Here is a 141,689-nt window from a genome sequence, read left to right as displayed (position 1 = left end):
GAGCACAATTCACCGTCACAAGAAGTGATGGCTGGTTGTTTTAGTCAAATTACAACTTGCAAATACTAAGTAAGTAATTGAGATCATCGGTATAGCAAAGGATTTTCTCCGCAAATTTTAAAACCAAGAGTTTTACAAAGTCAGTTGGCTTGCAATGATTGAAAATGAGAAGTATCTGGGTGAATTCAACCGGTTTAAAGAAAGCAAGCTGCAACTGACCGAGCCTGCTAGGACCATTTATCTGACCGTGTAGCACGCAATTCCGGGACCATGTTTTGTACTATTGATCCAGACAGGAGCATCTTCCGACTCGCTATCCGAGTCCCAACTCTGTACTAACTCCGTCCCAAAATAAGTACAGCCGTAAATATTCGTGTCTAATATTTGACCGTCCGTCTTATTTAAAAAATTTAAAAATATTTAGTCACACATAAAGTATTATTCATGTTTTATCATCTAATAGCAATAAAAATATTAATCTAAAAAAAATTCAAATAAGACGAACGGTCAAATGTTGAACGTGAATAGTGTAAAATTACACTTATTTTAGGACGGAAGGAGTGTATTTTTAGAAGATATAAATCGCACGGGAGAAGATGGGAAGAAAGAAATACCAAATACTGTTCGGCACATCACCCTACGCCTGATACTCCAACCAAAAAAAGAGTTTTTTTTTAAAAAAAAAAAGAGAAAAGAAAAGGCGCCGCGTTCATAGTCCATTTCATTGCTTAGTCAATGTCTAAAAGAATTCCAGCAAGTGGCAAACGTACTCCTACACTGCATTACTGTAAAGCTCTGCTACCTGCTGCAGCCCGAAATTCGCCTACGATGCTCGTTCGCGAGGAGAAACGGCAACGGTTGGTGAGTACGCTGGTCGATGTCATGTGCCTCTGGGTGCGATATGGCAGATGACAAATCTGCAAGCGCTTAATTAGGTGTGGTGGCGCTTTCGCCGCCGCTGATTCGCTTGCGCATGGGCTAATCCGATCGAATCGGTCATACTAGGATGCAAAGGGTAAGTACGGGCGCGCGTCTCCCACCCAGCAAATTCTTGTTACGAACGTCGTGGTGGTACCGTGCAACCGCATGACGCATCAGGACCATCCGCCAGGTCGACGGGTCCAGCCCCGATTTCCGTTTTAATTTGCGTGCCCCTGCCTCTGTAGACTGTAGGGCCATGGCCGCAAGCATGCAACCGAGGTTGACGACTCGCTCGCACGTCACTTCGGTACACAGTTGCGCACATGCTCTGCTGCGCATGTTCCAGTACACGGCACAAAGAGCCTCAAAATTGCCATGGTTAAGAGCAAACTCGGCTGTGAATTGTGAAATCAAGTTCAGCAGCTAGCTGAGACTAAGGTTTCCACAAGAACTTGTGTCAAATTTTGCAGAAAGCCCGTCGTCGTTTCAGCAACAAGTCTTGCTTGAAAGTTGATGCGTGCATGGATCCGAGGAAACTTTTCTTGTGACGAGCGCCGGGCGGCTGCCGGCTGGCTACAGAGCGGCGTGCGAGCGACGGTGGTGTGCCGCCGATGTACGATCGCCTGTTTTGGGGGGCACAACTGAAAACGACTTTTCGCCAAAGAGCAGCGGAATCTACAAAACGTCAGGCCTTATCCCCAGTTCTCCTACTCTTGTACACGCCGGCCCACCAAGCAATGCTCTGGGGGTAAATCTGGGTGCATTTCTCGTGGGCGCGACGCATTTACCCACTGATTTTGCTACAGAAGTTATCCGTGGGGGACCTCCCCCTATGTCACCGATGGGTGATAACACATGGCACGGCTTCGACCGTTACAGCAACAAGGAAATTTCTCCGGGGTAGCAACCGTGGGGCACCCAGCAATTTTTGTCTGTGCTTAATGAGGTAAAACCATACTCTTTGCTTACATATCTCACTATCAACACAGGTGTGGGGGCTCCAGCAACTGCCTTGTGTAGTCTTCAAACTTCCATTTGAGGTTCGTAATGTTGCAGTCTTACTTTCGTTTTCTGAAATGATGTATTTATGTACACAGAAAGATATGTGCACTCATCCAGCCAAAAGTAGGAGCATTTTATGACAACTTTGATCGCCGTTTTATATATATTATGGGACATCTGTAAAAGAAAAATATGGCACAATTAAAATGCGATGAAGTTATTTCGAAGAAATTGGCATATTATTATGTCATACGGGAAAGTGCAAATGTCTAACTAGAAAAAAAAATGATGGTAATGGGCCACAATTGACAAGGAAAGGTAAATTATTGTGTACTATGTATATACATATTTTTTCACAAAAGTTTTCGCCGGGCCGATATTTTTTCACAAATGTAGAGTGTGTGATTTCTTTTTTTAGTTAGTTGTTTGATAGAACTACGATCAAGTTGTTTGAGATGTCGATTATGTAGCATGAAAAGGACAACACATACAATTGAATTGATCAATCAGTTGCGTTTCCTATGGAAAGGTACATATTGTGTACAATTTAATCAGTGGACTGACAACTCCAAGCCAAAGTCTCATCACAAGAACAAAAATGTATAGTCCTAACAATCAGATATACTAGGTGTGTACTAATAACATCCTGTGACAAAAATATCTAAGCTTTATAAATAAATAATTTGAGGCTGAACACTTCTCCTTACACTTGTTAGCTATCCAAATATCCAGTTTATGATTCGCATGAGGCATATTCCAGCCCCATGGTGTAATTTCCTCATACAAGTATTTAGCACCATTTCTCCACAAATATTTTTTATGAGAATTACACAGTACAACGCAGACACTCACAACGCACGCGCACTCACCCCTATGGACGCACGCACGCAAACCCTACCCAAAAGTTTAAGGTATACTCCCTCCGTACTCGTAAAGGAAGTCGTTTTGGACAGCGACACGGTCTCCAAAACACAACTTTAACATCTTTTTCCTATAAAAATATTTATTTAAAAGTGATATATGTATTCTTTTTTGAAAGTATTTTTCAAGACAAATCTATTTATATAATTTTTACATTTTCAAACTCAACAATTTGAGAGTTATTCATGATTTATATTCCTAAGGTTTGACTTAAACATTGTACTAAACAACTTTCTTTACGAGTACGGAGGGAGTATTTCTTTTATAATCAAAATTAAGAAGAAATTAACTCATTCATCAATGTGACAAAACCAACGAACTATATACATACATGTAACCGATGAGTATTAAGCCAACTCATTAGATTTCGACTAACAATTTAATTCAGCACACAGAGTAAATATGTCCAATTTATTTAAAAACTAAAAAATGAAATATGTATTAAACTTTTAGATAGAGGCAGTACTAGTTTTTTTTTGTCTCAGACAATTACCTTCAGGCTACCGTATCGTTTGGTAGCTTGACTAACATATTCTGTTGGATTGCTACCGCGCCATGAATAAGCTCCATGGCACGTAAAAAAAAAAATAGCACTTCATTTGAAACACTCTAACGCTACCAAGAAATTACTGCTAGCGATTGAACATTTCACGTCAGACATGGACATAGGATCCTGTTTGTATGTAAAATTCGAGTGGTTTCACTACAAAATCTCAACAAAGTTCGTGCTTGAATGGCCTATTCCTGCCTCGCTCTCTCTCCGTCACGAAGTTTTCTGTAGTTTTGTACAGGATTCCAAACTCCGAGATCCCCCCCACGGACAAAATCAGAAAACAGGAATTGACAGAAGGCGGGGGGCAGCATCCCCACCCCACGGCGGTTCCTCGGGCCTCCCGCCCCGCCTCGCACCCGGAATCCTTCCTTCCCGAGGCCTACGTGTCCCCTCCCGCATCTCCACGTGTGCACCCCCCGCCAACGTCACTCGCCCTCAACCTCTTCCCCCTCCTCTCCCTCCTCCGACCGACTCCTACTCCCTCCTAGCTGACGCTCCGCTCTATACTCTTGTATCCACCGCTACAATTCCCCCCGCTGCACACGCACCGCTCGCCGAGTGCGAAGCGGTGAGACTAGACTACTCTTTGAGTTAGTATGGCCATGGATACCTTCCCGTTCCAGTGGCCCATGGATCCAGCCGCGTCATCCGGCCTCGACGCTGGGTTTCTGCCGCCTCCAGCGGCTGTGGCGCCCGACGACGGCGTGGGGTACTACGACCCGCCTGCGGGGGCGGATGTGGACGCCGCTGCTCTGCCGGAGTTCGCCGCGGCCTTCCCGCCGTGCGCGCCTGATGCTGCCGCTGCTGTGTTGGCCATGCGGCGGGAGGAGGAGGAGGTCGCGGGCATCCGCTTGGTTCATCTTCTGATGAGCTGCGCGGGCGCCATCGAGGCTGGTGACCACGCGCTCGCGTCCGCGCAGCTCGCCGACTCGCACGCCGCGCTTGCGGCCGTCTCGGCCGCCTCCGGCATCGGCCGCGTTGCCGTCCACTTCACCACCGCGCTCTCCCGGAGATTGTTCCCTTCGCCCGTCGCTCCGCCTACCACCGACGCCGAGCACGCCTTCCTCTACCATCACTTCTACGAGGCGTGTCCCTACCTCAAGTTCGCGCACTTCACGGCGAACCAGGCCATCCTCGAGGCCTTCCATGGGTGCGACCACGTCCATGTCATCGACTTCAGCCTCATGCAGGGCCTGCAGTGGCCGGCCTTGATCCAAGCCCTCGCCCTCCGACCAGGCGGCCCGCCGTTCCTCCGGATCACCGGCATTGGCCCGCCCTCACCTACCGGCCGCGACGAGCTGCGCGATGTCGGCCTCCGACTCGCCGACCTCGCGCGCTCCGTCCGCGTCCGCTTCTCCTTCCGCGGGGTCGCTGCGAACAGCCTCGACGAGGTCCGCCCGTGGATGCTCCAGATCGCGCCCGGGGAGGCCGTCGCGTTCAACTCCGTGCTGCAGCTCCACCGCCTCCTCGGCGACCCGGCCGATCAGGCGCCCATCGACGCCGTTCTCGACTGTGTCGCCTCCGTCCGGCCCAAGATCTTCACGGTCATCGAGCAAGAGGCCGACCACAACAAGACGGGCTTCCTCGACAGGTTCACGGAGGCGCTGTTCTACTACTCCGCGGTGTTCGACTCGCTGGACGCGGCGAGCGCCAGCGGCGGCGCGGGCAACGCGATGGCGGAGGCGTACCTCCAGAGGGAGATCTGCGACATCGTGTGCGGGGAGGGCGCCGCCCGGAGGGAACGGCACGAGCCGCTGTCTCGGTGGCGGGACAGGCTCACGCGCGCCGGCCTGAGCGCCGTGCCGCTCGGTTCGAACGCGCTGCGGCAGGCGAGGATGCTGGTCGGGCTGTTCTCCGGCGAGGGGCACAGCGTCGAGGAGGCCGACGGGTGCCTCACCCTCGGCTGGCACGGGCGGCCGCTGTTCTCGGCGTCCGCCTGGGAAGCCGCCGGGGACGGCGGCGGCGACAATAACAACAACAGTAACAGCAACGTTAGCGGTAGCAGCGGCAGTGACAGTAACAACAGCGGCAGCAGCAATGGTAAAAGCAGTGGGGCTCGGGATGGTAGCAGCGTGTGTTTGTAAATCGCGGGAGGGTTAGTTTGATTAAGGGGATCGATCGTAAATCGCAAATATGAAAATCTGAATGGCATGGAACTTTTGAACTTACCATCTGATGAAGAGTTTCCTGTCCATCTATCTCTCTCGCCGATATGGGAGTATACTTGGCATATATTTTTCAGATGCAATTTGGATATTCCAACTGATTAATTAATATACTTGGCATATCTTTGTTAATAGTAGGAGTACAATTATACAAAGAGACATAAGAGAAGGCGCCGTCAAAACCCTTGTTAATACTGCCACCATCCTCGATCTAATGACGCCCTTCCCAAGTTGCTAGTAGACCTGAGCAATTTCAGCGGGCGAAAAGACTGACTTGTTTTGGGCCTAAATTCACACATAAGTCTGGGCTGGCAAAGGTATCGGGCTTGCTATTCTGATGCTGGGCCAGGACTGGGCGTAGGCCTCGTTAGTAAGAGGAAAAAGTACACCGCAGGTCCCTCAACTTGTCATCGGGATAAAAAACATCCTCGAACCGCAAAACCAGATATGCGATGTCCCTTAACTATACAAAACCGGTCACCTGAGGTCCTTTGGTGGATTTGACCCCAGTTTTGGTCTACGTGGCGGTTGAGTTATCGTGCCCCCCCCACATGTCAGGTTTATCCACGTTAGCCTCCTCTCCCTCTTTCGCCTCTTCTCTCCCTTCCTCATCTCTCTCTCTCACACTTCTCTGCAAGCTGGCGGGGCCGAGGCGGGAGAGAAGAAGGGCGGCGCCACGAGGGCGGCCGACGGAGGCAGTGTGCGAGTGCAGGAGCCGACGAAGCGGAGTGGAGTGGAGGCGCGGAGTGGCGGTGGCGGCAGGCGGGCGAGCGCGCGGCGGGCGACGGATAGGGAGCGGCAGCCAGTAGGCGGCGATGGCGGAGGCGGAGGTTGTGGAGGTGGCAGCCCCCTAGCGACGGGCATGGTGGTCGTCGGCGTCGGTGTTCCCCGCTTCTCCCGGTGGTCGTCGGCGTGCCTCGCGCCCATTCCTCCCGACGAGATCCTCTCCTCCTCGTCCCCCTCATCCCCGCCGGATCCCGCCGCGTTGTGGTGGCTGGCGTCCTCCTCCTCCTCCACCGCCGCATCGACAGAATGCCCCCGCTTCTCCCTCTTGGCCACCTCCGCGGCGTTGTCCATGCGGGGTCCATGAGCAGCCGGACCCCACTAGCGAGCTCCTGCATCAGCCCCTCCCCCCAACCTATTCGCCATCACCGGCAGCTTGCCGCTCTCGGCGAGCTTGGTGTACGCGTCGACGCCGCCGAGGTAGCGGCCCATGACAAAGAGGTGTGGCGGCGCTAGGCGGGGAGGTCCACAGCGAGCACGGCGAGGAGATCCGCGGCGAGGACGTCGTCGTGCTGGACCATGAGCAGGTGGAGGCTGCTGCGGGATTGGTTCTCGATGCTCCCTCCCTGAGCTTGTGTGCCGCCAGGGGGAAGCTCGAGCCGCCCTAGGAGCCGCCGTCGCCGGCCGCACCATCCTCTGCCCGCGCGCGCCACTGTGGGCGCCCTAGCGTCGGCATCCCCATGCCCTGCGAGTGTGAGAGCAGAGAGCGAGAGGAAGGAAGGAGAGAAACAGAAAAAAAGAAAGAGAAAGGGGAAAGAGAGAGAGAGGGGGTGGTGTGGTCACCTGACATGTGGGGCCCACGTGGGTCCCACGCTGACTCAGCTGCCACGTAGATCAAAACCGGGGTCAAAACCACCGAAGGATCTCGGGTAACCGGTTTTATATAGTTAAGGGACCCTATATATCTGATTTTATGGTTTAAGGACGTTTTTTATCCCGATGATAAGTTGAGTATCTTCTGCGTACTTTTCCCTTAGTAAGAAGAACAATTGAATACAAGGTTTAATTGGAGCTGCTGCTGCAGTTCGGCAAAAGATACATTTTGCTAGCTTTCGCGGATACACAGTACGGGGGCTGTGGCGACGTGGCGTGGGGTTACGTGAAAAGGAATCGTATATTCCTCGGTGTATGGGTCTCCACTCCAAACTACTGTACCATTGGATGCACACTAGTCACAACCGTGTGGAGAGAGAGAGAGAGAGAGAGAGAGAGAGAGAGAGAGAGAGAGAGTCGTATAAAACCTGTCAGCTCAACTAGGCAAACCGACGTGCACGTCTGCATTACCACGACTCGACAACATCGCGACTTGCTCGTAGCAGCCTACCGACTACTATGCTGCAGTCCTGCAGCGAGGAGGCAAGCTAGTTGGCGTCGGCAGGAGTCAGCGGACGGACCACCAGTCCACCGCGGCGTACGAGTTCACGTGCCCGAGCGAGGGGGCGATCAGCGAGCTGCGCTCCCCGACCGGCAGGCGCATGGCGGACGGACGGGTGGCTTGGCTCGGCGCAGCGCGTGCGCATGTCAGCCGAGGCCGGTGTCCCTCCCCCGCGCGCGCTCTCACGTCACGTGCTCCGCCCGCGCGGAGTGCGGACCACCGGGCGGCACGTGCTGTGTCGCGCGGCCGGCCGCCCGTGTGATCGCGGGTACGTTGTTGAAGCGTGGGCGCGTGGCGCGCGTCCGCAGTCGCTGGTTCGCAGCGCGGATGGGATTGCTGCGGGAACCTTCGGGTAGGAAAAACGATTGCTTTTCGATAGTAGGTGTTGCGGTGAAATAGGAAACTCGCTCGACATGGTGAGAAGAGATCGGGAAAGTACGAAGTGGGTGATCCACCATTGTAAGTTTGTAGGTATCGAAACAAATCGGGGTGACCGCCGATCTCCTGCGTTCAGGCTAGTAATCCAGTATCACTAGTGGAATGAGCCCAGGCGGCAGGCGTGGCGGAGGAGAAATTTTAGGCAATCATGAGGCATGCTAGAAATTAATTACTCCTTCCGTTTTAAAATGCTCGACGCCGTTGACTTTTTAGCACATGTTTAACCGTTCATTTTATTTAAAAACTTTTGTGAAATATGTAAAATTATATGCCTACATAAAAATATATTTAACAATGAATCAAATGATAGAAAAAGAATTAATAATTACTTATTTTTTTAATAAGATGAACGCTAAAAAGTCAATAATGTCAACATTTCGAGGGAGTACATATTTATTTCTACTGTGTTAAAGACGTTTTGATCAGATGGCCTATTAGCTCAGCTGGTTAGAGCGTCGTGCTAATAACGCGAAGGTCGCAGGTTCGAGACCTGCATGGGCCATACTTTTTCCTTTTTCCGATAACCACATTTAAATTCCATCTATTTTCTTACTTTTTCCTTTTTCCGATAACCACATTTAAATTCCATCTATTTTCTTATTTTTCGTATGACTGCATTTAAAATCATACTTTTTCCTTTTTCCGATAACCACAAAATTCCATCTATTTTCTTATTTTTCGTATGACTGCATTTAAAATCATACCTTTTCCTTTTTCCGATAACCACATATAAATTCCATCTATTTTCTTATTTTTCGTATGACTGCATTTAAAATCCATCTGAATCGTATGTTTTTCCTTTTTCCGATAACCACATTTAAATTCCATCTATTTTCTTATTTTTCGTATGACTGCATTTAAAATCCATCTGAATCGTATGGCTGCATTCAAACTCCATTTTTTCCGATAACCACATTTAAATTCCATCCATTTTCTTATTTTTCGTATGACTGCATTTAAAATCCATCTGAATCGTATGGCTGCATTCAAACTCCATCTAAAAAGAATGTCAAAACTAGTTTGTGAGCTATTTCCCAGTACTATTGTCCAATGTTCTTAACATTGCTAAAATTCGCCTCATGCAGCGCTTTCCACTAAACAGATAAAAGTAGAATTATCACCATTCAAACTACATCAAAGAAATTAAGACATTTTGGTTTTGTCATATAAGTTCACCATTGAATATATTTTGATATTATATTTGTTTTATTATATGGAATAATGGAATGCTGCTATATTTTTCTATAGAATTGATCAAAAAGTTTAACTTAGGACAAACCTAAAATGTTTTATACTGGTACTGACGAGCTATTATCCAATATTATGAACATTTCCTGTAATTTTGCCTTCAGCAGCACTTCTCACTCTAACAGGTAAAAGTAGAATTATGGCCAGTGTGCAAGATTAGAGAAAATGGATGCAGAAGGTAAATCCTGACTTTGCTGTTGTTTCTCTACAGGTACAGTACACTTCAGTAAATACAGTTAATTAAATGGGCCATATTTTCTACTAAGTATATTATTTTGTTTCTTCGTATGACTCCATCTAGAAAATGCGAGTTCACATTAAACTGCTTCGTTCAGTCATTCTTCAAATATCTCCTTCATTTCAAAATGTATGATGCCATTGATATGTAAAAGTATAAGTTATAATTGAGTCACAATAAGACAAATGATATTTATACAATTTTTTTTAATAAGACGAATGGACAAACGTTATGCGAAAAGTCAACGGCATCACACATTTTGAAAAGGAGGTAGTAATTAATAAGTTCTCTATGTTTGAACTTCTTCGTTCAATCATTCTTCAAATACTGAAAAAGTTCTCTATGTAAAAACTGGGTTAGTGGCTAGTGCTGATTTACTATCGTCCAATATTCTGAACATTTGCTGAAATTTGCCTTCAACAGTTTTAAAAGCAGAACTATCACCAGTGTGCAAGAGTAGAGAAAATGTGATTATATGGATGCAGAAATTAAATACTGGCTTTGTTGTTGTTTCTCTCCCGATATACGTTAGTAACTACAGCTACTTAAATGCACATTTGTGCCTCTCTTTTTCACCTGTGGCTGGCTGGCCAAGGATTCAGCACGGAGATCAGCAGTCACGCAGGCACGCAGCATACCCACATGTAGGCATTATTGTCTTACCCGGCTACAGCCGTGGCCCTGCAAGTAATCTACCAGTTAGCCATTCAGTTAGAAATGGTAGCTAGGAAAAGACAATAGATGAGTTCGCAAACATATGAAGTATAAAGACTGATGAGTACCAGTTAGCACAATTTCATAAGCCTTCAGTGGGCAACTAAAATGTTGGTATGACCTTTGACGCCAGAACAGATAGTATCACACAGGGTTTGTAAAGCACAGTTCAGTAATGCAACCAAACATTCTGTAGGCCATGCTATAGACTATGCTCAACAGCAGAAGTTAACCTGAGAACTTTTAGATCCTGCTTTAGACATTTGATATTGAGACAGAAATCATGTCCTGTAGATAGTGAAGTTTGGTCATGCCATGCCTGACATCTTGTAAAACTGAAACTGAATAGTTTACTTCTTTATTTATTTTTTTTGAAGAAAACTGAAACTGAATAGTTACATACTTACATTTGCTCCTGCAAACTTTCTATATTTTACTCAATGGTAGATCATGTATTCAAGTGAAGTTTACATAGTCTGAACTCTGAAGGTTTATACCTGGACAGAACTGTGTCCAGGTGTCTTCTCTATACCTCTGCTTCCCATTAGTCCTCTAACATGTTCGACATCATCCCATTGACTTTCTTCAGCATGTAAGTTTGAAACGAGCACATGCACTCCCACATCATTAGGAGCTACGTTAACGATATGCTGTCCAATTACCTTTCCTAGATCCATTCTGTGATGAACTCTACAAGCAGCAAGAAGTGATCCCCAAATTACAGGATTGGGTTCTATTGGCATCTTCTTGATAAAGTGAAATGCCTCGTCTAACATACCAGCTCTCCCCAGGAGGTCTACTATGCAACCATAGTGCTCAGTATCAGGGACAACACCAAGGCTTGACATCAAATAGAAGTAACGGAGACCTTCATCAACCATTCCTACATGTGCACAGGCACCAAGAACTGCCTTAAGAGTAATGCCGTCCGGTTTTGGATCCTGTAACTCCAGCATTTGATCAAAGAGCTCCACTGCTTCTTTTCCATAACCATTGCTTGCAAGACCTCCAATCATGGCATTCCATGAGAGGGTCTGCTTATGCTGCATTTTTCTAAATATTTCAGAAGCAGTGTCAATGCAGCCACATTTTGCATACATATCCACCAGGGCACTTTCTAGGCACAAATCTTTGGCTACATTCATCTCTTCTATATAAGAGTGTATCTCTCTTCCTTTATCAAGTGCTCCCAGCTGTGAACAAGCAGAAAGTAGACTAACCAGTGCCATTTCATGTGCCACGACTTCTGCAATCTTCATTTCTTCAAATAGGTTGAAGGCCATTGTAAATTGATGTCCCTTCACATAACCACAAACCATAACTGTCCAGGAAACAACATCCTTTTTTGTCATAGTTTGAAAAACCCTTTCAGCTGCAGCCATATCACCACATTTGGCATACATGTTGATCAAAGAATTTGTAAGGATATTGTCACAACAGATCCCATTATCTTTGATATAACTGTGAACATGCATGCCTTTCCGCAACTCACCAAGTTGAGCACATGCTGATAAGACACTTACAAGCGTTATACCATCTGGAGTTACGCCATGCAACAGCATCTCTTCAAATATTCTTAGCGCTTCTTTGTGCTCATGATTTTGCACAAAGCCATCGATCAACGTATTCCATGATTTAGTATATCTTGCAGGCATGGCTTGAAATGCTTCTAAAGCATCAGACAAGCATCCACATTTCGTGTACATGCTTATGAGAGCATTCCTGATATCCACATCTGCCTCGATACCAAATTTACCAACCTGATTGTACACCCACCGGCCTTCATCAACAGCCTGTGTTTGGCCACAAGCAGAAAGCAGGCTTATAATCGTGACCTTGTTAGGAATAATTCCTTCTGCTTGCATCTCAGAAAGCATCTTTAGCACTTTGTCCCAGTGACCACACTGTGCACAAGCTGATATCATTGACGTCCAAGACACCACGTCCCTCTCATACATTTCCTCGAAAACCTTGCTTGCTTCCTCAACACTTCTAAAGGCACCATAATAATTAACAAGACCTGACATGACGAACACATCCGATGTAAACCCAATCCTCCGAACCAGCGCATGAATTGCGTCCCCATTTGACCGCCACTTCAAGCCAGCAAAGGCAGCACTCGCCGACACGACCGCTGCCATAGTGTAATTATCAGGAGAGACTCCCCTCCGACGCATTTCCCTGAACACCGCCAATGCATCCCGGGGGGCTTCGCAGCTGCTGTACCCTCTAATCATGCAGTTCCACACGAACGCGTTCGGTTGGGCCATTCCGTCGAACACCTTGCGCGCGTACCGCATGTCATGCCTCGCCGCGGGGGACGCGAGGAGGGCGATGAGCCGGCCGGCGACGAAGCTGTCGGAGGTGAGGTGGGCCCGGACGAGCCGGCCGTGGAGCTCCGCCAGGTGGGCCCGCGAGGCGCAGGCGTCGAGGTAGGCGAGGAGGTGGTGGCGGATAGGCCGAGCCTGGCTTGCGTTGCCGTGGAAGTAGAGGTAACGCATGGCATGAGGAGCAGACTAAACAGCGGTTGGTTGACGCTTGACGGAGCTAGCAGCCCGCGACTATTGGAAGCGATCAAGGGAACTACCAACGGCTTGTGAGTTAGGATAGTGGGAAGGCCCGAAAGAAGATAGCCTGAACGCTGCATTGCAGTTACAGCGCGGAAAGGAGAGCTCGGCTGATCGTTTTGGCCTTTTTAGGGGCTTTTTGCATCGATTCTGAAAAATCTTGTATTTCTTGTTCTACATATATGACCCCTTCTATTTCCATGTTATTAATTAAAGAAATATAATTTGCTAACCGAATTACTCCAGTTTCTGAACTATTGGAGTAGTCTGATTTACCCCGTTAGCTCCAATAACATCCAGTGACGGATCTTCTCGTGGCCATTGCCAAGGCACTGTCCATAGCTATGCCCCACAACCAAGGTGAGTTTGCGACCTGGCGTTGGACATTTGGGCGTTGATTTCAGATGCTAGTAATTTGATTAATAGGTTAGTTGGACACTAATTTAATGCCTTTATCGGCCTAATTTTCTAATGTTCTAAACCAAAGGCACAGCCGGACTAAAGAAAATAATAGAAATACGAGCAAACACACCTGTATAACACTCTCACGAAAATTACTTTATTGGTAAAAATATTACATGCAAAATTTTCCATTATAGTTGTTCATTGTAGTACAATTGTAGTATAGTTTGTGTATAAAAAAATATTTCACCAATGGAAAGCACGATTGTAGTATAGTTTGCGCATAAAAAAATATTTCACTAACTGAAAGTATAATACGCCTCATCCTAGTATATTAATCCGTCATAGCTAAAATTTAGTGTTGGGTTTGCCATTGATAACAGCCTTCCACATTTCCAGAATCCTCAAACCGGATAAACATATATTATTGAATGGACTATTGCTATAGATTACCTATTTCATTACAAGGAGAAAGAAACTCAACAGATTACTTACAACAAGTAGTGTTAACAATATAGCAAGTTTTTAGATGCCAAGTTATTCCGCAATAGATATATTTTCGTAACAAAATGGTACTTCCTCCGTTTCACAATATAAGTCATTCTACCATTTTCCACATTTATATTAATACTAATGAATCTAAATAGATATATATGTCTAGATTTATTAGCATCAATATGAATGTGGAAAATACTAGAATGACTTACATTGTGAAACGGAAGGGAGTACTGGATACCGCGGAATCGTTTGAGATAAGCAGGTTTGTGAAAGATATTTTCACCGTGTCTACATCATTTCTTTACAAAAGCATTTGTGATTTGTATGGTAGTACAAAAGGTTTCCAAGTGACCACGCAAACAATGTTGTCCGCTGAAGTGTCCACCTTTATCATGGGCCGAAGAGGGAAATATCCTCATACCCCGTCGTCACCCAGAAGGCCAGAATGTCACTTGACATCCTTGTCGCGGCCATTATTCTCGTTGGAAGCTATCCATCTTGCGAAGACGTACGTGCAGAATGCATCATCCATGATATTGTTTGTCCCGTCCCTACATCACGCCAAAAGTCACAACAAAAACACAGTAAAGATAGTTTGGAAAGAAAAAAGAAGTTATTCTCGATATAAAACTGGCAATATTTGGCTATAAGCGAGTGTAATTTCCGTCAACTAAAGCCCAATTGAATCAAGGTTCATAGTTTCAGAATATATTCTAAAATAATGGATAATATTTGACCATCATTATGTTTTTGGTCAAGTAAAAGCCAAAGCCATATGGTTCGCACTTCGCAGTTTCAAGAATATTTAAACACGGTAAATTACCCAATCTGAACTGAGATCTTTGGGTGGTATCTCGTGCAGTAGCTGGCCTCCATAATCTTTAAGCATATACCATCCCTGACAGTGACATCGACTATTTAAGGTTAGGTAGGAATTAACGCCCAATTACGGATAGTGTGGATCAAACTTGAGTTCACTGGACTCTGCCACTACGGAAATCTGGATCGCATCTTAATTAAGCCTCGAGAGAGACATTAGTATTTTTATTCGCTCATTCCACCGGTCAGAAACGTGTGCAAGCTAACAACATCGCTAGGCAAAAGGAAGTCGTTGCTTTCGAGTTTCCCACCCATGGCATCCTCCGCCGGCGACCCGCTCCTCTCCGGCGAGGCCGGCGACGGCCGCCGCAGGTTCGTCCCGTCCACCATACGGCTCAAGACGTCGGTGTGGTCGGAGCTGGGCGGCGCGGTGGGCGATCTGGGCACCTACATCCCCATCGTGCTGGCGCTGTCGCTCGCGTCCCACCTCGACCTCGGCACCACGCTCATCTTCACCGCGCTCTACAACTTCGCCACCGGGCTCCTCTTCGGCATCCCCATGCCCGTCCAGCCCATGAAGTCCATCGCCGCCGTCGCGCTCTCCTCCGCGCACCTCACCATCCCGCAGATCATGTCCGCTGGCCTCGCCGTCGCCGCCATCCTCCTCTTCCTCGGCGTCACCGGCCTCATGACCACCCTCTACCGCCTCCTCCCGCTCCCCGTCGTGCGCGGCGTCCAGCTCTCGCAGGGCCTCTCCTTCGCCTTCACCGCCGTCAAGTACATCCGCTACGTGCAGGACTTCTCCCGTTCCTCCTCTGCTTCCACCTCCGTGCCGCGCCCCCTCCTCGGCCTCGACGGCCTTGTCCTCGCGCTCGCCGCGCTACTGTTCATAATCCTCGCCACCGGCTCCGGCGACGACGAGGACGTCAACAGGGACGGCACGAGCCGTCGCCGTCGCTCCTGCAGCCGCGTCCCGGCGGCGCTAATCGTGTTCGCGCTCGGCTTGGTGCTCTGCTTCGTTCGTGATCCGTCCATCCTGCAGGATCTCCGCTTTGGGCCGGCGCCGTTGGGGCTGGTCAAGATAACCTGGGACGATTTCAAGATCGGGTTCTGGGAGGGCGCCGTGCCGCAGCTCCCGCTGTCCGTGCTGAACTCGGTGATCGCCGTGTGCAAGCTGTCGTCGGACCTGTTCCCGGAACGGGCCGAGCTCTCGCCGGCGCGGGTGTCGGTGAGCGTGGGGCTCATGAATTTCGTGGGGTGCTGGTTCGGCGCCATGCCGTGCTGCCACGGCGCGGGCGGGCTGGCGGGGCAGTACCGGTTCGGCGGCCGGACCGGCGCGTCCGTGGTGTTCCTGGCCATCGGCAAGCTGGCGCTCGGGCTGGTGTTCGGCAACTCGTTCGTGACGATCCTGGGGCAGTTCCCGATCGGGATACTGGGCGTCATGCTGCTCTTCTCCGGGATCGAGCTCGCCATGGCGTCGCGCGACATGGGGAGCAAGCAGGAGTCGTTCGTCATGCTGGTCTGCGCCGGCGTGTCGCTCACAGGCTCGAGCGCCGCGCTGGGCTTCATCTCCGGAATCGTGCTGTACCTGTTGCTACGCCTGAGGGATTTGGAGTGGGATATCAGAGGACTGCTCGGTCGCTGGGCCGCGGGACGGCGGCAATCGACCAACGAGGCCAATGAAGATGGGGCTGGAGATGCTTGATCGAAATCTTGAGAACATCTGTTGATTTGAGATTTTGAGTGTGGTGTGAATTGTTCGAGCGAATATATATAGTATCAACATGCATAGCGGATAGCCACGAGTGATTGAATTTCTGAATGGAGTAACTCCACATAATCGCCCAAACTTTCAAACCAACTACTCCCTCTGTCCTTAAACATCTTAAATGTTTGACGCCGTTGGCTTTTTTAAATATGTTTGATCGTTCGTCTTATTCAAAAACTCTTGTAAAATATGTAAAACTATATGTATATATAAAATTATATTTAACAATGAATCAAATGATAGGAAAAGAATTAATAATTACTTAAATTTTTTGAATAAGACGAACGGTCAAACATGTTTAAAAAAGTCAACGGCGTCAAACATTTAGGGACGGAGGGAGTACTATTATACCAAAAAACAAAAGGTATTTATACAAGTTGTAAATGGTTCACTTTGCACCTTAATATTTTTTTCTCTTTATTTTACTATTTATACAAGTTGTATTTTAAGCTAAAACTTTATTTTTAACATCATTATCATTACCAAAGTTTAAAAATATTTTTAATTTTTATGACAGCTTGCAAGAACTTTAAATCTTAATGTAAACAGTCCATTTTTTCTTTTTAAAAAAAGTTGAAATCTCAAATTTTTAAAAATGATGTTGAGATGTCAATTGTAAACAGAGGAACACAATTTATTATTCTATGACAGGTGGGCCAAAAGGTAAGTTGAAATGGGATACGGGAGGCACTGTAGACTCAACTGAGGGAAAAAGCGCCAGTGAGCTTGGGAAGTTGGGCCGGTCCATCGACCTAGGCCTTGGAGCGAAGGAGAGAGGGAGAGGCCTCGGATTTGTGGGTTGATATTTCCTGGGAATAAGCTCACGAAGGTCCCTTAACTTAACAACAGATTTTTTTAAATCCTTTAACCACAAAAACAGAAATATGTACCCCTAAACTTACACAAACCGTGCACTTAAGGTCCCATGACAACATACGTGGGTGGTTTCGCCGACGTGGCATCCTAGTTAGAAAAAAAAATTAAAAAAAATATATGAGGCCCATATGTCAGCTTCATAGATGTTTTCTTCTCCTCCTCTTCGCTTTTCTTCTTCTCCTCTTCACTTTTCTCTTCACCGGCGGAGCGGCGGTGGGCGAGCGCGGCGGCGGGCTGCGGACGACAGAGCGGCGGGCGTGCGCGGAGCCACGACCCACGGGTCACGAGAGGTTCGACTGCCGGTGGCGGCGACGCAAAGAAGGGGAGGGCGTCGTCGGCGGCGGGAGCGGTGGGGGGGAGGGGGAGTCGGCAGGCCGCGGGCGGCGGAGGTGGCCGGAGGTGGAGGGACCATCACCGTCGCCGTGCACAGCGAACTCGGCCACCGTGTACTCTGCTGCGGCCCTCTTATTGTTGCAGCCGCCGCACATGCATGTGGTGAAGTCTGCATTTCACCATCTCTTTTTTTTTGTTTATGCTTGAAGTCTGCATTGTTGTCGAGGGCGTGTGGTGAAGAAGGTAGGCTTTGCAGGCGGTGATGAGGGAGATGTGGGAGCGGCCACGCGGCTCTGTGTAGCACAGTTCCTCGCGACCGTTGTACTTGACCTTCATCGAGAATGTCCACCACAACGACCTGAGCTGGTCCTTAGCCTTGATCCGAAGCTCCTTGGCCATGGACCTCTGCTCCTCATCATTTCCCTGCCCGCGGCCGCGCCTGGCATTCTGCTCCTCCATGAAGGCAATGTACCCCGCGATGGCATCTTCATCTGCTTCTTGTTGGTATTGGTCGTCATCCGATTCCTCAAGAAGAGGGGCCCAAGACTCAGATTGAGATTGAGATTAGGATTGGGTAGCAGCATGGTGGTGGTGGAGGTGGATGGTCTGGATGAGGCGGCGGAGGGAGTAGTAGGACTTGCTTCTGGCGGGGGAGACGTAGTGGAGCCTGGGCGCGAGGCCAGGGAGGTTGGGCTTGGAGGTGATGGTCCATCCGAGCGCGAGGAGGTGGTTCTTGATCTTGGTCCGAAGCTCGTCGTCCCAGCGGCGGAGGAGGGAGAACAAGGGCGCGCGGTGGTCGGAGAGTAGCCCGCCGCCCACATCCGCGCTTGCCCGCCGGCTCTCCGCTCTCTGCCGGCCTGAATAAGAGAAGAGCGAAGAGAGAATACAGAAGAGGAGAAGAAAACAAGAAGAAAAGATATGTACAACTGACATGTGGACCCCACATACTTTTTTTTAATATTTTTGCTGACTAGGATGCCACGTCAGCGAAACCACCTATATATACTGCCATAGGACCTTGAGTGCACGGTTTATATGAGTTTAGGGGTAAACATTTCTGGTTTTGTGGTTAAGGGACCTTAAAAAATCTCGTTGTTAAGTTGAGGGACCTCTTGTGAACTTATTCCTATTTCCTGTCCATTAGGGAAGGATGAAAGGGCTGAAGCATGCCAGGCCACGGGGGCTGCCTACGGCTTGCCTGGCCCGCCAACGCTGTGCCTCGGTGGCTCGGGGTTGGCTTGCCGGTCCAAGTTGGCAGCCACATGTTGACCATGTTAGCTTTGGACTGTGACTTCCAAACTGTAACGTCATTCTCTCAAATTAGAGAAAATATCCTAGACATATTATTTTAGATCATTACATCAATCTTTTTTTTAAAAAATATCCAAAACCTCCCTCCATCCCTGCCCCTATGCAGCATCCGCCGTCCGTTCCTTTTCTCTTTTCTTTTCAACTCCATAACAATTAAAATTAACACTATCCTAATGGGGAAAAAAAGGAAGACCAAAAAAGACCTCCGTATTACCTGTATGACATTAAATATCTGATGATTTTCTACCAACTTAATTAATTTCTCTCAACATGTATATGCGGCCATTTACCTATACAAATTGACCATTATATTTTTATAAATAAATGATCTTTTTAATAGATAAATAAATGATCTTAAGATGATAATAGCATCTAAATTACACACATGATAAATGATCTTAAGATGATGTCACTAAGAAATTAGAGAAAAATATTTAAATGATATATTTTTTCCATAACGTGTATTCCTTATAGTGTTAATTTTTTATAGACAACTGGTTCAAAATAAAAGTATGGTTAGTTGAACATCATACCGATCGTACCAAGTATGAGTTGCACCAGGAATCTTAGCAGTAAAACAACCATGAGGTGGCCTCATCAATCTATCAAGTCACTTCCACATGGAATTTAATTAAAGACCATATCCATTTTTTTTCATTTTGCTAGAACATGCTACAGTTAATTGTAAATTCCTGACATTTACCATAAAACAATTTAAAAACATGTATTTGTTATGAGCAACTACAATTTAGTGGTAATTTGCTAATGAAAAATACTATGGTAATTATTTTAATATTTCTTACTTGATTGGAGAGAGAAATTTAGACGGATGCTTTTGCCCCATGCCAGGTTGTATGTTCAACCTACTTATATTTTTGTGCCAAATTACAAAGATCATATCATTTCAAGGATGATTTATAGAGTGGAAGTCTCCAATTTTTTTTACAAAAATGGACGTGGCCTAAATTGAAGATTGAACAAATGTTGTTGGATTTAAAAACCCTTTCTAAATAGAAACAATAAAAAATTTTAGAAGGACTTTCGGAACAAAAATATCTAAAATTTCAAATAGAATCAAACAAAGAATTTGACATTTTTGGCAAATTTTTGGGGTAAGATATCCTTCTAGGACTCGAAATACCCAAAATTTTCTAAGAGGGAACCCCATCCATTGTTTTGAATATTTTCTCCTAACTGCTAAATTCAAAACTCAAAATATCCAAAAATATCTCATTAATCTTATTTAATGTGCTTTGAACGCTGGTCATAATTTTCTTTTAATTATGGATAATTAGAAGAAAATTATGATCAGCGTTCAAAGCACACTAAATGAAATTTTAGTTTAAAATATAGTACAAAATTTTTAATAAAAATTCTGCCACACATAAACATTCATAATAAATTTTAATCACATTAAAGAAGAGGTCCGCGCATATACGTGGGTTACCTAGTTTTGAGATATAAATAAACAAATTCAACGTATTAATAGTAGCTAGTAGCGCATTGCTCATACCTGAATTTATCTTTTCTTTTTCTCTTTTTGTGTAGGTTGAATTTTAACTTGATTTTTGGAAAACTGATAGATATGTATATACTCTACATTACCAATTTATTTAAGAATTTTCACAATTATTTGCATCGGATTTTGAGAAAAAAAAGGTTAAACGTGGGGACAACACATTGAGAAATTAGAATCCATTCTCATTAAAAATACTATCTCTGTGCCGAAATGAGTACTCCCTCCGTCCCAAAAAAAGATAAACCCTGGTTTCTGTGCCCAACGTTTGACCGTCCGTCTTATTTAAAAAAAATTAAAAGACAAGTCACGCATAAAATATTAATCATGTTTTATCATCTAACAACAATGAAAATACGAATTATAAAAAAAATTCATATAAGACGGACAGTTAAAGTTGGACACGGAAACCCAGGATTTGCTTTTTTTTTTTGGACGGAGGGAGTACATCTTAAATTCGTTCGTTACAATGTGATTATGCCAAAGCTGATCAACTATAAAAACAAAAATGTACTTTGCATGGATGAGGCGTACCAACCTCGCCATTGCTCAACTTGACTCCGGCGCTCAGCTTTGGCTCACGTACGCCGCCCGGCGTTTTTATTTGCCATCGATTTCGCATGCATGGGAAGTTGGGGACAGATTCGGTTTCGGCTCGCACCACTTAAACTAATGGAATTCCGTTAGTAATCAGTTACAGCTTGTTCAGGACGGATCCGATTCGATCGCGCGGCTAAAACGTTCACACATCCATTTCCAACTCGCAAACTACAACAGTCACCCCGCATATATAGACAGATTCTCAAGCTGCGGGCATATATGTACGATTGATCGCCAGGGGCGATCGGGTCTCCTCCCTCTTTTCCTCCACCCTCCACGTGGTTTTTTTTAGCACCACATTACTTTTCTATTTTAGTAAATTTATGCACCTAAAGTTTGTACACTTCAAGTTTACACATCTAAAGTTTACAGGCCCTTAAATCAAAAGTTTATATATCTGATTTAAATTTAAATTTAAATCCAAATATTTTTTATATATAGTATTTCTATACATCTAAAGTTTATACACCTAAAGTTTATAGACCCAAGTTTATAAGTCAAAAGTTTATATACCCGATTCAAATTTGAATTGTATCGGATTCAAATTTGAATTTGAATTTGAATTTAAATATTTTTTATATATAGTATTTCTATACATCTAAAGTTTATAGACCCAAAGTTTATAAGTCAAAAGTTTAAATACCCGATTCAAATTTGAATTTGAATTATATCCTGTCGGTGATATGGGACCGGGGGTATCGTGACCAGAGGCTTGAGGCAGACACAATCGCCCACGTGGCCTGGCACCTTCGGGGACGTCGGGCCCGAGGGTGAGGTGTCCGCCCTCCTCCTGATTTCCCCCCCGAGGGGGGGTCGGGTTGCTCCTGCCCCGGCCCCGAGGGCCGAGGCACCCCGACCCCTTGAGGGAGTTTGCGCCACATATATGGGATAGGTGAACACGACAGTGCTCACCTAACCGCATTTATTGTGGTCTGGTCAAGCGTGTCACACTGCATGCAGCGCAGTGCAGCGCGTTCTTTTATCCGGTCTGTGACTGGTCACAGACCGGTCAGATCACGGGTTAGGTGGCGACTGGCGGTCTGACGCACGCCTTGCCCCATCCCGTCAAGACGAAAGCCTCTAGGCACTTGTCTCAAGCCGGAGCTAGCGGGTTATCTCTTAGAGATGGCACGTTAGCCCTGGTTAGATTTATACCAGGCTTCATCCCAACCATTACATGCAAGATGTTACATGAAGAAGGGCAAACATGCACGTTGCTAAGCTGACGCGTGGTAGACAAGGATGACTGATCTGTGACCGGTCTGACACTGGTCGCGTCATCCACAGACAGCCATAATCCCACGTCGCACCTGTTTCCGGCGGAAGTGGGGGTAGGTATGGGCCGTCTCGTCAGAAGGGCACTCGGACAGCAATCGTACCGATCTCCGTCCATTTATGAAGAGAAGAACAGTCCGGTTTGGAAAGGGAAAGGTGCATGTGGTATCCCCTTGAGATATAAAAGGAGGACCTTGCCCACCTAGGGAGGGGACTGAGGGCTGGATGACACTTTGTAACTTGTCCATACACAGATCCACAAAAACACAGGAGTAGGGTATTACGCTTCCCAGCGGCCCGAACCTGTATACATTGCCCGTGTCTCGCGTTTCTTCCTGGCTCGCGATCTTTCTACATACAGCGAGAGCTTGGGATTTCACCCTAAGCCCCCGGACGAACTGGCAAAGGGGGGCCTGCGCAGTCTCCCGGTGAGGAGCCACGAGCTCCGTCATCTGGCGCGCCAGGTAGGGGGCTCAGCGTGTGTTTTCTGAGCTCTCATACTCTTCCGTGTGCGCCAAGTTTCCCTTGTTCAGCCTAATGGCCGAGCAAGCAAAGGCGCACGACCTCTCTCCGAGTGTGAGCGGCGACGACGGGGAGCCAAACCCACGCCGTCGAGCTCGTACTCCCCCACCTCCTCCACACCAAAGTCCTAAGCAGGGGGAGGCGCTCGAGAGGGTTGATAAATCCATAGCATCACCGGTCGCGGGTGATGCAGGAGAACGGCGAGATGGGGAGCGTCGCCTCCTCGTCTACGGCGACGGCAGCACGCCTCAGGGCGCGCTTCAGGCTGCTGGCGCGCTCCTACGTCACCCGCCCGTCGTTCCTGACCCGGAGTCTCCAGCCCAGCGATGGCTGGACGACGTGGCCAACTTGGTCATGACGGCACAGCAGCGCCTGGGTGCTGGTGGACGGTCCGCCACCACCAAGACCTCCGGCGCCGCCACCACCGGCTCCGTGTCATCAAGGCGGAGGGCGCGGCGAGCGGCGGCGGTTGCACGTCATTCGGCTGCCACTCCCTCGTCGACACCCCCGACTCGGGAGGATCAGCATGGAGAGCCGGATGCCCGCCTCGACATCGAGCGCCGGCGTAATAACCGGCGTACTCCCCGCGCAACGGAGGGCGCCTCTTCGTCCAGAGTGTCGCCTCGACATGGACGTGAGGACCAGCCCTCCGTGCCCCCGGCTGGTGGTGTCGGCTGTAGAGCCTTTGTGGCGAGTCTTCGGAATGTCCGTTGGCCCCCAAGGTTCCGGCCCACCATCACCGAGAAGTATGATGGGAGCGTCAACCCCACCGAGTTTCTCCAGGTCTACACGACCGGGATTGAGGCCGCTGGGGGTGACGACAGGGTTATGGCGAATTTCTTTCCCATGGTCCTGAAGGGACAGGCGCGGGGTTGGCTAATGAACCTGCCACCCGCGTCGGTCCACTCCTGGGAAGATTTGTGCCAACAGTTCACCATGAACTTTCAAGGCACATATCCGCGCCCAGGCGAAGAAGCGGACTTGCACGCAGTACAGCGAGGGGATGATGAGTCACTTCGCTCGTACATTCAGCGGTTCTGCCAAGTCCGCAATACCATACCATGCATCCCTGCACACGCGGTGATCTACGCGTTCAGGGGGGGTGTGCGGCACAACCGCATGCTCGAAAAGATCGCTTCCAAAGAGCCCCAGACTACCGCAGAGCTTTTTCAGCTCGCGGACCGAGTGGCTCGTAAGGAGGAGGCTTGGACCTGGAACCCCTCCGGTTCCGGTGTGGCAGCTTCGGCCGCCCCCGGATCCGCCGCTCAAACAGGGCGGCGTGACAGGAGGAGGAAGAAGAGGTCGGTCCATTCCGGCGACGAGGGTCATGTCCTCGCCGTCGAGGGCGCTCCACGGGCCACCCGAAAGGGGAGGCCTGCGAGCGACAAAAAGAAAGAGGCTGGTACTCCCAGCAGGGAGCGCTCAGCCGGCAAGTGGTGCTCCGTCCACAACACCTCCCTCCATGATCTCGCGGACTGCCATGCAGTCAAAAATTTGGCAGAGCGAACGAGGAAGTGGGAGGAGGACAGGAGGCAGGAGCGCCGGGAAGGTAAGTCCCCGGCGGTTCCTTCCGGCAAACGGCGAAGTGAGGCCAAACAGAAGGCCCCCGCTGTTGACATCGATGACGGTGATGATGACCTAGGTTTCCAAGAACCTGGGGCCACCATTGCCACTGTCGATGGGGGAGCGTGTGCTCACATCTCTCGCCGGAGCTTCAAGGCTATGAAGCGAGAGCTTCTCGCCGCGGCCCCTACTCATGAGGCGACGCGTCGGGCGCGGTGGTCGGAGGTTGCCCTCACCTTTGACCAGACCGACCACCCACCGTGCGTTGCCCGGGGAGGGCAGATTGCGATGGTGGTTTCCCCCACCGTTTGCAATGTGAAGTTGGGGCGAGTCCTCATTGATGGGGGAGCCGCCCTCAACATCCTTTCCCCCGCGGCCTATGATGCCATCAAGGCTCCGGGGATGGTGCTCCGGCCGTCTCAACCGATTATCGGTGTGACGCCGGGGCACACATGGCCGTTAGGTCACATCGACCTGCCGGTCACCTTCGGTGGATCCGCCAATTTCCGCACGGAGCGGGTGAACTTCGATGTGGCGGACCTCAGTCTGCCCTACAATGCGGTCCTGGGGAGGCCCGCGTTGGTGAAGTTCATGGCGGCGGTCCACTACGCCTACCTCCAGATGAAGATGTCGGGCCCCGGCGGCCCCATCTCTGTCCATGGCGACCTGAAAGTCGCGCTCGCTTGCATGGAGCAGCGCGCGGACCACCTCGCTGCTGCGTCCAAGCCCGAGGGTGGTGACGAGAGGCTTGGCACCTCCGCCCCCACCGCCCCGAGGCGGCGGATTGTCACATGCGACGAGGTCCCGGTCAAGGAGGTTGCCCTGGGCGACGGTCCATCCAAGACCACACGGATCGGTGGTCTTCTGGATGGCAAATAGGAAGACGCGCTCGTCTCCTTCCTGCGGGCAAACGCTGACGTCTTCGCATGGAGACCGGCGGATATGCCCGGGGTCCCCAGGGAGGTGATTGAGCACCGTCTCGCCGTGCGGCCGGGCGCGAGGCCGGTCCGGCAGAAAGTGCGGCGGCAGGCCCCGGAACGTCAAGCCTTCATCCGCGAGGAGGTGGCGAGACTTCTGGAGGCCGGATTCATCCGTGAAGTCATCCATCCGGAGTGGCTGGCGAACCCGGTGGTCGTTCCCAAGGCGAACGGCAAGCTTCGGATGTGTATCGACTACACCGACCTTAACAAGGCATGTCCTAAGGACCCTTACCCCCTGCCTCGCATAGATCAGATTGTCGACTCCACTGCGGGGTGCGACCTTTTGTGTTTTCTAGATGCATACTCTGGTTACCATCAGATTCGCATGGCTAGGGAGGATGAGGAAAAAACTGCGTTCATTACCCCCGTAGGAACCTATTGTTATACATCAATGCCCTTCGGGTTAAAGAATGCAGGTCCTACTTTTCAGCGTACTACTCGAATTTCTTTGGGTAGCCAAATAGGACGTAATGTTGAGGCTTATGTTGATGACTTGGTTGTAAAGACGCGCAACCAAGAGACTTTACTCTCAGATCTAGCGGAAACTTTTGAAAACCTCCGCTCCGCCCGCATAAAACTGAACCCCGATAAGTGCGTGTTTGGTGTACCTGCGGGCAAGCTTCTCGGGTTCTTGGTCTCTGCCCGAGGCATCGAGGCCAACCCCGAGAAGATACGAGCTATAGAGCGGATGCGCCCCCCCAGCAAACTTAGGGATGTGCAGTGCGTCACCGGTTGCATGGCCGCCCTAAGTCGTTTCATATCGAGGCTGGGAGAGAAGGCGCTACCCTTATTTAAGCTCCTCAAGCGCTCGGGGCCGTTTACTTGGACGGAGGAAGCTGAAAATGCCCTCGCTCAGTTGAAGGCGTATCTCAGCTCTCCTCCGGTTCTCGTTGCCCCGGAGCCAAATGAGCCCCTGCTACTTTACTTAGCGGCGACCCCCCAAGTAGTTAGTGCAGCGTTGGTTGTGGAGCGCGATGAGGACAATCCTCATTCCGCGCACCCCCACCCTGTGCCGACTTGGCCCGGGAGCAAGCAGGGAGGAGAGGCCCCCGAGTCGAACGGCGGCCTAAGGCCCCTGACGACCGGAGTCGGCCCTCTACCCGCTTGTCAGACGGTGCTGGGTGCCCCCGACCCTCAGGAAGGCCCCGAGGCCACTGCGGGAAGGCCGCACCTATCGCCCTTTGGCCCCGAGGCTAACCCTGTGCTGACTCGACCCGGGAGAGAGCAGGGAGGAGAGGCCCCCGAGCCGAACGGAGGCCTGAGGCCCCTGACGACCGGAGTTGTCCCTTTGCCCGCTTGTCCGACGACGCCAGGAGCCCCCGACCCTCAGGACGGCCCCGAGGCCACTGTGGGAAGGCCGCTCCTGTCATCCTCCGACCCCGAGGTCATCGGCACAGAAGACGAGTGCGCCCCGAGAGGCCATTTGGACGAAGAACGCCCCGGGGATACGGCCCCTAGCGAAGAGGATCGGCCCCACCGAAGGGTGCAGCGGCCTGTCTACTTTGTTAGTGAGGCCCTCCGGGACGCCAAGACCCGATACCCTCAGGCCCAGAAGATGCTTTACGCTATTCTGATGGCCTCGAGGAAACTGCGCCATTATTTCCAGGCGCATCGGGTCACTGTGGTTACGTCTTACCCCCTCGGTCAAATCTTGCGTAATCGAGAGGGTACAGGACGGGTGGTAAAATGGGCAATCGAGCTTTCTGAGTTCGATCTGCACTTTGAACCACGCCACGCTATCAAGAGCCAGGCCCTCGCCGATTTTGTGGCAGAGTGGACCCCGACTCCAGAGACCGTCTCAATTCCCGAGGCCAGCACGGACCCCTCACGGCTGCCTCACACCGCCCACTGGGTGATGCAGTTCGACGGTTCTCTGTCTCTCCAGGGCGCCGGTGCGGGGGTCACGTTGACCTCTCCGAACGGAGACATCCTCAGATACTTGGTCCGTCTCGATTTTCGAGCGACTAATAATATGGCAGAGTACGAGGGACTCCTTGCCGGACTCAGAGTGGCAGCTGGACTGGGGATCCGCCGCCTCTTGGTGTTAGGCGACTCCCAGCTGGTCGTTAACCAGGTCTGTAAGGAGTACCGGTGCTCTGACCCACAGATGGACGCTTACGTACGCCAAGTGCGGCGTATGGAGCGCCATTTTGACGGGATAGAGCTTCGGCATGTACCCAGACGGGATAACATGATTGCCGACGAACTCTCACGGCTCGCGTCCTCGCGAGCCCAGACCCCACCGGGCGCCTTTGAAGAAAGGCTTACCCAGCCGTCGGCGCGACCCGACCCCTTAGGGGAGACGGATGCGCCTGACCGGCCCCCGAGGCCCGTCGGAGTCCAGGCCTCGGGACCCGAAGGGAGCGCTCCAAGCTCCCTTAGATTGATTGCATGGATCTCTGAGATCCAAGCATACCTCACAGATAAGACTCTACCCGAGGACCGCGAAGGGAGTGAACACATCCAACGCATTTCCAAACGCTACGTGCTGGTAGAAGGGACCCTCTATCGGCGCGCGGCTAATGGAATCCTCCTGAAGTGCATTCCTCGGGAACAAGGCGTTGAGCTTCTTGCCGATATCCATGAAGGCGAGTGCGGAGCCCATTCTGCCTCGCGCACACTGGTTGGCAAGGCCTTTCGTCAAGGATTCTATTGGCCGACAGCTCTCAATGATGCAGTCGATCTGGTCCGCCGATGCAGAGCGTGTCAGTTTCACGCCAAGCAAATCCATCAGCCGGCCCAGGCCCTGCAGATCATACCACTTTCGTGGCCATTTGCTGTCTGGGGGCTCGATATCCTGGGACCGTTTAAGCGGGCCCCGGGCGGGTTTGAGTATCTGTATGTCGCGATCGACAAGTTCACTAAGTGGCCCGAGGCTTATCCGGTCGTCAAGATCGATAAGCACTCTGCACTTAAATTCATTAAGGGCATCACGGCCCGTTTTGGAGTGCCTAACCGTATTATTACGGATAATGGCACCCAATTCACTAGTGAACTCTTCGGCGACTACTGCGAAGACATGGGCATCAAGCTCTGCTTCGCCTCACCTGCCCACCCCAGAAGCAATGGCCAAGTGGAGCGCGCCAATGCAGAAATCCTCAAAGGCCTTAAAACCAAGACCTTCAATATTCTCAAGAAGCACGGCGATTCGTGGATCGAGGAGTTGCCAGCGGTGCTCTGGGCAAACCGAACCACACCAAGCCGAGCAACCGGGGAAACGCCTTTCTTCCTCGTCTATGGCGCAGAAGCGGTTCTCCCATCCGAGCTCACCCTGAGGTCTCCTCGGGCCACCATGTACTGCGAAGCTGATCAAGATCAGCTTCGCAGAGATGACCTCGACTACTTGGAAGAGCGAAGGAGGCGCGCGGCCCTCCGAGCCGCGCGCTACCAGCAGAGCCTGCGGCGCTACCATCAGCGCCACGTCCGGGCCCGATCACTCTGCGTCGACGACCTCGTCTTACGCCGCGTCCAAACGCGTGCTGGATTGAGCAAGCTCTCACCAATGTGGGAGGGTCCGTATCGAGTGATCGGTGTCCCCCGGCCGGGCTCCGTACGGCTGGCCACGGGCGACGGCACGGAGCTGCCTAACCCGTGGAACATCGAACACCTTCGTCGCTTCTACCCCTGAGGGGGGGGTCGAGTGTCAGGTCTTGGCTCGGGCCAACCCCGCACCCCCCTCGGGTGTGCAGGATTGGCCGGGGGCTACCACGCATGCACATTCTTATTTCTCTTATTTCAGCATTTCAATAAAAGCAGTTTCAATTTCCTAAAGGTTGTGTCTGTGCCGTTTTTTCCTTTTGAAGAATCTTGACTTGAAATAAGGTCACTCGTGCTCAACCTTGCCCTCGGGGGCTCGGTTCGGTCAGCTAAAATCGCCAAACGGGGCCCAGAACCGAGCCGTGCCCCGGGGCGTGGTGAACTCCGGGGGGGAATCGGCAAAAACCCACAATCGGGTCACCCATAACCCTCGGTCACCACGTTCCCGGGCTGGCCAGCCTCGACATGTGGATCTCCCCAGGCACTAGCCCCGACCCGAGCCATTAGAGGACTGGGACTTGGGCACGAGCCCTTAAATCAAGCTAAGACACAAAAGAGGACCACGGCACAGATCATCCTCATCTCATACGCATAGCAAAATAAAATTGACACGAAGAATTTTTTCATCATTTTTTCCAGATTAAGTTGATCTATACAAAAAAGAGGCATGAAGGCCTTAGAAGAAAGAAAAAGAAAAAATTGGAGATTGGCGGGGGCCTGGGGGCTCATTCCAATGCGCCCGGGTCGCCGGCCTCGTCGCCATCGTCGTCTGCACCGCTGGCGTCGCCCTCCTCGTCGGAGTTGGGGGCGAACGCGAGCCGAGGGGCCGAGCCCTCGAAGCTGTTGACGATGTGGTCGGCGGCGTCCCGGACCCGCGCGCGCGCGTCGTCCTCGGTCCCGGGAGGGAACTCATCCAACGCCATCCATGGAGAGAAGTTGGGGTCCCTGGCCTGGTAACTCGCTAATACGAGTTCGACCGCTCCTTGGGCGAGGTCCCTCGAGGATGACTTGATGGTCTTCTCGAGCTCCTCGGGGAGTTGTTGGAGAGCCCAGGCCATCTTCGTGAGGCGCGGAGCGAGGCCTTCCAGATTGGTGGAGTGCAGCATTGTTTGGCCTTTCCAGAGGCCCGCTTGTCGACCGGCGCGATCCAGGCGGGAGACCGCATCCCAAAGAGTGCCGGGCCCTATCTCGCCCGCCAAGCGGAGGGCCTCGGCCTCCCCGGCGGATGAGTCGAGGGCGCGCTGCATGTCGGCGACGGTGTGTTCGGCAGCTGCGAGGCGGGCGGCTAAGTCGCTTTCGCCCGCAGCCGCCCTACCGATGGGCGCCCTTGCGGCCAGCTCTTTTTCCCGCGCCTCGAGGTCAGCAGCCCGCTGCTCCAGTGCGGCTCTCTCGGCGCGGACGCATTCCAGATTGCGGCGCGCCTGCTCCTCTTGCGCTGCCTCGCGGAGGGACAGGCTGTCCGCCAGCCGTTGCGCCGCGGCCTCGGCCTCCTCGAGAGCTCGCTCCCGCTCAGCGAGTGCGTCCTCGCGGAGGCGGAGCGCGGACTCCTCTTCGGCGCAGGCGGCCTCATGCACCGCTAGCGTTGCCTCCCGGATGGCGACGGCGGCCTCGCGGTCCGCCAAGCCCCTCTCCACGGCGCCGGCGTGTTCTTCCAGTGCCATGGCACGGGCCTCAAGGACCTCCTCGCGCCGCCGGGATGCCGCTTCAGTCTCCGTTGCCCGCCGCTCTCGGGCAGCGGCGGTGTCAAGGACCCCTTGGGCAGCGTCGAGCTTTTTCTTTAGCTCCGCCTCCCAGTTTGCGTGTTGAAGGCGGAGGGTGTCCTGCGCCTCGACCATCGCGGTGGTGGCGATGAGGGCGGCCTCCCGCTCCTCCTCCACCTCTCGGGCGATCTCCGCCAGCACCGCTTTGCGGGCTTCAAGCTCCGAGACATGACGGCGGTGAGCCTTACGGCCCACCTCCACCATGACGTCCACCGAGCGCCGTCCCTCCTCGACACGCGCCCATGCGGCCTCGAGCTCCGCTCGTTCCGCTCGCAGGGCCTCCACTTGGGCGCTGAACCCATCTAGCACCGCAGTGTTTGCGGCGGCCAAGGCCTGCAGAAGGGGCTCGGCGCTCAGCGGGGCGACAGAAGACGAGGAGAAGAGCCGCCTTGGAGAGAACGCGACGCGGCTCGGCCCGCCGGAGGATGCGCTGGGCTCGGGGATGTCCCCCGGACCCGTTTGGTCCTGGGCGTCGCCCGGAGAAGTGGGCCCAGGCGATGCGCCCGCGGCCTCGTCACGAGCCGCCCCGGAGGCCGTCGCTTGAGCGTCGCCCGAGGGAGTGGGCCCAAGCGACACGCCAGCAGCTTTGTCGTGAGCTGCCTCGGAAGACGCCATCGCCTCAGCCTGGCGAGCCCGGGCGGCCTCCTCCCGAGCGGTTTCCTCCGCTTGACGAACCCGAGCGGCCTCCCGGGCGGCCTCTTCAGCTTCCCGAAGGCGATCTGCGGCCTCTCGCCGGTCATTTTCTCGCCTCCGTTCCTCTGCGGCCGCCGGATCTTCGGCCTCGGACTGGCCGGACTTGGGGTGGCGGGAGGAACGCGACGGGACATCGCTGAAGCAGAAGAAAAAACCAGAAGACGAACAAGATGGGTAAGAGAAAATTTGCTTTTGGGATAGGAGAAAGACGGTCGCAAGGAGAGTGGGACGAACCTGCGAGGGGGTCGGTTAAATGACCACCTTGGAGGGGAAATCAGGTTTCCCCGGGATGGTTCCGTCTCCCCCATCTTGCGGAGCCGCTTCTTCTTGCGCTCCCCCTCGGGTTGCGATGACGGCGCGGCCCCCTCCGGGCGCAGATTGCTGGCACGCGCCGCCCCGCCCCCTCGGGGAGGAGATGGGGGAGGTGTTCCTCCCAGCTTCCTCTTCCCCTGGGCGTCGGCAGGGCGGCTGCTCCCCGAGCCCCCGACGCGAGGCCCAGAAGCACGACCCCCTCCTGGGGTAGATTGATCCCCCCGGCGGCTCTCGCCCGCGCCGTCGTGGCCCTTAGGAGTTTCCTCCTCTGAGGCCCCGACCCCTATCATAATGGTCAGAATAGAGGCGCGGTCGGGATCGCTGCAGAGGGGGAGGATTCCTCGAGGAATAAGAGACGCCTCCACGGAGCTGAGATTCAGCACCCTTTGGACCACGATCTTGAAGTCCTCGGGAGCCCAATCCCATCTGGCTCCCTGGTGGGTCCGCATGTAGTCTTCGGACCCAGTGTACTCCCAAGCGCTCCGGGCGCGCCGCTGGAGCGGCGCAATCCGGCGACGGAGGTAGTCGCCGTACACCATGGCCCCTGTGAGCCCCTGGGAGCGCAGGCCCGCCAGGCGGTCGAGGACGGCGTCATAGTCATCCCCCAGATCTACCGGCGCCCGCCAGCTGGAGACCTGCGCCGGGGGCTGGCTTGGAAGTCGGAGGCGCGCTTCGTTGGCGAGGGGGGTGTAGAACCAGTCGCTCTTCCAGTCGTCCCACTTCTTGCGGAGGGCGCAGGGGATGTAGCGGTTCAGCACCGGCCCCCGCGGCTGGAAGTAGCAACCACCAACCACCGACGGTGGCGACACCGACTGCACGGTGAAGAACCACCGGAACAGCCGAAGAGATGGGCGCACCCCAATGAACATCTCGCACAGGTGCGCGAAGATGGCCAATGTCATCACCGCATTGGGGGTGAGGTGCGCCATCTGGAGATCGTAGAACTCCAGAACGTCCATAAAGAAGCAAGAAAATGGCGGAACCAGCCCCGCCATTGCGAAGGGGAGGAAGAAGACGGACCGCCCCGGGTAGTCTGGTGCCGGGCGTCCCCCGCCCAGCATCACTATCTCCCGACCGGTGGCGGATTCCGGCATGAAGCGGCGCGGCAGCCCGGCGTGCCTCTCGCTCACGATGCGGGAAGGCGGTAGAACGCTACCATCGAGCAGAGCGGAGCCCCGTGCCATGGCGCCGGAGGAAGAGGTGATTGAAAGCGAGCGCGTGTGGCGAAGGTAGGGCGCAGCAGAGAAAGAGGGAGGGCTCAAGCGGCGAAGGCAAGAGGGATAATGGCGAAAGGAAGGGAGCAAAACTTTTCCTCGGTGTTTTTATACCCTTGCCATCGCTGGGCCCGGCTCCTCGTTTCTCGCGCCCACTATCTCGCTCCCTCGTTTCTCACTATCTCGCTCCCTCGTTTCTCGTGCCCTCGCTTCCACTAATCCCATTCGCCCGCTTGCGGCGCATGAGGTGGATATGCGGTTGTGGCAGTCGAGATAGATCGTATCGTGCGCGCGTTAATTACGCTCGCCGGCCGAAGCGACGTTACCATATCTCCAGGCGAAGCAAATCAGCTCACCCAGATTCGTGCGCTGCTTAAGTGATGTGGCAGTCTTGAAGAGACCGCCCATTATGGACAGCCAAGTTACCATATGTGCATGGTTTGAGACCGTTGGGTTTCTGCGCAACCATGGAAACCGGTCCCACCTGTCACCAGGCTTTAGGAGTGGCATTACGCCCGACCGCTTCCCTTGAGAAGGGCGATCGCCCTGGCATAACGCCGGGGGCTACTGTCGGTGATATGGGACCGGGGGTATCGTGACCAGAGGCTTGAGGCAGACACAATCGCCCACGTGGCCTGGCACCTTCGGGGACGTCGGGCCCGAGGGTGAGGTGTCCGCCCTCCTCCTGATTTCCCCCCCGAGGGGGGGTCGGGTTGCTCCTGCCCCGGCCCCGAGGGCCGAGGCACCCCGACCCCTTGAGGGAGTTTGCGCCACATATATGGGATAGGTGAACACGGCAGTGCTCACCTAACCGCATTTATTGTGGTCTGGTCAAGCGTGTCACACTGCATGCAGCGCAGTGCAGCGCGTTCTTTTATCCGGTCTGTGACTGGTCACAGACCGGTCAGATCACGGGTTAGGTGGCGACTGGCGGTCTGACGCACGCCTTGCCCCATCCCGTCAAGACGAAAGCCTCTAGGCACTTGTCTCAAGCCGGAGCTAGCGGGTTATCTCTTAGAGATGGCACGTTAGCCCTGGTTAGATTTATACCAGGCTTCATCCCAACCATTACATGCAAGATGTTACATGAAGAAGGGCAAACATGCACGTTGCTAAGCTGACGCGTGGTAGACAAGGATGACTGATCTGTGACCGGTCTGACACTGGTCGCGTCATCCACAGACAGCCATAATCCCACGTCGCACCTGTTTCCGGCGGAAGTGGGGGTAGGTATGGGCCGTCTCGTCAGAAGGGCACTCGGACAGCAATCGTACCGATCTCCGTCCATTTATGAAGAGAAGAACAGTCCGGTTTGGAAAGGGAAAGGTGCATGTGGTATCCCCTTGAGATATAAAAGGAGGACCTTGCCCACCTAGGGAGGGGACTGAGGGCTGGATGACACTTTGTAACTTGTCCATACACAGATCCACAAAAACACAGGAGTAGGGTATTACGCTTCCCAGCGGCCCGAACCTGTATACATTGCCCGTGTCTCGCGTTTCTTCCTGGCTCGCGATCTTTCTACATACAGCGAGAGCTTGGGATTTCACCCTAAGCCCCCGGACGAACTGGCAAAGGGGGGCCTGTGCGGTCTCCCGGTGAGGAGCCACGAGCTCCGTCATATCCGATTCAAATTTGAATTTGAATTCAAATATTTTTTATATTTAGTATTTCTATACATCTAAAGTTTATACACCTAAAGTTTATAGACCCAAAGTTTATAAGTCAAAAGTTTACATACCCGATTCAAATTCAAATATTAGTGTATAGACCTAAAATCTATAATTCAAAAGTTTACATACCCGTTTCAAATTTGAATTTGAATTCAAATATTTTTTATATATAGTATTTCTATATATAATTTTTTTCAACTTTGTTTTTTTTATCTTTTTTAAATTTATAGTGTAGTAGGAAATAGAATAAGGGGAGGAGGAAGGGATGAGAGGGTGGGGGGGGGGGGCGCTGGTTAGCGACCAGTCGCGCCCCCCGCGCCGCGCGCGGCCACTTTTCCTTTCTTAGTCTCTCTTCTCTACGGCACATGCATATACATATATACGTATACGTATAGTTATATATATATATATATATATATATATATATATATATATACTACTTTTAGAAAAAAGAGGTGCTTCCATCGTTCGTTAAAAAACCGTGGGAGAAAAAACCGGGCGAAAAAACCGGACGAAAAAAAAACTATGTCCGATAAAAAAAGGACGAAACAAATGAAAAAAATCCGCTGGCGAAAAAAAACCGTGTGAAAAAAAAACTCCGATAAAAAAGGCAAAAGAAGGGAAAAAAACCGGGAAAAAAGAAAAAAAAATAATAAGTCCGATCCAAAAAAGTTGAGGCAAAAAAAAGAAAAAAAAAGAAACGAATCTGACTCGGTCTACAGGGTAAAAAAGGCAAAAAAAATAAAGGAAAAAAATCAAAACGAATCCGACTCTATCGACGCGGTAAAGAAAAGGGCCAAAAAGAAAAAAGGTATCTGTCCGATTCCAAAGAAAACCGAATCCTATTATATGTGACACGGTGTGGTAAAAAAACAAATCGAATCCGACTCCATCGACGCGGTAAAAAACAAGCGTAAAATTTTTTTTCTGTCCGATTCCAAAAAAAAAAGTTGCGAAAAAAGTTTTCCGTTTCTCTTTCTCTATCTCTATCTCTATATGTACAACTTAAAAATAAAAAAGTGTTTCCGTCGTCTATCCGTGAAAAAAACGTGAAAAAGAAACCGGGCAAAAAAAATCGATATATGTGACACGGTAAAACAAATTAAAGATGTTTCTGACATCCGTAGTAACGAAAAAAGGGCGAAAAAATGAAAAAAAAGGAAAGTCCGATTCAATATCTATATATACCTAATTAAAAAAATTATATGGCTTATGGGTTATAGTTTTCGTCCATAAAAAAAATTCCATCGCACGTGTGATCGATCCCGCTTTAATCCCTCTCCGATGGCAAAAAAGAAAAAAAAAAGAAAAAAATGAGAGACCACATCAAATTTGGACCTAAATTCTAAACAGAACACTACAACAAGAATACAAGATCAGATTCAAGAACACTAAGAAACACCGACGCTGGAAGAGGAGGGTGTCGCCGTCGCTGCTGAACCGCCACCGCCGTCGTAGGGATGTCGGTATGTCGGGCCACCGCCACATTGTTTTGAGAGAGGGGGGGAGGGAGGGGAAATGATTTTAGGGTTAGGGTTTGGGCTGTTGAACTTTTATATAGGTCGAGATGATCGTCTATCAGATCGGACGGCTCTGGCTTCTCCCGCGTTAGGCCGAACGCCATTCCCAGGCCGCCCACACGGAATACGTTCACTTTAGGTCGCTTAAGTTGTTCCTCCCCGATTCTAATCCCAGGATGCCCACATTATTGGGCCACCTCATGGACCACGTGTACGCTCCGTATGTAACAAGTTCACGTTAGGTCACTTCAGCTGAACTTTTTTATTTCATTATAAATATATTTTCTTAAAGTGCTCATATCATGTAAAACTAAACCTTAATCATATAATATTTTTATATTTGTTATAATTTTAATTACCCGTCGCAATGCACGGGCATTTTTTCTATGTCAAAAAAAAGACCACGACATACGAGTGAGAGATATATACCCCACACACACCCGCAGGCTCATGTTTAACTGAACTGGCAACAGATTTTCATTTACAGGTCTAATTGTTTTATTTAGGTGATTAAATTTGTTTTCATTTATATAATTAGTTTGCTCTATTTAAGCTTTTTGAAAATTGCTAAAATTTGAGAATAACTTTTTCTACTTCGTATTATATTATTTTTAGCCAATGGAATTAATGGAAAATTAATTATATATTTTTATCTTTTTGACCAAAGGTCACTGCAATTTTATTTCATTAGTATTATTATTATGATTATGATTCCTTTATATTTTTTTCAACCAGTATACATGATTAAAATTACCTTTACCCGTTGCAACGCACGGGCATCATTGCTAGTGTGTGTCTATATATATATATATATATATATATATAACCTATTCTATACCCCCCTCCCTCCCAAGGGTCACACCCACTTCCCCCTCCTTACCAAGGCCCAAAACCCACCTCCCACCTTGGTCAAAGGCCCCTCCCACCGGTCAAACCCGCCTACTAACTCCCCCCACCACCCACCTCTTCTCAGCTCTCGTCCCAAGACAGTGCAGTAATACGACGACCACTGTGTAGTAATATTGTGTCTTACGTGTAGTAACAGCGTTAAAGTATAGTTGAAATATAGTCATGACGGATCTACTTTTGATAAGCTCTTTTATTCTAGCATCATAGTGCAAACGGTTTTAAAAAACCTTACATCACTTGGGAGATATTGTTCTTCAAAGCTTGACTTTTTTGCAATTTGTCTCTCCATAAGCGGTAATACTATACTATTATGTTACTACTTGTCTGTTGTATGTATACTATTATGTTACTACTTGTCTGTTGTATGTACTACAATCATATCACGATGTTAATACAATGCGTTTTACTGTATTTTTGGGTAGTGTTACTGCATAAACACGTGGTAACGTGTACCTTCCGTGCAGTAACACTTTTACTTTTGTACATTAATAAGTATATGGTTAGCATCAAAGACTTTTAACCTATATATTTTTGTTTCAATCCTGATTTACTGTAATTCACCATAATATTATTGTCAAAAGTGCAGTAACGTCATATACATGCAGTAACACTATATTGGAGGGAGGAGATCGGTTTTCTTGAAAAGAGGGAGGAAGAACGGTTTCTTGAGGAGGGGAGTACGTAGATGCATTTTGAAGTTTAAACCTCCACATGCAGTAACACTATAGCATCATTGTGAAAACGGTTTTAAAAAATAATACATAACTTGTGAGATATTGCTTTTCAAATATTGGCATTTTGAACTTTAACACTCCATATGCAGTAACATAGTATGTAATTTGTAGTAACATGTGTATATACATGCAGTAACATAGTTTTACCAAATGTATAAAATTGTTCAAAACACTCTTACATCAATCATACCTCGCTCAAAGCCACCTACAGACTTTACCTATAGCCCACCTATTCGATCTTCATCTTGTAAAAATGACATAGTAAAACTACAATTATCGTGCAGTAACACAGCTACTTGAAAGTGGTAACATGTACCTATTATGTACTAACACTTCTACTTTTGTGCAGTAACAAATATATGGTTAGCATGTGAGGCTTTAACCCATATATTTTTGTTTCGATTCCTGGTCTACTACAATTTCACTATGATATTACTGCCATAAGTGCAATAATGTCCTATGTGTTATACAGTAACATCACGTGTTACTGTACTTTTACAACAATGTTATTATTGGAGCATAGTAACATGCTATGAGTTTCAATAGTGAAATATATAGGAATTGATAATCATATTACTTTCTCACAAAATTTTTGAAATAAATAGCATCATTAGATGAATTGGTTAGACGAATGTGCTTTGAACTATGAGGTCATGGGTTCAAGTCTTAAATTTGGCAGTTTATTTTTTATTTTTCTAGAAAAGAGGGAAAAAATGTTTCAGCGAGCCAAAAAAAACAGAAAAAAAATAAAAAAAAGAGAGAGAGATCAGAGGAGGGAGGGGGAGCGAGAGAAGAGGGAGGGGGAGCGAGAGGGAGGGACGGGGAGGAGTGGACTGGGGGTATAGAATAAGTCTTACCCTATTTTAATGTAAAAAAATATATACACATGTATATAAAGTTTGTGTGTATGTATAAACATCTAAAAAAATACGTGTATACAAACTTTGTATACGCGTATAAAAAATAATTGGTATATGTACGTATAAAAATCCAAAAAATGCACGTATATAAACAACTTTATACAAACTTTGTATACGTGAATAAAAAATTAGTATTACATATATATAAAATCCAAAAAATACACGTATACAAAGTTTGCATATGCGTATATAAACTTACGCGTATACCTCAGAGTGGCAGTTCTCCGTCTGGCATGCAGGGACCCCGCTTGGCCGGGGTTCCATCCCCGGCAGCTTCTGCTTGAAGAAGATGACTCGTGACACAGTAACAGGAGCCACGTCAAGCGAGCTGGTTGGGCTGGCACAGGACGTGCACGAACATATGGCAAGTGGCGAATCCTTGGCAGAGCTAGAGGTGCAGATCGACATGCGACTCGTCGCCGACTTGTTTATGAATGACGACGTTCTTCCTTACAAAACCACCTACAGATGGCTCTGGTGTCCATTCCGCATGCCAGATCCATAGGGTGACAAAGGCTGGTCTCTTGGTTCTAAATTCTCTTGAGTCACCGAGACCGAGCGATCTGTATACAACATCTAGCATTTCTATTTTTTTCACATGATGTACCACTGCACGGGTTGCTGTAATTAGTACTCACTCTGTCTTCAAATAATTTCGTATTATATCCTAAACTTTTCACCGCTCATTTATTTAAGAAAATATATAAACACGCAAGAAGAGTATAAAAGTATGGTGTTGCTAAAAATCAGTCGACAGATTTTATGGCTGATTCAATCAAATTTTTATGCCGTCCGATTGGCATGGTGCTAGGCAACGTGTATATCCACAACTCATGCCGTATTGGATATTTGTGCATGGGCCTTCCGTTCAGCTAACAAAAACCTTCATTGGTGTCGGCTCACATGTGCTGGTTTTAAACCTTCTCCCACTTCTGCCTCAATGAAAAAATACAGAACCGACACTTTTAAACAATATAGGTGTCGGTTTTTAAAAAAACCGGTACTAATACTATAGACGTCGGTTTTTTAAAATAATCGGCACCTATGCTTGCTTACATTATAGGTGTCGGTTCTAGATAAAAAACCGATACCAATACTGTAGATGCCGGTTTGTAAAAAGAATTGACACCTATAATATAGATATAGTGCCGATTCTTTTAAAAAATCGTCACCTATTAAAAAAACCAACCAGAACCGAGACTGCCTTTTATCCATGGGGTGCGGAAGTGCGCAGGTGTTCCACGCCCTCGCGGCTTCTATGCCATTAGTGCCGGGGACGTCGACGATGACCCGCTCACCTCGCTCTAGCTCTCGCTTTCCCTCTTGGGGCAACAGGACCAGGGGTTCCACCACAACAACGCACAGAACTACTTCTAGGAGCTCTCTCCTCGCCATGACGCTGAGATGGGGAAGGAAGAAGAGGAATCTGATAAGTGGGCCCCCGTGCAAATGAGGAAATGGATGGAGAACGTTGCATGACCGAACAGCAGGAACTAAGCCAACCAGAGACGGGTGAATGGTTGGTGTACCCAAAAACCAAAACTTTTAGCGGAAATAAAAGTTACCCTTGAATCGATGAATTGCGGTCTAACCGGAGTAGATTAACCAGTCTGACCGAACCATAGCCGCCGGTCTGACCGGTATTGATCTCCCGGTCTAACCGCCAAAACTTGTCGCCGATGCCTGTTGTCGCCGCTGGTCTGACCGCTGCAATGCCGCCGGCCTGACCGCCGGTATCCCGCCGGTTGGACCGCCGAACCCGTGCAAACACAAATTGAAGATATCTCAAAGTAGATGACAACTTTATTACTTCTCTCTATGTTTACAAAGTGCAACAGCAGCACACCTCACAAAAATCTCGACCAAACTCGAAACCCTAATTAATCTCTCAACTCAATGCTCTCTAAAGTGATACCGGGAATCCACACCCTCCCTCTCTATTTATACATGAGGTAGGCTGCCTAAAGCCACGAACCAAACTCATACAAGAAGTCCTAATCCACCTAGGAAACCTTCCAGTACAAGAAACCAACTTTACAAACTCCAATTATACCAAATTTGGACTCCTTCCAAATTCGACTCCACATCCCATACGCACACAATATCTCCATCATATGCCATATGGAATATTCACCAATCACGTGCATTGATCTTTAGCCTAAGAATCCCGCATGATATCTGACCATCCGGACGTCACCTTATCTCCAAGTTGACTCCCGATTCATCACCGGCAATACTCTCCCGAGGCATTTAGACACCTACACATGAATCAAACAAAGAAACCATATTCCGATTCCAAACTATCTCCAACGTGACTCATTATTAGAAAACTACAGTATTACATACGCATAGTATCCATCTAGAAGCCATAAACATGAACTATCCACAGATATACAATAAAACAACCCGAAACCGAAACACAAATTTTACATGGAAAACCCTTGCGGGAAAAACCATGGGCGTTGACCGGCAATGATCACTATTGAGGAGTTGGATACATACGCATGGGATACATTGGGCTATCGCACCCTCCCCGTGTGGCTTACAAGGAATATATATAGTATAAATCTAACAGTCCTAGTGGGGAAAGACTTATGAGTCAAACTAGGAAACTAATCATAATAGTCAAGTTCTATTAGAAAACTTATCCAAATATATTGTGGGCCCAAAATTCGGATCATATATTTAACAATGCACCCCTTACAAGTTTCTCACGAAACCCTATCTAATTTCACAAACTTGGCTTATTGTTAGATTTGAATTTGCTTCAGTTTTAGGGTTCAGATTTGCTGAAACTCTGAGACAACTGACTTTCGAGGGTGTTTTCTCTTAAACCGTTTATTATTTTTCAAATCCCTCCAGTGGAGTTTTTCCTTAGTTTGTCTAGTTTATTCTATCAAGTTTGCAACTCGATCCAACGGTTGGTTTAAGAGAAATCGTGTTTTTACAGAAACGCTGTCGTGCTGTTTTTAGGGCTGACGGTCAGACCGCCGAGTGACCTGCGGTCAGACCAGCCAGGCTCGGTCAGACTGACTCTAGTAGGTCGGATAGACTGGATTACATGTGTTTCATTGGCTTTTGAGGTTGGGGTGTGTTTTGATCTGTCAAGATTCGATTATTTGACTTCCGCTGACGTAATCTACGGTATCTACCATTCACCCCCTCTGGTAGACTTGGTTACTTGTGTTTGATCGTACAAACGTGACGACAGTGGCACGGTTCTAATTTTGTAAAATTTCAATGGCACAACTACAAATAGACAAATTGTAATAGCATTTATCTGAAATAACATGTTTGCAATATCATGGATTAAATTAACTCTATTTTAAAGTCATTTATAGCCAAAATTAAAAAGTTTAATCTCAGCTTAGAGTACTATTAAGGTTCCAACTTTGAGCACTTATAACTTATTAGTAATATATGTTATAATCTATGTTCTTTTTATAATTATTTGGACAACATGTAAAAGGCTAGAATGTGATCCTACATGTCATTATTTTTAAATCAAAACATAGTAGTTGATATGGTTTTTAAGAAAAATTTGACACTTCATTTGATCACATTGTCCACATTAATTACAATCTGCCTTAAAAAATCTAATAGATTCGGTGGCGAGAATCACGTGAAAACAATATTTGTTCGACCAATAATCCTTCAAAAACATATGGGTTAATATGGGTGTTGATATTTTTTCCTCTGTATTATAGATCTAATTTACCTGTTGATGGTTCATGCATGGGTTAATATATTATGGAATAATCTATTATTTTTAATTCATTTGGACACTAATATTGTAACACTATTAGGATGAGAATGAAATGAAAAAAGGATAGACTTTAGTTCTATGTGACATGTTTTTAATCAAAATATATTTAATGTGAGGATTAGGGGTGAAGGATTAATCGTGTTTTTTTTCCCAATCATACGTACGTAGTTTTTCTTCGGTGATTCTTTTTTCGTATGTACATAACACAAGAGATTTTTCTCTCTGTTGAATAATTACATATTTTTTCTGTTGTATGTACAGACGAGAGATTAGGTGGTTTATTTTTAATAGATGTAATCCAATGGTTTAAAAAATGGGTCCACTGTATTAAATTAAAATTAAAGGCAAGATGTTTTGCTTTTTTTTTCTCAGAATTGCTTGGATTTTCTCTAATTTTTTAGAGCGCATCCTAAGAGTATTTGTAGGAAGCTTAAATGACTTTTAGTATATAATAGATTTATGTAATTATAATTTATTTTTGTATGATTTATTTTATTATTAAAGATACTTTGAGCATGGTTTATATTGTTTTCTATATTTTAAGAAGACGAATGGTTAATGTATGTCAAAAGTTAACGGTATCGATTCCTACATCCTTTGGTCAATGTAAGTCAAAAGTCTACAGGAACCCTAGAGGCATAAGCCTCAATCCCTCTCACATCAGGTCCCACCTGTCAGCCCGAAATGAATATTCCTTTGGAATATTTATTTTCCAAATCCAAAAATCATTTCTGTTGTTCCTCAAAATAAATTAATCTCTAGAAATTCATATACGTAGCTCCGATTGACTTCATTCCACTTCCAGTAATCCTCTAAAATCGTGATTAGGGGTGAAAATGGTGGCGGAAATTCCTTATCGACCGAGCGCCGTTTCCGTATATGAGTACCGTTTCCGACCGTAACCTTTTTTGGCTATTTTTAAATTTTTTTTTTTCACAATTCTTTTTTCATCGTATTAATATCGATAATGAGTAGTTTAAATGATAAATATGATCAATTACCGGCCGATCGAGCATCATTTCTGAAGAGATGCTACTGATTCCGATCGTTTCCGACCATTTTCACCCCTAATCGTGATCTATCTATTGGCACTATTATTAGTCCTAAATAAGGTCTTCTTATTGGTCTTTGTGTATGATTTTGAATATTTTCACTACTTTATCGGAATTATGTTCGAGTGCAGATTTCGAGAAGTGTCGTGAACACCTTGAGCAAGAAAAGTCACCCTTGAGGCCTTGACCATATTGCTCTTATAATTTAAATCTTGATTGTTTTGCTTGCAAAGTTGCATTAAGTACACATAAATTGCTTTGGTCTTAGTTTGCGTGCCAAACCGACGGACCTACCTAGTAGTTTCACTACTTGTAGGTCAACATACCGGGTATGAATTACTCCATGGCTATTAAAATAACTATAGATGATTTGGAGCCTGTAGTTGGCTATACTATTCAAATTGCTCTAACCTAGAGACCAAGAAACAATTCTTATCATCTCATAGTTTGGATCATCCTAATAAATGTAATGCATGCATTAAATAGAATTAGAGATCTCGAGGGTAGATGATTTTAAAAAAATGAGTAATAATTTAATGGAGAAGAGGTCTTAGTTAATTGTATGCATGCATGCATGCATGCCTTATACTCATTCCTTTCAAAAAAAGTTACACCTATTACTTTTGTCACCAAGATCAATGAGAAATTAACTCATCTTGCATGTAATAAAGATCAAAGAATGAATACAAACATGGAACCAATGAATATTTACATGGCTTGTTGGGTTTTAATCAAACATATAATTTACCTCTCAATTTAAGGCTGAGTTCTTCTCTCTACTTTCCCAACTCACCTTCATCGTTTTCCGTGCGCACGTTTTTTAATCTGTTAAACATTACATTTTTTTCGAAAAAAACTATATGAAAGTTACTTTAGAAAATCATATCAATCGATTTTTCAAATTTATTTTAGCTAATACTTAATCAATCATGCACTAAATGCTGCTTCGTTTTGCGTGCTAGGCAACTTGGGTTCCTAACCCTCACTCCCGAACACACCCTAAGTCTTGGATGTATAAAGACTATAAATAGAAACAACTTATTTGGAAAAACTCAAATGTGAAATATATCTAATTCTTGTGGATGGAGGGAGTATTATGGAATATAAAAAAAATAGTTGTGTCTTATATTATGAAATGGAGGGAGTAAGATTTATATATTATTTTAGAGTTCTCAAAGATATGTGTAAACATGAGATGAGACCACATGTTAGAATTCCTCCGAGATATGAAGGAATATTTTCTATCATTCAAAATTCCTTCAAACCAATTTCTGCACTTAACGGGCTTTTATATGAGTTTTTTCATTTGTAATGAATCCCACTAGTTCTACACAAATTTCCTCCCATGTAAGGGCGTGTTCGATTAATCCCTGTGAGGGTTTACATGTTCGATTAATCCCTGTGAGGGACGGATTGAAGGAGATTTATTTTAGATGTGGAATTATTTCCCCTCAATACTCTCCAATTCTTTTCAGTCCCCTCTAAACCGAACAAGAAAAGTTTTTCGAAGGAATAATTCATAAAATAAATTTATGCAAAGGGCCGAAATGGGCAAAATTGAGGCTTGCGGAGTTGCGGTTGCGGGGGCCTTGCCTAACTCTGCCTGCTCCGCTACGCCTGCGCATCTTGATTTCAAAATAGTACAGACATCAAACCCTGGCCTCTCCACTTTCTTCCACCAAAACCCCACACGCCTCCAATGGGATCCTCGCCGGCAGCGCCGTGGGCCATGCTCGCCGCTACAAAACCGACGCCGAGCTCGGCAGTGCAGAGCTCTCCCTCACACCCTCCACGCCGCCATGGGTCGCCATCTTCGTCGTGGCCCCACAATGCGCCAACCCCGACCACAATACACAACTTCCCCTCCGTCCTCGCCGCCGACATCCCCCTGTCTCCTCTTCTTCACCTCGCAGCACCGCCACACAGGCCCGCTCATCATCGACAAGTTGGGGCGCGGGCTCGTTCTGTGGAATCCCTACTTAAGGGCTACTTCACATGGTTCCCACGCTCCACCTTTCCATTTCTGCGAGCGCTCTCCGCCTCCTGGCCCCCCGAGATGACCATCGCCCACACAGATAACCTCAGCTTGGCCATCGCCCCCGGCGGCGGCAGATACCTGGTCCCCGAGTTCAACCCCATCATCGGCAGCGACGCGGCACGCTACTCTGTTTCTCGTCGAAGAGGGGGGTGTGCTGAGCAGGATATCGACTACCCCTCCCAGGTCGCCCATGGGACAGCCACAGCGTGGTCTCATGACAGTGGAGTCCTGGTGGGTCGATCACCTCCTCACTCGCGACCCGTTCGATGTTATGCCAGTGTCGTGCTTTGTCCCCGAGAGCTACAAAGAGGATCGATCACCTCCTCCCCCTATGTGTGGTTGATTGCAATCTGCCCCTTTAACATTCCTCAGGTATTACTACTATAGATGCTCTGACCTTCCAGTAGATACATACACGGTTTGCACCTCATTTGGTCTTGCAATCGCATGGAGTAGTTGTCAGTTACTCACTTGTCACTATAACTAGTGATACATACACGGTGTGTTGTGTTGGAGACTATCAGATCATATATAGTATCATTTTACATAAAAATTTTATGGTCTTGAAGCATACCAATGTTTCAGGTGTTGGGTTAGAGTGGATTTTTGTTCTAAACATACTATATGCAGGTTTTAGCAAAAGTATTGAGCGGCACCAATATTCTCAATGCGCAACTCGACTTGACAACGTCCGGGTGGACAACCAAGAATTAATTCTCACTAAACAAATCTTAATTTGAACCAGGGTAATTAACAAAGTACAAGAATAATGAGAGGACTACCGACAACTCCGGGATTCCTCCAACTTCTTTTACTTTACTCTCTCCCTATTTTAAGTATACTATAGAACATATAAAGAACCTAAAGTATACTTAGAGCCTCTTGTAATTCAGCTCTACATCTTGGTGTGTGTTGTGAATGAGGGAGAGATGGGTATTTATAGGTGGAGAGATGCCTTGGGATTGTGGAGATGCTAAGCATCTAAATGGCATCTTCACTCTCATCTTGCTATGTGTCCAGCTGATGACGGTTGTTCAGGTAAAGTCGGTAGAAACCGTCATAGCAAGTCGGTAATTGCCGACCTGTGAAGTATGGGGTCGAATGGCACAACTACGGGTTCGCCAAACCCTTGCTGGCCTATTTTGCTCCGAATTTTCTCGTGGGCTCTGGTGGAGAACCCCTCAGCCCAAATGTACTTGCAATTGGCCCATTTGAATGTGTTTCATTACGCTTGAATATGGGAGTTTAATTCACCTCATCATGTATCTTTTGTCTCAACTTTGGTGGCTCGTCACCTGCATCCAAATATACACCAACACTCGTGGAAATGGTTAGAAATAAACCCTACCACTACATTGGATGTTTTACTTTTATGGTTTTATGCTGGTATTGACGGTGTTAATTTGGTACTTAACAGTTGTCTACACCCTTAAACTTTGCTCATTCCCTCACATACCCATGAATTTTAGTTTGGATCTCTTTCATACCCTTTCCGCTAGTTGACCGTTAAATTCTTATGAAAAAGTCTATTTTGCCCTTTGCTATGAAGAAACATAATAAATTAATGGACTACATTGTTAGAGTGTAGAAATTTATTGGGTGGGACTATTATATTTATGAGTTCGTTATGCACCATATTATTTGTGACAAATATACTTTTAGATATGATATAAAAAATTAATACTTATTTATTATTTAATAAAAGTTTTTTATGCACCATGTGTTTTGATAGTAATACAACAGATTTTTTTTATAAGACAAATATATTTATATGCTTCATAAACAACCTTTAATAACTAATTAATAAATAAGTATTAATTTTTATGTTATATCTAAAAGCATATTTATTGCAAATAATACGGTGATAGCTAACACATAAATATAATAGCCCAGCTAACAAATTTCTACGCTCCGACAATATACTCCATTAATTTATTATGTTTCTTTATAGGAAATGGTAAAATTGGCTTTTTCATAAGAATTTAACGGTCAACTAGCGGAAAGGATAAGGAAGAAATCCAAACTAAAATTTACGGGTATGCGATCCGGAATGTTCGGACTGGCGATCGGGAGGGCGATTCTGAGCTTCGCATGATTCTTCATGGCGGATCTCTCTTTTGTCGATGGCTGGGATTTCTCTCCAGGTTTGGAGTTTGCAAAAGAAATCAGGCCTCGATTCTCTTCCCCTGTGCATTTCATTCCAAGGTTCGCTAGATCGTCTTCTTTTAAGTTGGTGGTATGTTTTTCCCACCTCAAGTTTCGTTTGAATGTTGATTCGGTGGCTTTAGCACTTTGTGCTTGTTTGGGTGGTGATCCAAATGGTTTTCAAGTTCATTATCTGCAAAACAACTCCTTTAGTTTTGTGGTTGTCAATAAACAGATTGGTCTGCAGCTCATCATCTCATTAAAATATATTTATAGCTGGTTAATAATATGCTATTGTACCTGCTCTTACCCTGGACAGAATTGGTGGAGTCGTTGGCGACAGAATCAATCGATCCATCGATCTCTGCACAAAAATCAATGTTGTGCTCCAGCTCACTCTCTGAATGTGGAATCCTAACATGATTAACGCCATTGTTTTGGGCGGCGTCCAAAGCCAGCGGGGCTGTGGAGCCAAGCGGAGGGCGCCAGCCTCGTCATCGTCGTCTTCTGGTGCGCAGCGGGCGCAGCCGTCGGGGAGCCCGGCAGAGCGACGGGGTGGAGTGGGGCGGTGGCGGCGCGCGAAGCCGGTGGGGCAGAGCGGTAGCAATCTGCCGGCGGCGCCCCCAACTCCCTCCGATCTCCACTCTCACCGCTTGGGCCACCTCCACTGCGCTTCTTCTCTCCACCGGCCGAGCGTACCGCCGAGGTGAGTGGCGGAGGACATGGGAAGGGCGTCAAGAGTCAAGACCGGCCTTGTCTGCCTTCTTGAGGTCGTTGTCCCCTGCACCGCTGTGACCGTGGCCGGAGAGGGGAGATGGGGATGGAGGAGAAAGAGGAGGTAGGGGTAAGAATGACATGCGGGGCCTATGTGGGGCCTCTATTTTTTAATTAATTGTGTGAAACTAACATGTAGGTCCCACAGGGTTTAATATTTTTTCGGATCGAAATGCCACGTCAGATGAAGATTGAGTCAAATTAGCCACGTAGGCACCACGTCAGTGAAAACCGCCGTCCAAACCGCCGAGGGACTTAGTATCGATTTTCATAGTTGAGGGACCCGTTGTATCTGTTTTTTTTTTTGAAGGATGAAAATCGAATTCGTGGATAAGTTTAGGGACCTCAGATGAACTTATTTCCTCCCCGTTTCACCGTTCAGCTCACTGGCGTCGAGGGGCTCGACCCGCTGCGCGGCCCGACGACCATCTCCTCGCCGGCCTCCAACTCACCGTCCACGTGGACAACCGCAAGGACGTACGGCGATTCTGCAGGCCGCCGACGTAGCGCTGTACTACAACCGCGTCGTGGTCGGCCGATGGGGTGAGGTGCCGGCCTTCTGCGTGGACAAGTTGTCAGCGGTCGACCTGAACGTCGCCATGTCGCGAGAAGGCGTGTCCCTGCCTCAGCGGCTGCGTGAAGCCATGGCTGTCGACATGCACGTCGGGGAACTGGAGTTGGCGGTTGAGATGAAGCCAGCACGTCCGGAGGATGTCTCCCGGGCGTGCTTCCACTCGTGTGCTGCAAGGTCGGGGAAGTTCGGCAATCCATGCAAACGATTTTGTGTTTTTTCCTCGCGGGAGTTACGAGACTTTGTCCATTAGCCGGACCTTTTTTACCACTGCCAGGCAGTACCGTATGTGCTATCTGTAGGAAACCAAATAAAACTAAATAAAACTACCTCCCCCTTTCCATCTATATAACAAAAAGTTTTAGTGGGGATCCATGGAAACTCCCATGATACTTGTGATAGTAGTAGGGGCTCGAGACCCCGCCGCCTCCATGCTAGATCTGCTCCTAATTTCTCTGTATAGTTTACAATATGTCAAAATTCAAATACTTCTCTATAGAAAAATGTATTGACAATATATGTTTATGATGATTTAGATTAATTCTATTACTGGTATTGTTACCATTGCAAATAATTTTTTGAGTAAATTTAATAAAACCCCACCTATTATGATCCAATCACGTGTCACGTAACTTTGGGTATTATGATACTAAAGTTTCATAAAAACCAAACCGTTAACACTTTTGACGTACTCTTATATCAAAATTTTTAAAAAGTGGGTGTAGGATTTATATGATGGATACAATGCCCATAAATTTTAAGATGTGATTGTAAAACTTAAAAATATGGTAGATAAAAGTTAAAAAGATCAATAGTTTGGTTTTGTGAAACATACCCTAATATCTGAGGTTATGTGCCACATAGCAAAAATATATGTGATTGTGTGCAACCTGAATAGATAATGGATAGATATCAAGTCTATATATCCATTATCTATCCGAAGTAGCGCTGTCTTATAACCGCCAAAATCCATTATGTAGGTAGGGTTTTATGAAATTTACTTTTTTTAAGATTATCAAGTCTATATATCTACATAGTCACCATTGCAAATGATGCATTGTCTTTTATGGAGTACGGATAAAAAAACTTAAAAAAGTAGAACATTTCATCTGGGGTAGGGGTGAAAACGGGCCTGGTACGAGCAGATCATAGCATTCCCATATCTTCCTTTAATTTCGGAACCGGGTACAGGTAATGTTGAATAATATATCACTCATCCTGTATTATATCCCATATTAATTTTTTCTTCAAATCTGATTCGGGAACGGATATTTATTTGTATATCTAATTCAATAGATATTTACTATAAGAATGCAATTAAAGTGTTAAAAAAAGATACATCAAGGAACAAAGTATATAATATTACACGTAAGATCATAAAAATAGTGATTAACTAATCTTTTATCATGTTTATAGGTGAATTTATAATAGATTTTCACATATGTTTTATAATATAGAACATACAGGCGGATCAAACTTTTCTCGTATCCTAACCCATATTTTTTACGGATTCAGGTTTAAACCTGAAAATATCGGGTATCCCATTTTCTCTCCCATATATTCTTCCCATAATTTTCTGGTCGAGCGGGTGATCGGGAAATACTCGCCCCGTTTTCGCCGCTAATCTGGGGAAAACCTTGCGAGAGTATACTAGTCCATCAAACTTTAAGGTCTTAGTGCAAATTCGCATTGTTTGAATGCAAAAGGTAATTAATTTGCACCATCCTACTTACATATTTTTAAAAAATAAAGCTAAATACGATTGTGGTTAGCCCTCACGTTTTCTTAGTTAGAATCATCGCCAATGTTCCATTAATTGGTACAGGTTTTTTTTCTTTATGTATTGTTCCAGAGTTGTGGCACCAAAATACATGTTGCCACATACCAGTGCGTGAGCGGCCACGACCGCACGACAACTTCTTTTTTTTGTTTTTTCTACTAACTAATATTTTGCGTACAAAATTGCATGATCAAGACAATGCTCATGATTTGTGTTAGTCGCCATTCAGCGGTCAGTTCTTTCGGCTGGTTAATGCGGTTGAGCTTGAAGAATTCTTTTTACTCTTTAGCTAAAATATTTAACAAATAATTTTCTCTTTTATAAATTTACATATGTATTCCCCTTGCGCCCTTCGGAAGGGTGTTTTTTTAAAAAAAAATTGACCCTTCTAGAGTGCGAGAAGTAGGGATGGTAATTTTCTCGTTAGGGCTGAGGACGCGATGGGACCACTCTTATGGGGTGGGGGCAGGGGGGTGGGGCCCCGAAAAATAAAAGAACGGAGAAAAGAAAAAGGCAGGGATGCTAAGTTACCAACGGAAGACCTGACAGGGCTCAAGGCTGTGAATTACTCTTCTAAAAGTAGCCAATTCTGAGAATTTAAGCCCACAACCCACCTATAACATATTGGCACAACAGGCCCAATAGAGAAAGAGTTTGGATATATTGGAAAAAAAAAACCCTGAGTTTTGTTCCCTATTCCACAGCCGCCGCACATCGTCACACATCTCTGCTCCGTGTCACCGTGCGAATTGCAGTCTTCTCCGATCTCGTGACTCTGTCCCGACTCCATTGTCTTCATCCATGCCAACCTTGCCTTGTCCCCTTAGTCTCGCCAGTTGCTGCATCCCCAACTAGATGGCGACGCGCTAAAGTTCACCTGCTTCTATCCGTCATCGCCTCCTAGAGCTTTCATCGTCGGCTCGCCGCCCTCAGCTGTCATCGGTGCCTCTAACGTTCGACTCCTCGCTGTAGCCCCCAAGCCGTCAACGTCGCCAAATGCGAGGGCTGCTCTCCCGCTGGGTCCTCACAGGGGCTCGGGTGCATTGGGTTACCCGGTTTGCAATGCGGGGTGGGGAGGAATGTGAGGAGGGGGGAGCGTTTCTGTCCAACCCGGCCCTGCTGCCACCCCTAGTGAGAAGGGTTCTACATGTTTTTTTTTTTTTTGCATTTAGATCTTCTTGTCGGTTTTAATTGCTAAAAAAACTAATAATGCTTATTTGATACTCTAAACAATTTTAAGGCTGTGTTTGGAACTGAAGGTTCCCAGCCCCTCTCCATCGTATTCCGCGCGCACGCTTTTCAAACTATTAAAATGTATACTTTTTGCAAAAAGTTTCTATACGAAAGTTGCTTAAAAAATTATATTAATCCATTTTTTAAACAAAATAGCTAATTCTTAATTAATCATGCGCTAATAGACCGCTAAGTTTTCGGTACTTACTGTGCACGCTGGGAACGTCCGATTCCGAACACAGCCTAAATAAAAGCTGGTAAACAACAAAGTTGTAGATCTCGTCAAGATCTACAACATTTGTATAAGTTTGTCTATATTGGAAGTCGTTTGTAACGTAGATTAGAGATTTTGTAAGGAATATTTGGATTATTAAACGATCTGAAATGAAAAAATATATTAATTATAAAGTTGTAGATCTCCTGGATTGTGGGCTTGCGGCCCAACGCCGAACCTCGGTGAGCAAGATGGGTTGGATCAGAACCATATTTGTCTAAATGGGTTTTTATCAGATCAGCACAAATATGTGATGCTTTTCACCCGCTGACCATATATGCACAAAAGTATATTCGGCGTTAACAACAGTATGCTAACTAGCATGTTGTCTTTCCGTGTATTGCGACAGGGTTTTAATTCAAGAAAATTATTAGTAACCCACTTAATCATTATTTTTCCTTTTTCACACTGTATTTTTTTTTCTTTTCAAAGAAAATAGGAAGTTGGTGGCTACCATTACGCCCATTTAAAGGAGTATTGATATAAATTCTAAATTCTTGTCATAATAACAGTTTGCCCAAAAGATGCTCAATAGGCAAGTAATCGACATAAGGCAGAGCAAGATTATCAGTCTTTGTTGAAAAGGGAGATAGAACATGGTGTTATATGCACACAATACAATATTCCTAATCAAAACACTGTACATTTCCAGTCAAATCAAAAGGAAGAGTTGCTTATTTCAAGTACATTAATAGCAGATCGGTCCCTTTCTCTCCATTGGCAATGTATGTCTTTGGCGACGTTGAGGGCGTCCGATGACGTGCCGAGGAGCCCCCGCTGAGTGAATCCGACGGTGTAGAGACCATTCCGCCCTCTCCAGCTGTTAGGGAAGGGGACCTTGGAAATGCCCTCCCTCGTGAACAAGTCACCGGCATCCTACAACACATAAAGCACACGTACATATAGACATATAATTAACATCCTTGGGCTTGACAGTTGACCATATAATCCGTATCATCTCGAGATATATATCACTAGTAGTAGTATAGTGCAGTGCGGACAGAAAGAAAAATAAAACGAACAAGAGTGAGTCACACTCTGCTTTACCTTGAGCCAAGATGGCACGTTGCTCCTGTAGCCTGTGGCGAGGATTATTGTGTCGAATTGCTCCTCCTTGCCATCCGTGAACCTGACCCCTTGCCTCGTCATCTCCTTCACTGCTCCCACTACCTAGTGATGCATGATTCCCATCAGCGCCTCATCAATCAAAGCACAGGAGAAAACCCACAGGGATAAAATAAATGAATCTCCATATGAGAACCATTTTCCACAAGAGAAATGTACATGCTGCATGTGCGAATAGCTGATGTGCCACATTAGGAAGTAGACGCCCAGCAGCTCACATGTACAGCTCGACAGTTTGACTGGTCTCAGTTTCTACTACTGGTTCTTGAAAGGAGCTAGGCTAGCTGAATGGTTGGCACTAACCTTAATTTTGCCGGATTTGATGTGGTCTAGCGTCCCAACGTCCAGTACGGGTGTCCTGCCGGTGAGGTTCTTGAGCTCGATGGGCCCTGTTTTGGGCCGCCTTAGGCCGAACTGCCCCGTGTTACCGAGGATGAGGTGAGCCGCCGTGAGAAGGAACCGGTCGACGAGCTGAACCGGTAGCCATCGCAGCAGCGCCATGGCGATGCCGAACGTGGATAGACCGAACATTTCCCTTGGTAGGACATGCACCTGGACGAAACATCACCACGGCGCTTAGATTTGTGTAACCCGTCATCATAATAATGTAATGAAAATGACACGCGTAATTATCGGAGGGCAGGGGGAGGCAAAATGGAAGAAAGAAACGGCTGTTGATAGGACAAGACACCCGACATATAAAGTTGTGTGGAATGGAAGATGTTAACAGGTCTAATTTCTCCTTCCTGAATATGATCCAATACAGCCATGCACAATGAAAACGGATTTAAGATGACAATAATATGTCCAATGACAATAAGATGTGACACACAGAAAGATAAATCAAATACAGACAAAAAAAACAGGGGAAAAACAGAGCATGATAGATAGGTTCTAAAGCATAAGCTCAGTTTAACTAGTTTCTTACCGTGTTGCGCACCACCATGGAGGGCTTCGCGCCATGCCGGCACAAATCCAAGCTCACTTCCATGCCAGAATTCCCGCATCCCACGACCAACACCTTCTTACCGGCAAACTGCTCGCCGGACTTGTACTCGGAAGTATGCATGGCACACCCGGCGAACTTCTGCATGCCGGGAAAGTCCGGCACCCGCGGCTCGGCGTTCTCCCCCGTCGCGACGACGAGCCACCGCGCCATGAGCACCTCCCCGCCGTCGAGACGCACCCTCCATGCGCCGACGGCCGCGTCGAACGCGGCCTCCTCGACGGTGGCGCCGAAGCGCGGCGCGACGCCCGCCGCCGCGGCGTACGCCTCCATGTACGCCACGAACTGGTCCTTGGACGGGTACGTCGGGTACTCCTCCGGGAACGGGAGGAGCGGCAGCTCGCAGAAGCGCTTGGGCAGGTGGAGAGCGAGGCGGTCGTACATGCGGTGGCGCCACGTGGACGCCAGCGAGTCGGACCGCTCAAGCACCGTCGCCGGAACGCCCCGCGCCGCGAGGCACGCCGCCGCGGCGAGCCCCGACGGGCCCGCGCCGACGATGACGGCGCCCGGGACCCACGTCTCGCGGCGTTCTTGCGCCGGCTTGTTGTCCATGGCCCCTTGTGCAGAGCGGTTGTGTGTGTAGGTAGCGGCGCTTTTTTTACTGCCAACTAGGTGGAGGTTTTACTGTGCGAAGCGGTGGTTTTATAGGGGTTTTTGGAGAGAAGGCTCGAGCGGCGCGCTTCGCCGGTGGCAGACTAGAGTAGAGGTGCAGCGCGAGCAATACTGCTGCTGTAGGATTTCGCTTGTTTTTTTTGGAGCCCTGCAATGCGAATTCATGGAGTAGTTTCGTACGAAGAATGAAACTTGGTGAGGGCCCGTGCCCCGTGGTAAGGGGTTTTGGTCCACACTAGTATACGCTTTTGTAGGTGGGAGCTAGGTCCTTGTCTTTGGGATGCAAATTTGGAAGACCACTTGTGCCCTCTTAATCACGCAAGCCGAGCGGATTGAAAATCCAACATAATCCAGAGAGGGCCACTAGCCCAGCACCAAGAATGCCTTGCCACATATAGTATGCGCATTGGGATGCCTGTGTCACTTACATATGGATTGGGAGTGATCGATTACATCTCCGTCTCATTTTAAAATACAGCTGTGGGTTTTCGTGTTTAGCATTTGACTATTCATCTTATCTAAAAAATTTATAAAAAAATAAAGAAAAATAGTACACATAAAGTATTGTTCATGTTTTATTAGCTAATAACAATAAAAATACTAATTATAAAAAATTTTCAAATAAAACGGACAGTCAAACGTTATATATATATAAACAAAACTGCGATCTTCCTGTCACAGAGGTAGTATATAACTGATTTCTCCCCCTTGATATGCTTGCACAAACCAAACAACACATGATTTGTATTCTCATCTGTCATAGTTAAATTTTGAATTTTAGTTTATTTTTTAAGCATAGGTAGTTGCTAAAAACATTTATATAATAGTTTTACCATAAATTATTTTAGTCGCTAATAAGTGGCTAGGCTTATAATAAACCTTTTATATTAAACCTTTCATATTGTTCCAACATTATACTTTGATCATTAATCTCTTTCGTAATATATTACCATCTACTACAAAATCAACATCATAAAAAATGTTTTCAAATACAAATACAAAAATGCTACTTGCATGGCACTAAACACATATTTTTATTTAATTGTTAGTCCATTTTTTCAAATGTAGACTTTATGGAAAACAATAATGCGTTGTATATTAGAACACAGAGATTGTGTAGCAAAGTTTTAGCCAATGTTCTGATTTCTAAAAGCCTTTACCAGATCTCCTTAATTAGCTTTAATTTTTTCTTTTCGTTGAAACCATTGGAGAACTAGTGAGAACGGCTGGAATTAAAATAAAGTATATTAAAAAATTCAAATTTAGTATTAGTTTTTTTAAAAAAATTGACTGATTGAACGAGCGATTTGTAACTCACGTTTTAATTTACGAATGGTTTTGTGAACAATGGTTCTAGCTAGCTAGCTATACTTATTCTCAGTTTGCTCATGCAATGCACACTAAAAAAATTCTAAATAAATATACTACATGTAATGCATGCCATAAAATGTTTACATGGAAAGTATCTAAAAATAAAAAATGTACTAGAAAAAAATTGTCTTTGTTTTATTTAACTTTAATAAAAACTCAGTATCTGCTTCTTTACATGTATACCATGTTTCTTATAATTTCCCAAAGAGCACAAGTTCAAATTTCAAAGTGGGTGTAGGCACACTAGGGTGTGGAATATGTATTGGAATAATTATTGCATCCATACCATATTACCACATTTCTCTTCTCTATTGGAAGATACATATACAATCAAATTTTGAGTGCTTACGTGTCGATTTCCTTTTACATAATTCTTTTTTTTCATTGTTCATTTCGTTGCAATTTGAAGAAAAATGCAACAAAACGAAAAATTGATTGTTGATTGCTGGAACAGATTGGGTATAGTATGGAATACCTCCATTGCTCTTCAGAGCATGATATTGGAAGCCAAAGCCATTTATAATCGAAGATGTTTTATGGAGCAATTTCTTACAGATGCATGGAACATTTGGAAGCAAAAAAAATTGATTTATTTTTTCCATAAACCTCTTTCATTATCTTCGTGGAGGCAACTCCTCAAGGGAGACCTCATTCTTCTCTTGTTTAGGCTAAATGAAATAAATAGAGATGTTGCTAAAGATTGGACTCTTTCGTTGTAACTTTTTTTGACCTTTAATTTTTTTTAATAAAATCTCTTTAACAGGGAGGCCTCCCCTGTTGTGTTACTGTAAAAAAAAAGAAAAATGCAAGAGTTTTGCCTTCTTCCTTCAAATTTCGTTGGGATTCGGGTTTGCTATTTGAATGGCAAATGATTTTATATAGGGACATAAATATAAATATATGAAACTAGGTTGTTTTTTGCACACCAAAATTTATATTTAGTAGTCCAAATCGTACAATTTCAGCTCCTCCTAAACCGTATCTGTTTTGAAAAGATGAGTAGTCGTGCTGTGCAGCAGGGGAAATGTGACGTGTACACAGAGACGCGAAGAGGTTAGAGGAGCCTAGGGGGATCGAATTAAATGGGCACAGAGACAGGCAGCAGCGAGCGGCGAGCGGCGAGCCGTGCACTGGTGCTCTACTCTTGCACCTTATTGCCGTGACGCGCTCTAGGCGCAGGATGTAGCACAGATCCACTCTTCAATGGTGTGGATTAGAGGTCCAATTGCGACAGAGCAATTAATGGTGTAACTGCGAAGACGTCGATGGACGGGTACGACTCAACTCCAAGTGATCGACCTGTACTGTACGTCTGAGGATCATCACCTTGAAAGCCACAGTCAAGGTTCTCGCTGGAAATATTATTTATGGTGATCAGCCTGGTGAGTGTGCAGGTGACAGCGAGTCCATCTTGCTACGTACTTGTACTTTACTATGGCTAGCTAGGACGAGGATTCACTGCACTGCACGTACGAGCTACTCGCTCCGTTTTATATTTTATATTACAGTGTCTTCGTCTCATTTTAAATACTGATATAAGTTTCCATATCCAATATTTGATTGTCCATCTTATTTAAAAAATATATTTTTTTACAAAAATAGTTACACATAAAATATTATTTATGTTTTATTACCTAATAACAATAAAAATGCTAACCATAAAAAATTTTCAAATAAAACGAATGGTCAAACGTTAGACATAAACGGTGTAAAACTATAGTTTTTTTTGACAGAGGTAGTACGTCATTTGACTTTTTCTAGTCAAACTTTATTAAGTTTGATCAAGTTTGTAAAAAAAAATTAGCAACATCTAAAATATATTAAATTTGTTTCATTAAATTTAACATTAAATATATTTGTTTCTGTTAAAAACACTATTATATTTTTTTAATAAACTTGGTTAAACTTAAAGAAATTTTATTAGAAAAAAAGTCAAACGACTTATATTATAATATGAAACGGAGGGAGTAGTTACCGCGCATGGCCGCATGGATGTGTGTGGCAGCTCGCAAGCCGTTGGATCAAGCACTGTAAGTGTAACTACTGTTGGTATTTCTTACGATCACAGATAAGATCCATAAGTGCACGGATATACCGATGTAGCACTTCCCCTACGGAGTATTCCAAGGGTATCGAATCCAAGGAACGTGTGTGATTATCTCCTCGTCAGGTTCATCTAAGGACACAAAGCTAAGGTGGGCAGAGGGCAGAGAGGATTTCCTAATGAGAAGCAGTGTCCAGGGAAAGCTTAAGTTTAATCCTAACGCAATACTTCAGGCACTGCCAACCCGCTGTTCCCAGATGTCGCTCTACTACGTATCCGGACAGTGAGGACTTAAGTACTCTTGAGGGCTGTCACCACCTCTACACCCACCTCAAACGTACTGTGGGATACGCAGCAACCACTGGAAATTAATTACCCAGACACCGCGTCTACGCAATTAATAACTACTCTAGTGCCGATCAAACACTAAAGCAATCACTATAAATAAATAGACTATAGTGAACAATGATCCAGTATGCTAATTAGGAACTAACCAAGAAGTAATTCTCACTAAGTAAACCTTAATTACTCAGAATGATATTTCTATTAAAGCAGAATAATAAACAAAGTACAAGAGATAAGAGAGGGTTACCGATAACTCCGGAATTCCTCCGACTTCCATTACTTTACTCTCTCCCTGTTCTAATATACAATAAAATACACTAGAGCCTCTTGTAATTCAGCTCATGCTTTGGTGTGTGTGAATGAGGGAGAGGAGAGGGGTATTTATAGTGTGGAGGTGAGTTGAGAGAGTGGAGATCCTCCAAGCATCCAATGAGCATCTTCATCCTCCTAGTGCCATGTGTCCAGCTAATGACGGTTATTCAGGTAAAGTCGGTAGAAACCGTCATAGCAAGTCGGTAATTGCCGGCCTGTGAAGTTTGGGGCCGAACGGCGCAGCTACGGGTTCGACCGAACCAAGTGGTTCGGCCAAACCCTTGTTGGCCCGTTTTGCTCCGAATTTTCTCGTGGGCTTTGGTGGAGAACCCCTCAGCCCAAATGTACTTGCAATTGGCCCATTTGAATGTGTTTCATTAGGTTTGTGGGTCCAAAACTCCATAGGCTTGAATATGGAAGTTTAATTCACCACCTCCTCTTTGTATCTTTTGTCTCAACTTTGGTGGTTCGTCACCTGCGTACAAATATACACCAACACTCGTGGAAATTGTTAGAAATAAATCCTACCACTATGTTGGATGTTTTATATATGTGGTTTTATGCAGGTATTGACGGTGTTAACTTGGTACTTAACAGCCGTCAACAACTACTCCATCCATCTTAAAAAAAACAAATCTAGAACTGGACGCGACATATCTTAATAGAACGAATCTGGATAAAGACATATTCAGATTCATTGTACTAGGATGTGATATATCTAGTAGTAGGATGTTATTTTATAGGATGGATAGGGTAGATGCGTAATGCAGTTCTTTCTTCAAGCAGTCAAGCACAAAGTGCTCAATACAATATGGATGGCTTGCTTGCCACCTGAAAGAAACATGTATATTAGGTAAGATCGGCTAAAACCCCGATACTACCCCTATTAGTGATCAAGAAGCTTGCTATGGATCATGGTTCTAAACACGACTTACTAGGTCGAAAATGCATTGATGCAGCACTAAGTATGAAAAGAAACACAATATCTAGACAATCAAGCCGTTGACTGATTTTCAAGATGGTAGATGTCTAAATTAATCTAATCTAGCAAGTCGATTTAGCCGATACCAGCAGAAAATCTAAAGCGAGAAGCAGCCGATAGAACTAAATCGATATTCTAAGACTAGATTAACATAGACATATGATAACAATGGTCATGATACGAGCCCCTTTCAATCATGGATTGACACCTTATAAATCTTTGTACAGTTCCTTTTAAATTAATGAAAAGTACCGTGGGGCTTCCCCCACTATTTCCCGGTCAAAAAAAATGGTCATGATACGAGGACTAAAATTTCTAAAACGACATAATAGCCCCAATATCACAGGCCATCGAGACGTGTTACCTCTTGCAAAGCGAACTCGTTGGAAAGTAAAGACAAAAAGGGTGGCGATGCGCCAAAGTTGAATTGACTCAACTATCCAATTAATAGATACAATTGCCTTAATCAAGCTCCATCTCTAGTTGGCAAATATGGTTATTCCAATCTAGGCCCAGACCGAGCCCAAATCATACCATATCGGCTGTATCAGCCATCTGCCTCATCAACCTTTATCAACTCGCACTCTGTTTCTAGCTGATACGGTATCCAGCCGATGTGTAGTCCGACTCCAAATCCAACTCGATTTCACACCAAATTCGCTTCAATCTTCTACCTTCTTCTCCGAATCTGATGCAAAATTCCGTTGTTAACAACAACACTATAGCAGACGAGACATGTTTAGGGTCTTTTATTCTTTAATCTATCCGGTCCATAGGCGATTTGGTCTAACTACATCGGCTTAGACCACTAACGATACGCTATCAGCTGACTAACTCTGCTTTTATCTTTCTTGCTGATTGCAGGATCAAATCAGCTGGCACGCTCTTGACACACACAAGGCTAGCCTTGGACCTGCACTGGAGTTAAGCAGATCTCCCATGCCGCCGTGTTTCGCATCAACGGTATGGAAAGGTAACAAGATCACATTTCCAATGGATCTAGTCTCATGTAAAGTTCCTTACAAGTCAATGGGAATCACAAAACAAGAAGACGTCCAGAATCTATTCGGGTATTGCATCATCGTCTTTGGGCCCATTGAGTCATGTATCGTGTTGTAGTCCAATAGGGATGCGCTCAGGGGTCCAAGGTCGACTCTAAAACCTATATATATATATTCAATAGTCGTCGTTGAGTTAAGGTCAGGTTTTGTTTAGATTATTTCTGTCATAGCAGTTTCGCCGCTAGATCGATTTGTGGAACCCCAACTTTGTGTTCTTAATTAATCATTCATCTGTAATAAAGTTGTTATCTTTCTAGTTCTAATTTGTGTTCTTCGAGATTTGCATAGGAATTAGCCTTCTCGGCGAGATCCATCAGGTTTCGACACGGTTGATAACTAGAGGAGACATGATGCTGCGATTGCAGGGTTTAGATCATTTTGATCGGAAGCCAAATTATGTTTGTCAAGTTTCCGCTAAATCAATAGTTTCTTCACCTAACGGAAGATCGGGTGTCCCAATGCAGTAAACACGGAATATAAGTGATGCACTTGCAAGTATATAGATGTGTATGTCTTGCCGTTACTGAATTGAAGTTATAACTCTAATAGTTCTATGCTTGTTGATTTACCAGTTGCAGAAAAAAAACCCCCCTTAAGTTTAGAGTTTATTTTGAGCCGTTTTCATCATGGTTTATTTTCTAACATATATTTCAGAAAACATCGGTTAATATCATATAAAAATTGCATCCGTAAATTATTTTTAGTTGCTACATTCATTTTATTTTTCACGGCTAGCTTATCAGCCACAGTTTAAAAGCGATAAACTTTTTATTGAGGTATAGTTTATACGATATACCTTATGATCCTCCTTCGTTGAATTTTCCTTTGCTTTTCCTATGTTTTTATTTGCGGCAGCAATTACTCCTAGCATGTGTTTGGTTTGGGGATAAGGTGGGATGGATTGGACTCATCCCTATTATTAGTTTGGCATAAGGGATGGGATGATCCCACTTTTGAAGTAATGGCTCATGTGTCAGTGAGAAAAAAAGTGGGTTGGATTGGTTCGCCAATTTTTGAGTAAATTTCACAAAACTACATGTATTTTGCACAATTTGTTACAAAACTACAGATTTAAGAGTTTGTTTTACAAAACTACAGATTTAGTATGTCTGTTTATCACAAAACTACATGTATTTTATACAATCTATCACAAAACTACAGATTGAAGAACTTGTTTCACAACACTATAGATTTAGTGTATTCGTTTATCACAGAACTACGCATTTAATGTATTAATTTAATTATCACAAAACTACATATTTAGTGTCTCCATTATCACAGGTTTAACAATGCTAAAACATGTAGTTTTGTGATAATGAAGACACTAAACCTGTAGTTTTATGATAAATGAAGATATTAAATTTGTAGTTTTGTGAAACAAATTCTTAAATCAGTAGTTTTATGATATATTATGCAAAGTGCATGTAGTTTTGTGATAAACAAAGACATTGAATCTGAAGTTTTGTGAAATAAGTTCTTAAATCTGTAGTTTTATGATAAATCGTGCAAAGTATATATAGTTTTATGAAATTTACTCATTTTTAAGGGACCATACTAACCCGAATTTTAGGAGAATATTTCCTGTCAGAGACCATCCTATCTCACCTATTCTCAAACAAGCACACTAAAAAAATAGGTTTAATCTAACCTGACTCATCCCAACCCTTTAACCAAAAGTATGCCTACAGGATGCATGCATACATAACGTAGGAACCATAGCTTCCATAAGCAGACAAGTGTAGGAATGTGGCCGGAGCGCAAGAGACAAAGCCGTGACCGTGAGCATGCACACTCCCTCCCAACTCGAAGCACGCATGCCTGCCCGATCGATCGATCGATCATGGATAGATGGGTACGTGACCACCACAGTCTGGTGAGTCTGGTCACGTACGTACGTACATACGCACGCATGCTACGCTCGCTAGTTGAGCTCCATGCGCCGTGCCTTGGCAACAAGTTCCCTGGGTCTAGGGCAGCATGCATGTGTACCAACACCAGTACGCGCGTGGGCCCCGTCTCTCGATTTGCTCTCAATCATTGATGATTCTCTGCCCACTGCGCCGTGGGCCCCCCCGGCGTGTACGTCCTAATCGCGCGGAGTGGCGTACGTGGACCACCCGGCCACGGCCACTGCCATCGATCGATCGATCACGCTCGGCTCGGCGCTTCTTCTCGGCGTACGTCTGCCACCAACACCGCGCCGTTATATGTCTCGTGCGCTCCGTTACGTTGTTCGATCGCCAAGTTCTATTTCCAAACCGTCGGATAAGAGTTGCAACAAATGGCTGATCGATCGATGGTACGTGTTCAACGTACGGTGGTATATATATGGCCGTGTGGGTTGTGGCACAATGGGAGACAGGGCCACCATACAATAGGGGTGCTGACTGGTAAGGGCCAAATGAGAGGCGAACGGTATGTCTCAATACCATGGCAGTTTGTACGATTTGAGCACTAACGGGTGGGGCTAGGATCGAGTCGTTGACCGTTATACAAAATGAAATGAGGATTGCCGCGACGATTGGAACAGCCACAAGAGAGATGGCTAACTTGGAGTTCCGTGAAAGTTTGGTCAATCTAATTGTGTCCTAGAAAGTGATGGTTTTTCAATTCGAAACAGTTATGGGTTTCTCTCCATTTTCATTCAAAAAAACTCAATCCGTCCATTTTGTTTTTATATGTTTTAGCTGTCCCACCTTCATTTCACATAACAGTTTGCATATATTCCTACTTCCAATTAGTGAATTGTCCAGGAGGTGGTAGAATAATCCTACTGCAAAGAGTACCAAAATTAAGTGGGTGAATTGGAGACCCCAAATCGAAAAAAAAAGGTGAAAAATAAGTCAGACAAGTCAAAAAGAGGGTAACTGCGTGCATGTGAACTTTTACATCGATTGGGATAGTACTCATTTTAGAACCTAAAAATTCTCTTTCGAGGTAGGGGCAATTAAAATTCCAAGCAAGTGATGCAGTGCCCGATAAGTAAAAACGTAGTAGCAGATAAAGGCTAGCTGGCCTGGCACGTAGGGTGGTGTAGTATTGTGGGAGTAGTTACTCTGGTCCAGACCATCGAAGAGGTGTTACGCCAGCTTACCGCAAATGGAAGAAAAATCCAATGGAACGGTACCACCTCAGAAGCATTTTATATATATATATATATATATATCCAATGGTCTCTCGATCGCCACAAAGCATGCAAATACCAGCTAGCTCTAGCTCTCTCTCTCTCTCTCTCTCTCTCTCTCTCTCTCTCTCTCTCGCCTTATTCTTTCACTCCCTAAATATGAAATTTTTTTGAGGCTCGATTAATATTGATCCCTATATCGAGTATATTGTTTGTAGGCTTTAGGCTTGGACCATGGGGTAGTTGGAAGATGGATCAGCCTAGCTATTGAACTAGTAGCTTGGACCGTAGTGTGCGACTGTGTGCGCCACAGTGAAGCATTTGTTGAGCAACGAGCGATGCAAGAAGAGACCGGACTAAACAATGCAATGCAGTTGATGCTCCTGCGATAGATCATGCATGCATGCTCACAGTACAGGATCCCGAATCTTCTGGCAATTGAGATTGAGTGATTGCGATCGAGCAATCGTGGGGTGAGCCAGTCTCTACCACATGCATGCATGCAACAAAGGAGGTACTCTACGTAGGTCCAGGGTGAGTCCATCTTTGGCACTGTAGTTATGGAAGCGCCTCTCGCGCTGGGAGAAAATGGCACGTAGGGGTACTCTCTCTAAGCTGGGCATGCAAGTTTGTGTTTTGTTTGGTTCTTCTTCACCCAACATAAGACTGCTCACGACGCATTTGTTGCCACAGTTAAAATCCGATTCCGTGTTGTACACACACGTATGTATAACGTCATCCAGCAGGCTCCGTGCACCGGGGGGATTCGCGGAATCGTTCGGTGAAAAGGCTATTGGTCACTCAAGAGTCGAGAGACCCTCCACACTCAAGTGTAGTACTAGTACTTGCCAAGAACGGCAAAGGAGCGACGACCCTTCCTTACGCTGTTACGCACGCAATCTCCGTGCCCTGCTCTCCCCTGTTGCGAGCTACTCCACGGAGTATAGAGAAATGGAGAAGAAAAAGATATCATCATCGTCTCAATCATTCACCGTTCGTTGGGACGTGACGGGGCGGACAGATGTAGGAGTACGACGTACACGCAGAGACGAGGTGCGTGGAGTGCAGAGACGAGGAAGGCGTGGCGTCAGCCGCAGGTCATCTCCGCCGGCGGGGCGCGCGCGATGGTCCACGCTACATACGGGCATACGGCTAGCAGCTACTCCGGCCGCATGCGAGCACGCAAATTGCGAGGCACACAAAGCCGTAGTACTAGCTGCATGCGCTCGGTGGGGCCGGTGTTCTGCGCTTCGTCGCGTGGGGCGCCGCGGTGAGGTCACGTGACAGGCGGGCGGGCGGGGGCGTTTTTGCACCGTGCATTGCTGCACGTCGGTCGCAGCCTCGCAGGCGGGATGGCATGGCATGCACGCGCGTGACGACGGCAGTTGGCAGGCAGGCAGGCAGCATACTCTCTCGAGCGCCGAGGCCGCGGCGCGAGCGAGCGCAGAACGGAGAACGGATGGATGGATCGACGGCTCCACACAATTACCGGGATATTCCATCGCATTCGCATCCTCTCTCTCTCCCCGCTCGCGTGACGAGACGAGCGTTTCCCGCCGAGGAACGCGTGACGGGAAAGGCGAGCCATCCATTCGTATGCATCTACCGACCTGTAGTATCCCCTCTGCTCGCTCTCTCTGCGTACGCACAGCCTGGCAAAACGGATGGAACGCGCAGCAAGGTGCAGGGCGCCTGTGTACCTTTTTTTTTTTTTGTTTACTCACAGTCACAGCACTTACAGTTTACATTTGGGTTGTCTGAGGGAGCTTGGGACCGTTAACGTTCGCCACTAAAGGACCGATTAGTGTAGGGTCCGATCTAGCCGCATTAGTATCGATCGGTTGCGATTTGCAAACATGCATTGACAAATCAAAGTGATCAAGGCATCATATAGAGAGCCACCGCCCAACGTTGAGATCAACGGGAAATACGCTCCGGATATCTTTCTGCTCAGAGTAAGGCTAATAATACAGCCGACCTGTTGGCTATAAGATTCTTTTTATCATTCTCTCAGCCTACCCATATAATAGTTAGCTCTTTACAATTAATATAGGACCCACTTATCTCTCTCACAGAGGTTCTTATGTCCAAGCCAGCTGTAAGTCTACAGTCCGCTTCTCCTCTCTCTCCTTTTTTCTCTCATCCGTTTAGACAGCTTATAGCCTGCTTGCTCTTATATGCCTCCATGAGCCAGAGGCGGGTACGTCGCAATCTGATATCGCCACTCTGCTAGCTGCTTCAACCTCCGTAGGGTCAAGATCAGCAACGTGTCGATTTGACGTTGCGTGGACGCGGGCTAATGATGGCACCATGATAGGCGTGGCTCTCCCGTCGTCAAAACCGGAGTGAAAAAGAGAAAAGATGCCACATCCACGCTACTACAGCTAGCTGCATGCCGTGCCACGCCGTTCATATATGCATTGCATGCATGCAAATATCACTCGCTAGACGCTAGCGGTCGCGTCGCGTGTGCTTCTCGAGTTGTCCGTCGTGCGATCGACGGGCGTACGTTCTTCGATCCCCGGAGATCCGGCCGATCCGGCCATGGAGCTGATCGACATGAGGTGCTTGCATTGCATTGACTGACATCGCGCGTTATGCCGAGGAGCACTGGAGTGTACTCCGTACGCGATCGTGCCAGTACCGGAGCGAGACTCAATTTTTTATAGTTGCCAGTGACCTCACGTACGTCGTGCACAGTTGCCAGTGACATCATGTGCAAGATGCATGACGACGCTGCGCCGTGGCAGTTCTATTCAATTCATGCGTGCTTTGGCAGTACTAAGCAGCTACGAGGACGGCAGGAAGATACACAGGAGCTATGCCGATGCTGCAGGGTACATAAACGCTGTAGTTTTACATCGACTTCTCCCTGCCTTTAAATCGAAATGTACCGCGTCCTCCGGAGTCCCGATCGAGCTCCGATTGGAGGAGTGTGACTGTAGGCTTAATTGTCTCCTAGTACTGTCTCCTGTCGCAAGTAGGAGTAGCATTTTATAACGACACAGTCACTAACTAAGATACTAATTTGATCATTAATACGTGTATGACACACATCAATTATATAGTAAAATTATAATATTCAAAAACTAATTTGAAGATAAATCTAGCTATCATTCTTAAAAAGTTGATACGAAATATTCATGCCTATACTAATTGAATATTTTATAGCTTCCACGTTAACCATAAATATTGATATAATATCGTATAAATATTGATACAGTTTATCATAAAACTACGATCGTGTATAAAATTATGGGCTTCTTAAGGTAACCTGAGGGCCTCTCTAAAAGCCCATCAGTATATATATGTTATGAGTTATGACACAAGTTAAAACGTATAGGTGCATGGTAGATTGGACAGAAGGTAGATGTCAAAACGAATATTGTTGGATGAGCTTTTAGAGAAGCTCTCTGTTTACCTCTAAGAAGCCCGTGATTTTATACGCAATGTACAAGTTTTACGCTCAATTAAATAAATGAACATATCTCTCTCTTATATATTAACTCCTGTAGTCTCTTTTGACATTGTGAATGATCTCAGTTCTGTACTTTTGATCTTCAACTCTTCTAACAATATAATAGAGATTTGTTAGGTTTTAGACGTTTCAGTCACCTAAACTTGCATTGCGAAGCCTGAAATTGCAATGCTACACAATTTGCATTTTTTTTTGTTTACTTTAACTGCAGTTTGCTACTATATACTCCCTCCTTCCCTAAATGTTTGACACCGTTGACTTTTTTAAACATGTTTGACCGTCGTTTTATTCAAAAACTTTTGTGATATGTGTAAAACTATATGTATACATAAAAATATATTTAACAATAAATCAAATGATAGAAAAAGAATTAACAATTACTTAAATTTTTTGAATAAGACGAACGGTCAAATATTTTTAAAAAGTCAACGGCGTCAAACATTTTGGGATGGAGGTAGTATATGGTTTTACTTTATTTATATCTAAGTTTGAGCTTTTTTTTCATGTAATTTTGTAGTATATCTTTATGAGCTATAGGCTTAATTCATATAATTTTGTACTTTTCTATTTGCTATAATTTATTATTCAACCATTAGGGACTGATAAGTATAAGTAATAAGGGAATGGTGAGAACCACTAGATTGTCATCAAGGGATGAGAAAAGTTATTGAAATTATTAAAAATTTCAGGCACCTGAAATCTTAGACACTCCCAACATAATAAATCCGCAAAAAGCTACCGAATCATAATGTTTTTAATCTTCCTTATTTTTCATATGAATCTATCATATTGTTACTTTCACATAGCAATAATTTTATGGAGTATTTGTGAATATGTAGTGTCCAAACATTTCTAAGTTTAGTCGTATATATATTCGAAAACGACGTACAAAAGAGGAAATAATTAATAAAAGAAGGAAAGAAAAAGAACGACTAGGATTTGATCCGATAACCTAATGACCTATCAGATCTTGAGCAAAGTAAACATGCAACTACCATAGAGATACTTCTAGGACTTCGGTTAATCATTAGGAGGAAGCAATTAGAGAAGATTGAGAGGGATTAACTTCAACCTAAATAAGTATGGAATTACTCCTGTTAAATCTCCTTCAATCTTCTTTGATTAACCGAACAAGGCCTCCTTCAATCTTCTTATTAACCGAAAACAAGGCCAAGCATTACTAAATCTTAGTGGACGCACATAATAAATAGTAAAGTTCTCTAAACTGTTATCCAGATCCCTATACTCTGAAAATGCTGTTTTAGATCTCTAAACTTGCTGATCTGATCTAATCTGCATACTCTGATAAAAAGAGAAAAAGGAAAAAAAATGTGGGCCACTTATGGGAGAGTGGGAAAGAAGAGAGAGGAGGGGAGGTGGCAGCCACATTGGCTCCACGTAAGATAACAAAGAGGACATGGCAACTTTGGATCGGGATGACACATTTAAAATAAGAACTTAGATCTATATATTTTCAAAGTTAAAAGAACTAGATGACACATCATGACAAGTTTAAGGACTGATGGTGAACTTCACTCTTTTCCCATTTTCTTAAAGGAAAAACTGCATTCAGCAAGAATACATACAAAGCTTATTGACCTTTCAATAGATTGGAATAGCAATTCTTGGAAATCTATTTACTCACCGCGCATAATATTACAATGCATTCACTTGGCAACGGACTATAAATTGAGTGCTTTGCAGAGAAGCACCTGCAGCTTATTTGGAAGATAAGAGTGCAATACAACAGACCTACCAAGTAGGCAAGTCCTACTGATAATCAACTTGCTAAAATATGGGTAACAAGAAAAATGCTGTGATAACTCCACTGAACTAAAAAACAACACTAGGTAATGACTAGAAACTGGAGGGTGTTGGTGTTTCATTCCTTGAAATCGTCTTTGTCATTTGCTGGAAGCCCTCTGTTCCTCCAAAAAACTGCAAGAGCACTCCCTCCAAGCTGTTACAATAGAACGCCTTAAATTAGACATTCACGAACTCCAGCACTCATTATATAAATATGAGATGGTATTTGCTATTGATGTGCATGCTTGTAGCATTAGGAGAAAATAGAAATGAAACGTACCGCCATGCATACAACACTGACAGCAGATGGAACAGCTACGAGTGGATTCGTGAAGTGCTTTTGGGCAAGTAAAAATCCAAGTGCAGAACTCTGGAAACAGGAAGAGACATTGTTAAGCACAAATGTCATTAAAAATTACAGCGCTCTATTAAAAATTACTTTGCATACTACTAAACTACTAGTACTTATAACATCATCAAGATTCAAGCTTGTCAACAGCCTCGTTTCATTGCTCGAAGCTCAATAGTGTAAAACTAGACATATTCATCCTGTTATCTTGGGGCCTTCTAATATTCACCATAATTAAACAGAGGAAACATGTTAGCCTAATTAGGTGGCAACAGAATGCTGCAGAGTGCTGAAATTACTGCATAAGTAAATGAGAAACTACATCTAAACAACACCAGCACAATAGACTGCATGAAACAGGCATGTTGACTTGATTATGCCTTTCTGGCATGAGGCATCCATAGCAACGATAAGAACCATTAAATAACCAAAGACTGTACAAACCGCAGGTTCTGGACAATAACAGATTATATCTAAGACATTTCAGCATTTATTTACCTGCATCCCGCATTCAATAGAGATAGTCCTAGAAGTTGATTCCCCAAAAGAGGAAACTTTTGATAACCAATACCCAAGTGCAAAGGCAGCAACATGCAGCAGAGCAACGGGAATTATAAGTTGACCACCTTGAGCTTTCAACACCTCTGAGACTTGTCCGATCTGGAAAGAAACAGTAAATTCAAGTAAACATTGTAACTAAGTTATGTTTCATCTAGCCTCATCTAGCCATTTACAATATTCAAAATGAAAATGAAGAGAGCAGCAATTTACTCAAAATAAAGAACAGACGATAATACATCATAATCAGATAAATTTGCAAAATTTGTGGAGAGCCTAAACAATCAGCAATGTATGGAAGTGAAACAGAACACGGAGTTGTTTTCAGACTTACAGGACTAGCACAAAGCAAAGTGGTGAGGAGAACCCCAATCAATGGTGTTATGGATATAATGCGCTCAGTAAACTTAGGAAAATACTCATGCGCCAAGACTGCAAAATAATGGAAATAAAGTCAGTAAATCTGTCAAAGATAAGATCCCAAAGTACAGCACAACAGGTATCCATTGGGCTTCTTTAGTACCTCCGACAATAGTTGGCAGTAAAACAACCTGAAAAGTACTGATGGCCAATCCCTGGACAGATGTAATTTTCTTATACTGATGGACACTTGATAAATAAAAATGGATTATTAGTTGGTTTTAAATATGAATCATGGTGCCCTTACTGCAGCATCGACAGGAACCAGTTGACCAGCTAGGAGTTTAGTAAGGAGTGGTGTCATCACTATAGCACCAATAGTCGAACAACTGAAATGTAAAGATAATCACAATTAGTCAGAGTAGAATTGGGAGCATGACACTCAGGAAGAAAACAGAGTATCTAGGGTGTGTTCTATACTGCACTTTCCCAACTTCTACTCCCTCTTTTTCCGCGCTCACGCTTCCTGAATTGCTAAACGGTGCGTATTTCGCAAAAAAATTCTATAGAAAAGTTGCTTTAAAAAATCATATTAATCCATTTTTCAAGTTTTTTTTAAGCTAATACTTAATTAGGGTGTGTTCTATACTCACCTTTCCCAACTTCTACTCTCTCGTTCTCCGTGCGCATGCTTCCTAACCTGCTAAACGATGTGTTTTTCAGAAAAAAATTCTTTAGGAAAATAGTTTTCAAAAATCATATTAATCAAATTTAAAGTTTTTTTAGCTAATACTTAATTAATTATGTGCTAATGAGTCATCCCTTTTTTCATGCCGGAGAGAGGTTCTGAACCATCGGTGTCGAACGCAGCCTTAATCATGAGCTACCTCATTTTCCGTGCGGGGAGAATGAGTTACGAACCAGCACAATTGAACACATCCTAAGTGGTTTCTGTATTAAAATCAAATGGCACAACAAAATAGCAGAATAATAGCACATAGGCAAAATAGCACCGTATGCCCTCAATTCCAGCCCTTAAACTATACTTTGTCCAATCAAGCCATGCATATTAGGTTGTTTTGCTTACACGACTAAACAAAATTGTGTCAACATTCATTCAGATAATAATTACATCAAACTATAATAGTTTTGGAACATGGTCCTATCATCCAAAAAAAGAGTTTATGTATGAAGCCTGCCATGAAAACCTACTAGAAAAGGTACAAGGTAGTAACATTCTTTAAACGCTTCATGGCTGGAAGCATGTCAAATTGAATTGGCATGCTAAAAGCAATCTGTGAACTAAATCTTTGGAATCGTAAATAGTGTGTCCAAATTTGATGTCTCAATAGAAAGCTTGTTGAGTGTGTAACCATGATATGCAGATATTTTCTACGCATGCGAGTACAGACAATACAAAAGTGTTGGCATCAAATAAATATGCCGGTTAAAACTTGCGAAACTGGTAACACATACAAACAATCTAAACCAATGTATTCAATATTTTTGAGACTGGCTAGCATGAAAATGTGTCTTCCAAGAAAAAAACGGGTAATTTACCATGATAACAGAATGATAAGAGCACAACAGAAATCAATTATAAAGGCTGTCACTCTAATTAGGGATAAAGAACCTCAAGAAAGATGAAGGTACATGTATAACAAGTAGATCAGAACAAGCACCAAAGAAATTTCTTCTCAAGCAAATCTGAAGCTTACGTTGTCATAAGAACTGAAAGTGCGACATTTCCTTTGGATATATAAGTAGCAACATTTGATGCTTGTCCACCAGGGCAACATGACACTAAAATAAGACCAGTTGCAAGAGGAGCAGATAACTTCAAGGTCTGTAAAATAAACATCCATATTAGGTTGCACCTAAATATAGACGTCAAATTTGTGCAGATATCTTAGTGAAAAAAAATGCACTAGAAGGAATTTTAGGTTCAAACTTTTTTTGCAATAACCAAAGAGAAACACTATACCACTGAAATTGTATTCTATGGATTCAAATAGACAGCAATGGAAAACAAAGAATGCAGATAACGGGTAGAGTTTACATTTGATATGATAAAATTGTATCGGCTACCCTACATAGATTAACTTTCTTCACATAAAAATTGCAATGAGATGAGATATCACCTTACAAGGGAAAAAGGTAAAATTAAATGGAAAAACAAAAGAAACTTGAGATACGTGACATGCTCAAAGTATCCAAGACACAGGAAATGAAAGGAAAAGGTCCTAAAAATGAAACCAGAGAACAATCTTGAACCTTTAAAAAAATCTTTGATGTTGATCTTGAACCTTCAAATCTTTAAGGTTGCTTTGTCAGATCAGTTTATTGATTATTGATTTAATCAAGACATCAACCTTTTTAATTTAATTACAATTAACATTTGCATGAAAAATCTCATGAAAAGAAACCGTAGCATAATGGCATGTGCATCTTTTCAGGGAAGGGCTTGTCAAATCAATTATTTCTTTGAGCAAGGCACCAACCTTTCAATTTAATATTTCCCAGAGTTTACATGAGAATCTTTAACAAGCCTGTTTCGCATGAAAGGAAAGCCTAGCATAGCTGCCATAGCAGCATATCCAAACAAAGGAATAACAGATTGTGTTTATTTCATTTTTTTGTTCTTTCATTAGAAATAATAGGAAGGCATGGCCTAGCATTACCATGGCAATAGCAAATCCCAGCATAGGTTTGATCAAATACTGCGCAAGAAATCCCACACCCACCTGCAACAGGCAATTGCATTAGTAAACCTATATCAAGTTGGAGGCCTCAAGTACAGAAAAATAATCACTATTTCTTTAAGAGAAGACGTTCAGGAGCAGAAACATACAGTCCATGGATTCCTCATGCATCTCCTGAAATCTTCGAAGGTCAATGTTAGTCCCATTGATAGCATTAGGAATCCTAGGCCCACAGTGAAAAGATCAGTCTCCAACCAGGTAACCTGAAAGTTTTCCAAGAAAACTATAAAGTCAGTTTCTGTGGCATTTGCTGTTGAGTACAGACAGTAATGGGTATTGTCAAGTTAGAAATTTTACCATCGATGGCTTGTAGATGCCAATAATGGTACCTAATATGACCTGCAAAAGGTGAGCTCTGCCTTAGTACATTTTTTAATATTTGCTTTACAAACCACCAAATGTAACAGAACTAGAAGCTAAAAAAGGGCAGATAAAATCCTCAAATGCTCCCAAATCAACTTACCCAGACAGGGAAAAGAGTGGTAAGCAGCTCAACTATTTTCTCGTACTGGTTTGCTTCACTAGGAATGCTCTCTGGCAGATTACTGGATATGTTAGCTTCAGCCTTGCACAATAGTTGACAGCTTCTGAGGAAACAACAGATCATTTCATCATTACCATAAGTAATTAAAATCAGAGCAACAAGTGTTTAATAATGAGATTATTCAAGAAAGGCCAGCAATATAGTTTTGCTGATCTGTAGGATCATTAATCATGTGGATGAAATTGCACTATTTAAAAATATAACTATGTGGCCTGTAAGGAAAGCAAGTATGCTAGCTATCACGCCTTGAAATTTTTGGTCTAATTAGTAGAAAATTTAATTGCAAAAGGTACTGGGCTTTTTTTCTCAAATATAAACTACTGAACTACAGATTAGAAATGCCATAACACTAAAACATAAGGTGCAACAGAAAAATGGTGAAAACAATCAGATTAGGGGATTGAAGAATGGGTCATGATTGCACTAAACAGAACAGCAAATACTTCGACTGACTACAGAGACAGAACATAATACTATGAGAAGTTCCAATCAATTCACTTTCTATCTTGTTCTGAGGCATGCAAATATAGTCCAGAAGATACTCAAAATATAGAAGGTAATGATGAATTTTCCCTTAAACATCGAAATGCAAAGCTTAGAAGGATAGGCACACATGCCACCTTGCTTAAAAGCATACAATGAAGTTCAACAGATTGCATGACTAAAGTAAACACAACTCACACAACTAATCCACTGAGTTAATCTAGTTGGGACAGCTGAAAATGGTAGAGCAAGAACTTTTGGCCACCGTGATTACTTACAAAGTCACTCTTTTAAAAGTTTTTTTTTTTTGCATCTATAGCAATGTTTAGAGGAAATTTGAGAATTGATCAGTTGCTAGCGTATACCATGTACTTCAAATTCACCACATGCAGCATACCCATTCTATATGGTTATTGAATAGTTCATCAATTTCATCCCTTCTAGTTTACATTTTACTTCCTTCAAAAGCATTACTCATACTAAATGACTAAAGCCAGTATTTTAGAGTTGTTACTGTGTTTTCATGATAACATTAAGATACCTATACTTCCAAAGGGAAGTGTTCATAATGAAAAAAAAACTTTAAGTTCTGTGACCACATGGGACCTTGGTTGGAGCACATCACCAGAAGGATATTCAGGATTCTCCTTTTACAATAAGCTGCAGTTGTTGAACCCCCAATCAGCAGCCTTTGCAGCTTCAGATGGGACTTTTGGTTAAAGTAGCAGAGAAAGGTTGCAGCACCTACTTCCAATTAGCACAACGTGACTAGTGAACACTCAACAAACGCAGTTTGTGTTGACCAAGTCAAACCCTGATCTCTTCTGTAATTGGGTAATCCACGACCTAAGGAAAGCAATTCCCCGGACCCAATAAACATCGACGAGGTGCTCATACGGCACGTACCTCAGAGCCGGAGCAGCAGTGGTCGCCGGTGCGGACGCAATGGTCAATCCCCATTCTTCCTTCTCCTTCCTACCATAGCTTGGCATCGAACAAACGATCCCCAATCCGCCCCCTGCGTACAAGCCAACATCCAGCTCAGAGGGATGGAATGGGAAAAAAAAAAGAAGCAAAAGTCTCCTCCAAACAGGCTCCAACGAGCGCCGTACCGAGACGAGCAGCCGTGCGGACGGCGGCGGAGGCGATAGCGGCGTGCGGCCGCGGGCGGAGGGCTCGGGAGACGGACGCCATGGAGCGAGCAGGGCAGGTGGTGGACGCCGCCATGTGGAGGACGCGGGGCGAGAGAGAGAGACGTGCGTGACTGCTGCTGGTGGAGTTCCGGAGGTCGCGGAAGTGGGGGGCAGAAGGGTTTAAGGCTCGGAGTCGGAGCGAGCGGCGGAGAAGCGGCGGTGCTACTGGTCGTTGTCGCGTCGAGGACCGAGGTGGGGGCGAGGAAATCGGGGTGCGCCGGGAGAGCCACACATCGGGGGCGGCTTGGCCGCGGCGCTCCTGTGGATCAGGTGGCTCCCTCCCTCCTTGCTCCGCTCCTCCGCCGCCGTGCTGCTGACACCCCTGGCCCGCAGGAGGAGTGCGGGCGTCGTCTCGGTCTCAGTTCCGACGGAATCACTGGAATGCTGGATCCAAAGGAAATTCCCAAAGTTCCCGGTCCTGCGGGGGCAGGCCGGCAGCTAGGATGGGCCGGACCGTGACAGGAAGTGCATAAAAGGATCATCAAGGCAATGCCGGTTTACAACAGTGTCTAATAACGGGTTCTCTTCGTTGTCATGCAAGTAAATTTGATGACGTGGAAAAAAAAAGGAAAGTATGGAGAAACACATTGCTACGCATGACAACAGCTCAGAGTTGACTCTTGACATTTATTAATAGAAAGTTTGTTGCATGAGGGTGTAGAAAAAGAAAGAAGTATAATAAAAAAAATATTTATGCATTAATGGTTTAGAAATTTTATTGTCTCTAATATTGTAGGAGGATAGTTTTTAGTGACATTAATTAATATAGAAAGCTGCTTGTAGTCGTGTTTATACTTTTCACTCTTTTTTTTAAAACACACAGGTTGAGCACTAATAAGATTATTTTTTTTACTGTTTTTACCCTATGAGCACATCGACTGGTTGGCTTGGCATATCTTGAGAAACTGGAAATATTTCGTATCGTTTTTATCTCTACCCTCTTGTAAACAAACAAAAAGGAAAAAATATCTTGGAACTCCTGTATATGGAGTAGGCCAATCCATAAGCATTTGAAAAAAAAAATCTAGCGTGAGCCTCAATTTCTTGGAATTTCTTTTAGCCGTTCACTCTTCAAGTAAATGTGCAATTTTCATACGAAACATCCAAAAATGCAATCGAGTAATCCTATGTTTTATGGATTGGTTTTGTTGACTAATCCTGTATTGTTTTTTTTACTCCTATATTATCGGACTAAACAAGTTACAAACTTTTTTGTGGGGAAAGGGATATATTACTCAGGACTTAAATCGTCCAAAACAAGACGAGAAATACAAGAGCATTCATGATCTAACCAAAAGACAGACAGGCCCTCACAACGGCCTTTATTTGCTAATAAATGACTGACTGAATTTTGGCTGCGATGAATTTTCCGGAGCTGAATCTCCCTATCACCGGATAACAGTTCTGTAGCTTCTTTCACCAAAAAAGCTACCTCAGACATTTCCCTCTCCTTTGATTCGAGCATCTGCACCACCATCAAGCAGTCCGTCTCCACTACAAACTGTCTAAGCGACCATTGGAGTCCCACGAGAATGCCCTCCTTGCAAGCTAAAATCTCTGATTCCAGAGCACTACCACATCGAGGCAGGTGTTTGCAGCAGGCGAAAATTACCTTCCCGCTCCAGTCCCGCATAACCACGCCAATGCCTCCACTCCCAGTCTGCGCATCAAAGGAGCCATCAACATTAACTTTCATCCACCCCTCACACGGTTTCCTCCATTTTTGATTTTTATCCTCAGGAGGTCGCCTGGCTGGATTGGTTTTCCCATTAACAAAGGAAATAACATGCTTCCCCTTCTCTACATTCGCTTGAGGATGTTGCCGGATCTCCAACAGTGACTTTACATAGCTCTCCAGGAAACGCTTGGAAGCTTCTATAGGGGGTGGTTGCTTCCCATGGACGATCTCATTCCGGACAAACCAAATCCTCCAAAGAATCAGCAGGAACACAGTTCGCTCATAATCCAACAGGATTTCCAGTTGATCAAAAATCCAACCCGGGTCATTGCACAGATTACCCCCATTTAGAGATATATTACCCGCCTCACACATGGCCCCCCATAGGTTCCTGGCGTCAGGACATCTGCACAACACATGCTTGGTGTCTTCCTTTTCTAAACCACACACTAAACATATATCAGATTGCTCCAGCTTCCGCTTTGCTTTATTCTCCATTGTGGCTAGACAATTGGTGGCTGCTCTCCATGCAAAAATTCTGACCTTTTGGGGGGCATTGGTCTGCCATATAAGATTCCACATTCTTTTGCATCTTGCGGAAGAAGAACTAGAACTGGTCTCCATATTAACAAGGTTACATGCGAGCCCATATGCGCTTCTCACTGAAAATTTGCCATGTTTATCCGGGTGCCATGCTACAAAGTCATCTTCTTGCCGTGAGGAGACCCGGATACTGCATATTGCTTCAGCATCAACAGGTAAGAACACCTGGTTTACTCTGGTTTCATCCCAGGCACCATTTTCTGACAGCAGTTCCGAGACCCATTTTAGTCTGCAGTTACCTTTACGCGTGATTGGCCGTCTGGAAAAATCCCTTGGCAACCAGGGGTCTCTCCAAATGCGCACTGACTTCCCATTCCCGATTCTCCATATAATTCCTTCCTTAAGAAGTGACAGCCCATACTCAATTGCTTTCCACACCGGGGAAGCATTTCCTCCAAAACTTGTATCCACAAGGGAACCATTTGGAAAATATTTTGCCTTGAGTACCCTTGCACATAGACTGTCAGGATTAACAATGAGCCGCCAGGCCTGCCGTGCTAGAAGTGCTTGGTTGAAGAGACGAAAATCTCTAAAACCTAGGCCCCCATTGCTCTTCGGACGAGTTAAACACTCCCAGGATTTCCAATGTGTTTTCCTTTTCCCCTTTTCTACACCCCACCAAAAATTCCGTGTTAACTTGGTTAACTCCTCACATACTGACTCCGGTAGGTTAAAGATGCCCATCACATATACCGGAATAGTCTGGATAACGGATTTTATAAGCACCTCCTTCCCGCCACTCGACAGCAGGTTTTCGCCCCAGATAATAAGCCTTTTCCAGATTCTTTCCTGTAAACTTTGGAATTTCCCTTTGCACATTCTTCCTTCAGGGGTTGGGAAGCCCAAGTATCTGTCCTCAAAACCAGAGTTAGCTATTTGCAAGGTCACTCTAATAACATCCCGAGTCTGCGGCGGAGAGGATTCCCCAAACATGATTGAGCACTTTGCCGGGTTTATGAGTTGGCCTGTTGCCAAAGCATAATCAGTAATGACCTCTTTGACAGCCTGGGCTTGAACGTTATCAGCTTTGAAAAACAAAAGCGTGTCATCAGCAAAAAGCAGGTGTGAAATCCCCGGGGCCTGCCTACAAATCTTCACTGGCGAGAGAGCTCCCTGAGCCACTTTGTCTTCCAACAGCAATGGTAGTCCATCGGCTATGAACAGAAACAGAAAGGGGGATAACGGGACTCCCTGACAAAGACCGCGTGATGGAGCAAAAGTAGAGAGCAGAGTTCCATTGAATTTAACAGAGTATCTCACCGTGGTTATACAAACTATTATCCATCTAACCCAGCGATGAGCGAAACCCAGCTTATACCTCCAAAAAACCCCAGTCCACCCGATCATAAGCCTTTGAAATATCAAGCTTATAAGCACAAGCAGCGTTCTCAGGCTTTCTATTCTTTTGTATGGAGTGAAAACATTCAAAAGCCAAAATCGCATTATCTGTGATCATCCGACCCGGAACAAACGCACTTTGGCAAGGCGAAACTAACTCATCCAGGATAGGTCTCAGTCTATTGACGAGACATTTCGATACAACTTTGTAAATGACGTTACAAAGACTAATGGGACGAAAATCCCGAAGTTCCATAGGTTGCTCAATTTTCGGGATAAGCACGAAAGTACTGCGCATATTCAGTGATAGTAGCTTTCAAACATTCTCAGAAGTCAATACTATGTTTACTTAATAATGTTACAACTCGTAAGTACGAATAGTAAATGTTTCTTTATCAATGTATGCATTGCACTTCTTAATATTAACTCTATTGTTTTGTTTAGGCAAAGGTTTGAGAGATATGTGCAGCTTCCTGATTTTTCATGTCGGAGAGCATTGATTGAGGATAAAGTTAGAAGATTTGTGGTATGTGTCTTGAGTAATCATGTTCTAGTGCTATAATATATAATTGACTCATTATTTTAATTCACATCGTATATTTTGGTTGTCTTCTTCAAAGGTACCAACCAATGTTAACCTGGATGAAATTGCTTAAAAAACATACGGTTGTAGTAGAGGTGCCCGACTGAGTTTGGAGAGAAGGGGATTGGGAAGATACGTAAAACAAGGTGAGCCATTAGCGTATAATTAATTGAGTATTAACTATTATAAATTTCAAAAATAGATTAATATGATTTTTAAAGCAACTTTCCTATAGAAAATTTTTGTAAAAAAACACATAGCAAGGTTTGCGACAAAGCTATGAACAATGCTTGAAAACAGAGCTTTGCTCAAAAGTGGAGAGAACTGGAAGTTTCAGGTTGCTATATGCGACTTTTTGGAAGCTGTAGGTGAGGAAGATGCGTATGTTTCTCCTGCGGATATTGAGCTCTATTCAAAGTGGTTGTCTGCATGCCGATCAGTGTAACAATTAACTTGTTGGAATTAATGGATGGGCTAAAGCCCACTCAAAGATTAATTTTTGAAAAATCACAAAAGCCCACCTCATGAGATGGCATACATGTGGAGTTTAGTACCACCTTGCTTATTCTAGGAGAGGGGGACCTCCTTAAAAGGGAGGAATGCCTCCTAGCCACTTGAAGCATGTGTGGTGGAGAGAAGAGGGGGAACACACGCTCGCTCGCTTGCTTGGCTTGGCCGTGTGTGCACGACGTACACGTCGAATGGTCCGCAAAATTGGCTCCTCACCCTTGCGCAGATGCAGCCTTCTTTTGCAGTTTTGTTTTGCTGTAGGAAATTCGGATTTGTTTTGTTTTGGAAACATTTCGAAAAATCCGGTGCGTGAAAACGGCGTGGAGTCCGAATAAGTTACGCGCGACTTATCCGGTTCGGTGTGGAGTCCGAATAAGTTACGCGCGACTTATCCGGTTCGGTTACGCGGAGTGGAGATCATGCGGGCGCCCTGATCAAGCGACCTATCTCTATATAAACCGAGTCGCCACCTTCACGCAACAGACACGAAATCAATCTAGAGTTTGCCTCCTACTCTGTACTGCGCCGTCGCTCGTAGACTACTCCATCCCGCTCGCCGGCGTGAACCGGCAATCGGGAGAGCAGGTCTCCGGAACCTCTGCCTTCGACGTCCTGCACCGGGAGAAGGCGGCAATAATATTTTTCGGAAGCGCTTCGCGTGACTGCTCCCTGTTCGTCCACGACGGCTCGCCTTCCTCTCCGCTCGCGTGCCGTGCGCCTTCGTCGACGCCCGCAACCACGAGTAGTTCCTGCCGAGAAACTGGTCTTTCCGCCACCTCGGTACGTGTTCGACATGTTGCGCATATTTGATCTGTTTATATTTTACTGCTTAGTTTACATGTGTAGATCTAATGATGCGTTCATGGTAGTTTACATCTGCAATGTCATGATTTATTTATAGAATAAATTAAATTATTATGTGCTGGCGATTCATCTCACACTTTGTATACTGTGATTAGATCTGATCCGTAGCAGACTTCGGTATTTTGTTTCCCCGGGTATGCTTATGGTTCTTCCTTTATTTTAAGGATGTCACCATTAATTAATTTGCGAAGCCCTGGCCTGGAAAAAAAAAGATACGTGGATATGTAAATACAGTATTTGTGGTAATTGAATTGTTGTCTGCTCATTGCGCACTGTTGGTATTTCTTAACGATATTACTAGAAACATAATTCTCAGCAATGGCGCAGAAATACTTCTGGTATATTATGGTTACAGAGTTCATCCGCAAGCGCACGGATATACCATTGTAGCATTTCACCTGAGAGTATTCCAAGGGTATCGTATTTATTTTATCCCGTGGGAAGATCACGTAGAGAGAACTCAACTAATAATTTATATATTACTTGTGATAATCATATTCTAAGCAGGGGTTAAGATAATCCAAGGGTAGAGTGACACTTAAGCATTTCTACTCATCCTCATAATAAATAATCTAAGCTGGGTGGAAAGAAAAGAGAAAGGAAATCTATTCCTATACTTCTAATATACAAATTATACATACATTCTAGTTAACTGATATACTAGCTAATACCCTCTATCCGATGCCCTCCTGGTACTTCGAAAAGCCACCCCTGACTGCCGAGTTCCTTACGATAGCCCGTCATGACCATCCAACCGGGGCTAAATACGGAGGAGTACCCTCCCCAAGAAATTAACTTAGGAGTATATATAGGCGCGGAGGAATACCCCTATTGAGCTGTCACCATCAGCGGCCCACCTCTCATCCACAATATATAACCCCAAATAATGATATCCTGTAATCTAGACACCACGTTTAAACTACTAGATACTACTCTAATATCATCGTCATGACATAGAGTAATTGCATATGCAAACACTATACCCGCACCAAAGCATCTCCTAGATAAGTTAGCAGTATAGTCAGTATAACATGAATATAATGTAAAGTAGGTACTCATATACTCAGAAAGTATTCCAATACCATAAATGTATGTAGAATAGTATTCTAATAAAAGTACAAAGCTTACAAAAGAGGAAAGGAAAGCTACTAGAGCCATACCCGAACTCTTCCGAAGACTTCCGGACTCCTGATTCCTATTCTAATTCTATTCCACCAGCTAGATACTACTAAACTAAACTTGAGAGGAATGATAGAGCTCTTGCTTGAGGTGTGTGAGTGAAGTGAGAAGGTGAAGTCCTTTTATAGCTTCAACCGTCATTGGGGCTTCATCTCGACCGTCCAGCCAAAACCTAGATCCAACCGTCATTGGGGCTTCATCTCGACCGTCATTGGGGCTTCATCTCGACCGTCCAGCCAAAACCTAGATCCAACGAAGGCGAGGGTGGTTCGGCCGAACCATCAGGTTTGGCCGAACCTGGGGCTGGCCCAATCCAGCCCAATTTCGGCTGGCGGCCTCCTCTGCTGCTTCACTTCGTAGACTTGTGAATTTTGGCCTGATTCATCGTGTCAATTCTGAGTTCTTGGCCCATTCATACACAAGTCTGGTTCTCGACATCGTCCGATTAATTTATCGTCTGAGTTGATGTCGATTCTCCTTCACTTTATTGTCATTCTCTGCAAAAGGTTAGTAAACCTAATTCTAGTGGAATATTATTGTTCTAACATATTTATGCATTGCAAGCATCACTAGTTCTCCTCTATTTTGGTAATATTGACGGTCGAAACTGATCGATAACGACCGTCAACACGCACCGGCCTCACACGACCTGATTTCTAAGATAGTTTGGGGTGCCTATGTCTTTTGTTAGTTCTCGGACAAGTGTTCCATTGGCGAACTACGGCTATCGTATAGTCCGTGATAGCTGTCCTTCGCTAATATACGTATTATCCATTTACACATGTGATCCCCTCAGCTTACAACTGCCTATCACCTATCAACCTCTGTTCGACTACTCATTACAATGGCAAGTGCATCTTTCCATCTTAGGCAATGTGGGAGAAGTGCCGATCGTGGGAGAATCTTGTGAACCCCTTCAGGATCTACACACTTTGGGATCGTGCATTACATATGCGTGCATTACATCCCATGTGAATGCAACAACATTTCTCTGTCAGTTAAGGTTTGACCAAGTATTCGTTTCCTTTTTAATCACCAATTTTGTTTTGGCTAGAGCACATGTGTGATTTTTCTTTTCTTCCCATTTGCTACCCTAACACTCGCCCGTGAGATGCAGGGTAGTTCTCCCTTCGCAACAGAACCATTCTTTTATTAAAAATATTTTTTTCAAACATTCACAACTTTATACCTCTCCCGTCCTCTACGAGTCCATTCTTTACGAAAGAAAAATATTCTCTAGAAGGGTGTTTTTTTATAACGTGGCAAGCATCCGCTAACATGAGCTAAGGCTCTATTTCTTTCAGTTTAGAATTATTATAATCTAAATTATTGAGTCAGATTACTATAAGCTAGATTGTTATAATCTGTAGTATAATATACGGTTAGTTGTTTCTTTCCTAGATTTTTAGAGCCTAGATTATTGGGTTTGCAAGTCTAAAGAGGGAGTGGGGTAGCATGGTGGGTAATTTTTCACCCAATAATCTAGAAAAAGCTCACATAAATGAGCTTACCATATTATAATAAGCTGGGCTCCAGATTATAATAAGCTATTTTAATAAGTTGTATGTTTCTTTCAGCTTAATCTTAATAATCTAGATTATAATAATCCCAGGCTGAAAGAAACAGGGCCTAAGTGCTGCCATCTAGAGGTTGGCATGGCCATTTTACAAGCTGCTCCCTTGCAAGTTGCAGCCTTTCTAAAGGAATACAATGGAAAACTGTCCATTTTGCAGGCCTCCTAGAGCGCTTAAAGGGGGCACCTTGGAAAACTGTCGATTGCCAAGATGGGGTGCCATTTTGCAGGCGGGTTTGCCTACAAAGTGCTTAGCCCCCGATGATCGTCTAATAGCACACACCAACGATCGTCTACCACATCGTAAAAAAAAGCTTTTTTTTTCAAAATAAAACCCTATGGGGTTTTTGAAAAAGTCCTCGCAGAGAACATGAGGGGTGGTATAGATTTGTTAAAGTTTGAAAAAAAAACATTTTGTAAATATTTTAATATAAAAATTCTTTTGCAACACATATAGAGCTCCTAATGGTTGTGGTTCAATTTTTTCTAGAAGATGATGGCATGAACGAAGCTGGGTGGCAGGAGCAGCATCAAAAAGAGTAGGAAGGCGGTGACTAGCGAGACATAAGAACTATAAATATTTGAACCTAACAATGATAAGGTTTGAATTTTGAAGGTATCTACCACAATAAAGAGAAGGGATCATAACCAAATAAGTGAAGGGGAGGCAATTGGTGAGACTTCTAAAATCTATCAAAAGGAACCCCATTTTCATAGTCGTGATGACGATGAAGAGGATGATTGTAATGACGCGCAGACGAGCGGAAAGGGGTGGACTGGTGGATAACATGGTAGGGTTAACGAATAGCAAGTGTCATAGGGGCTCACCAAATTTGACGAAGATCAAGATAAGAATAAGGAATCCTATAAAAGATAGTTTTTTTAAAAAAAATAATATAAATTCGTTGCTGTGCTAGCCACATAATTGTGCGGGTTACCCTGCTAATTTTATATTATACTCATCATAATTAATATGATTTTGTATCTATATTTATGGTTTGCCATGCCATAATTTACGCTATATCCTTCCATGCGAATTGTCCTTGTTAATCTTAAGTACATGCAACCGTTCCAACCTGCGAATGGTGAAGATTAAGTAGATACACGTAAAACAAGAATGTCATGAGCACATAATTAATTAAGTTTTAATTATTTTAAACTTAAAAATAGATTTATCTTATATTTAAAAGCATCTTTTCACATGTAATACATCATTTACTAGATTGAGAAATGTGTTAATAGAAATCAATGTAAAATCTATATCTTGGGTGGGTGGAGGGGCGAACTGGATTGCCACGACGAATGGAACAGAATCCAGAGATCGCATATCAGCATCCATTTCTGGTCCAAGCGGCACATCAGCCCCGTCGCGTCGTGGTGCATGCCTTCATTCGCACGAACCGTCGCCATCTACCGCACAGTGCATAACAAACCCTGATGGCAACCGGCGAGCACAAATCCATCCTACCGGCATCGCCAAACGGGAAAAGCACCCACCTAAAAGTCCACCCGGTTCGTTTGGCCGTCGCGGCAGCGGGAAGAAAAGAAACGCATCTCGCGCACGCACCCACATACTTAAGTGTTTTTCTCGAATTTACTATAGTCGACAAATTTTCCTCCAAAAATTTGTCAGATGTAATTACAGTACAATCGTAGTGTAATTACACTGTAACTTGTATATAATTACACTGTAACTATAATGTAACTTGTATGTAACTTTCAAGAATCTCTCGGTAACATGTTATTTCAGTAAAATAGAGGTCGTGGGAACAAATCCTTTCACATGTGTGTGCTGTGATTTTTTTCTTCCTTACCAGAACAAATCTTGTAATAGATCTAACGATTCAAAATTATGTGAAACTTACGTACAAGTTATACTATAGTTACATGCAAGTTACAGTGTAATTACACTACGATTGTACTATAATTACATCTGTCAAATTTTTTAGTAGAAAATTTGTCGACAAATGTATAGATGGTCCCGTTTTTCTCGTTTCCTCTCCTCTAGCTAACTCTCTCCCCCGGCCACGCCTGCCGGTCTCCAATCTCCAGGAATGATTCCGACGTGCCGCACAATACGACGCTCCTGCCTGCGGTAGGCGAGGCGATATTCCGAATTCCCGGTCGAGTTAGTTAAAGCTGTATGCAGGAAGCAACACATGATTGCATCTATCAGGTGTTGCTGTGTGTGTGGTGTGACTGGTGAGGTGTGGTGTGGTTTTCCTAAGGAAAAGACGCCGCTGGGATACAGATCGATCGATCGATCCGATCGACGCGGGGTTTGTTAGCTGAGCAACCTGAGCTCGCGGACAGGGACTGACCCGTAAAAGCAAAGCAAGCTAAGTTTCGCTAGCTCGGATCGATCCTCTTTGCGCTGTGGTGATCGAGTCTGGTGACTAGCCCTTCCAGGTCAGTGACAGAGGCCAGGCGCACCTCACCTCAGTCCGGTGCAGGGGCTCCTCGTGTAGGGTGGTCCCACCATGGTTCATTAGTTGTTAAGCAAGTAGTAATAACTAATCTGATAGTCACTTATCTGTCTGTCTTGTGCCACTAGTGACCACCGACGTAGCTGCAATTGGTCCATGGACCTTCCCTGCGTGGATATAATCATATATATGAACGTGTTTAATGGCTTTCTGTTTTTTTTTCTTTTGTGAACGGCTTTCTGAATAATGGCTTTTTGTAAGCAAAGAATATGGGCGCATATCTACCAGCTCAGTGTAACCGCTAATTACTCCATATAACTGTACAAGGAAGAGGGCCTTTTGTACCGTTGTACCGAGTACTTCGCTTGTAGGAGTACGATTAGTTGCCACGATAGAGCGTTCCTGAGTCAACTGAGGTGTGGACTTGTCATCTTTGTCGACGTGACGACACGAGACACAAAAGTACTACCTCCGCCCTAAAATAATTACAATTCTATATTGTTTAGCATATATTAAGGTTTGAGAAAAAAGACTATGGTGCTCCTCATTAAAAGATGTTTATGTGAGAGTGGAAAGATGGTTGAGGGTATAATAGAGAGAAATTTGAATGAGAGATGATTGATGGGGCAATTAGTACTCTAAAATTACAATTATTTTGGGACAAAGTTTAAATCATGGAAATACAATTATTTTGAGACGAAAATAGTAGCCAGGTAGGCATGTTGGTCCGCATCAAGGGAATCGATGAAGTATAGTTGAAGGAATTAATGTTAGAGCGTACTTCCCGTACGTGATCTTGGCAGGATTAACGTTTCCAGAATCAGATGGGAATTGGTACCAAATATCCTGATCTGAAAATGTTCCGCGCGTCGAATTCCACAACAGGACAATACTAGACGAGCGCCGCATACACACAGACACACTACTCTGCCTTTCTACACATACACCGGACATCTTTCTGAAATCTAAACTGTAGTTTCTGCAAATTAAGCATGCATTGCATGTGCTTTAGCAAAAACCAAACGGCTCTCCGCCATGCCAGATAAGCAAAGCTTGAGGTTGAGGTTGAACATACAGTTTACATAGTTATAAAAATTCAAAAAATATAAAAGCACAAATCGCTTGTTGTATATCCCTCTATCAACATGAAAAATTAAGCTTAATTCACACATGAAAAAAATTTGAAAAGAAGGAAAAAACAATAAATTTAGTGATAAATGTTTTTGTTTCTTTGTGCATATCGAATTTGACATTACTATAAATTTACTCCCTCCATCCAAAAAAAAAGTTTAATCCTAGGATGTATTTGAACATGCACATTGTCTAGATACATCCCCATGATTGATTTTTTTTATTCTCTTGATAGGAGAATATGTATGAATACATGACACAATCATCTATACATTTCATATTTGCATATCCTTTTTTGAAAAAAATATTTTAACAGTCTAAACCCTAGACAAAAATGTTTACAATGTTAGATTTGATGGGCAGTTGAGGTAGCCACGGTCTCACGGAATTCCCTACTATACGCTGCAGCAGCGCTAACGAACCCGGCCGTGTTGGGGACTTCGGGTACGGGCGCGGCTAATTCCCTGTTACACCTGCCGCCCCGCTCTCGCAGACGCGCGGGCCCCACGGTCTCCCCTTCTACAGTTTACGCTCCCCCGCTATATAACTCAGCCCGCGCGATCCCCGCACCAACCTCCTCCGTCGTCCTCTCCCCCGAATCAGCTGGTCTCTAGCTTCGATCGGCACTGCCCCGAGAGGTAATTGCATCGAATTACTCCTCCACTTGATCAGGTCCAACATTACAAGCTCGATCGATACAACAGCTAGGAATTTCACGTGTGCACTTGTTCGTACCAAGTTGTGTGAAAATTTTTCACGTTTGTGACATTTTCCGTCCGTTTGTTCGCGGCGGAAGTCAATTGGTGTCCGTCGGCAATGCAGGAAGCGCTTGTCTCCCCGGTGCGCTCGGCATTGGAGCTCAAGCCGTTCAACTTCGGAGACCAGCGGCTCGCGTCCTCGCCGCGCTACCTCCCCAGCGGCGACGACGCCCTGTACCGCTGCTCCTCCCCCTTCAGCCCCAGCTTCGGGTTCTCCTCGCCGTCGCCGCTAGCCACCTCCGTCTCGCTCTCGCCGTCCTCCTCCGCCTCCCTCGTCGATGACGGCGACGACGGAGGAGCGGCCGCCGACGCCACGGGGCAGCGGCTCCAGCTCGCGCGCCTCGCGCTGCAGTACCAGGAGGTGGCCGACCGCTACGAGCTTTGCCTCTCCCACCTCGCCGAGGCCGCCGAAGAGGCGGCGGCGCTCCGTCTTGAGAACGCCGAGCTCCGCGTCACCAACAGCGACCTCGCCCTCCGTCTCGCGCTGCTCAGCGGGAAGCATACCGCCGCCGTCGCCGTCGCCGACGAGATCCGTCGGCTCCGCCTCGGCGAGCAGAAGGTCGCGGCCGCCACCAAGGAGCGCACGCCCGAGAAGCTCGCCGTGCTGCCGAAGAGCATCTCCGTGCGGTCCACAAGCTACCTCAAGCTGAACCAGCAATCCCAGGCCGCCACCGCCACTTCGGCGGCCCCCAACCGCAAGCCCCGCACGTCGTCGAACCCAACCAACCCCCCGAACTCGGTGAGTCCCCCGCTCTCGCCTCGCGAACACCACGGCTCAGCCCGTTTGATCGGCATTTGACATTGTTGCGCACCACTATCAAATCATGCAGCAGCGCGCGTACGACGGCGGCAAGAAAGGCGACGAGCAGAAGGCGCAACCCGCGGACAGCGGCGCGGAGCTGGAGGTGTACAACCAGGGCATGTTCAAGACGGAGCTGTGCAACAAGTGGGAGGAGACGGGAGACTGCCCCTACGGCGACCAGTGCCAGTTCGCGCACGGCGTCACCGAGCTCCGCCCCGTCATCCGCCACCCTCGCTACAAGACCGCGGTGTGCCGCATGGTGCTCGCCGGCGACGTCTGCCCCTACGGCCACCGTTGCCACTTCCGCCACTCGCTCACCCCCGCCGAACGCCTCCTCCTCCGATCCTAGCTAAATTAAGGCAGTGCGCGGCCAGTCTTTTGCACCACCTGGATGGTTTATTGCTTTCGCATGTATACTATATACGATTATACACACGAAAATGTACAAAAATACGAACATCGTAAATAACACATAAGAGGTACGTACAGGGTACAGGAAGCCATATGGTAGAGCTAGTAGCACCGATATTGTAATGTGAATATCCACAAACAGGATTAGTGTTTTCGTCAGCTCGATCGGGTTCAGGGACTTCAGATTCGTCAGTTTGTTCATATTCTGTTCAGAAGACGTGGTACTATAAGGCCCGTAAGGACGTGGATTCGCAAGTACTACTTCAAAAGTGCAGGTGTGAAATCCCCAGAAAGAAATGTGGCTGACGACTGTCATTTTGTTGGTGTCATGAGGCTTTTTATTAATGGTATATAGAGGCTCTTTGATAGTTTGATTTCTTCATACTCGACCCATTGCTGTTACTGCAATTTTCCGTTGAAATGAACAGTGATTTTTGCGGTATATACGTCGGCATGTTGCTCACTTGCTCACAGCACCGTTCCCTTGTAAAAAAACTGTGTAAGAATTAGCGATTCTATACTTTGTGCATATTGCCTCATGACTTAATTTTCTGTTTAAAGTAACATATTTTAATATCTTAATTCCAAATTTGATTGAGGTGGTGTGTGCGTGACCGGCCGCGAGTGGTAGTGGTTGTGGTGGTTAGTTGGCCAAGGCACTACGGGATATCGCCGTCAACAAGTACAATCACTCGAGGTGATTCTTGGCTTAGTTCTTTCTCCAACTTTTCCAATTCACATCCCTCATGTTTAGCGTACGTTTTTTAAACTGCTAAACGTTATATTTTTTTGCAAAAAGTTTTCATATGAAAGTTGCTTTAAAAATCATATTGATTCTTTTTTTAAAAAATAGCTAATGCTTAATTAATAATGCGCTAATGAGCCGTTCCATTTTCCGTGTGCTAAGAAGCAACGTTCTCTGTTGTTGGGAGCTAATACATCAAACACGTAAAACGGAACGACTTATTAGCATATAATTAATTAAGTATTAGCTAATTTATTTTTTAAAATAGATTAATATGATTTTCTAAAGCAACTTGTATAGAAATTTTTTACAAGAAACATGTCGTTTAACAATTTTAAAAACGTACGCGCGAAAAATGAGGGATGTGGTTATGTGGGTTTTTTTATTATTTTTATTTTTATTTTTATTTTTTTTAGACAGGTCACCGGGGGTCATGTGGGCTGTGAAAGGAAGAAAACGAACTCAGCCTAAATGTTGACGTGGGCTTCCAATTAGCAACTTGGATTATTATTTTTGGTGGGGGGGGGGGGGATAATAGCAACTTGGATTTATTGGCCACTATGATGATTGAAGAGCAAACCAAAATTTCAGAGCAAATTCACCTCTAGAAAGAAAGATCAATTCAACTCACGTTATGTAGGTGGCACGGCAGCGCCAACCATGCTTAAAATTGGATATACAGACAAGAAGGGATCCTGGACATATATAGATGAAGCAGAAGCAACTTAAAAAGCAACAGAAGGGAACACGGATTTTCTTTTCTAGGGATGAAAGGGAATCCAAGGGTTATGAGCGTCTAATAAGTGTCTTCTAGCCGGTCTGGCCATGCATATTGTGCAACAAACATATGTACATCTCCTTATATACAGCCGTTAGTTCACGTTAAGCTTGCGCGGATGCATCACTTTTGCACGATGTAGTGTTGCATGCTATTGCGCCCTTGATGCCTGGAGCATGCTGGAGAGGTCCCTCGACGCGAGGACGGACTTGTACATCTCCATGACCAGTCTCTGCCCGAGCTCGTCCGCCTTCTGCCGCAGCTGCTTCTTGCTCTGCCCGCGCGACCGTCGTACCGGCACGCGCTTCTGCCACAGCGCCTCCGTCGTCCCGGCTCCCGGCTGCGACAGCGCCGCGGCCGCCTGCTTCTTGGCCACGCCGACCATGGCGTCCACGTACGCGTCCCGTACCCGCCCCAGCACGCGCGCGGGTACCTTCGCCACGGCGGTCGTCGTCGCCGCGGGCGCCGCCGCCTTGACGCGCGTGCGGAACATGCCTCCCAGCCGCACGGCCCACGCCCCGCCGTCGCTGCCGCTGCCGCTTCCGCCCCCGAGCCGCACCAGGTTGCTCGTGCCGCGGCCCGCCGCGCTGCTGTCCACGCTATGGTACTTGCGGCTTCGCCAGTAGGACCGTATCCCCTTCGTGAACCCGATCGGGAAGGCCTCCTCTACGGCTGCCGCCATCTCACGTTCGTCGGGTTGGCCCTGTTGCTAGCTGCTTGCGATTGTGTTGGGTGATGATGAAACTTGAGAGGGTTTGAGCACTTGAGCTGATCGATCACCAGCCCTCCTTTTATACGCTCCACGAGAGCTGCTTCCATCACGTGTGGACACGTATAATAAATCGTCAGTTTATAACTAGTAGCGGTTCCCGGAAGGCGCGAGGGCGTAGGTAAAGAACAAGTGTCTGGTGAGGTGTTGTATTGTGTCAAGTTGCAGAGAAGCGATAGGTGCAACGTAACGTACGTAACACCCAGTTACTATATATTAATCCAAGTTGACATTACGGGCGGGAACGAGTCCTTGGGAGTTTGTCATAATAAACTGAGGCTGCGTGGCTTGGTCACAGAGAAGGGTCCTGAAAATTTAAATACTCTGCAAATTGATATGGTTTTATAACAAGATGACGTGGTTATAGTGAGGACCGCGTATGTTTGACTCAGCTGCCTGGCTTGGCGCTTGGGTGTTAGGGATTCAGTCAGGTCGATCCGGTCCACCAAAATGGCTTGTGACATTGTGCAAAACATGTGGTTAACGAGTCGGAGTCGACCATAATTAATTTCAGTTTTCTTGTTGGAAGAAGTTACTCCCTCGTCTCAAAATATAAGTATTTTTAAACTCTGATCAGGTCTCCGAGATACTATTTTGACTAACAATATCTATAAAAGTAACATGTTTTAAATAAAAAAGTTGCATATTATGATAGTATTTTAATAATAAATCTAGCAACATCAATTTTACATAATTGATCATTTTTATTTTTCTATTAATAGTCAAAGTTAAAAATGTTTGATTTGTTACTATGCTAAAAATGTTTATATTTTGGGACGGAGGGAGTACACCCACTACATCATTTCATCGGCAAATTTGTGGGAACTGACATTAATCATGATTCATATGCACAATAACAAGAACAATCATGATGAAAACGGCGTTGTTTCTCTGAGGAACAAAAATTGGTCAAATGATATATATATATATATATATATATATATATATATATATATATATATATATATATATTATCCTCTAGTCAAGTTATGGATATGTTCAGACTTCCTCAATCTACTCCAAAAGACGATACTAGTAGTATACAAGAGTTGTTCAAAAAAAAAAACTCTAAAAAGAAAGTACTCACTGTTCCACCATAGGTGCAGTTGTAGTTTTTCGTATTCAACGTTTAACCGTCCGTTTTTTTTAAAAAAAGTTATGTCCGTTTTTTTTAAAAAAATATGATTAGTATTTTTGTTGTTATTAGATAATAAAACATAAATAGTCCTTTATGACTAACTTATTTTTTAATTTTTTTTATAAAATTTTTAATAAGACGAAGGGTCAACCACAATAGCACTTACGATGAAATAGAGGGAGTGGTATACAAGAGTCCAATATGTGGGGAAAATGCTCCATACTAGTCCCATGTGTGGCGCAGCGCGTTGGCTGATGCTTGGCGGGTCGTACTCTTCACGGATTTTCTATCATCCTATCATATATGAGCTTCATATATGAGCTTCTAGGTAGTAAGTTAAAAACGTTTTCTTGCTTTTCTGTTCTTCCACGACGTCATCTTAATTAGGAGTTATACATCTAAAAGTAGATATTAGGAAGAGATAGCTTCATCCTTCCCATATCTTTTATTTAGAAAGTCTCTTCGCTCTTAAAAAAGTTAAAATACTACTTGTGTCGTTTGGTTCAACTACAATTTCATTGGACAAAAATAAGAGCCGAAGCCCTTATTATGATGCGTTTGATCTCAGTTATTTGATCGGATTACAAACATGCCAATAACATCTGAACTCTTTTCCTGGTCCAAGTAGCATCTATCTGGCGAAAATGCTCTGGTTCGGACACCCAATAGGAAAGAGAATATCGGGTGCTCGCACCCCAGTCGTCCATGTCTCATCGTCCTTTTCTCTCCTTCTCTCTCGATCTTATCCATTTCCCTTCTCTCTCTACACCGTTTCTCTTCACGCGAGGCGCTTCTCCTCCAGCTCTCTCTCCGTATGGCAACACTTCTCCTTCCGCTCCTCCTTCGCAACGGCGACATCACTGAATGCCGCCACCTCATTCCCCGCCTAGCCGTAGTCTGCCAGTGGTTGCGGCGACGATGACAACAGCCGGATCCCTAGCCCTGACCCTGCAGCCACTGCAGCAACCGCGGCCTCCGCCGTCACAACATGGCTCGGGCCCCTGCCACCGACGTTGTGTTGTCGTCGATGATCTAGCCAACCACCGGAGAGAATGAAGTGGATCTAGTTAGTATTTAGGGTGATTTTTCGATGTTTCAGTCGCTATATGTGGATGTTTCGTTAGTTCGACCGAAGTGTTTCAGTGGGTTTTTTTATGGTGTTTTATTTTTTTGTCTTCAATTTCACTCGGATCTTGTTGATGTTTTAGTGGCTTTAATCGTTTGTTTCATGTGTTGAAGTAAATTGTTTTATCTGGCGATCTGATTGTGTTTCACTATTTTCAAGAACCAAAACATTCTTTTACTAAGAGCTGAAACATTGTTTTACGAGGGGTGAAACAACGTCCGATTTTTTAGAAAAAATCAGGTGCCCGATTTGCAGTTCTTTCGCAGTGGCACATAACCTACTTCTACAGTTCTACCAGCCCAATTGCTCAAGTGCCTAATCATCTTCCCCATCAGCTCGACTCACCATGTCCACGCTCTGGTGCTGTTCTCCAATGCTGCTTCCCCTCCAGTGTAATTGCAACATTCTCTACTCATATCTAATAAGTCGCTCCATTGTGGTTTACATGTACGGCACCTTTGTTTCAGGCCTATAGCTAAATACAAGCTCAAAGGCGTAATTATCACTAAATATGTTATATTCATACATGACGTTAAAATAATAAACTAATTTATTTTCATTACAGAAATGAATGAAAGGTAAAATCGTTTTTCATAGGCTCGACCAGGACCGGGATTAACCATTGTATTAAGTCTATTTTGCCTCCTACATCTCTTGCTCATGATTGAATCACCTCCCTCAATCACCAAACCAGGTATAAGTATAACACCTCCCCCATCTTTCAAAAATATGTAAATTAACTCATTCAGTGGATTGAGAAGCTTTTTTTTTGCTGATATGACAGGTTGACCACGGTTTATTCGCTTAGTCGGCGAGTCTCTTAGCAGAAAAAACTAATAAATTTGTAGTGGGACCCATGTGTCATCCCTTCTTTCTTTCCACTCCTCTTCTCTCTCTCTCCTTTCTCTCCCAGGTAGAGCATGGCGAGAGGTCGGCAACGCCCTAGTCGTAAGGAGCAAAGGTTGGAGAGGATGCTGGCGATGGGTGCTTGTCTCCACAATCTTCGGCTAGAGGGTGCGACAAAGGTGGAGGATGGGACATGGACGACAGGTCTGACGCACAAGCAAGGAAACTGGCGGAGAGGAGGTATCGACGACGGTCATCAAATGAAGTTGAGGCGGTGTGGTGGTGGAGGTGAGGCAGTGGCTGTGTTGGATGGTGCGTTGGAGTCTTGTCAGCAATCGTGGCCTTGCGGTGTGGTGGAAACATCCCCTGACCAGAGATTGGAGGGGTGGCAGGGCCCAGATCTACGAGGCTAGGTGTCAGAACACGATGAAGACGTGCGCCCGGGTAGAGTGGCGATTTTGTAGAGGAGGCCAAATCTGGGCGTTGGTAACATGCTGTTGCAGAGGTGCTAGTGGCATCAGGCATGCCATCAGGCTGGTAGCTCTATTGATCGCCTACTTTAGGCAATCGCCGATCCCCTGCAACATCACGACGAGGAGCTCATTGCCACTAGCCTTGTTGCCAAGCGCCACTGCCGTCATGATGCATGGCCACGCCGCGGTGATGATGATGACGTTGCTGGGGAAGGCTCGCCAGGGATGATGGTGGACGGGCGAGCGATCTTCGCTGCTAATCACAATGCTATCTTCTTCGCCAATCGCAACGCCATCTGCGTCGCTGCACTTTACGGATCGTCTTGACAGCTCCTTCTCGATCATGTCATCAAACTTCTTTCCACTGCTGCATGCGAGGAAAGAGGGGAAGAGAGGAGAGAAATGGGGAAGGAGAAAAGTGATGTAACTAACATATGGTGCCCACCACATGTGTTTGCCACATTTCACTAACATTAGGGGGCCACATGCTGAATCGGCAAAAACCACTTCCTAAGCCACCGAAGGAGTATATTTGCACCGCTTTCCGAAGTGGGGGAGGGAGGGCGTCATACCCGCTTTTGTGGTTGATAGATGCAATTTGACTAGAGTAAGAAACAAGGGAAGCAAAATAGACTTATTTCATAACCTTTCACCGATGAGTTTTGCGGCTTCGAGCCTTGCCTTTGAACAAGGCCAATAATAAGTTGCCTTAAAGTTTCAATGTTCTGAAATGAGCCAATATGCAAGGGCAAAAGGCCACGCTATATACCTTGTTTAGTTAGCCCATGTTTTCCGGTCCACTCCACGTTAGTGGGCCACAATTTTGAACTAGATTTTGGGCCCATCGACGGGAACGGGTTGGGATCATGGACTACCAAACTAATGAAGATGAGGTCACAGATGGAATTTGCTAGGAATAAGAACAGACTACCGACTACTAGTTGCCAAAATCAAAGAAGCATCAAGCATCCATGCTACGGTAGTAAGGGTTTGTTTGGTTCACGGTTAAGGTTGGATGGGATACAGCGGTACATTTTTTTTTCATATGGCAATCCAGTTTTTTTGGTAGAATGAATATGGCGATCCAGTTTTTTGTTTGATGTAGGGATGAAGGTGGATTTGGTGATCTAATTTTTTGTTTGGTTGAAGGGAGTATGATGGATTTGTAGGTGTGGTCACCTCTTACTTGAGATGGTGAATATACCCCCCCTAATCAAATTAATGCATAATGCATTTTATAAATTCTGTAGCAATTTTACACCACTACCCCTCCATATTATAAACACACATATAAAAAGAAAAAAAGAAAAAAGAAAAAAGCAATAGATCTAGGGCTCACTGCCACCGCCGCCTCTTCCCGCCGGCGGCCGCCTCCCGCCGGCTATAGGCTCCGCTGCCGCCTCCCGCCGACGCGGCTATCGCCACCCGCACCGTCGTCGTCGTCATCGTCAGGTTCGCATCGTCGTCGTCGCCATTGTCTCCGCCAGCGTCTCCAAGCTCGTCGCCACCTCCCGTCGCCATCGTCCCTCTTCCCGTTGACGCGCCGGCACCGGCCGCCGACCTGCATCCCGCGCCGACCAGCTCGCCCGGGCGATCGCCTCCCTCCCTCGCTCGCCCGGGGTGACGCACTCGCTCGCCCAGCTCGTCCGGGCGCTCGGGCGGCTGGATCCGAGCAAATCGGCCGGATCCCCCCATCCAGCATCTGGGGGAATATTCCTCCCTAGCCGGCCCTATCCCACCCCTACCCAGCAACCAAACACCCACAGAAAATGGGCCGCCATGTCCTATCCATCCATATCCCTCCATCCAAACACACCTTAAACTATTTACGTCGGATATTGTCGAAAATGTTGTCTGTCGCGCGTCCGATGGGAGGAGAGGAAAATCGGACTGTCTGCGTGCCACTGCATGCATGGAGAGAATCTTTTCCCTTAAACTATTTATCTAATATACGATCTGATTGCACCACTAAATTCGTTATAATTAAATCTTTACAACAAGACCACACATGATTATATTTCGACAAAAAAATATTTTAGTTTTTTATTAATTTTTTTAATGTTGCATATGGTTTGTTTTGATGTTTAAACCAGTAGTTTTACAATGTTTCAGCTAGTGTACTCATGATGTTTCACTATATACGGATCAAATGTTGCAGTGAATTTTGATATTATGGAACACGCCGTTGCAACAAATCACCCACATATTTTGGAAACCCTTTATTAAGGGAATTTGGTTTATTTTTTTGTTCCACAAAAAATGTTTCATCTAGTGCATTCATAATGTTTCACTATGTATAGATCTAATGTTGCAGTGAACTGAAATACTCCATTGCAACAAATCACCCACATATTTTGGAAACCCTCTATTAAGGGAATTTGGTTTATTTTTTGTTCCACCAAAAATGTTTCACCTAATGTACTCACAATGTTTCACTATGTATAGATCTAATGTTGTAGTGAACTGAAACATTATTTCGCTATTTGCTGAAACATTATTTTTATATAAGATGAAACAACGCCCGATTTAAACGATTGAAACATTTTCTATCTACTTACTGAAACAATTTCGATATATTTGGTGGAACATCGTGCAACATTTTAAAAAAAATCAATAATAAGCTAAAAAAATTTTCGTCGGAATATATCCATGTGGGGTCTTGTTTTGAAGATTTAGTTGCAACAAATTTAATGGTACAATCGGATTATGATTTGGATAAATAATTTAAAAGAAAAAATCAATTTAAAATAGTTTTGCACGTAAATCGGACGCTGACGTTAGCGCCCGATTTCCCCATCTCCCCTTCGGACAACCGACGTAGTCGCGTCCCGGATATTGTACTGTGGATTGAATGGTGCACACGATTAATACACCTACGTACTGTGCACAATCCACTATATCCATCACAGATCACAGGGTTGGTTCCCATCGGTAAAAATGGCTCCCATTAAAAAGTGTAAATTTAGCTCATGCGCATCGCACACTTGGGTTATATTTGCCATAACCGTCCAAATTAACTATTCAGTTAATGGACACTACATTATTGCGTATATTTGATAACTAATCAAAGCTGTATTTATGGTGCAATTGCATGGATCTAGACTATAATTGTTTCAAAGTAAATTTGGATTTAAATATAAAATATAATTCTCTTAAATCCATTCCGAGCATATATACATTTAGTTATTATTGTGCTCCAATATATACTCAATCGGTCTACACTGCATATCCTAACCTAACCACAGAGTGTGCAAAAGTTCGTGTGCGTGCAGGACGTTTTGGGGTAGGTGGGGGAAGGCCAAAGTCCGCCGCCTTGACCCACAAATATTTTCTATTTCGTACCTTTGTATTTTAATATTGTACATATATAAGTTTCCTATACCTGTATTTAATTTCGACCAAATATCGTACATTACAATATGGGAGATTTACAATATATATTTAGTTTTCAGTGAAAAGTATATCTCTATATGCGTGCAACTGATATAGAACAAGAGATAGAAAAATGATATTAAGAAGTTCTTTTAGTAATAGTGAAATAATAAAGTCCGGACAATGATAATAAAAATGATTATAATTAAACTATATCTTGAACCTTAGGTAATGAGTGGGAATTGATATTGCCGTATTATTTTGAAGTGTGTATTATTCTTACATTTATCAAGTACAATGAGTAGCAGCCAGTTTTTCCACAAAAGGATGCATGGTATATAATGCGGTCTCTTGTTGTACCCAACACATAATCCCCCACCCACCCGAAAAAAACAAATGTAAACAAACTACAGTAGAATATCTATATATTCATGTATTTATTGGTGAGTCACATGGACGTCCTTTTTAAAATATTGAAAAAAAAACCGTCCAGAAATATACTCTTAGTCATAGTGACAACCAAGCTCTCCTGTGGTATATCGAAGAACAGAACCAACTTGTGTCCTCATTCCTCAAAAAAAAAAGAAATCAGGAACTAGATCACCGACGGACGAACACAATTCCATACCCATCACGAGCTCGTGACATTGACTTGACAATATGAAATGAACTGCTACAGTACATTCTGCTTTGCAATTAATTTCTTACAAGTGACTGTGAATGATCTAAACACAGGAGAGAGTAAAGAGAAACAAAGCAAAAAGGAAAAAAAAACTTGATATATTGGCAGAAGAACTATACGGATCATATGACCAGAGTACTAGAGAGTGCAGATCCCTGGAACGCCGGCGTGACTCCGTCGCGACGTACCGGAGATGTCCGCCACCTTGCAATTGCTGCCGATCGATTACCATAGGAACCATAGGCTCGCGAACGCAGCACACGCCGTGAACAGACGTACGGCGCGGCTCCCGTGCGACGACGGTGCGCTCGACGGCATGAACCCGGGGTCCTGCGGGTACAGAGGCCCTCTGCCGGACTGCGCGCCCCCGCCGAACTGGACGTACGCCGCTGGCGGCGGCGGGCAGTATGACCCGGGGTAATACGCCGGAGGCGGAGGGCTGTAGTAGTAGTACGGCGGTGGTGGGGGGAGCGCCGGCGGGGGCGGCGACGGGTACAGCACCGGGCAGTCAGCGCCGCCGCACGGCGAGCACCCACCGCACTTGACCTCTCCCTCGATCGCCGCGGCCGCCGCCGTCGACGCCGCGACGGCAAGGATCGCCAGCACGAGCACCGGCGCCGGACGCCGCATCATGTCGCCGGTGATCGACTCGGGTAGCTAGCCTAGCACGCTACGTTATGTTACGAGAAAGCCGGTCTGCCTACCTAGCTAAGGTAACAAGAAGAGAAGTGCCCTACGGTATGGCCGGGCGTGCAGCCTGCTGCCCCTCTTATGATGCGCCCACAACTCACCAAGTATATCTCCTAGAGTCATAGTACGCATTATTTGGAGGAATATTAGTTGGGGGTTCGTTACAAAAAAACAGCGGCCAGTAAGCAGTAGAACCCAAAAGGGATATGCATAATTGTAGTGCTGGTGGCAGTGGCCATCGAGGGGAGGAGTAGCTGGGCCGGGACAGTGTGTGGCTTCCTGAGGCCGGCACCACCACCACGCACGGCACGTTCCAGCGTGGCTCGAAAGCGACGACCATGTGGCGGCGCCTAAATCGGTGGGCCACATGCGCGAGCTATGAGGCTATCTACTACGACGACTACTATCTATTACGACGACTACTATAGTCGTGCTGCATTATGGGCGGGCAAACCGACCGATCGGAGCTCGGTTTGGTGCGCGCGCGGGCGGTGGATGCGTCCGGGAGGGAGCACCGACGCGGCTGGTGCGGGCCGTTACATGTGCGTGTGCGTGCCTGTCCGGGCCAAGTTGCGGTAGGAGTATTCTCTATTCCGCGCGGCAGCGCGACGCGTCCAGGGGAGGGAGTGGGCAACGTGAGTTCATCATTGGGGTGGAGGATCGTGGAGCTGGGAGTAGCTTCAAGCTGGGTTCACCTGCGTCTGCGTGTGACGAAGTTTTATTAATGAAGTGGGAATTCAGAAGCTTCCGATCTGGTCTCCGATTCGTCCTTTTGCGTGAGCCATGTGACTGAATGCCGCTGATCCTGCCTTGGGAATGGATTGATTTTTCCCGTGCATTTCGGTGTGTGCGAGGTCCCCACATGCAACTGAATAAGTCCTACCTCCATATTTTAATGTATAACGCCGTTAACTTTTCGTCTAACGTTTGACCATTCGTCTTATTTAAAATATTTATAAAATTATTATTTATTTTATTATGACTTGATTCGTCATCAAATGTTCTTTAAGCATAACATAAATATTTTCATATTTACATAAAAAATTTGAATAAATCGAATGGTTAAACGGTGGTTGAAAAGTCAACAGTATTATACATTATAATACGGAGAGATTACATCCGTTCTTTTACTATACACAGGTTAGTTGCACATACTCGCGTGAATCCTCTGCGCACTGCAGGTGTCCGTCTGTATGATCACTTTTTTTTTATTTTGAAGTGGTCTGTATGATCACTTTGATTACCCGCACTGACTACTGGTTATGTTTGGGTTTGTTAACTACACGTTTACCGCTTAACATGGAAAAAATATTTGACCACTACTGCCAAGTGACCATCTTTGACTCTTTATCTCCAACGGTTCTTTCATTCTTTCTTGTCACCTTTTCCGCGGTGTTCTGTACGGAGATGAATTCTAATAACTCGAGTGCACATCCACCCGTTTATCCATCCGTTTATTGTATGTCAATTAGATGGTTACAAAAAATTTTAAAAAAAATTGACAAGATCGATCAATATGTATCTCCACAAACATACAAGTTCAAATTCAACTTCTATAAGTTGTAATAAAAATAACAAATTTAATTATAAATATTCATATAGTAATTTCAGTTTTGTTTGTTATTTTTGTTACAATTTGTAGAAGTTGAATTTTAACTTGCATGTTTGGGGATTGATATATTAATATTGATCTATCTTATTCATATTTTTTTTATTTTTTTTCATAACTACTTGCATGACATGCAATAAACGGGTAGACGTCCACTCGAGCTGTTAAAATAGTTTCCCGGCTATACCCTTTTTCTTCAACCAGGAGTAGTAACATACGTAGGGGCAAAACTAGAATAGGAATTACCCTGTGTCCCATTTAATATCACACACTTAATACTCCAATTACGTGTGCCATGAAAAAACATGCTTTGGTGAAAATTTTATGGACCTGTGTGGCTGTGTCCCATGCACTACGGAAGCGTAATGTTTTTAGGGGAAAAAAATATCGCGCTTCCGTAGTGCAATGTGGCTTCGCTCTGGCAGCCACAGACCTACATAATTAGTAATATATCATTGTCGGTGATATGGGACCGGGAATATCATGACTAGAGGCTTGAGGCAGACACAATCGCCCACGGGGCCTGGCACCTTCGGGGACGTCGGGCCCGAGGGTGAGGTGTCCGCCCTCCTCCTGATTCCCCCCGAGGGGGGGTCGGGTTGCGCTTGCCCCGGCCCCGAGGGCCGGGGCACCCCGACCCCCTTTAGGAAGTCTGCGCCACATATATGGGATAAGTGAGCACAGCTGTGCTCACCTAACAGCATTTAATGCAGTCTGGTCAGGCGTGTCACGCTGCATGCAGCGCAGTACGGCGCGTTCCTTTATCCGGTCTGTGACCAGTCACAGACCGGTCAGATCACGGGTTAGGTGGCGACAGGCGGTCAGACGCACGCTTCGCCCCATCCTGTCAAGACGAGAGCTTCTAGGCACTCGTCCCCGGCTGGAGCTAGCGTGTTACATCCCAGAGATGACACGCTAGCCCCGATCGATATATGCCAGGCTTCATCCTAACCATTACAAGCAAGATGTTGTGTGAAGAAGGGCAAACATGCACGTTGCCAAGATTACACGCGGTGGACAAGAATGACCGATTTGTGACCGGTCTGACACTGATCATATCGTCAGCGCACAGCCATGTTCCCACGACGCGCTCACCCCCGGCGGAAGTGGAGGTAGGTGTGGGCTGTCCCATCGGAGCGTCATTCGGACAGCAACCGTGCTGATCTCCGCCCATTCAAGAGAAAAAGAACAGTCCAGTTTGGAAAGAGAAGGGTGCATGTGGTATCCCCTTGAAGTATAAAAGGAGGACCTTGCCCATAGAGAGGGGGTTGGTTGATTCTTTTCCAGATTGAGAGCTTAGAACGGGGGAGAAGTCAGCTCACACTTGTAGCTCATTCATACACAGATCCACCAAAACACAGGAGTAGGGTATTACGCTTCTCAGCGGCCCGAACCTGTATAGATCGCCGGTGTCTCGTGTTTCTTGCTGACGGACGATCTTTCCACATACAGAGAGAGAGAGAGAGCTTGAGATTTCACCCTAAGCCCCCGGCCGAACTGGCAAAGGGGGGCCTGCGCGGTCTCCCGGTGAGGAGCCACGAGCTCCGTCATCTGGCGCGCCAGGTAGGGGGCTCAGCGTGTGTTTTCTGAGCTCTCAGACTCTTCCGTGTGCACCAAGTTTTTCTTGTTCAGCCCAATGGTCGAGCAAGGAAAAGCGCACGACCTCTCTCCGAGTGTGAGCGGCGACGACGGGGAGCCGAATCCGCGCCGTCGAGCTCGTACTCCCCCACCTCCTCCGCGCCAAAGCCCTAAGCAGGGGGAGGCGCTTGAGAGGGTCGACAAATCCGTGGCATCACCAGTCGCAGGTGATGCAGGAGAACGGCGAGATGGGGAGCGTCGCCTCCTCGTCTACGGCGACGGCAGCACACCTCAGGGTGCGCTTCAGGCTGCTGGCGCGCTCCTACGACACCCGCCTGTCGTCCATGACCCGGAGTCTCCAGCCCAACGATGGCTGGAAGACGTGGCCAACTTGGTCATGACGGCACAGCAGCGCCTGGGTGCGGGTGGACGGTCCGCCACCACCAGGACCTCCGGCGCCGCTACCACCGGCTCCGTGTCATCAAGGCGGAGGGCGCGGCGAGCGGCGGCGGCTGCACGTCATTCGGCTGCCACTCCCTCGTCTACACCGTCGACTCGGGAGGATCAGCATGGGGAGCCGGATGCCCGCCTCAACATCGGGCGCCGGCGTAATAGCCGGCGTACTCCCCGTGCAACGGAGGGCGCCTCCTCGTCCAGAGTGTCTCCTCGACACGGACGTGAAGATCAGCCCTCCGTGCCCCCGGCCGGTGGTGTTGGCTGTAGAGCCTTTGTGGCGAGTCTTCGTAATGTCCGTTGGCCCCCAAGGTTCCGGCCCACCATCACCGAGAAGTACGATGGGAGCGTCAACCCCACCGAGTTTCTCCAGGTCTATACGACCGGGATTGAGGCCGCTGGGGGTGACGACAGGGTCATGGCGAACTTCTTTCCCATGGCCCTAAAAGGACAGGCGCGGGGTTGGCTAATGAACCTGCCACCCGCGTCGGTCCACTCCTGGGAAGATTTGTGCCAACAGTTCACCATGAACTTTCAAGGCACATATCCGCGCCCAGGTGAAGAAGCGGACTTGCATGCAGTACAGCGAGGCGATGATGAGTCGCTTCGCTCGTACATTCAGCGGTTTTGCCAAGTCCGCAATACTATACCATGCATCCCTGCACACGCGGTGATCTACGCGTTCAGGGGGGGTGTGCGGCACAACCGCATGCTCGAAAAGATTGCCTCCAAAGAGCCCCAGACTACCGCAGAGCTTTTTCAGCTCGCAGACCGAGTGGCTCGTAAGGAGGAGGCCTGGACCTGGAACTCCTCCGGTTCCGGAGTGGTAGCTTCGGCCGCCCCCGGATCCGCCGCTCAGACAGGGCGGCGTGACAGGAGGAGGAAGAAGAGGCCGGACCGTTCCGGCGACGAGGGTCATGTCCTCGCCGTCGAGGGCGCTCCACGGGCCACTCGAAAGGGGAGGCCTGCGAGCGACAAAAAGAATGAGGCTGGTACACCCAGCAGGGAGCGCCTCGCCGGCAGGTGGTGCTCTGTCCACAACACCTCCCTCCACGATCTCGCGGACTGTCGTGCGGTCAAAAACTTGGCCGAGCGAACGAGGAAATGGGAGGAGGACAGGAGGCAGGAACGCCGTGAGGGCAAGTCCCCGGCGGTTCCTTCCGGCAAACGGCGAAGTGAGGCCAAGCAGAAGGCCCCCGCTGTTGACATTGATGATGGTGATGATGACCTAGGTTTCCAAGAACCTGGGGCCACCATTGCCACCGTCGATGGAGGAGCATGTGCTCACGTCTCTCGCCGGAGCTTCAAGGCTATGAAGCGAGAGCTTCTGGCCATGGCCCCTACCCATGAGGCGATGCGTCGGGCGCGGTGGTCGGAGGTCGCTCTCACTTTCGACCAGACTGACCACCCACCGTGCATTGCCCGGGGAGGGCAGGTTGCGATGGTGGTTTCCCCCACCATCTACAACGTGAAGTTGGGACGTGTCCTCATAGATGGAGGAGCGGCTCTCAACATCCTTTCCCCCGCGGCCTTTGATGCTATCAAGGCCCCGGGGATGGTGCTCCAGCCGTCTCAACCGATCATCGGTGTGACGCCGGGGCACACGTGGCCATTAGGTCACATCGACCTACCGGTCACCTTCGGTGGACCCGCCAACTTCCGCACGGAGCGGGTGAGCTTCGATGTGGCGGACCTCAGTCTGCCCTACAACGCGGTCCTAGGGAGACCCGCGTTGGTGAAGTTCATGGCGGCGGTCCACTACGCCTACCTCCAGATGAAGATGCCGGGCCCCGGTGGCCCCATCTCTGTCCGTGGCGACCTTAAAGTCGCGCTTGCTTGCATGGAGCAGCGCGCGGACCGCCTCGCTGCTGCGTCCAAGCCCGAGGGTGGTGACGAGAGGCTTGGCCCCTCTGCCCCCACCGCCCCGAGGCAGCGGATGGCCACTTGCGACGAGGTCCCGGTCAAGGAGGTTGCCTTGGGCGACGGCCCATCCAAGACCGCACGGATCGGTGGTCTTCTGGATGGCAAATAGGAAGACGCGCTCGTCTCCTTCCTGCGGGCAAACGCTGACGTCTTCGCATGGAGACCAGCGGACATGCCCGGGGTCCCCAGGGAGGTGATTGAGCACCGTCTCGCCGTGCGGCCGGGCGCAAGGCCGGTCCGGCAGAAAGTGCGGCGGCAGGCCCCGGAACGTCAAGCCTTCATCCGCGAGGAGGTGGCGAGACTTCTGGAGGCCGGATTCATCCGTGAAGTCATCCATCCGGAGTGGCTGGCGAACCCGGTGGTCGTTCCCAAGGCGAACGGCAAGCTTCGGATGTGCATCGACTACACCGACCTTAACAAGGCATGTCCTAAGGATCCTTACCCCCTGCCTCGCATAGATCAGATCGTCGACTCCACTGCGGGGTGCGACCTTTTGTGTTTTCTAGATGCATACTCTGGTTACCATCAGATTCGCATGGCTAGGGAGGATGAGGAAAAAACTGCGTTCATTACCCCCGTAGGAACCTATTGTTATACATCAATGCCTTTCGGGTTAAAAAATGCAGGTCCTACTTTTCAGCGTACTACTCGAATTTCTTTGGGTAGCCAAATAGGACGTAATGTTGAGGCGTATGTCGATGACTTGGTTGTAAAAACGCGCAACCAAGAGACCTTACTCTCAGATCTAGCGGAAACTTTTGAGAACCTCCGCTCCGCCCGCATAAAACTGAACCCCGATAAGTGCGTGTTTGGTGTACCTGCGGGCAAACTTCTCGGGTTTTTGGTCTCTGCCCGAGGCATTGAGGCCAACCCCGAGAAGATACGAGCTATAGAGCGGATCCGCCCCCCCAGCAAACTTAGGGACGTGCAGTGCGTCACTGGTTGCATGGCCGCCCTAAGTCGTTTCATATCAAGGCTGGGAGAGAAGGCGCTTCCCTTGTTTAAGCTCCTCAAGCGCTCGGGGCCGTTCACTTGGACGGAGGAAGCTGAACATGCCCTTACTTAGTTAAAGGCATATCTCAGCTCTCCCCCGGTTCTAGTCGCCCCGGAGCCAAATGAGCCCCTGCTACTTTATTTAGCAGCGACCCCCCAAGTAGTTAGTGCAGCGTTGGTTGTGGAGCGCGATGAGGACAATCCTCATTCTGCGCACCCCCACTCTGTGCCGACTTGGCCCGGGAGCAGGCAGGGAGGAGAGGCCCCCGAGCCGAACGGTGGCCTAAGGCCCCTGATGACCGGAGTCGGCCCTCTCCCCGCTCGTCAGACGGTGCTGGGCGCCCCCGACCCTCAGGAAGGCCCCGAGGCCACTGCGGGGAGGCCGCACCTATGGCCCTCTGACCCCGAGGCTAACCCTGTACCGATTCGACCCGGGAGAGAGCAGGGAGAAGAGGCCCCCGAGCCGAACGGTGGCCTAAGGCCCCTGACGACCGGAGTTGGCCCTTTGCCCGCTTGTCCGATGACGCCAGGAGCCCCCGACCCCCAGGACGGCCCCGAGGCCACTGTGGGAAGGCCGCTCCTGTCGTCTTCCGACCCCGAGGTCATCGGCGCAGAAGATGGGTGCGCCCCGAGGGGCCACTCGGACGAAGAACGCCCCGGGGGTGCGGCCCCTAGCGAAGAAGATCGGCCTCGCCGAAAGGTGCAGCGGCCTGTCTACTTTGTTAGTGAGGCCCTCCGGGACGCCAAGACCCGATACCCACAGGCCCAGAAGATGCTTTACGCTATTCTGATGGCCTCGAGGAAACTGCGCCATTATTTCCAGGCGCATCGGGTCACTGTGGTTACGTCTTACCCCCTCGGTCAAATCTTGCATAATCGAGAGGGTACAGGACGAGTGGTAAAATGGGCAATCGAGCTTTCTGAGTTCGATCTGCACTTTGAACCACGCCACGCTATCAAGAGCCAGGCCCTCGCCGATTTCGTGGCAGAGTGGACCCCGGCTCCAGAGACCGCCTCAATACCCGAGGCTAGCACGGACCCCTCACAGCTGCCTCAAACCGCCCACTGGGTGATGCAGTTCGACGGTTCTCTGTCTCTCCAGGGCGCCGGTGCAGGGGTCACGTTGACCTCTCCGAACGGAGACGTCCTCAGATACTTGGTCCGTCTCGACTTTCGAGCGACTAACAATATGGCAGAGTACGAGGGACTCCTTGCCGGACTCAGAGTGGCAGCTGGACTGGGGATCCGCCGCCTCTTGGTATTAGGCGACTCCCAGCTAGTCGTTAACCAGGTCTGTAAGGAGTACCGGTGCTCTGACCCACAGATGGACGCCTACGTGCGCCAAGTACGGCGTATGGAGCGCCATTTTGACGGGATAGAGCTTCGGCATGTGCCCAGACGGGATAATATGATTGCCGATGAACTCTCAAGGCTCGCGTCCTCGCGAGCCCAGACCCCACCGGGCGCCTTTGAAGAAAGGCTTACCCAGCCGTCGGCGCGACCCGACCCCTTAGGGGAGACGGATGCGCCTGACCGGCCCCCGAGGCCCGTCGGAGTCCAGGCCTCGGGACCCGAAGGGAGCGTTCCTAGCTCCCTTAGATTGATTGCTTGGATCTCTGAGATCCAAACGTACCTCACAGATAAGACTCTACCTGAGGACCGCGAAGGGAGTGAACGCGTACAACGCATTTCCAAACGCTACGTGTTGGTAGAAGGGACCCTCTATCGGCGCGCGGCTAACGGAATCCTCCTGAAGTGCATTCCTCAGAAACAAGGCGTTGAGCTTCTTGCTGATATCCATGAGGGCGAGTGCGGAGCCCATTCCGCCTCGCGTACCCTGGTTGGCAAAGCCTTTCGTCAAGGATTTTATTGGCCGACAGCTCTCAATGACGCAGTCGATCTGGTCCGGCGATGCAGAGCGTGTCAGTTTCACGCCAAGCAAATCCATCAGCCGGCCCAGGCCCTGCAGATCATACCACTGTCATGGCCATTTGCTGTCTGGGGGCTTGATATCCTGGGACCGTTCAAACGGGCCCCGGGCGGGTTTGAGTATCTGTATGTTGCGATCGACAAGTTCACTAAGTGGCCCGAGGCTTATCCGGTTGTCAAGATCGATAAGCACTCTGCTCTTAAATTCATTAAGGGCATCACGGCCCGTTTTGGAGTGCCTAACCGTATTATTACGGATAATGGCACCCAATTCACTAGTGAACTCTTCGGCGACTACTGCGAAGACATGGGCATCAAGCTCTGCTTCGCCTCACCTGCCCACCCCAGAAGCACGACCCCCTCCTGGGGCAGGTTGTTCCCCCCGGCGGCGCTCGCCCGCGCCGTCGTGGCCCTTAGGGGCTCTCTCCTCTGAGGCCCCGACCCCCAGCATAATGGTTAGAATGGAGACGCGGTCGGGATCGATGCAGAGGGGGAGGATCTCCTGAGGAAGGCGAGACGCCTCCGCGGAGCTAAGATTCAGCACCCTTTGGACTACGATCTTGAAGTCCTCAGGAGCCCAATCCCATCTGGCTCCCTGGTGGGTCCGCATGTAGTCTTCAGGCCCAGTGTACTCCCAGGCGCTCCGGGCGCGCCGTTGGAGCGGCGCAATCCGGCGACGGAGGTAATCGCCGAACACCATGGCCCCGGTGAGCCCCTGGGATCGCAGGCCCGCCAGGCGGTCGAGGACGGCGTCGTACTCCTCCCCCAGATCTACCGGCGCCCGCCAGCTGGAGACCTGCGCCGGGGGCTGGCTTGGAAGTCGGAGGCGCGCTTCGTCGGCGAGGGGGGTGTAGAACCAGTCGCTCTTCCAGTCGTCCCACTTCTTGCGGAGGACGCAGGGGATGTAGCGGTTCAACACCGGCCCCCGCGGCTGGAAGTAGCAGCCGCCAACCACCGACGGCGGTGACACCGACTGCACGGTGAAGAACCACCGGAACAGCTGAAGAGAGGGGCGCACCCCAATGAACATCTCGCACAGGTGTGCGAAGATGGCCAATGTCATCACCGCATTGGGGGTGAGGTGCGCCATCTGGAGATCGTAGAACTCCAGGACATCCATGAAGAAATGAGAAAATGGCGGGACCAGCCCAGCCATTGCGAAGGGGAGGAAGAAGATGGACCGCCCCGGGTAATCTGGTACCGGGCGCCCCTCGCCCAGCATCACTATCTCCCGACCGGTGGCGGACTCCGGCATGAAGCGGCGCGGCAGTCCGGCGTGCCTCTCGTTCACGATGCGGGAAGGCGGCAGTACACTGCCGTCGAGCAGAGCAGAGCCCCGTGCCATGGCGGTGGAGGAAGAGATGATTGGGAACGAGCGCGTGTGGCGAAAGTAGGGCGTAGCAGAGAAAGAGTTAGAGCTCAGGCGGCGAAGGCAAGAGGAACAATGGCGAAAGGAAGGGAGCAAATCCTTTTCTCGATGCTTTTATACCCTTGCCATCGCTGGGCCTGGCTCCTCGTTTCTCGCGCCCACTACCTCGCTCCCTCGTATCTCGCTATCTCGCTCCCTCGTTTCCCGTGCCCACGCTTCCACTAATCCCATTCGCCCGCTTACGGCGCATGAAGTGGATATGCGGTTGTGGCAATCGAAACGGATTGTATCGTGCGCGCGTTAATTACGCTCGCCGACCGAAGCGGCGTTACCATATCTCCGGGCGAGACAAATCTGCTCACCCAGATTCGCGCGCTGCTCAAGTGGTGTGGCAGTCTTGAATAGACCGCCCATTATGGACAACCAAAGTTATCAATACCGATGTGCATGGATTGAGACCGTTGGGTATTTTGCCCAACTACGGAGACCGGTCCCACCTGTCACCAGGCTTTAGGAGTGGCGTCACACCTGACCGCTTCCCTTGGGAAGGGAAATTGCTCTGGCATAACGCCGGGGGCTACTGTCGGTGATATGGGACCGGGAATATCATGACTAGAGGCTTGAGGCAGACACAATCGCCCACGGGGCCTGGCACCTTCGGGGACGTCGGGCCCGAGGGTGAGGTGTCCGCCCTCCTCCTGATTCCCCCCGAGGGGGGGTCGGGTTGCGCTTGCCCCGGCCCCGAGGGCCGGGGCACCCCGACCCCCTTTAGGAAGTCTGCGCCACATATATGGGATAAGTGAGCACAGCTGTGCTCACCTAACAGCATTTAATGCAGTCTGGTCAGGCGTGTCACGCTGCATGCAGCGCAGTACGGCGCGTTCCTTTATCCGGTCTGTGACCAGTCACAGACCGGTCAGATCACGGGTTAGGTGGCGACAGGCGGTCAGACGCACGCTTCGCCCCATCCTGTCAAGACGAGAGCTTCTAGGCACTCGTCCCCGGCTGGAGCTAGCGTGTTACATCCCAGAGATGACACGCTAGCCCCGATCGATATATGCCAGGCTTCATCCTAACCATTACAAGCAAGATGTTGTGTGAAGAAGGGCAAACATGCACGTTGCCAAGATTACACGCGGTGGACAAGAATGACCGATTTGTGACCGGTCTGACACTGATCATATCGTCAGCGCACAGCCATGTTCCCACGACGCGCTCACCCCCGGCGGAAGTGGAGGTAGGTGTGGGCTGTCCCATCGGAGCGTCATTCGGACAGCAACCGTGCTGATCTCCGCCCATTCAAGAGAAAAAGAACAGTCCAGTTTGGAAAGAGAAGGGTGCATGTGGTATCCCCTTGAAGTATAAAAGGAGGACCTTGCCCATAGAGAGGGGGTTGGTTGATTCTTTTCCAGATTGAGAGCTTAGAACGGGGGAGAAGTCAGCTCACACTTGTAGCTCATTCATACACAGATCCACCAAAACACAGGAGTAGGGTATTACGCTTCTCAGCGGCCCGAACCTGTATAGATCGCCGGTGTCTCGTGTTTCTTGCTGACGGACGATCTTTCCACATACAGAGAGAGAGAGAGCTTGAGATTTCACCCTAAGCCCCCGGCCGAACTGGCAAAGGGGGGCCTGCGCGGTCTCCCGGTGAGGAGCCACGAGCTCCGTCAATCATGATAATAATTAAAGATAAAATATTAAATCCAGTGGTTAGACATGTTAAACGGCGCTGCATGCAGTGAAATATGGAAGGAGGATGACTCCACTTTTATAATAGTAGAGAAATGTAGTGATGTGCAAATATTTTGCATAATCCTATAAAAATTAGTAACTGCCAGAGAAAATATAAAAATGATCTACATGTGTTTTTCTCAACAGAGCCAATTACTCAGTAATATTTATTGACAAATATATTTAAGAACTTTTTTCTAGAGAATATACAAGTTGCCAGTATTATAAATTATTATATAGGATAAATCAGATGTGTGGGGGCAAAGTGGGTTGGCGTGTCCAGGCTCGATTATGAACTCAATTATTTTTCAAGGAGAAATATTCCATAATTAATTAGACATGTAGGGTAAGCTCAGCCAGCTAATTAATCCGCATGTGAACAAACAGGAGACCCTTCAGTTTACAACACAAGAACAAAGCAGACAGAGAGAGAACCTTCGATTGCCAACCACCCTTTATTTGCAAAAAGCTGAAGTGTGATGCTTCAACCAAAAGTTTTGGTGCATGCCAACCATATGATACATGCGTATCTTTTAGTTAATAAACTCTGCCTTTGATCAAAGGGTAGGACGATCTTTTTCTTACTGATGCACTTGCAAAGTTACAGTCCTGAAATGTTCTATCTTTATTGAGGTTGAATAGGCACTCCTAGCCATCCTCCTGTCCCACACATTTTTCGAATATGAGTTACCATCAACCTGATCCTCTATAGATATGGCGCATCCCCTAAATGAAAGGAGGATCCTTTTCTAACATGCATCCACGTTGATGGCAAAACCTAGACCGTTCGATCTAGTATTTCAAAATTTTAGCCGTTATATTATCTACACAAAATATCATAAAGTTCCCATCGAGAAACATCTATTGCAGAAAGGTTCTTTCATGTCCCTATAAAAAAGTCTTTCATTCTTTTGGTTTTAATCCTTCGTTCTTCTCCTCTTTACTATCTGGTCCTCCCACCTCACCTAGCTACTAGCTGAGGAGTTAGAGAACAAAAGCAAGGCATAGTACATTTGAATAACAAAAATCTTCAATTTCCTACTACATTGGCATAGTAATTTTCCTATAACATGGATATAGTAAATTTGCTAAGATTTATATGTGGTATTGACACTGTAAACTTTGTAAATCTGCTTTAACATTGACATCATAGCCATCCCTAAGAATTCGAGACCCTATGCGAAACACAAATTCATGTCCTATATTTATAAAGTGCCAAGAAAAAAAGAATAAATTAGTAGTGGCACTCTATGTAAGTTGGAAGAAGATTTTTTTTTAAATGAAGATGGGAAAATTAATTATGTCATTTTCAATCTAGTTTTATGTATTATTTTTTGCCTCTTAATTGCACCAGTTTAGATGGCAATGGCACGTAGAAGCACGGTGGATCAATTTCAGTGGCAAATTTACAATTCATGTTTTTAATGGCTATTTCAAATTAAGTGTGAAATGTAGTGGTATATTTGCAATTATCCCTAATGTTAAATACTCCTCACCTTTTTATTTAATATGATTAACTTAAAAAAATTAATAAAATTATTGTTAAAAATATTTTTATAAAACTATTGTTAAAGTATACGTTATCATGTACTAGAGCTGAGCTCACAAGACTAACTAAGATCAAGCCAAGTCGTGCTAGAAAGCTGAATGGAGAAATAGGCTTGGCTCACCATTCTGACTCGCTTAAGCTTTGACTTGTTAACTGACGTACTTTACATAGGCCAATCATTGTCGATTTACATGGTTATGGTAGAGCTAACACTACACACATGAGATGATCACTGTTGATTACGTTGCTAGCTAGACTGGATGATTTGTTGGCACCGATATATTGGAGGAGGCTATAATTAATGGGTAGTATGGTACTGTCAACCAGCCCCTCAGTTAGTCTAACATGTTAGTGTTGTTTTACTTGGTCAGCACCAAGCTCCCAACAATAACTACCAAAGAAAACTTCCAATGCTAATATAACCCAACATTGGTTGCCGAAACCTTTAATTAGCCATATATATCTGATAAACGAATTACAAGATGTATCAAATGACAATAATCTATTAAAAAATAATCACAATACATGTAAATTTCAAGTATTATATTTTTTACATGGATAGGAAATCATATAATTATATTTAGACCATACAAAATTATATTTATGTGCATACGGTATATAATTAGCTACATGCATCAGTATTAAAGATTTCTTGCACGTGTTAGCTTGTTGTAGGCTTGATCTAACGTGCTAGCATGTAAAATCTTCTACTGATCATAGCTCAGGATATAGAGGATGCAGTAATCGTCAAGAATAAAGGGAAGCTTAAACGAAAAATGCTTAAACTAACTAATCATGTAATTAGATAATCGATTAGCAGATGCTAAGCAAGAATGCAACTTTGTGGGAGACCAGGCCTCCCTCCGCCCCTCCCTAGTTTCGCCCCGCATGCTAGCTAGCTATTTTATCGACTGCTACAATTTTTTCTCATCAGGTATTAATATCTGGGTTTGGATTGAACCTTGTTCATAACGGATATTTTATTTGTAACCAAACGAAATAAATAATAGGTGACGTAATCTATTAATAGTGTAGTTGGCTTACAATCTTAGCTGGCTAAATAAAACAAGCTATCAATATATCAAAACTGCTAAAATGGTTTTCACTTTAGGGCTGGCCTGAATCGGTAGAATTAGATTACATTTAAGGGTCTAGTGGAAAAAGTGCACCGAAGATCCCTGAACTTATCATCGGGATAAAAAATATTCTCGAACCGCAAAACCAAATATGCGGGATCCCTTAACTATACAAAACCGATCACCCGAGGTTATTCGGTGGTTTTAATCTACGTGGCAGTTGAGTCAGCATGGGACTCACGTGGACCCCACATATCAGCGTGCCACGTCATCACCCTTTATTTACCATCTTCTCTCCCTTCCTCCTCCTCTCTCTCTCTCAATCTTGTCTCTGCAGGCCGCCGGCGGGTGGGGAGGAGGCCGGCGGGGAGCTCCTCCTGCGTGATCGCGAGCTCCGCGGTCGGACACGTCGCCGAGGTCGCCGCGTACCGCCTCATCTTCTCAACTCGCACCACTCGTTCTACGACGGGCTCTACGTCGGCGGCGTCGCCGACGCCCGCATCCGCCCGGCGCTCCGCACGTTGAAGCAGAACATGTCGCTGCTCCTCTCCGTGCTCATCGACCGCGTGCAGCCGGTGGCGGTGCAGGAGGCGAGCGAAGCAGCCAGGCGGAGTGGGGGGCGCCGTCGCCGATCAGCAGCCGCTCGTCGCCGGAGTAGGCGACGGCAAAGGAGCAGCTCAACGGGAGCTACTGGAGCACAACGGGCTGCTGGGTGGCGAGGAGGGCGACCGGAGCGGGTCGCGGGCAGGCAACCGGTGGCCACGGCAGGAGACGCTGGCGCTGCTCAAGATCCGGTCGGAGATGGACGTCGCCTTTCGGGAAGCCGTCCTCAAGGGCCCCCTCTAGGAGGAAGTCTCCAGGTTAGCTAGCTAGCTAACCTCTTAATGCCGAGAATTAATTAGTCATCCATATGCGCATGGTCAAAATTCGAGCTCAATTTTGGTTAGATTTTGCATATATCGTAGAATTAAGCTTGCTCGGCGCGCGACAACAAGGTAGCAGCTTAATTGCAGCGACGACGAAATGAGCACAGTGAGATGAAGTTTAATTTGTGGCTGCCATGGCGTGGCGTGCAGGAAGCTCGCGGAGATGGGGGTACAAGAGGAGCACCAAGGACGGCCGCGCCGGCCACGGCGACGGCAAGACCTAGCGCTTCTTCACCGAGCTCGAGGCCCTCCACGGCGCCGCCGCCTCCGCGCGCCCCCCGCCGCCGGTGTCCCTCGCGCCGGCGCCTGTGGCCATGGCGCCCGTTGGCCACCCCTGCGGGTCTCTCGGCGTTGCGCATCCGCCACTCCGCCTCGCCGTCGCCGGTCGCCCCACTCCGCCCATCGCCGCCCCGCTCCATCCCGCCGGCTTCGTGACGCGGATAATACAGAGAAGAGAGGGGGTGAGAGAGGAGGGGAAAGAGGAAGAAAGGTGGATAGGAGAGGAGAAGAAGAGGCTGACGTGTGGGTCCCACGCTGAGTTAGCTGTCATGTCGGAGAAAACCGGGTCGGAGAAAACCAGAGTCAAAACCGCTAGGGGACCTAGTGTGACATCCCGGCCCAGGGCTTAATAGTATTAATAAAATACTCATGTCAACAAGTTGCAACTTCTTTTCTGGAAGCCGATTTCAAAAGAACTCTAGGGTTAAGCGTGCTTGGCCTGGAGCAATTTGGGATGAGTGACCGACCGAGGAATTCTTTCCGGGTGTACACGAGTGAGGACAAAGTGTGCAGAAAAGGCATGTGTTGGCCTGTGAGGGCAGTCTATTACCTATAAAAGCTACCAGATGTAAGCGGGCCTGACTTGGGAGAGGCAAGACGTTACATAGCGCATGGCTGGTGTGGACCGGGAGTGGTGCACTGGACACGTTGCAACTTCTTTTCCGGAAGCCGATTTTCAAAGAACTCCAGGGTTAAGCGTGCTTGGCCTGGAGCAATATAAGCGGGCCCTGCCTCAATGTGCACTGGTTTTGTAAGTTGGGGGATGCGTTGTATCTGGTTTTGTGGTTGAAGGATGATTTGTAACCCGATGACAAGTTGAGGGACCTTCGGTGTACTTTTTCCAGGGTCTAGTCAGTTTGAAGGAACTGAACTGTTTTTTTTGTGAAAATCCTATCAAATTTTCATATCTCAAGTGAAAACCATAATTTCAAGCGATTCTCGATTATTCAACGAGAGCCGAATTACAATCACTTTATGTTTGTAAGCCATTCGAAAGAAATTGAAAGAGAAAGGGATAATCTTTCGAACAATAATTAGTCAAGACGACGTTTCTAACAGAAGTCTGAACTTGCGATGACGCAAGTGAGGGCCTGAGAGTTGGGTACGGAGACAAGATGGAGCCCACCTTTGGCCAAAGGCCTTGTATCGTTCGATATTGGACTTGTTTAGTTCTAAACTTTTTCTTCAAACTTTTAACTTTTTCATTACATCTAAACTTTCCTACACACATAAACTTCCAACTTTTCCATCACATCGTTCCAATTTCAACCAAACTTTCAATTTTAGCGTGAACTAAACACACCCATAAGAGTTAAGTTTAGGGTGTGTTTAGTTCACGCTAAAATTAAAAATTTAGTTGAAATTGGAACGATGTAACGGAAAAGTTGAAAGTTTGTGTATGTAGGAAAGTTTTGATGTGATGAAAAATTAGAAAGTTTGAAGAAAAAGTTTGGAACTAAACTCGGCCTTAATAGTATAGCCAACTACTAGCTCCAAATCATTTATAGCCAATATAATAGCCAATTCATACAATAGTTGTTTACTCTCTCCATTCCAAAATATAGGATACATCTACTTTTTAAAGTGGTTTCATAATATAAGGCATGCATGCATGCATATAATTAATTAGCACATTCTCTCCTCTAAATTATTATTATTTTAAATCCTATACTCACAAGATTTTTAATTCTATTGGTTGCATGTATTGTATTGATTGAGGTGATTCATGATAACCATGAAATATTAATTATTTCTTGGTATTTGGGTTAAGGGTGGTTGTGCCTTATATTTTGAAATGGAGGGAGTACTATACTATTAATAATACCCGGTCTCACCTATCATACACACGTTACATCTTAAAGATCGTGCTACAGATCTATAGCACACTACTCTTCTCTCTCTTTTTTATCTTTTTAAAATATATTTATAGCTCCTGCTTTGTACTTGCTCCAATAGGCAACGAAAAGCAATGCTTTAAAAAATACTACGATACCGTTTCTCTTGCTCTGAAACGAGAATCTGTGTTCCAGAAAGCTCCGTTACGAACAGTGCACGTGTCGACTCAAGATTTGGGCTCTGCCTTCCCCAAGCAAACGTGGCAATCTTCTACGGACGACTCATCGCCTCCCTTTACACCAAACTCACCAAGACAGACACTAGCAGCGCCCCACGTACGTAGCCCCCTTCCACCCCGCCACGCGTCCCTGATGGCTGATGCGAAGCTTTCATAGCCCCTGCTTATTTAAGCCCGTACTCCGTGGAGGCGTGTATCCGCAATCCCTTGCTCATTCGATCCATCAACACAGGCATTCCAAGCAGAGGCGCTAGTAGAGCTCGTCGATCGGCAAGCAAGCGGCGAGGCGGAGGACTTCGGTTTCGTGCGGCGGCGGCAGCGAGGAGATGGCTTACGTGCCGGTGTGCGTGCAGTGCGGGACGCACAGCAACCCGTGCAGGTGCAAGGTGCTCGGCCCGACGCTGGGTTTCGTGGCGTTCGTGGTGGCCGGCGTCGTGGAGTGGCCGCTCGGCGCGTTCGTGTACCTGTTCCGCCACCGCAAGGGTCGCCGCATCATGGGGCACCCGGCCAACGTCGTCTACCCGCGGATCACCAGCGCGATCCCCATCTAATCGACCCGGCGTCCGCTGAAAAGGTGGGAAAAAAAATACTTGACCGGCGCGATCAATATATAGGCGGCCGGTGGGAATGTGCCGTAATTAAATGTGTGTTTATGTTTTATAAACGCTTTCGACATGTTCAATAAAAACCCTGGTTCATGCTGTAACTTCTAAGCATCGACGTGGATGTATGTATATGTACGTAATATTTCTCATCAATGTAAATGGTTATTCCAGCATGGCTACTCAGGTGCAGAGAGATCGTGACTTCGTTGTGTTGAACAATTAGTTGTGGCCTGTGGGCTTGTTTCTGCTAGAGTACATATGACCTACGTTGAGCGTTAAAGCCCAACAAATCAGCACAATGAGGCTGCCATATGGCCCCAAATCATTGACCAGCGCACGGCCGGCCTACCGGTAAGCAGAATCAACTGCTAAAACGCCGCGCAGGGAGGGCGAGAGAGACCCGCCGCTGCCGTCCTTGCAGCCGCGCCCGGCTTTCCGGCGACCGCTCGGGCGGGGGCGGCGGCGAGGCGGAGGGAAGGATGGAGGGGGTGGCGTCGGTGGGCGGTCGAGGCCTCGAGGGTGTTCGTGTTGCCCCAGCGACGGGAGCGACAGGGACGGGGAAAAGAATCATACGGGGAAAATATTGGCACGTAGCTATATGCATATAATTTAAACAATTATATAAAAAATTCATAAATTTTAATTGGCACCTAGATATATACATGTAATTTAAACAATTATATAAAAAATTCATAAAATTTAAACAATTATATAAAAAATTCATAAAATTTAATAAGATAGACTATGATGATATAAGACACTATACAAACATGCAAGTCTAAATTTGATCGACTATAAAGAAACAAAATTAACAAATTTTATCTGTGATGTACGGGTACTATTCACTGTCTGATTTTATTTTTTTTTTCTCTAGTTATAGATCAAATTTAGTCGCGTATGTTTGTGTATAGTCGTATATCATCACAATCGATGTTATTAACTTTTTTCAATTTTTTTATAACTATTTGAGTCGCATGCTACCGTGGCATCTAGGTACACCTTGTCCCGCAGCACTGGTGTTGCTAGAGCAGGTATAACAGCATACTTCCATAGTTCCATTAGGGCATCACCAATGTATATGGTAAAGTGGTCCATATAGATGGGACTCACATAAATAGTTTATCCCTATGGTAATCTCCGCAATGCATATATATACAAGGTATTATTAGTAGAAGAGAGAGGAGTAGAGATAGATAATATAATTTATTCCATATGGGTAGCCCATATGCATATGGGTATCTTTTGCTATTTTTTTATATGAACTAATTGCATAATAGTAATAGATGGCTGAATGGAATATTCATTGTTTATGGATTATTTTTATACCACATTGTAGATGTCTATACGACTGAAATACCTGACCGTATGGAGCTTCCCATACCAAATCGTCCGTAGTGCATATATAGTAGTAGTAATAACTTAACATAACTGCTCACACGTTACCTGTACGGATGTACATGCATCCGAATCCTATTGTTCACAGGAACCGTAAACAAACCGAATGTGTGTATATATATCCACGTACTACATCGGTACAAGATCGAGTCTATCTCGCTCGATCGTGGTGCGTCACGTACTCGATATGGATATGGATATGGAGATCGAACCGCACCAAATTCTTCCCGACGATCTTGTCCTCGAGATCATCGCGAGAAGCAGTCCTGCTACGATCATCCGCTGCGGTGCCATCTCAAAACCCCTGCGCCGCCGCATCCTCCATCCGGCCTTCCTCCGTCGCCTCCGCGTTGTCAATGCTGGGGACGACACCGGCAATTCCCGATGCGGATTCGTCCCATCTCTCCTCCTCGGCTTGTACCGCCGAGCAAAAGACCTGTGCAGCCCGCTGGCTTTGGTGCCACCTGATACAGCCGGCGCCGCGAGCATTGCCACATCGCTGGCCCTCGTCCCGCCCGCGACACCGATCAACCATGGCGCCAACCACAGCGCGTGCATCTTTGGTCCCTACCTGCCCCTGTCATCGCGCAGGTCCCTCATAGTCCTCCGCCGGCGGTGCAGGGTCATCGGCCACCAAGACTATCTCCACAGCGGGCTCACCGTGTGCAACCCAGTGTCAGGCGAGCGTTGGGTGCTCCCGCCCCACGAGGTGTCCGACGAGACCGTCGTCCTCCTCGACGTCAACCACAACGACCAGGCGATTGGAACCCACTCGTTCAAGTTGCTCGCCGCGCAGCTGCTAGTGAGCCCTGCCAGGACGCTCATCTTCCAAGTCTTCTCCTCCGACGAGCGCGAGTGGGGCACTCCCGTTGCCTGCCCCATCTACAGGATTTGCTTATCCGACGGCGACTCCAATGTTGTCGTCCTGCGCGGCGCCGTCTACTGGTTGTGCTGCGAATACTCGGGTTACAGCATCCTCAGCCTAAAGCGACGAGGCGACGGCGGGGAGCCGAAGGCTTCACTAGTGAACCTCCCGGAGTCGTGCAAATCCGGGATGCACAACATGTGCCTCGCGCTATCGCCGGCCGCGGCGGCGGACGACGGCACGAGCAACGCAGCATTGCTGAGCGTGGTCGTCCACGGAAGCGACCGCATTCTCGTGTGGGTCCGCAGACTCCGCACCACCGCGCGAGGGAGGTCACGCCGCTGGGAGCTGCGTCACGTTATCCGCGAGAATAGCATCAGGCGGCCTGGATTTTCGCGACGGATGGTTGAGAGGAAGGTGGCTCGTGCGGTTCTGCGAGGGGAGTGGCGCCCTCGTTTTGGAGGGGGATGAGGGCGACAGTCCTCTGCTGCTCGACCTACAACGCAGGGTGTTGAATAAGCTCGAGACGGTTAGCTGGGACGACTCGTGCAAGTTGCCTTGCCCGTACGAGTTAGATCTGATCTCCTACATGCTGTTCGTAATGAAAACTTTCTGATTCTGGTTTTTTACTTTTAAATTCATTCATGTATGGGACGGTTTCGAATTCTATCTATTCAAATGCCGGTTGCTGATCTTTTCTCAGTGCTGTACTCTTTTCAGTGAAAACACACTTGTAAGTGTTGTTTTCCATGTGTTTGATCGCTATCTGGTGTAATGCAGTACCTATGTTTTAAGATGTGAACGAATTGGGTGCTCTACTACGTCACATAAGACACGGGGACGAGTCAAGATATAGAAAAGGCATAATTTAATTTGGATTGAGATCCCAACTAGTATCATATTTCATACACGAGTGATGGCGAGTTGGCAACAACAGTTCAGAGGAGCACCATATATTCAGACTTCCATATTATTGTTCCTTAACGTCTGAATATAAGTTCACATCGATACAATGGCTTTTCAAATGGTAGCCTCGACCAATTTAGGAGGAATCAACAAGTTCGCCAAAGATTCCTTCTTACGGATGGCTCCATTTTTATCATCTGGGCCTAGTGCCTTCTCCCGGAGCTTCTCCAGCTTCTCCCTTACTTTTCTCTTGTTCTCTTGCCTGGAGGTTCTTGCTTCTGCAGGACCAGCCACCAGAAGCGTTGCTATGAACGCAGACGACATGTATGACAGTGCATCTCTACGGGATAAACTGCTTGTTAGCCTTGATTCATGTACAGTGGTTGCCTGCAGGAAACAAATTGCTAATTAACAGGGGAGCGGTTTATGCCAGAACTGAAGAAGAATCCATATAACACGATAATTTAGATTACAAGAAGCAGAGGAGTATAGCTTCAAGGGGTCACTGTTTCTGAAGATATGGAAGACAAAGTTAACCAAATAGGGCCTACATTTTTTTTGAAGGAAGGCAAAAGCTTTGCCTTGTATATTAATAGTAGAGCAGGAAAAATTATACAGTGTTAGTCGACAAAAAACGACAAACCCAACTGACACGGTTAATCAAATAGGGCCTATATAACCAAAGATTGACATGCATGGACATATCAAAATCCAATTACTGGTTTGTTTTGTTAGTATGAATAGTCTCTATGATGGAGGATTTCGTTATCAAACTTGGATCTAATCATCCAAGTATGAACTATCCAACTTTCATCTATTAATTAATTTTCACCACCAAGGGGATGGACATATATAGTAGAATAACTGAATATGCATAGATGCAGTGCAATACATACATAAAAAAAATGTTAAACCTGTCAGCATAAAAATACAGCAGGATTTTGCACCTAATAATCCATTCAATACCTGAGTGTTCTGAATCAATCTAATAAAACATATTGTATGCACCTATAGCTTTGACATATTTTTCTAGAAAAAAATTAACAGCTTTTGACATATTTGTAGGAATGTAGGCACCAAAGTACTGCTTAAAAATCCAAGAAATGACAAGAGAAACTGGTCATCAATTGGTGATGAAACATAGCAGGCATAGCATTTTTCAATATAACATCACTGAACCACCCGGCTCTACTTCTGATTAGTACTATTTCCGAAGTGAAGCGTGTTCATCATATCTGACATTCTTGTGCATATAAAACCTACAGTTGATTCTTGCAAGTTGCCTTAATACAAAGTACTTCTGAAAGTAGCAGCTGCTCATCCAGGCCCCATCGCATACAGGGGAGATCTATCTTTCCATCCTCATGAGAGATGACCTCCAGTCCCCTGTTTCCCCAATCTATCAACCTATCCTACTCGTTCTAGGCCTCTAGCTAATAAAAAGAACATTTCGTGGTTCAGCTCATGCATATTGGATCCCAGCATCCCACGATGTTATTCCGGAAAACGGAAGCAGTTCATCCCAAACGAAACAGTGGAAACTGGAAAGGGAATTTCAGAGATCCGGCAAAGCCAAGATACTCGGTACCTGGTTGTGCCTGCAGCAAGTCACAGTCATCATCCGTGGCCTTCTGACGGCGTAGCCATTTCTCGCCGTCGCCGGAAGGCCAAGGATTGGAGGGAGAAGCTGCAGAGCCGTGATTACCATTATTGCGGCTACTTGGGACTTGGGAGCTGGGAAGGTGGCGCTGGTGATGGATTGTGGTAGTGCCGTAGAAGACAAGTGCTACACTGCTACCTGACTGCTTGTTTTCTTCACACTTCTGCATAGTTCCACTTGTGGACAAAACCACTAGGAAACGGAAGCACGGAACTATAGTTTGGAATTTAGGAGCCTTGCACCAGGAACAAGGATGAAGTACTGTAATTTTGCTTTGATCTACGAACGCTAATAATTCCTCTTTAAAAAATACTACTCTCTCCGTTCATATTGACTTTTTCTTAATCAAAGTTCATTAGATTTGACCAAAACTAATAGAAAAAAAAGACAAATTTTGCTACTGGAGACTGCTAATATGTGGCTTTAGCCCTAAAACACTGTCCAAACTCACTTTTGGGGGAAAACACTCCACAAACGTGGTAATTTGCCAGTGGACACCGCGCCGATTAAAATAATAATTTCCGGTTGAAGATGAGAGAAAAATCACGTGAAATGTAATGCCCTTGGCTCACATGTCAGCTCTCTTATCTCTCTTCTCTCTATCCCCTCCTTCCAGCGTTCTGATGGCGGCGGTGGCGGGAGGGCGAGGGCGGAGCGGCCGCGGCGACACACGGGCAGGATGGCGGCAGCCTCCTTCCGGCTCAGAACTCGACCGCCCAAGCGAGGTCCTCCAAGACAAGCACTATCGTGCGGCCGCTGCCGCTGACGACGCACCGGAGCTCCGTGAGTCGCCGCTCTGCCTCCTCCCTCAGTCAACAATTGCCACATTCAAGCGCGCCCAGGTGCACCAGCGGTGGGGCTTCGTCGAGACCCAGCAGCAGCCGGTGCTCGCCGAGTGCGCTGCCGCGGCTGAGGCGGCGGCGCGGGTAGCCGTGGAAAGGATTAGGCGCGGCGCGGCGAGGCAACACGCGCAGGTGGTCACCCTCACCGTGTCCCGGTTCCACAGCACGCCGAGGGAGGGGGCGGAGCAGCGACTCGCGGAGCTCCGGTCTGCTGTCAGCGGCAGCGGCTGCGCGATGGTGCTCGTTGTGGAGGACCTCGCGAGAGCGGCCTAGTTTTGGGCCGGAAGGAGGCCGCCACCATCCTACCCGCGCGTCGCCATGGCCGCTCCGTCCTCGCCCTCCCGCCACCGCTGCTGTCGGAACTCTGGAAGGAGGGGATAGAGAGAAGAGAGATAAGAGAGCTGACATGTGGGCCCAAGGGCATTTTTGACATTTCACGTGATTTCTCTCTCCTCTTCAATCGGAAATTATTATTTTGATCGGCGCGGTGTCCATTGGTAAATTACCATGTTTATGGAGTGTTTTCCCGCAAATGTAAGTTTGGGCAGTGTGTTAAGGCTAAAATCACATATTAGCAGTGTCCTCTAGCAAAATTTACCTAGAAAAATTAGCAACATCCACGACACCAAATTAGTCTCATTAAATTTAGTATAAAATATATTTTAATAATATATTTATTTATTATTAAAAATATTAGTATATTATTTTACAAACTCGATTAAACTTTAAAAGTTTAACTAAGAGAAAAAAAATAGAGTAGTAAATATCTTAGGTAGGCTTATCCATGTCTATATTCCAAACTTAGGCCGAAAAACAGCCCACTGGCCTTAATGGGCCGAAACTGCACCAGGCTTTAAAATAGCAGGCAGCAGCTGCGTGCTGTCAAGTGTTAGGCCATTTGATTGAAAGGAAGTTCGAATTTTAAAGGATGTTATTTCTATAAAAATTTTTCTATATTACCCTCTGAATCGAAGAAATGAATCGTACGAAATTCCTATGGAATATCTTTTCCACGTAAATTTTAGAGAAAATTTAACATAAGGTAGAACCTTATAGAAAGAATTATTTGAGTCTTTATCTCTACTCAAATTTCTGTATTTTTTCTATGGCTCAATCAAACTATCATTCCTATGTTTTTTATATATTTAACAATCATCTATTTTATACTTATATTTTTATCAGAATCATATATTTTCCCTATTTCTCCGTTTTTTCAGTCTTGTTTGCGATTCAGAGGTGCCCATAACAAATAGCACCGTCCATCGATCGAGTGTACAGGACACAGATGCGACGACCGAGCACAGGTTACTCTCGCTGCTTTCCCAGCATGTAGTTAACCCATCGAGTCTGGCAATGCAGGTTGGCAGCACTGTGTCGGTCACCAGCCGCCACGGGACACCAATTATATATGCTGGTAATTAACCAGACCCGAACAGGTCAAAAGGATCATCCCCAACCGATCGAGACCGCGCCAATCTAACCAGCCACATCACGCCACATTATAGTTGCAAACTTGCAATATATATAGCGCTCAAGGCGTGACACTACAAAACATATGGCATGGAGACACGCACGGCGACACCGAGAGTACGTCCGCGAGAGTCGAGACGCCACACGCGGCAAGGAGAGCCGCGTGCCGCCTACGCCCCGGGAGCGGCGTCCTTCACGTGGACGCGGGGGCGCGCGCCGTACTCCCGCGCGTAGTAGCCCATCCAGCCGCTCGCGGTGCCCGCGCCGACGTCGTAGTCCACCCGGTGTGCGCCCACGGGTCGACGATGCCGCCCCGTGAAGTACCGGTACGCCCACGTGCCGGCCGCCACCGCGCCCACGGCGAGGCACCAGCCGATGATCGAGGCGGCCCCGGAGACGAAGACCGCGGCGGCCATCGGCACCCAGAGAGGGCTGGTGAGGAGCAGGAGCGGGCTGAGGACGACAAGCGCGACGAAGGCGACGGTGAGCGTGACGCCCGCGAGGACAAGGAGCGCCGCGAGGGTGACAGCCAGGGCGAGGAAACCGACGAGCCTCGCGGAGTCGTACGCGTGATGCTGGATGCGCCGGCGGAGCGGGAGGTCCGTGTGCGCTTGGCCGCGCAGCGGCCGGGGCGGACCGGGTAAGGCTGCGCGCGCGGCGGGTGGTCGGTCTGCCATATCAAGAAGCCAAGAAAGATGGACCAGGACTCTAGGACTAGGAGAGTGAATCGGTGATCGTGGGATGACGATGGGAGGTTAAAGGTGCGTGTTCGTAATGACCGGCGACGTGTGGCAGCTCCGGGGTATTGCAACGGCATGCACCGCGACGTGTGGCGCCGATGAGCACAGTACAACTGCAGAAGAAGCCTTCGCATGTTTTCACAGGCCTAACAGGGCCGCGTACTGGGCTTAGCCAGTCTCTTGCCCATTAGATTCACTTGCTAGCCCAAATCAGGAGGCTTCCCTTGCCGTGCACCCGGCACGCCCACGTAGGCCGGAGCCGCCCGCACATCCCCGTGACGGCCGCGAAGGCGAGCACACCCACGCCATGGGACCTTCGGCTTCCCTTCTCCCCCTTCGCCCGCGCCCTGCGCGCCCGCGGTGATCGGGCGTCCACTGCCAGCGCGCGCTCCCGTTCCGCCGCTCCCTTCGCCGGTTCGCCCGCCACGACGCATATGGCTCCTCATGCCCGCTCCCATCGCACCTCCCCTCTGCCCCCTCGCCTTATCCGCATCCCCAACCGCCACTACAGGCAGCGGCGCAGCACCAGAGAGCGGAGGCGGCGGGAGGAGCGGGATTCGGAGGGGGAGCGCGGCCACGGAGGGGCACACGGGGGCGCAACAGGGTCGGGCGCTCGGCGCCATGGATGCTAAGAAGGTGCGCGGGCTTAGGACCCCACCGTGCCCCCCAAATCGCTGCGATTTTGTGGTTGTTCGGGACGCGGGTCTGATCGGTTCGCTCCGTCGTGCGCGCACAGGGCTCGGGGGAGCCGGAGTTCTTCAGCGAGTACGGCGATGCGAGCCGGTACGAGGTCACCGAGGTGGTCGGCAAGGGCAGCTACGGCGTGGTGGCCGCCGCCGTCGACACTCACACCGGCGGGCGCGTCGCCATCAAGAAGATCAACGACGTCTTCGAGCACATCTCCGACGCCACCCGCATCCTCCGCGAGATCAAGCTACTCCGCCTCCTGCGCCACCCGGACATCGTCGAGATCAAGCACATCATGCTCCCACCCTCCCGCCGCGAGTTTCGCGACATTTACATTATCTTCGAACTCATGGAGTCCGATCTCCACCAGGTCATCAAGGCCAACGACGACCTCACCCCCGAGCACCACCAGTTCTTCCTCTACCAGCTGCTTCGTGGGATGAAGTACATTCATGCCGCCAGCGTCTTCCACCGGGACCTCAAGCCCAAGAACATTCTTGCCAATGCTGATTGCAAGGTCAAGATTTGTGACTTCGGCCTTGCTCGAGTGTCCTTCGACGACACTCCGTCCGCGATATTCTGGACGGTAAAAGAACAATCCTAGTACTAGTACAGTCAGATATGTTGAGAATTGTGTTAGCCCTTAAGCACCCATCATAGTTTGAATTTTAATTCGTTTTGTGGTCCTTTTGTCGTAGGATTACGTGGCAACAAGATGGTATCGCGCTCCAGAGTTGTGCGGCTCTTTCTTTTCAAAGGTCTGCAAATTTTCGTCATGCTAAAGCCTGAATTTTCTGCTCAATTTTACACAACCTGGTCATTTCGTTTCAGAGCTACTTTATCCCCATCCGAGATTATTGAGTTAATGCCGTACATTAAATCCTTTATGTTACAAAATAATGCCATGCTCTTGAACTATCGATACATATGCTTAGCATACCAATTTGGATAATTTCAAATGCACTTGCACCATACTAAACTCAAATGTGTTTTTTGCAGTACACTCCTGCAATTGATATTTGGAGCGTCGGTTGTATATTTGCTGAAATGCTTATGGGAAAGCCACTTTTTCCTGGAAAGAATGTGGTACATCAATTGGATCTCATGACCGACTTACTTGGCTCTCCTTCAGGAGAAACTATTTCCAGGGTGGGGTTCACTTTCCCAGTCTCCCTGCAAATCTGCAATTAGTTGGAGCCTGTCTTCTATGCAATTTCATTTAACCTTTTTCCTACTGATGGTCATTATCATTTCTTATACCCGGACATTTTTAGGAGGTTCAAATTAGCGGGCTGCGGGCATTTCTGTTATATTTAAACCTACAATTTATATAAATATCAGCAAAATTACTTTCTATCATGACAGCCTAAAAGATGATTACTTCAATGCAAGCTGTGTAGAGAATTCTGAACAATGTTTTAGCCAATTAGTTCATAGGTGAATCTGTCTGTGGTCCTAGAAACTTTCTACTCGCGCTGTATGGAACACATGAGGTTCGTGAGACACATCAAACAGTTCACTCATCACATATTTATTGGAAATAACTTAGTTATACTCAGGCTGCATAAGTAGTTTCAAAAATGCTGAGAATGGCTTGGCTCTTGTCTCTAGGATAATGTAGTGATGGAGTTTTCTTGTACTGGTGTTATTATACACAAACTATCTGCACCCCTATCAATATTGAAATACTCATAAGGTGAAACATCTACCTTTATATAAAGTATAAATGTAAACCAACCACTGTAAATTCGATGTGAAGCGTTTACTTAGTTTATAATGAATTATCTTCAATATTTTAAGGCATGTTTGTCCATGGTTGGCTTCTCCAATACTTAAGTTCATTTGAGGCTTTAGCTTATAAGCCTTTTTCCACTGCTTCAGTTTATTTGGAGATTATACTAGAAAACTGGCTCAGGGTTGATGTTAAGCTCTCCAAAACTACATATCTATTTTCAAGAACACAAATGGTGAAGATGAAGCTTGGAAGAACAAATCCGAAATTTATATTGCATTTACATTTTGAATACATTAGCCTTGATTTTTAATATTAATCAGTCTATCAATTAATTGTAGGATGAGTTCGATGATGGGGATACAACCTCTATATTTAAATATATGACATTGTTGACTTTATTCGGTATTTGGTGTTCAAAAGGCCATGTTTGGGGGAGCTTAAGATTCTAAGAATTTACTGGTTGGTAGCCAGCTTCTGAGAATCTGGGGAAGCTGCTAAACCCAGCTTAAGGCTTCTAATTCATTTTTTGAATTCTACAACTACAGATTCTTAGAATCTGAGTGGCAATCTAGACTGTTTAGGGAGCTCTTAATTCTTGGAGAAACTGCGGTTGCTAAAAGCTCCCTCTATAGGTCCTTTGACCACTATTTCTCTATTAGAATGTAATGATAATATCTAACAAAATTATAATATTGTTAAACGTACTTATAAAGAAAAATCTACCCATATGATTTTTATGTTTTCAAACTAAATATTTTGAGAGCTGTTGATGGTCAAAGTTCTAAAACATTGACCGAATAAAGTCAATAGAACACATTATGTGTCCACTGTTTTCTTCCAACAATCAGTTTTACAATTGAAGAAGTACCTTTAGAAATTATACTTCAAATTTTGATACTATTTGTAGATTCGGAATGAGAAAGCTCGACGATATTTGGGCAACATGAGAAAAAAGCCTCGAGTGCCTTTTTCTCAGAAATTTCCTGGTGCAGACCCAATGGCTCTCCATTTGCTTGAACGGTTACTTGCTTTTGATCCCAAGGATCGGCCAACTGCTGCAGAGGTAGGAATGTAGCTACTAGCCAGCATAGAGCAATTGCTCAAAAATGTTATTCTAATATTCGTTATCCATTATACTGATATTATAGTTATGTGTCAAGGCCTTAACAGATCCATACTTTACTGGATTGGCAAATTCGGAACGTGAACCCATAGCACAACCCATCTCAAAACTCGAGTTTGAGTTTGAGAGAAGGAAGCTAGCAAAAGATGATGTCCGGGAATTAATTTACAGAGAGGTACTGCTAATCTTTTCTACCATGAGGATTTTGGTAATAGTCTTTTCTTATGCATGGTGTCTCTCTCTCTCTCTATCTTTAGATATTAGAGTACCATCCTCAGATGATGCAGAAATATCTTCGTGGTGGGGATCAGTCAAACTTTTTGTACCCCAGGTCGGATGCACTATATAATGTTACCAACAGTTTCCACTATCTTTGTAAACTGTATGCAGTTCATTTATTCATTTTAATCATAGTGATACACACTGCAATCAATCGTGACTTATCATACTTCATTTTTTCATTCACACACACTATTGATTGTGGACATGTTGCAAATAAACTGATGGCTATGCTGTTGACAGTGGGGTGGATCGTTTTAAGAGGCAATTTGCTCATCTAGAAGAAGGTGTTGCTCAGGGTGACAAGACTAGCCCGCAGCTAAGGCAGCATGTTTCTTTACCAAGGCAATAGTTCTGTCTCATATTTCTACTGAAGACAATTTTCTTTTCTGAAGTAGAAAAAACCTATCGTGCCCCATTTCACTAAAGTGAAATTCCACAGTTCATTGGTTTATACTTTTCTATATGAACAAGACGTAGTCTGCATGCCTATGAGGTGGATCAAACACAAACACTTTTGACGTTATATATTAATGTCATTAAGCACTATGGCAACAAAGGGGAGTATTAAGAGTGCTTCCCTTGTTGAGACATCAACTAAAATTCACTGCCTTCAATAATACAATTTTTATAGATAGTGAAAATGGTTTACATTCCCGGCCTTTTCCATCTTTCAGTCTTTTTTCTCTTGATCTAATTTGTTTCACATATCGTTTCAGGGAAAGAGTTGTTAGGAATGGTGATGAACCTGATCCAACTGCAGATTACTGCATAAAGTTGCATGTAGGTGAGCAACCGGGGCACTCATCAGTGACAGATGGACTGAACAAGCCACTCTTAAGTGCTCGTAACTTCCTGAAGAGCGAAAGCATCGGTGCTTCCCAGTGTGTTGTCATAAAAGAAAAGCGAGAAAAAGATGTAAGTGATTTCATGCAGCAAATAATCGTAAGCATAATTATGTACATTGTCAGTTACTAAGTCAAAAGGTTTGATTATGTACCACTTTTTAAATCACAAGGTTATAAAAGGAATGTGCCTGTCTGAAGTGCAGTTGAAGGTTATAAAAGCAGATACCCATGTAGAACTTTATAGCCGACTCTGTTAAAACTTACAGAATCCCATGCTCATTACATCAAAACTTTCCTTCATGAATTTGCACAGTTTTTGTTGGCTGCCTTGCTTAGAACAAATTGTTTGTTCAGTGGAGCCAATTTACCATCCCAATGGCCTAGTGGCTCCTAACTTTCAGAAAAATGCTTCTAGATTCACTGAATGTTTAGGTGTCTTTTATGATTATGGCCACCGGATTATCATGGCTTCCCAAACTCCTAAACAGTATGATGTTTGCAAAAACTTTCTTTATCAACATTTCTTAAGAGACCTTTCTAAAATCAACTTATCAACCTTTTAATTTTTAATTCATTCATTTCTGCCCTCGAATAATTGTCATAAACTCACTTTTATCCATCATCCATCAGCACTTTCAAATCCTTCGGAGTTTCATATTTATAACTCGTGTTAATTTCTTAATTTCTCCCCTGATGCGGTAACAAATGTTCTAACTTCAGCTTTTTTCCCTGATGTATGCAGGAAGAATCTATGTCAGAATATATGAATGAAGCAGCTGATGGGGTGCCGCATAAGATTGCTCAATTGAAAACATAAGTATCTCTTACTGTACAGGTGATCAATCCATATAGCAGCACGTAGATATAGTCTAAACTTAAGAAGGGCAGATAAATGAATTAGATATTTAAGTAGCCACAGTTTTTCTCGGCTCCTTGTTGGGATCCATGTTGTGTTGAAATCTCTCCCCTGATTTTTTCGAGGAGCTAAGATATATTTGACTTCAGCTCCTGATTTTAGTCGATGGATTTCACTGTCACCCTATACTTTATTCTTAGCCGAGCATAGGAGACTTAGTCACTGATTAGATCATGTAACTAGTGATAACAATGTATCAACATATGCATGAATTAACTCATTAATCTTGTCTATTTCCCAGTCTGATAATAGTGAGCATGAAGCTGTTTTACTCTTTAGGTCTCGGTATCAATTAGGAGTATCAAATAGCAGAAAATTAGTTGTGTATGGTAGTGAAGTCTCTAAATTTACGCTACCTGTTTAGTGATATGTAGCAATCAAGGTCCTTGATTATTCAATTTCAAAATTTATCCAGTACTTTTAGCACAGTTGCTTTATCAAGTTCAATACAGCTGTTAGCAAGAATCTCTCACTGCAATTCGCGGGTTCATATAGTACTTTTACCATTGTTGCACGCCATGTTGTCCTAACGCGGTGCCCATCACTACCATGTGTACAAGACTACAAGTTCGTTGTGTACCGTCACAGGTCGCCGTACTGTTTGGTTGTGGCACTGTTGAACTTCAGTTCTAACATGACGCTGATGAGGTCACGAGTCACCCGGTAGGATGTTGGCCAGAATTATTTCAGGATTATTTGTATACCATTTTGAAAATGTTATATAGGGATGTACCTAAAGTTGGGATATGTATTCTAATCCCAAATATGGTGAATATGGCCATGCATGAAAAGTTTCAAAAACAAAATGAGAACATTCAGAAGATCAAAGAAAAAAATCATGCCAAAAAAATTGTAAAATACATTCTATACACGAAACAAATGGAAACCATTGAGCCATGTGGCCAATATGTTGTCTCATGTCATCTAATGTGCCTTCATTGAATTGTAAACATTTTAAAGTAGTCAAGGACTCAAATGAACGAAGTATAGAAACATAAATAAAAAAAATAGAATGATCCAGTTATCCTATTCAATGAATATGAAGTAGAGGTGACTATGGAGAGAACGTATCCTATACACGGAAGTCTTCATGTGCACGTACCGTTTACACCAACTAATAAATGTCATATTTTTTTAAAAAAAGATGTACATATATTGTCAATAATATTATATTTACGTGTAAAATCCCATCTTCAAATTCATCATACATAGGGAGAAAAAAAATCTTACAGATTTTCATTTATAGTCTTAAATTAAAACAGTCTAAATGTTTGTTTGTTATCGCTAAATATAATGAATTTGAGGTTAAAACTTTACATATAGCTGTAACTTATATGCATAATTTTTTCTTGATTTTTTTATATTTATTAGTTGGTGTGCACACAATGGTTGTGTCTTGTGTGTATATGTTCCTCAGGAAGTCCTTGTTGTGATGGAGTTGTTGATGCCTTATTCCATTCGCCAGGTTTGAAATTCGTGTGCCCACGATGGCGTACATCTTGCTACACTTTTAATAAGGGTTTAGCAAGGGATCAGGAATTTATCGACAATGTCTTTCTCTTTGAGCGGCCCGGGGTGTGATTCTTACATAGGTAAAATTCAATGGACTATCTTAAAAAAATGCTACAAGTTTTTTTAATGAAACTTTTAAGGGTGAATAGCTAATTTAGTCCTTCATATTTCATTTTGTCCACATAGATCCTCTAAATATTTGTTTTGGCCTAAAATCATCCTTGGGCCCACTTAATATGAAATATGGCTATTTCTAGTCAACAATTCTATTAGAAAAAGTCCCCTTTGCCCTTAATTTGTATACAACTATATAGTAGAAAAAAGAAAAACCCAAATAAATAAACAACATTGCATATGTACTTCCTATTATTTCAACATGTGCACATGAAACTTGAGCCTAATGGCTATCGTATATACTTGCAAGTACATGATTTATTTTTGGTTTACATAAACTGTTATGCATTATCTATAAAAAGAATTCATTGCATGCAAATTTTCTCTTATATATGCGAATGAGGGGGTATAAGTGTCATTTATCAAGAGAGTTGTTGGTTATGTGGGTTCAGGGATAAGTTTGAATTAAAATAAAAACTTGAAGGACTAACATGGACAGATTGAAACATTAAGGACTAAACTGATCATTGCATGAAACTTGAAGGACCACTTTGGTTATTCCCCCAACTTTTTAAATATAACTATAGTATATAATTATAATATTGTCGACGTTTGAGATCGTGACTATGGTATTTGGATTGTATGGGGATCGTTGGTACCAGGGTATATGCGAGATTGAGGTAAAAGAGATGGAGACAAGGATTTTTGTACAGGTTTAGGCCCCTTATCTGACAGGTAATAGCCCTACATCCTGTTGGCCAAAGCCGGTGTTGCTTTTTATTCATCTGGATCACACAAGTACAATATTTGGGATAACATATCTAGCTGTCGTCGACTTGGCGGCTAGATAACCAACTCGTAGTCGACGACAGGGCAGTCTTCCTTCTCGAATATGAACTCGTTGAGATCAGAGATGACGCTAGATCCCTCTTTCCGGCCTCCGCAAGGCACCAGATGGGATATGTCTAGACTCATCTCTGATGTCGAGATCTGGCGGCATATCTTGGCTTGTGTGTTGATATGTTGTTGTGGCTTCCATGGTGGGTGTCTTCTCTCCTCCTAGGGGGCTTGTATTTATATTCATAGATACCCCTTGTCCAAGTAAAACTAGAAAGACAAGTATGGATACGATCCGAGTAGTTCTTGTCATTTCCATATAGAACTCTATTCGTCCTTCCTTATCAGGAACTCCTTCTATATATAAGGTGGAACTCCTTCTATATATAAGGTATGATTTCGTATAAGACATATTTTATGGTGGGCCCTACCAAGTTTAGTCAACTACTATTAGATATGTGGTATCCATAACTGTCACGCCCTGAAGTTCCCCTCCCTTGCTCTAAATTCATAAAATAAATCGTTCGAAGAAATTGTTTAATTTAACCTAGAGATGAATCCCTAATTAATAAATGCAAATAATAATCGGAATCGGCATGTGGAATTTTTCTTGGATTCTACATGTCAAAATATGCTAACAGGATTTTTAGTGGAATTTTCAGAGCCTTGGAAATAATTTTAATCAATTAAAATAAGCAAAGTGCAATATTAAATCCCTGGGAAAATCCTTTTTCCTTTTATCTTTTCTTTTCCCTCCTTTTTCCTTTTCTTGGGCCGCCGGCCCATTTCCTCCCGCGCCGGCCCGCTCCTCCCTCCCACTCCCGAAGTTCACCCGGCCTCCCTCTCCCTCTCGGGCGCTGACAGGTGGGGCCCACCTGTCAGCCCTTTCCCTAACCTCCGGCCGCCCACGCCCGCGCCAACCGCCGTCGAAACCACCGCCCACGCCGCCGCGTATCCCGCTGCTCCCGCGCCCACTCCGCCCGTGCCGCACGCCCACGTCGCCGCTCACCTCCCGCTAGCTCGCGCGCCCGCAAACGGCGGGGGATTTGCTCTTTTCCCCACTCTCTCTCTCCTCCTCCACCTCCTCCACTACTCCGGCAAAATTGCGCCGTTCCCGGCCACGACTCGCCGCCCCCCTCCTATTTAAGCACGCCCGCACCTTCCTCTCTCTTTTTCCTTTCTCGGCCGAGCCCTCCCGAGCTCTCCATCGCTCCCGCGCCTCTCATCCCGCCTTCCGCCGCTCGCCGCCAAGCTCCGGCCGCACTCCGCCACCGCTAGAGCCGTCGCCGCACCGCGCCGACGACGCCGCCGGGTTCGCAAGCTTGTGCGCCACCCCGTCTGCCGTTTCCCCGGTCAATCCCGCCGCCGGAGCTTGCTTCTCCTCGCGCGCCGGTGAGTACCCCATGGCCGCCGCCTTCGACCGGCGAATCCGCTCGCTGTTAACCACCCCTCTCCCTCTAATCCCTCCCATCTTGTTCCCTAGGAGGTCTCGGAGCTCGTCCGCCTATCGTCGCCGTTCCCCGGTCGCTCGCCGTCGCCGTTCGCCGTCGTCTTTTCCCCCCACGCCGGCCAACTCGCGGTGAGGCGCCCCTCCCCCTCTTTTCCCCTTTCTCTCCCTCCTAGCGCCGTGCCGGGCCGAGCCGCCGCTGCGGCTGTGTGCCGCCGCCTTCGCGCCGCCGTCATCCGCCGCCGCTTTCCGCGCCTCCGGTTGCCGTCGCCGGCGACCGTGCGTGCGCGCCACCGCCCTCGCCATAACCGGTCGGCCGGTTTGAGGCCGAGCCGAGCCGACCGGGCATCTCCTCGTCCCCATGAGCCGCCGCTCGGTGGGGCCCGCTTGCCAGCCGCCCCTCTCTCTCCTTGAGTCACTGACCCGCGGGTCCCGCGTGTCGGCGCCACCCCTCCTTGTGCTGACGTCAGCCCTGGGATGAATTATTGCGCAATAAATTGATTAAGGGTTTTTCTTTTATAGTAAAAACACAAATAATCTTCTAAAAATCATAACTAATTCATCCGAGCTCCGATTAAATCCATTCAAGTCTCAGTAAATTCATAAAAATGTGTAGAATCCATTAAAAATGGCTTTGTTATCTGTTTCAGTAGTCTTATAGCATGTTTTGCTTGTGTGCTTTGTTTGTCGCGTAGATTTCGCCCGTTTCGTCGATTCGCGGTTTCTCGAAGACGTTGCTGTGGCCTCATCAGTGCGAGAGCAAGGCAAGTCATACATTGCAATTGATCATATTGTACCCAATTTACAAATGTCCCGCATTTCTATTAAATATTGCACTGTTTTACAATATCATGTGGGATTGGTCCTATTACCCAGCTATATGTTGTTTCCCTTACGCCATTGATAACTTGGGTATTAAAATGACTAGATGTTGGTTTAGGAGATGCTTAGCCATGCTTAGTTCAACTAGTGCACAAAAGGGGATCACATTAAAGCATAGACTTTGATTATTGGCAATAGCTTTAGATTAGTGCCACCGCAATGGTGTTGGTTAATTAAAATACACTACATGGTGGGCTGTGGGTGCATGGTTTTGCTAGTCGTGCCCATGGCGACTAAGGACCGGTTCGCGGGATGCCCTGGAAGAACTTATCGTACTTACCACAAGCCAGCGTGGGCAACGGCTGGGCTTGTAGTGTAGCTTTTCTCTAGCCGACGTACCCAGGCGAGGGTGGGCGTGATGGAGTTGGGTCGGCCGGGGTGTCCGGTTGATCGGCTTCCGGATTCACCGCGGCACGAAAGGGGGGCTGCCCGTTGCCTGCTGGGGACGGGGGCGAACCCTAAGGTGTGGTGCGATCGGTTAGAGGGGGTTATGCGAAGGGTCCTGTCACGGCCTCTTTCCGGTATGTCGTGGTGGCATGTCGGCGCACGGGAACGTGTCGTGGGGATGTGTCTTGTGGGTACAGTTGTACACCTCTGATCAGAGTAAAACTATTCGAATAGCCGTGCCCGCGGTTATGGGCGGTCGACCAGATTCACCGTGATTAGTTTCACCCTAGTTAGCTTTTGGAACTGGTTAGTTCAGGTGGTGGTTTGGGCCTGTTGCAACGTGGTGTAACGTTGGACAGTGATTGGTTAATATGGATTAATTACTACTACTGTTTTACTGCTTTCAACTACTGCTTTGAAATGCCGGCTTTATGCAAAAGAACCTTTAGCCTCCCTTGGATATACCCTGCATCATACCCCCCCTCTTCCGGTATGACTTGCTGAGTACAGTGGGTAGTACTCAGTCTTGCTCTCTTTTCCCCCTCACCAGAGTTGAAGTTCTTCTCAGTTGGAGATGTCTTGAAGAGGTTGGTTTCGTCGCTGCCGTCAAGGGTTGCCTGTGGAATGGAATCGCCCGCTGCAGGAGTCAAGTCTTCAGGCTTAGCTCGCTTTACCTTTTCCGCTGCATTTGTAATCTTTTATATTTTTGTAAGACGTGGATCTGTATGTCAACAATTGTCGTTTGTGTACCCTGGCTGGTCCTGGACAGGGGTTTAATACACATTCAGCTTAGAAATTCTGGTTCGTGAATTTCTGGGCGTGACAATAACCATGACAAATATAATTACACTGTAATTATACTATAAGTACGTTATAACTTTTATACAACGTGTATATAAGAATTAAAAAATTATGTGAAACCTTATATATAACTTGTATAGAAGTTACAATGTTTATGGTACGATTTGCACTATAATTATACTAGTTACAATATAATTACGCTCTAGTTACACTATAACATACTATAGATACATCTAAAAGTTTTTTATTCAAAAATCTTGCAACAATCTTTTAGCAATTCCCAAAATGAATTTAGGCCTTCCATATTTTTCTCCAATGCATGGATCATATTGTTCATAATGTATACCTGATAATACAATAAATCAAATATGCATATATGTATCTACTGGAAGTAGAACTTATAAATTAATGACCATACTAGTAATAATATTGATAGTTAAATACTAGCAATAGATATCACCGTGGTAATACTATCCGAAACAAGGAGGGTCCCTTTTTTCTGATTAAGATACATATTTGTAGTAGTGATTAAGATACATATTTTTCTGATTAAGGTACATGCGGGTTTTTTAAGGAGCCGTATACGAAAATGCTGGCCAATTTTTGTAGGCGTGACTAGTTACAGACTTACGGTCCACTTGCAAGCTACAGGGGCTCTTGTACAGAAAAATCTTTTCTGTATTAGTGAATGGTATATTTTGTGCGAAAACTTTCTATACATAAGTTGCTTAAAAAATATTAAATAAATCCATATTTCAATTTGTAATAATTAAAACTTAATTAATCATGTGCTAATGAGTTTTTTTCCTAACTTTATCACCTTTAGTAAAAACGAACGCACACCACCAAAGTAGAGGTACCTAATTAGAAAATAAACAAACATAACAGTTTCGGCTCCTGAATTGAATTTCACCAAAATCCTATGGTGGATCGAGATGATGGCACTGTTCACGTGCAACGCGTAGTTAGAAGCACGAGCCACGAAGCACACATGCATGCTTGCAATGCGGGCAAAGAAAGGATCATGATCATCATAGTGTTAAGAGCACATGCACTCGATCGATGCGGTACGGTCAGGAATCATAACGAGCCATGTAGATGCATGGCCGATCCTCGACCATCAAGGTTTGCATGGATTACATGTAAGCTCGTGTGTACATGCACGCATATCCTTTTTGACCAAACGGGAAATCTGCACTAGCTGCATGCCCACTAGCAAGACGGCACGGGACATGTATTACGAAACGAAAAAACAAACCAAAGCGGCTTTGAGGTCTCTGCAGAACAGTAGAACACACGCACGCGTGAAGTGTCGAGTTTCTTTTACACTCCAAGCCTCGAGAGGCCATCACCCATTCATCCACTTCAGTGTTCGCTGGCCAGGGTTGAGGCCAACTGTGTAGAAGTACATATTTCTTCCTACAAATCAATAATCGAAGGTACTCACGTACGGTAATTTTTCTGCTATATACCCAGCATGGTTTATCACCATGCATTATTTCTCAGTTTAATTTTGTTTGCTGAGAGAAAATGGCTTTGCAATGAGCTAGACGGTAGACGATTAAAAGGGAAACAAGGTTCGTTTGGCTGAAGGCCAGAAATAGTGGACTGCAGTAAACCTATGGAGTATCTCTGTAATTGTTGGTTTAGATCAATCTAATTGATGGTTATTTTTCAAAAAGATATTACCTCTATTTTAAAATAGATGATATCGTTGACTTTTTAATCATATATTTGACCATTCGTACTATTAACAAAATTTACGTAATTATAATTTATTTTGTTGTGAGTTTTTTTATCACTCATATTACTTTAAGCATGATTTATATTTTATAAGGGGCGGATTTACAGCCCGGCTACCCTAGGCAACTGCCCGGGCTCATCCACTTGTGGCAGGGGACATGGTTGTGTAATGAGCTTAATTAGCAAGCGCTTAGCAGGACGCACGCGGCAGTAGGCAGAGTGCAGCAGTAGCTTAGCTTCATTGGGTGCTTGGCTACTTAATTATGCAGGCAGAAGCAAAATGATATGCTAGCAGGAGTAGAGTACTCAGACAAGCAGAACGTAAGAAATAATCTGAATGAAGTGATTTGCATTGGATTTGGATCCCCTTGCTTATTTGTAGCAAACTAGCTCTTGTTGAAATTTAGAGAATCCATCCATCAATAGACTTGTCCTGGCTCATAAAATTTTTTTGGCTCCACTGATCTTATATATTTATATAAAATTTTTAAATAAGACAAATGATCAAATATGTATTTAAAAATCAATAGTATTATGTATTTAAACAACGGATGGAGTAATATAATTGATGGTTCTCCGGATGTGGATTTGGTCCACAGAATCGACGAGTTCTTGCACACGTACAGCTGCAATTTACAGGGACCCGCAAATGGTGTACTCTATGCTATGCATGGGCTTGGGCCTCCTGCAATGATTAACGTGTATACTCCTAGTCCGTATGTTTTGTTGCGTGAGGAGGCAATGATTTCTCATGTAGGAGTAGCCATTTGCGCCTATCAAGTTTCAAGGCGTGCATGACATCAAATTCAGTACTGTGTTGAAAAGCACATGAAGTAGGGGCCACCTGCTGCCATGCCATGCCGATTGACATGCATGCATGAACACAAAACTGTTGGCCACGAGCCCACGACCTTGCCTAGGTTTCCCTATTGACTGAAAACAGAGACATAAATTTGCTAGTACTCCCCCAATTATATGGGTTTCTTATTGCTGAAGATAAATATAATTGGTTTTCTTATGGGAGTACAACAAAATAGCATTTGTGAAGATTACGCCCGACTAATTTAAGTAGTATATCTACCTTGTTGAATGCATTATATGCATATATATAGATCGGATTTGTATTGATTCCGTTGTGCAAATGTACATCTGATTCTGTTCTTTACAACAAGCTGTACTACAGTGTACAGTACGGACGATTTGTCCTCTGTACAGTATCTCGCCAAAATCATCAATAGTATCTTCTATAAATTATAAAAAAGCAAAGCATGTACCTCCTTTGGCCAACATTTGTTAAAATTTCCTAAAAGAGCCATCCAGTATGGTTCATTTCTTCCACTTCCTTTTCTGAACAAAAAAAAGAAAGAACAGTTTTTTTTTAGTTTTTTCTTCTTTTTTTTTTGGGCGGGGCAAGCAAACATGCTTGTTGACCAAGAGTCCAACGGAAAAGAGCAAGACCGGTCATGTTCAGCATCAGTCATGCATAGACGACAGAAGTCCTTATTAATTATGGACAGGATGAAATAGAAAGAGAGAGAGAAAGACGAAGGGAGAGAGCTAGAGTAACGAGGGACGGGAGGGGCGACAAGGACGGACGTGAGTGACCGGTTACATCAGAAGATATATGCATGCAGATGCAGGCCGGGGCATTCAATCAAGTGGGGAGGCAAGCGCATGCCTGCATGTGGATGTGGCTGTGGTGTACGCTCGCCCAGCAGCAGCAGCTGAAGCAGGAGGAGGAGGCACTGCAGACAGGCGTGCATTATTGTTCAAGCAGTGAGATAGCACTTCATGCAGGTAGCAGACCGGCCGGCCGACGAAAGCAACAAGCAGCATGGAAGGCCGCTGCAGCACAGCACGCAGCAGCGCGCGCAGGAGGGGATGCATGCAGCAAACAGCCATGGCCATGGCCATGGGTCGGAGTGGCCACTTCCCGGCCAGGCCACCATGGGCAGCCAGGTACGTAGAAAAACCGTAAAGGCACCCGCAAACGTACTGCAGCAGCAGCAGCGGCATCGCGCGAGAATACATGCAAGCGGGAGCGGGGCACGCACCAGCAGTCACCCGGCGGGAGCCGACCACGGCCACTCGCCCAGGCGCTAGGTCAGTGCATGCACTAG

At 46.2% G+C, this 141,689-nt stretch overlaps 13 protein-coding genes, 1 long non-coding RNA gene and 1 other non-coding gene across 18 annotated transcripts; 8 read left to right on the top strand and 7 right to left on the bottom strand.

Annotated features, from left to right (window-relative positions):
* Positions 1 to 3,872: 3,872 nt before the first annotated feature.
* LOC4325922 (DELLA protein SLN1) lies at positions 3,873 to 5,545 on the top strand. Its single transcript, NM_001409788.1, has one exon. The coding sequence runs from the start codon at positions 3,994 to 3,996 to the stop codon at positions 5,479 to 5,481; it is 1,488 nt and encodes a 495-aa protein (NP_001396717.1). The 5' UTR covers positions 3,873 to 3,993; the 3' UTR covers positions 5,482 to 5,545.
* Positions 5,546 to 6,183: 638 nt separating this feature from the next.
* LOC107281020 (uncharacterized) lies at positions 6,184 to 6,639 on the bottom strand. Its single transcript, XM_015783346.1, has one exon. The coding sequence runs from the start codon at positions 6,637 to 6,639 to the stop codon at positions 6,184 to 6,186; it is 456 nt and encodes a 151-aa protein (XP_015638832.1).
* Positions 6,640 to 8,586: 1,947 nt separating this feature from the next.
* TRNAI-AAU (transfer RNA isoleucine (anticodon AAU)) lies at positions 8,587 to 8,660 on the top strand. Its single transcript has one exon. It is a non-coding gene; the product is annotated as a tRNA-Ile (tRNA).
* A 1,357-nt stretch (positions 8,661 to 10,017) lies between these two features.
* LOC4325920 (pentatricopeptide repeat-containing protein At3g22690) lies at positions 10,018 to 12,934 on the bottom strand. Its single transcript, XM_015766128.3, has 3 exons — positions 10,766 to 12,934; positions 10,427 to 10,646; positions 10,018 to 10,325 (listed from the first exon to the last, which is right to left on the bottom strand). The coding sequence occupies exon 1, from the start codon at positions 12,857 to 12,859 to the stop codon at positions 10,850 to 10,852; it is 2,010 nt and encodes a 669-aa protein (XP_015621614.1). The 5' UTR covers positions 12,860 to 12,934; the 3' UTR covers positions 10,018 to 10,325; positions 10,427 to 10,646; positions 10,766 to 10,849.
* A 1,963-nt stretch (positions 12,935 to 14,897) lies between these two features.
* On the top strand, positions 14,898 to 16,562 carry LOC4325919 (molybdate transporter 2). Its single transcript, XM_015766127.3, has one exon. The coding sequence runs from the start codon at positions 14,958 to 14,960 to the stop codon at positions 16,347 to 16,349; it is 1,392 nt and encodes a 463-aa protein (XP_015621613.1). The 5' UTR covers positions 14,898 to 14,957; the 3' UTR covers positions 16,350 to 16,562.
* Positions 16,563 to 52,837: 36,275 nt separating this feature from the next.
* Positions 52,838 to 55,302, bottom strand: LOC9269185 (probable indole-3-pyruvate monooxygenase YUCCA4). Its single transcript, NM_001424283.1, has 4 exons — positions 54,347 to 55,302; positions 53,722 to 53,970; positions 53,341 to 53,463; positions 52,838 to 53,169 (listed from the first exon to the last, which is right to left on the bottom strand). Exons 1-4 carry the CDS (start codon positions 54,974 to 54,976, stop codon positions 52,951 to 52,953), a joined length of 1,221 nt encoding a protein of 406 aa, NP_001411212.1. The 5' UTR covers positions 54,977 to 55,302; the 3' UTR covers positions 52,838 to 52,950.
* Positions 55,303 to 69,273: 13,971 nt separating this feature from the next.
* On the bottom strand, positions 69,274 to 76,206 carry LOC4325917 (probable sodium/metabolite cotransporter BASS2, chloroplastic). The gene is made up of 13 exons (NM_001401533.1): positions 75,728 to 76,206; positions 75,522 to 75,633; positions 74,052 to 74,175; positions 73,886 to 73,927; positions 73,678 to 73,791; positions 73,508 to 73,570; positions 72,545 to 72,672; positions 71,134 to 71,215; positions 70,990 to 71,041; positions 70,801 to 70,898; positions 70,407 to 70,568; positions 69,840 to 69,929; positions 69,274 to 69,713 (listed from the first exon to the last, which is right to left on the bottom strand). Exons 1-13 carry the CDS (start codon positions 75,840 to 75,842, stop codon positions 69,636 to 69,638), a joined length of 1,260 nt encoding a protein of 419 aa, NP_001388462.1. The 5' UTR covers positions 75,843 to 76,206; the 3' UTR covers positions 69,274 to 69,635.
* Positions 76,207 to 88,247: 12,041 nt separating this feature from the next.
* LOC4325916 (zinc finger CCCH domain-containing protein 9-like) lies at positions 88,248 to 90,046 on the top strand. 4 transcript variants are annotated; one of them, XM_066304321.1, is made up of 3 exons: positions 88,248 to 88,331; positions 88,490 to 89,190; positions 89,285 to 90,046. In XM_066304321.1, exons 2-3 carry the CDS (start codon positions 88,510 to 88,512, stop codon positions 89,600 to 89,602), a joined length of 999 nt encoding a protein of 332 aa, XP_066160418.1. In that variant the 5' UTR covers positions 88,248 to 88,331; positions 88,490 to 88,509; the 3' UTR covers positions 89,603 to 90,046. The 4 variants fall into 4 exon arrangements, 3 of the variants coding, with proteins under 3 accessions (XP_066160418.1, NP_001388461.1, XP_066160404.1); NR_174940.2 differs by having other exon boundaries at positions 88,265 to 88,331; positions 88,516 to 89,190; positions 89,282 to 90,032; NM_001401532.1 differs by having other exon boundaries at positions 88,265 to 88,331; positions 89,282 to 89,991.
* A 971-nt stretch (positions 90,047 to 91,017) lies between these two features.
* Positions 91,018 to 91,972, bottom strand: LOC4325915 (uncharacterized). Its single transcript, XM_015776242.3, has one exon. It carries the CDS (start codon positions 91,867 to 91,869, stop codon positions 91,339 to 91,341), a length of 531 nt encoding a protein of 176 aa, XP_015631728.1. The 5' UTR covers positions 91,870 to 91,972; the 3' UTR covers positions 91,018 to 91,338.
* Positions 91,973 to 99,536: 7,564 nt separating this feature from the next.
* Positions 99,537 to 100,335, bottom strand: LOC4325914 (uncharacterized). The gene has a single exon (XM_015773675.3). It carries the CDS (start codon positions 100,224 to 100,226, stop codon positions 99,819 to 99,821), a length of 408 nt encoding a protein of 135 aa, XP_015629161.1. The 5' UTR covers positions 100,227 to 100,335; the 3' UTR covers positions 99,537 to 99,818.
* A 14,482-nt stretch (positions 100,336 to 114,817) lies between these two features.
* LOC112939862 (uncharacterized) lies at positions 114,818 to 116,608 on the top strand. Its single transcript, XR_003243751.2, has 2 exons — positions 114,818 to 115,356; positions 115,573 to 116,608. It is a non-coding gene; the product is annotated as an uncharacterized lncRNA (long non-coding RNA).
* Positions 116,609 to 117,970: 1,362 nt separating this feature from the next.
* On the top strand, positions 117,971 to 118,553 carry LOC4325912 (uncharacterized). Its single transcript, XM_015787470.3, has one exon. It carries the CDS (start codon positions 118,102 to 118,104, stop codon positions 118,324 to 118,326), a length of 225 nt encoding a protein of 74 aa, XP_015642956.1. The 5' UTR covers positions 117,971 to 118,101; the 3' UTR covers positions 118,327 to 118,553.
* Positions 118,554 to 119,974: 1,421 nt separating this feature from the next.
* Positions 119,975 to 121,520, top strand: LOC136357074 (uncharacterized). The gene has a single exon (XM_066311816.1). It carries the CDS (start codon positions 119,975 to 119,977, stop codon positions 121,109 to 121,111), a length of 1,137 nt encoding a protein of 378 aa, XP_066167913.1. The 3' UTR covers positions 121,112 to 121,520.
* Positions 121,521 to 125,547: 4,027 nt separating this feature from the next.
* On the bottom strand, positions 125,548 to 126,247 carry LOC4326568 (oleosin). The gene has a single exon (XM_015793076.3). The coding sequence runs from the start codon at positions 126,193 to 126,195 to the stop codon at positions 125,689 to 125,691; it is 507 nt and encodes a 168-aa protein (XP_015648562.1). The 5' UTR covers positions 126,196 to 126,247; the 3' UTR covers positions 125,548 to 125,688.
* Positions 126,248 to 126,524: 277 nt separating this feature from the next.
* Positions 126,525 to 132,065, top strand: LOC4326567 (mitogen-activated protein kinase 16-like). The gene is made up of 10 exons (NM_001398035.1): positions 126,525 to 126,894; positions 126,995 to 127,531; positions 127,644 to 127,703; positions 127,945 to 128,094; positions 129,588 to 129,743; positions 129,841 to 129,978; positions 130,061 to 130,134; positions 130,326 to 130,427; positions 130,802 to 131,000; positions 131,673 to 132,065. Exons 1-10 carry the CDS (start codon positions 126,703 to 126,705, stop codon positions 131,745 to 131,747), a joined length of 1,683 nt encoding a protein of 560 aa, NP_001384964.1. The 5' UTR covers positions 126,525 to 126,702; the 3' UTR covers positions 131,748 to 132,065.
* The last annotated feature ends 9,624 nt before the right edge of the window (positions 132,066 to 141,689 follow it).

This window comes from Oryza sativa, chromosome 1, assembly GCF_034140825.1.
Source record: "Oryza sativa Japonica Group chromosome 1, ASM3414082v1".
NCBI classification, from domain to species: domain Eukaryota; kingdom Viridiplantae; phylum Streptophyta; class Magnoliopsida; order Poales; family Poaceae; genus Oryza; species Oryza sativa.
Note: the sequence above shows the minus strand (reverse complement) of the source record. Positions and strands in the feature narration are given on the sequence as shown.

What these genes read in the sequence shown, in the direction of transcription:
- LOC4326568 (XM_015793076.3), bottom strand. Translation starts at nt 126,195, where the DNA reads ATGGCAGACCGACCACCCGCCGCGCGCGCAGCCTTACCCGGTCCGCCC.
- LOC4325919 (XM_015766127.3), top strand. Translation starts at nt 14,958, where the DNA reads ATGGCATCCTCCGCCGGCGACCCGCTCCTCTCCGGCGAGGCCGGCGAC.
- LOC4325917 (NM_001401533.1), bottom strand. Translation starts at nt 75,842, where the DNA reads ATGGCGGCGTCCACCACCTGCCCTGCTCGCTCCATGGCGTCCGTCTCC. An exon ending in CCACTCTTTTCCCTGTCTGG is followed by an intron (nt 73,928 to 74,051) that starts GTAAGTTGATTT and finishes CACCTTTTGCAG; the next exon opens with GTCATATTAGGTACCATTAT. An exon ending in TGGTTCCTGTCGATGCTGCA is followed by an intron (nt 71,042 to 71,133) that starts GTAAGGGCACCA and finishes ACATCTGTCCAG; the next exon opens with GGATTGGCCATCAGTACTTT.
- LOC4325915 (XM_015776242.3), bottom strand. Translation starts at nt 91,869, where the DNA reads ATGGCGGCAGCCGTAGAGGAGGCCTTCCCGATCGGGTTCACGAAGGGG.
- LOC9269185 (NM_001424283.1), bottom strand. Translation starts at nt 54,976, where the DNA reads ATGGACAACAAGCCGGCGCAAGAACGCCGCGAGACGTGGGTCCCGGGC. An exon ending in TCAAATCCGGCAAAATTAAG is followed by an intron (nt 53,464 to 53,721) that starts GTTAGTGCCAAC and finishes ATGCATCACTAG; the next exon opens with GTAGTGGGAGCAGTGAAGGA. An exon ending in ACGTGCCATCTTGGCTCAAG is followed by an intron (nt 53,170 to 53,340) that starts GTAAAGCAGAGT and finishes TATGTGTTGTAG; the next exon opens with GATGCCGGTGACTTGTTCAC.
- LOC4325916 (XM_066304307.1), top strand. Translation starts at nt 88,510, where the DNA reads ATGCAGGAAGCGCTTGTCTCCCCGGTGCGCTCGGCATTGGAGCTCAAG. An exon ending in CAACCAACCCCCCGAACTCG is followed by an intron (nt 89,191 to 89,281) that starts GTGAGTCCCCCG and finishes CAAATCATGCAG; the next exon opens with CAGCGCGCGTACGACGGCGG.
- LOC136357074 (XM_066311816.1), top strand. Translation starts at nt 119,975, where the DNA reads ATGGAGATCGAACCGCACCAAATTCTTCCCGACGATCTTGTCCTCGAG.
- LOC4325912 (XM_015787470.3), top strand. Translation starts at nt 118,102, where the DNA reads ATGGCTTACGTGCCGGTGTGCGTGCAGTGCGGGACGCACAGCAACCCG.
- LOC4325922 (NM_001409788.1), top strand. Translation starts at nt 3,994, where the DNA reads ATGGCCATGGATACCTTCCCGTTCCAGTGGCCCATGGATCCAGCCGCG.
- LOC107281020 (XM_015783346.1), bottom strand. Translation starts at nt 6,639, where the DNA reads ATGGACAACGCCGCGGAGGTGGCCAAGAGGGAGAAGCGGGGGCATTCT.
- LOC4325920 (XM_015766128.3), bottom strand. Translation starts at nt 12,859, where the DNA reads ATGCGTTACCTCTACTTCCACGGCAACGCAAGCCAGGCTCGGCCTATC.
- LOC4326567 (NM_001398035.1), top strand. Translation starts at nt 126,703, where the DNA reads ATGCCCGCTCCCATCGCACCTCCCCTCTGCCCCCTCGCCTTATCCGCA. An exon ending in CGTCCGCGATATTCTGGACG is followed by an intron (nt 127,532 to 127,643) that starts GTAAAAGAACAA and finishes CTTTTGTCGTAG; the next exon opens with GATTACGTGGCAACAAGATG. An exon ending in AAGAAAAGCGAGAAAAAGAT is followed by an intron (nt 131,001 to 131,672) that starts GTAAGTGATTTC and finishes TGATGTATGCAG; the next exon opens with GAAGAATCTATGTCAGAATA.
- LOC4325914 (XM_015773675.3), bottom strand. Translation starts at nt 100,226, where the DNA reads ATGATGCGGCGTCCGGCGCCGGTGCTCGTGCTGGCGATCCTTGCCGTC.